The sequence below is a fragment of the Pelmatolapia mariae genome, linkage group LG10_11 (assembly GCF_036321145.2).
Source record: "Pelmatolapia mariae isolate MD_Pm_ZW linkage group LG10_11, Pm_UMD_F_2, whole genome shotgun sequence".
Classification (NCBI taxonomy): Eukaryota; Metazoa; Chordata; class Actinopteri; order Cichliformes; family Cichlidae; genus Pelmatolapia; species Pelmatolapia mariae.
Genome location: NC_086236.1, coordinates 54,267,338 through 54,411,516, shown reverse-complemented (window position 1 = coordinate 54,411,516; position 144,179 = coordinate 54,267,338). Strand labels below are relative to the sequence as shown.

Below are 144,179 nucleotides of genomic sequence, written 5' to 3'. Positions count from 1 at the left end.
GCACGCAGGTATCCCCGCTCAGGAGGTAGCCTTCGTCACACTCACAGCCTTCTGAACAATACCTGTGGCAGCTGGTAAGGGGGGTTAAGCTTGCGCAGGTGGCTGGGCAACCCGTGGCACACAGGCTGTAATGGCTGTTAGCAGGACAAGCCATAGCTGTGGGATGGAATGAGAAGATGGGAAAGGAAATAAGGTAAAAGGTAAAAGATATTTTGAAACAAGAGACTTAAAAAAATAGGCAAAAAGAAAAAATTCAAACTCACGACAGAAGCTTTCTGCTCTCCAGGAGTAGATTGTGACTCCAGTGCTCTGACAGGCAGAGGCATACACTTCCACAGCATCACACACTGATCCATGGTGCCCTTGATATTGGCAAACGTCAAAAACACAGTCCTCCATGTAAGGAGCTGGGTCCACACGGCTATGGCAATCTTTAAAGGGCCCTGCCTTGTCTGCAATAATGCCACAGTACTTGTTGGCTTCATACACTTTCTTCTGGGAGTCTGAACAGGCTTGGCACCATGGCCCTTGGCAGACTGATGAGCAGCCTGGTACAATGGCCACCTGCCAGCTGTCCCCCAGCTCTCTTTCATCAGACGTGGTCTTGCCGTTGGGCATTGTCAGGTCATCCTGAGCTTTGTCATTGTAGTTACCACACAGGCCGCAGACTGCACCCTGGTAGGTGCTGGGCAGAGTAACGGTCACTGTGCTCTGCCAGTCAAAGGTCACCGTGATACCAGCAGCTGTCTCCACTACAGCTTTCCAGCCGCTGAGGAACACCATCAGCTCGTTATTGTAATTCAGTGGCAACAAAACAAGCTGCCCGTCGAGCTGAAAAGCAGAAAATGAGGGAAGGAGAAGGGAATATTTTTAGGAGCTCATAAATTTAATAATTTTGTTGCCCTTGCTAATCCACTCTAATGTGCAGTTAAATCTTGGTTTAATTAAGTCTGCCAGGATCAAAATTTTAATATGCAATTAAAGACATATGCAGAAGAGCATGAGGGATGTCAGAATTAGTACAATGACAAAAGGCATTATCATCCAACGATTGAGGCTCAGAGTATCTCTTCTGTTTTTTATTTTCAATAAAGCGACTACATGCTGTGCCCTATTTCCTTTTCTCCTCTAATAGCTGCACAAAATGCATTAGGCATTCAATATTTTATTACATTGCCTATATGCTTCACATTATCCACATCATCACTTACCAAGACTTTGTAAGGGTATTCTCTGCTTATGGTGAGAGTGATGCCATATATGGAAAATTTGACGGTGCTTGTGTAGGACACGGCCTTGCTTCCCCGGTGGTCATTCTGCACAGTCACCTTGAACAGCACCAGCCCAGGCTGCTGAGAGCAAAGCCCTGCCAGCTGATATACACACGTGCCTTGGAAATTATACCTGCGGCCATCAAAAGTGCGGTAGTGCGGGTCACCTGAGGCCGAGCAAGTGGCGTAACTAATGGGTCGGCAGGCGCGCTCTCCATCCACTACAGTACACTGCTCTTTGGCAGAGCAGGAAGCCTCACGGCATGCCACAATGCCCAGGGTCATATCACACTCGCACAGGCGATGGCAAGCTTCATCAGCCCAGAACTGCTGTCCTGGTTTGTAGTAGCGACCCTGATATGAGCAACCACATGTTTTAGCAGGTACACAGACGCCGGCGCTGAGGACGTAACCCTTGTCACACACACAGGTCTCCACACAGGTCCCGCTGCAGACCTGCTTTTCTGCAGTTAATGGGCAGGATGGCTGACACGGGCTGGCGCAGTCTTCGTAGTGGCTGTTGCGCTGACAGTTCATCGCTGGTTATGAATTAAATAGAGACAGGCAATCAGAAAATAAGAACTACATATTTGATTTGAATCATTAGCCGAAGAGTTTTTCAAATACTTACGACAGCCAAATTTTGTTCTCCAGTTCGTGATTATTATTCCTTCGTCACGACACTTATCACTGTAGGAGGCCAGAGCCTGGCACAGCATCTTTTTGTCCCCCTTGTTGTAACACATGTCATACACACAGCTGTTCATGAAGGCCTGGGGGTCCACCTTTTCATGACACTTCTGGAACACGCCATTGGTCTTGTCCGCAAGAGCCCCACAGAACGCCTCGGTTTTATAGAGCTTAACATCGTCGTTGTCACAGGTAGGGCAGTTTTTCTCACATGTGTCCCAGCAAGGATGTTCCTTGTCTTGTTCAGGTGCTAGCCAGCTCTTGCCCCACTCAATGACTGAGGAAACTGGTTTGCCTGCTGGATTTAGCATTTCATCAAGAACATTAGCGTTGAAGTTGCCACACAAACCACAGACCAAGCCAAAGTAGCTGCTGGGAAGCTTGATGACAAGGTACCAGTTCCAGTCATAGGAGACAACCAGACCAAAATCTGTCTCCACCTCTGCAGTGTTCCCTCTTTGTAACACTGACACTTTACCATCACCCAAATGTACAGGAAGATTCAGCAGCTCCCCGTCCACCTTTAAACAAAATGCACCAGAACAATGGATATATACATATATATATATGTATATATATATATATATGTACTGTACAAGTAAATGTCAAAGGTAAACAGGCAAGAAACTGAAACTTACCATGACTTGACCAACTTGATTCTTCTGGATGGTGATCTGGTAATCGTACACAAACACATCTACATTTCTGACGTAGGAAACTGCTGTGTTGCCTCTGTTGTCATTCCTCTCAGTGATCAAAAACGGAACTAGACCATCCAGTTCGCCGCACGTCTTAGAGATGATGTACTTGCAGGTCCCCTGGAAGTTATAGTTGTACCCATCAAATGTGTGGTAGTGAGGGTCGCCCCAGGCCCAGCAGGTGCCTGTGTATTTGGGGATGCACGTAGCCTCGCCCTTCTCAACTCGGCATGTCTCCTGTGCCCGACACTTGAGATCCTTGCAGGGATCTGCAATGGATAAATAAAGAATAATTTTCAAATGGCTGTTTAATTGAACCGTAATTATTCAAGTTACTCATTTGATAAATCTTTACCAGTAAAGATTTATCAAATGAGTAAATTCAAATATACAGTGTTTGTGTCTTGCCTGTGTTGTAACATGCCCTGATTCCTTTCTTGACCATGCATTTGGTGTCTTGAGGACAGGAGTGCTTTTCACAGATGAGGCCTTTTCCTGGGTTACATGTGCACTTTCTGTTACAGTCTTCCTCATACACAACATCACCAGGCTGGTGACACAGAACAAGGTTCATTAAACATGGAAAAAAAAATACTAATTAGAAACTAGTGAGAAAAGACCCACATTATTTCATGCCTAATCAACAATTTAAACACTAAAATTTTAAGAGCAAATGAAAAACCAGAAATCAAACATTGAAATATCAGTATTTGTTAAAGCCACTTTGACACACAGAAAAATTATATTATTGTAATTCCTCAGTCATACCTTATAAGTTTTTCCATTCTCATAGCATCCACACTCAATCTCTTTAACACAAGTCTGTCCATTGAATAAGAAGCCAGCATCACAGTCACAGCCTTCTGTACAGACGGAGGGGCACTGAACAATCTCTGTGAGGCCAGCACAGGAGGCGGAGCAGGCTTCAGCACACACTTCGTAGTGACTGTTGATCGGGCATTTCATGGCTGAAATAAAGTATCACAAGAAAAGAGAAATTATTTCAGAGATGAAGCCAAAATGGTATTAAAAGAGTATAATAAAGATGAATTTGTGAACTTCATGACTTACGACAGAAGGAAGGCGTTCTCCAGTTTTTGACATCGGCTCCTACAATGTGACAGTTAAAGGCGTAGGCTGCTACGCTGTCACAAAGCACCTTTCCATCACCATTGGAAGCACACAAATCAAACACACAGTCAGCAAAATATGGCTGAGGGTCCAAGATGCTATGGCAAACTGCAAAAGGCCCGTTGGGATCGGTCATTATACCACAGTAGGTGGACTTTGAAAACACTGCCTTGTGAGCTGGGTCACATTCAGGACAAGAATTCCCTTCACAGCCATTTTCACACACAACATTGGGAATGGTGACCTTCCATGACTTTCCAAACTCATTCATGTTATTGGTAAGCCTACGATTGGGCATCTCGAAGTCATCGTTTCTGTCCCCGTTGTAGTTGCCGCACAGGCCACAGACCTTGCCACGATAATTACCAGGTACTGTGACCGTCACTTGATAGACCAGATCATAAGTGACAAGGAGCCCAAAATTGGTTGCAATAACATAACGATTGCCTTCTTGATAAACTAGAATGGCTCCATCATTTAGATTCATAGGAAGGTAGCCCAACACGCCATTTACCTAAAAGAAAGACATCTGTGTTAGTGCAAGAAATAACTCCACATCAACATTTGTATTAAAAGAAGTAATTACAAATTTCTTTAAAGTAGGCCAACTACTCACCAGGACTCCAAACATATTGTTCCTCATGATGAGAGTGAAGCCGTAGACCTCCACGGCAACCAGCTTGGTTACAGACACCACTTTTCCGTTCATAACCCTGTCCCACTGCTCATTTTCTACCTGAACGGAAAAGTCCACCAAGTGGGTACCTTCCAGTCCACAACTCTTGGACAGTGTATAAGTGCAGGTCCCCTGGAAATCAAATTTTTTACCATCAAAAGTGAGGTAATGGGGGTCACCAGCAGCTTGGCATACACCCTTTCCAACAGGGTGGCATTTTTGGACACCATTTTCTATTTTGCACTTCTCATTAGGGCCACATGTGAACTTCTTGCACTCAACCTAGGAAACAAACAAACAAAATATATCCAACAAGGTCAGTAAAAAGCCTCATCTAAATGATTAATCTTTACTTTCCCCTCCTCTTTTTTCTTTTACCTCTCCTCCTTTTTTGCAATTGCACTCCTCCTCACATTGCCCATTGGGATAAAACACTTCTCCAGTTCGGTAGTAGCGGTTATTGTAAACGCAGCCGCACTCCGATAAGGGAACACATGCATCTCCGCTAAGGATGTAACCATCATCACAGGAACAGCCCTCCACACACTGAGCTTGACAGCCTTTAGGAGGAGTCAGACTTTGGCAAGTCGCAGGACAGGCAATTGCACAAATTTCATAGTGGGTGTTGGTGGGACATTGCATCGCTGTATACAAGGGACATAAAAGAGCCAATTCAATTTAGAGCACAGAAGTAGGGAGCCATTAGAAAAGGTACATAAAACCAGAGGAAAAAGAAGAAAAATTCACTGAAGTGTGTAACATAAAAAACAAGACATACACTGTTTATTCTACCTTTTCCTTTTTTCCAATTCATGAAAAATATACTTATTAATTAATTATTTTTGAATGGAAATTATCTATAAAATGAAAGCATTTCTCACCACAGAAGTGAACCGTTCTCCAGTTGTACACATTGGCCCCTGCAGCCTGACAGGCAGATGTGTATGCTGTAATAGCCTTACACAGCACGTCCTTCCTGCCCTTATATAAGCATACATCATAAACACAGTCTTCAAAAAAGCTAGCTGGATCAACCTTGGCGTGGCAGTCGCGGAATGGCCCTTTTGCATCTTTTATCACACCACAGAAATCATCTTTTTCATACTGAACTTTCTGATTAATGTCGCAGTCAGGACAGACCCCTTTACAGCCTTCGACACAACCCGGGATCTCAGCCACTCGCCAGCTGGTACCGAAATCTTCTGGCGAAACGGGTGTTTTACCATTTTTCGGGATCAGGTCATCCTCAGGTTTGCCGTTGTAGTTGCCACAGAGGCCACAAACGGCACCCATGTAGTTGCTTGGCAGTGTTACAAACACGGCACTGTCCCAGTTAAAGGAAACTTTCAGGCCAAAATCAGTTGTGATGACTGCATACCAGCCACTCTTGTAAACAGATATCTTTCCCTCCTCCAGGGTGATAGGCAGATTGACCAGCTCGTTATTCACCTGAAGCCAAATGAAACATTCAGTTTGGTGAAAATAGGACCACAATTCACAGAATTAACATTTTCATATTAAACACTAGGTACTTCTTACCATAATCTGGCCTTTGTGTGTCTTAGTAATGATAATGCTGAAGGAGTACACCTTGATCTCTACTAACTCGGTGTAGGCGACCACCTTGCTGCCCCGGTGATCATTCTGCACCAGGATTTCAAATGGCACTAACTCTGGGTCCTTGGAACAGACTGCAACAAGCTGGTAGACACATGTGCCCTGGAAGTTAAATTTCTTCTTGTCAAAGGTCATATAATGGGGATCACCAGTGGCCTGGCAGGTGCTGAAAGACACTGCTTGGCACTTTCTTATGCCATCAACCACTTTGCACTCCTCCCCGGTCCTGCAGCCCTTTTCCTCGCACTGAACCTGTCTGCTTCCAGCAACACATTTACACCATCGCTTGCATCCTTGGTCAGCCCAGAACGCCTCTCCAGAAGGAATATATCGACCCTCATAGGTACAGCCACACTGAGCAGCAGGAACACACTTATCTCCGCTTAAAACAAAGTCTGCTTTACAGGTACAGGTCTCCACACAAGGGCGTTTGCATTTGGAGGAAGCATTTGGGTCCGAACATGTGTCAGGACAGGCGCTGCCACAGAGCTCATATTGACTGTTTGCTGGACATTTGGCAGCTTTAGTGAGAAAAAAAGAAAAATGTAATTAGTAATTCTAACAGTTAATGACAAATAAATGTCGCTTAATTAAATTGTTAACATAGTTAACATTACTCACGACATTGTGCCTTCTTCCTCCACTCTTGAACCTGGACCCCAGCAATCTGACAAGCTTCAGCATAAGCCTCCACTGCACTGCAGAGGAAATGTCGCAGACCACCTCCCATGCATAAATCATATTTACAGTCCTCTATGTATGGTAGTGGGTCAATGATTTTATGACATTTGCTAAATAGGTCAAGTGCAATGATGCCACAAAACAAGTCACTCTCCCATGTTTTCATCAGGCTGCTTTCACAGTTATCCAACCCAGCTGTACAGTCATCTCTGCACTGAGCTTCCCCAAGCCCTGGCACCTTCCAGCTTCTACCAAAGGCCACAGCTCCACCTGCCTGTGCGCCAGAGGGTGTGGTGAAGTCATCACTGGGATTTTCATTGAAGTTACCGCACAGTCCACAAGTCTTACCAGCATAACTGCTGCACAGAGTGACCACAAGCCGTTGCTCCCAATCATAGCGGACTGTCAGACCAAAATCGGCCTCAATGAGCACAGAGCTTCCGCTCTTATACATTCTCAGTTTGTCATTATTCAAGGTTACTGGCAAACTCCACAGACTATTGTCAATCTGCACAAATAGAAGATGAAAAGAACTATTTACTACACTGCATTTTAATAAATATTATTTTAAAGTAATAAATAATACCCATAATAAATTAAAGACAAGGCAAAGTCAGGATGTTTGAAAAATTAAACAGATTTTAGCAGTAATAAATTGGAAGGCTTACCCTCACACGCCCAGTCTCGGACCGGACTACTGTGATGGTAACATCAAACACCTTCACTGTGACCATGGCAACATAGGATACCTTGAGACTTCCTCTGTGCTCATTCTGGGCGAGGATCTCAAATCCTGGGAGACTATCACCCTTGTCACAGTTTTTAGAAATGACATATGTGCAGGTACCCATGAAGTTAAAGTGTCGTCCATCAAAAGTACGGTAGTGAGGATCTCCCATTGCCCAGCATGTTCCAGGATTTTTTTTTACTGGAACACAGGAGGGACGGCCATCCTTCATCTCACACACCTCATTGACCCTGCAGGTGATGCTGCTGCAGGACAGAGATGCACTTCCTGTTAAAAAAACAACAAAAAAAAAACAATAATTACTCACATCAGTCTGCTTAATATATGTGAAATATTACTGGTGAAGGAGTGGGGGGAATGCTAAACATAAATACTGTGTGCTGCTTACCTGGCTGCACACACTGTCCTAGGGACCCATAACCGTTCATCTGACTGAATCCTATACTGTAGAGACCAAAAGGCGAACCTGAGCTGGACAGGGTGTGTTTGTTGTTGGTAGGGCTTTGATTGTAGGATATTTCTGCCCAAGAGAACTCTGACCCTTCAATCTTTTTCCACTGCACATCACGAGGCAGCTCTGTATTATCCCAACGGAGTGTTGCTGCTGCACTGGTTTGTGCTACAACTAAAGCTTTGTTTTCAAACCCAGCGAGAGCCTCAAATGAGTAGGAAAAGCAGAAACGGTCCGTGGATATTATATTCGTCAAGAAAGGGTCGTAGTACAGTAACCAGCCATGTTCCACACCATTGAAGAGCAATAGGACCTGGATGCCATGATCAGCCTGAATGGACAGTGCGTCAGGATTGTGGTACTGGATCTCTATTGTCTGCCCTGTGCTCAAACTCAAATCATCTTTACGTTGGCCATTTTGGACAGTGACTCTTGTGTTCTGGGAGGCCTGAAGGTAGACACTATCAAAATTCTTCTGGACACTCAGGGGAGGCATGACGAAGCTTGTTCCCCAGCTGCTTACTGGCAGTAGATGCTCATAAACATGGTTGCATTTTGCAAATCTCCAGGTACAAGTGTGACCACTGAAAACAGCAACAGGGTGTTTGGAGGAAACTCTGGTGCCTGAAAGTTCATATGAACTCTGAAGCTGGACACTCTCATATGGCTTGAGCTCTAATACCATTTTGCTGTTTTGATCGTAGACACGGTTCTCGAACTTGATTGCCCCTTGTGGGAAGATCTCAACTTCTTGGGCCTCTTTTCCATTTGTCACAGAGAACTCTTTAAAAGTTGCATAGGGGGTTCCAGGAGGTGTAAAGATGAAGTATTCTGTACCCCATTCACTGACTGGATAGATCACAGATGTATCTGCTGTGTACAGCTTGTAGTTGAAGGAGGTTACAGTCACATCTGCGGAGGCTTCAATACGCACTGTATTGGAAGACTTCGTGCTACCATACATTTCAACGCCATTGGGGAGACTGATGGTAACCGCCTCTCCAGAATTTAAAGTTTTTTCTTGCTTGAAGCTCAAGGGAGGTACTTGCACTGTCACTTTAGTATTTGCCTGAATAGCAGTGATGTGGAGTTGATATTGGGGAGTGTCATAGTGCTCAAGATAATTCTGTAGGAAGGAAAGGGCAAACTCCCTCCCTGCCCATCCAGCACTAGATGGACCTGGCAGAAGGTGAGAGAGCAAGAAAACAGCAAAAAACACAGAGTAAGAGCTTTTTCACATTCTCAGAAATGAAAAAGGCAGGCATCATCTTGTGCATGATGAAAATATGTCATAAAAGCATCAGGAAATTAATGAGACAGTTTTTGCCAAAGCAGTCAAAGGATTCTCAGGCTGGCAATACAAAAACACGGCTTGAGAGTTCTTGGATAGCATACACATTACAAAGAAACAATATGACACCAAAGAGAGAGCCGCTGAAAAATGCCTCCATTTCAAAGTTACAAAGGCTGGGATGAATGCTACTCTATAATGAATGGATAGCTTCTTTCCTTGATAACAATTGTGAGAGATTTAGACGAAGGAATAGTCACTTGACTGCTTCTCTGGAGCACTCAATAAGTCACTTGTGCAGACAATATAATTGCATAATGGAAATATTATCAATATCTGCGCTTTTGCTGTGAAAAGACCACATTCTGGGCTCAGTCAGGGCCTGAGGGATTTAGATTACACTCCTGTTTCATCCATTCAGTTTTAATAGTGCCAACTCAATAGCAGCTAAAGGTAAATGCTATTCCCAACAAAAGCAAATTTCAATTTAGATGGCTATCCTTTATGTGCCGCACTCTCAAATTCTTTACCTGTTTAACATTCTGCTTCATTCACACAAACACCTAGTGTGGTTACACAACAATGCTTTCAAATCATGAGACTGGAATCTTGGATAAATTGCTTCAAATTGAGCAGTTTCATTCTGCAAGGTTTGTGTGGTTTGTATCCTGAGATTCTTAGATTTCATCCATTTTTACGAGGTAATTAATTTTAGGCGACTGGAATTAACACAAAAAAAGAATATATAAGAATATATATATAGTTTTCTATATATGAACAATTGAGTGAATTAATTCTTTGCAAGAACTGAACTGATTTCCTGCTTTTATAGTAAAATTTGAGCTGGCACAATGGACTTCTTTGAGAAGTTGAAAATTAATCAAGCATTCAACCACTAAAAATATTTTTTCTGTTCAGGAAAACAACTAAACTATAATTAGTAACTGTAACTTGGCATCATAGTAAAAAAAAAAAAAAAAAATCACGTTTTAACATTTTTTCAGCTGTTTTGTAAGATAGTAAATTTGAAAATTCATGGACAACAACAACAACAACTATATTTTAGAATTAAAAATATAATTTAAATCTACGTGGACACACATCTCGAATTGAGTTGAAGAAAAGAACAAATATATCCAAGCAAAATGAAGACTGACCAAATATACTTACAGCTGAGTAAAGCTGCCAAAGCGCAAAGTAGCAACAGGGCTCCCATGGCTGAAGGAAAGAAATTCTTGTTTTAATTGCTGAAAGTTTTCTGAGTTATATTATTTAATTGGCCTGAATCTTAAAGAGCCCAGTGCTTACCTGCTTGGAGCTATGCGTGGGATGATAGGTCTTTCACCTCCATCTTTTTATAGACTAATGGGCAAAAGCAACAACCAATAAAAAAACACGAAATGTCCACAACTCTATCAAAACAATACCCTTCCTCCTAAACAAATTGAGGCAGAACTTGGCACTGACTTGCAGGTCCTGCTGTTTGTTAATATGGGTGTGACGTCTAATACAAACTATAGGACCATGTATGGAATGAATCATTTATATTTTACTGTGTGAGCACACTTTGGTATCTGTCAAGAATTCTTAGATTTTTTTGAATGGTGTCTGATAAACTTTTGTTAAAAAAGAAAGAAAGAAAGAAAAAAAAAGTATGTTTTTTTTAAGTAACTCTTGTTCTCATTTTCTCTTACATAAATAATAAAACATAAAACTCCCCAAAAGCTTGACCCCATTTTACAAGTTTTCATCAAAATAAAATCTAGTGACACTCAATATCTAAACACTGAGAGATATAGGCTAATTTTATTATTAGCTGATATTCAGTTGTATATTCTGGTGTAACCAAACAATATAATCTGTTTTAGATTAGGAAAGGCACGAACCTGATAAGGCCAAAATCACTGCTTACCTTCAAAGTTACTCAGATCTCTTGAGAAGACATCCATGATTCTGGTTTGATAATAGAACAACTTTGAACAATACAAAAGTACAGACAGTGTTTGTATACTATTTTTTTTATTTCAATGTTGATTTCTGATGTTACAGTTGCTTTCTTATTTTTTACTCAGTTTATGTCTATAACAATGATCATAATCATCATCACAATGGCTTCCAAATGCTGCTTTAGCCAGAACATACAGTGCAGTAACTGGCAATGATTCTTTCACATTGCTGTGGAGGAACTTTGTCCCACTGCTATTTGCTAAATTGTTGAAATCCAGCCATATGGGAGCATTTTCAAGCATTAACTGACAAAGCATTGTGATAGGATTTCAGTCCGGACTTTGACTGGGCCACTCCAAAACCTACATTTTATTTTTGATTTGAGCCATTCAGAAGTGGACTGGCTTTTGTTTCAGATCAATGTCCTGTTGCATAGCCCAAGGGTGCTTCAAGGCACCAAATAAAGACTGGACACTACTTCAGGATTTTCTCATAGACTACAGAGTTCATAGTTCCATCAATTACGACAAAGCACCCAGATCCTGAAGCAGCAAAGTCGCCCCAGAACATCCATCCATACTACTAACACAGTTTTTATGAACTGCTGTGTTAGTTTTACATCAGATGTAACGGGACTCAAACCTTCTAAAAAGTTCAGTGTTTGTCTCATCAATCCACAGAATATTGTTCCAAAAGTCTTGTGGATCATCAAGAGTTTTTGGGGGACAAATGTAAGATGATAACTCTAACTGTGGTTCACTGGAGTCTCAAAGCCTTATAAATGGCCTTGCAACCCTTGATACATGTCAGTGACTTTTTTTTTTTTTTCAGTTCATAGGATAATGTGTCCCTTTTTGAGTTCTTTTAACCTACTTCACTTTGTCAGACAGGCTCTATTTAAATGATTTATTGATTTCACATATCTGGCTGTAATAGGTGTGGCTAGTGAAAATTTTACAATTACTTTTTCGCACAGGGCCATATAGGTTTGGATAGCTTTTTTTTTTTTTTTACATTATTAAATAAAGTCAACATTTAAAAACTGCATTTTCAACTAACATCAAAATTTGTTTTTATAAAATGTGACAAACCAAGCAAAAAACAGATCATGGGCAAATACTTTTTTTGCGGCACTGTATTTTTTGTTAAGATAAGCAGCTAAGAACACTTTTTTCCCCTCTTTTTCGTCATTTCTCAAATGAGACGTTCTGACCATGTCCAAACTGCTTCTGTCCATGACACCGTATACTTTAAGGCAGTTTCTCATGAATGATGTGTTCTTTGTAAAGCTTGCAGATTGGGTGGATGATCCCATGGAACTGAGTCAACAATTATTAAACTAACATTACTGTAATATGGATATAGTTGGGCGAAATGGGAGGTTTCTGTTGGTTTTGTGTGTCACTCAAAGAATAACAGTGGGCAGTGAAGGGTGCAACAATCATTTGTGATAGAGCAAAAGTAAATATAACTCAGAGCTCAAAAGTGTACAGTAGAGTTTGTTAAAAAAAAATCTAATACTCAAATATTTAATTGGTGATCAGGAGGTCTTGGGCAGGGTCAGAGAAAGCCTTGTTTTGTTATTATAGACATATTGTTGGACTGGGTATAGGTGCGCCCTCACTGTTTTTTCTTCTTTTTCAATAGACCTGTTTTAACACTACCGACAGGTCCTATTTTTTTTGATAAACGTCTCGGGGTTCAACTGGTAACAGTAATTCCAGTATTGTGTCAATATTAGATTATGGCAGACTACAAAGACATTCAGTGCATATGGCATCCAGTTTTGCTGCTATAAAAATGTTATTATGCTATTATATTAAGTAGGTAATATAATATGATTGTCGTGGAAAACATAACCAGGTTGGAAAGTCATGAAGGAACCAGACCTGACAGAACTGAGGATTGAGGTACTTAAGATTTCTGGAGACACTACAGTCTTGGGACCTCTGATTAATCCTTCTTCACACCAAACTATTTGAGCAATGGGTTGCAAAAGTTTTTTTTTTGTTTTTTTTAAAGCTTACATGTTTTTTATACCTTTTTATGTGTTTGAAATTTGGCCAGTTTTGACCTGAGACTCTCATAAGTGGTCTATACTGAATATAAAACTACAGAGCTAATTAACATGTTTGAATAACCTTTGTCACATGAATAAATAGAAGATTAATCCTTAATTAATGCTTCAGGGATCAGTGAAAGTTTATTTGTTAGATTTTCCAACACTCACTTTTGAGGAAAACCATCTACTTTCACATGATATCGTGTCCTGTTTGACCTGAGACATGAAAACACAACAGCCACAGTGATTTAAATATATGTTATTGAAAGTGAAAATGGCAAGAACTTTATGGAACTATTGGGAGTTATAACCATGTATAACCCTTAAAACAGTTCCCATTGCTGTAGCCTCCTGAGACCCAGCCTATTCATTATGTCCTCTGTAGTGGTTAAAAACAGTAAACAGTACTGTTTTCCTCGGTTCTAAAAATTACCCATAACTGCCTTTTATAATGATCAATTATCAATTATCACCCCAGCCTGTCTTTTAATGTTTGTTTTAATCTCAGCTCACAGTTAGTTGAGTTAGTCACAGTGTCCCCCTTGAACTCTGCCACCACTTGTCCATAAAAAATATACACAGACATGGTATGTCTGGTTCAGTTTTACAATTTCCTGAACCCCTGATTTGACCTCTATTTAACACGTTGATGGATCTAAAATCCATCAAACTAGAGACAAATTTGACCAACAACAGCATCAGTGGGCAAAATTTAGTAGTACCTGTGCATATAAAATATAATTTTTAAAAATGTTTTTGATTGAAAAGTCATCAAATTTCAGGATGGAAGAATGACATTTAGGGTGTCTGTGAAGGTTCTCAATGATCCAGGTCATCGGCGTTGATGTAGCTTGGAAAGAAAAGCGTCTGGATTTCTTTAAGTTGCTTGAAGACGTTTCACCTCTCATCCGAGAAGCTTCTTTGGTTCTAAGGTCAAATGGTGGAGAGTCCCAGATTTAAGCCCTGTAGGAGTGTCCCCTAAGAAGGACATAGACCCCTATTGATACTCTACCTAATCACACGAGCTAAGGTGTGAAAACGTATGAAGGTCACATTCAGCCAAGGTTTCAGGTGAACTCATTGTGAAACCTAGCCCCACCCCATCTTGCAATTTCCTGAGGTCAAATGGCCCAGGATGTGAGTGGGTGTTAAGGCATCTGGGAAGGGTTCTCAAAACTGGATTATAGATGGCAGACAGTTGGTATCTTAAGCTACCGCCTCTGTTCAAAGATGGTCATTCACAGTGGACATAGATGGCTTCTTTCACTTCTCTTTCAAACCATCTGTCCTCTCTGTCCAAAATATGAACATTGGCGTGCACGAAAGAGTGACCTTTGTCCTTTAGATGCAGATAGACCGCCAAGTCTTGTTCCGCTAAGGTGGCTCTTCTATGTTGTGCCATGCGTTTATAAAGTGGCTCTTTAGTCTCTCTTCAACGTACAGGTCTAAGCATTCCTCATTACGCTGTGCAGCATATACTATGTTGTTAAGTTTGTGTTTAGGAATTCTGTCTTTGGGATGAACCAGTATTTGTCTGAGTGTGTGAGTGTGTGGCTCGGTCTGAAGTACACTGGGATGTCGTGCTTGGAGAAGAATCTCCTGAGTTTTTCTGATAAACCGGCTACATAGGGGATGACAATGTTGTTGCGTTTGTCTTTCTGATCCTCCCTAGTTGGTGTCTGATCTCCACCATTTGACCTTAGAACTGAAGAAGCTTCTTGGATGAAAGGTCAAACGTCTTCAAGCAACTTAAAGAAGTCCAGATATTTAGGGTATGTTTACTAATGTCAAATGTCAAAACATGTTTCACCATTGAAAGGTTAAATATGTTTAGCAGCTAGGATAACAGAAAGTATTGCTGTTGTTTTGACTTTTTGTTTTGCTATGACTATTTGCATATTACCATACCAGCACTGACTATAACAACTACTACCCAGAGATGGCACAGTTGTTTATATGTTTGTGGACAGGTTTCATACAACAACCATGCAGTCACGAAACTTTACTGGTGTGCAGCCATGATCGGAATAAGAATCTTGTTTGAAGATGGGTGTGGTCTGAGTCATGGGAGAATTGATTGCAGAATGTCAACATGTGGATGGACACTGAAGCCGGCATGTGTTCCCAACACAGAATAAAAGTTAGTTCGCTGATATCAAAATCCCCCCAAATAAGGCACTGTATAGGTATGGAGCAATACGTGTACAGTGCCTTAATTTCAGGTGGCTGTGGCTCAGGTGGTAGTGTGGGTTGTCTACTGATTGGAAGGTTGGTGGATCAATCCCCATTTCATCCTATAGTCTATCTGTTAAAGTATCCATGGGAAACATATTGAACCCTGAGTCTCCCCCGATGCATCCAGGTGTGTGTGTGAGTGATTAGATTAGTGAGAATTATAGTAGAAAGTCCTTTGAGGGTTCAAACTGAGTTGAATGGTTTCATATAAATATCAGTCAGTTTTACCGTTGTATGACTAATTGACGATCCATGCAAGACAATTTAAAACAATGGCAAAACTTTTAGAGAGATTCACTCCACACGGAGCTCCTGTGAGGGGCATCAGATTTCAGTTAAATGAGACAACATTCACAGTAATATGTTTTAACTTTAAAATGATGGTTTACAATTAGAAAAGCATCTTTGTTCAGTGAAAAACCTTAGCACAGTTTTAGAAATAATCTCATTCTATGCTAACAAGCCTGTAAATACATACAGCAACATATGTTGTCTGTACCATTGCTTTAAAAAAGTCCCTGTTTCTGCTGATCCAGCCAAAAACACCATGTACCTGAGTTTTTAGAATCAAAAATGTGACATAACGAGTTCCAAAAGTCATTATAAAAGGCATAAAGGTAGCAAAATCTACATGCTTTAAGGCCCCAAGCTCAGTTGTTTGCCTATAATAGTGGTGACATGGAAACTGGCCCTCAGTACACAAGCTGGTGTGACATAACAGCCCCAATAACCATTCCTCAAAGTATAGTTCTGCACCAGGCTGCATCTCACCCACTCACACATTACACTGCGCAAAGGCACAGTTCTTATATGCAGTTGTTTATCAAGAAGTGAAAACAAGTTGCGTTGCTTTTAAGTGCAAGCTTTAATTACAGGTAACGCATTCCCAGGATAATTTACATGGCATTTATTCCTTTTATCGAACTTTTCTAGACATAAATATCACAAAGAACACACCCACACCGACTAAGTTACACAGTAGCCCACATCAAACACATTTCCTTAGTTGCGCTGACAGTCTTCTATACAGCTGCTGCTATTGAATCAAGCTGGAGCAGTACAGGTCACGAGCTGGAGCTGGGGTCACTGAGATTACTTCCTTTGCTGCAGATATGACACTGTAGCACCACTGGTAGAACTGTAAATGATTTAAAGTGGATCGGTAATCAAAATTATTCACATATAGCAAAGAGTGCTCTCGCACCACGGTTTCATCTGTATTCCTGTGGCATGGCCGGCCGTACATGCGTCCAGTGCAGAGGTAATTTGACGTGCCACAGCACAAACGGCCCTGATGCACATAATAGTGTAAATATCACGCTCCACGCCACTGTTACAACGATGTTGCAATTCAGAGCTACTCACCAACAGGATATCACATACTGTGCTGTCATGCTGTGACACATTGTATTCATCTTATCCTCCCCCACAAATGTCATTTCAGTTCTGTCCAGGATATACTGCTGCGCTGCGGGAACTCTCAAATCCTTCAGCAAGATGACCATTTCTCAGCTGAAAGTCATCACATCTGTTTCCACACAAGAGGCCTGAGACTGAGATGGTTAACTTGAGATACTGGGTGGACAACAAGTCAATTTTGACCTCAAATAGTGTGAAAAATATCAGTCTGCAGCTAAACATATAGTGTAATTTATATCCTCCATTGTCAAATGGCAGACTGTGTTCCTCTCTGTTTATTGGAAAGCAGAGAGATCAGTTCATGCTTGCATTCTTAATTCATAAACACTGTTTTACTTATTGTATTTTCCTGAGTCACGGCCAATACAAACCTAAAGTGAAATTAAGGAAAATATTACTCTGTTTATTGTGAAAATGTCATTGTGATCCTTTTTAAAAGGACAGAAAGAAGAATGAACTGACAGTACAGAGGTACAAACTCTACCATAAAATAGAAAAACACCAGCAACAATGGTGAAATCAAAGACATGTAACACTTGGCACACCCATTTCTTGAATCACTATCTGTGGGGCCTGTAGACCACGCCTCTGCTACAGTTACACTATAGGCAGCTTTTCTGAGAGTAGAAGTGGCCACAAAGGTCCTTTTGCCCCTAGTGTATTTCAGAAACACGTACACATTGGCCATCACTGTGGACGTAGCCACGTTTAACACAGGCAGCCCTTCTTGCTTCTCCAGCTGCAGTTTGCTGGAGAGGAAAGGCTCAGTGGACACAACAGGACGGTGGACCTCACTGAGCTCATAGCGGCTATTCTTAGAGCATGACATACCTAGGAAGGAGACAAGTCTTACTTCAGCAGCCTTGCTGAGCTGATTTACACAGTGTATATCTTATTAAACTAATTTTTAGAACTGATTTACATAATATTGCTTTTACTTTATACATACGCTCCATCTAAAGGGCCCTTATCTCTGACCATTCTCTTTAGCACAGCTTTTCCAACTCAGTACAAGGCAGGGTCAAGGCTCACAGTGTTAGATGTGAAATGGACAAGTCTTGTGAAAATTGATCATTTTCTATTTAAATTTAAAGGGTTATAAAATACTGTTTAATTTGGTTTAAATAATGAGGGTTTCTGTTAATTATACCAACTGGGGCAGTAGATATCCCAGGATGACATAAAATAGATATTAAATGAGGGATATAGGTATGAGATGGCAAAATGTATCCTATCTGCAAATAAGTTATTCACTTTTGTAGTGCTGTTCCATTTGTCACTCCCTCTGTTACTATTAACATCATAATGATTATGGGCAATTGCTATTGTCCCTCATAAAGTCTGCATGACTGCTACATGCATAAAATGTTCATAAATGCCTGCACATCAATAAAAGTGCCCTCTAATGCTCTCGGGGTAAATATATCTTTAACTGAGAAAAAGAATGATTAACCATTTACTCAGCATAGAAAGCGTCACATCCTTACCAACAGTTGCTCTTCAGACAGAATTATAAAGATCTAAGCAGGTAAGCAGCGCCTGTGCTTATCAACAGGAATTTACTACAATCATAGAAGTAAGTAATGGGATTTAACACATGGCGCTCTGCACATGGCTGTGATTCGACAACACTACACATTGTCTTCAAAAAGCTTCTGTGTGTGTCTCATAGGGACATGAAGCAGAACTGTGGGTACAAACTAGAGCACCTCAGACAAGCTTCTCATTGGGTGACCATGTTCTCTGAAAAAACATAGACTGCAGAGCTGCAACTGCTGTGTTTGGATGTGAGGACCAAATGGTGAACTCCATCAGCTTTAAGTCCAAATACATTTGAATTATGAGAGATTAAGGTGTGCTGTAGGCATTTACATGGCCGACTGGAGACTATGATAAAGGCCTATAAACCTAGATGTGCCAGCTGTGCGCATCCAGCTGATCTGGATGTGCACAGTTCTCTAGGCTCTGGGTAAAAAAAACCCCACAATCTTAGAAGCAGGCCTGAACACAGTCTTATTTTATTTAACTAATTAATTAATGTTTTTTACAGCTGAGTCACCACTCTTGCAGTGGTCGGTGGACCTTGCTCATTTCAAGTACTGGTGTATGAATAGCTAATGTCAGGCTACTCACATGACACAGTGAGGAGCACAATGACACACTGGTTGTAGTAGCTGAATTGAGGAATTCATAGGCCATTAAAAAAGTGACAGTCGTGAATTGTATAATACTTTATTACATTGATCATTTAAATGGTTCTATGTCTTTTATAATCAATCATTTAAGCAATTTATCAGGCTGTTGGTGTTCATTCAGAGGTCAGCCAATTCCTAGCGCAAATATGTGGATGTGCTAAACTTTGACAAGAGGAAAATGATCTAGGATTGTGTGAAAAGGCCACAGTGCACAACAGAGAACTACATCATAGAGGAGTGAAATATTAGACTTTTACTGTTAACATTTGTTCTTCTTTTGTTTGTTTGCATTTTTTGGTTTTAGTTCAGTTTGGCTTCAGTCTTACTTCTAAAGTAGGTTTGTTCATTTTAGTCTAGTTTTTAAGATTAAGTCAGTTTACTAAAGTTTACTAAAATGCCCCCTTCACACTCCCTCCCACCATGTTTATTTTTCTGTTTAGCTTTAGTAAAGTATATGTCATGTAAAATATCAGTTGTTTGCTACAGGACATGAATGCATCATGTTGAGGGTAACCGAGTCACCGCCTTTAATTAATTGAATGATTTTAAGGAAATCCTGGAAGGGAATTTTATAAATTTGCAGACAGATCTGCCTTACATGAATATGTTTGCCCAGTACTGCTATCAAAACAGGCACACCTACTTTCTAAGAAAGCATGTCTGCAAGTATACATGAACCATGACATTCATATGCCTTTCTATTAAATATACTGGGCTCCATCCCCGTGCCGCTTTAGGTTTGGAGTGGCAACCTAAAACAACTGTAATAAGCTTACCTCCCAATTCTTACTAAATGAAAGAATAGGTTCCACAGCATGACATAAACAGCTATATTCCCATGTGGACGCCATCGCTTCAACCTTCACGTGTTCTCTATAGTGGAGGCAGCCACAGTTTTCTGGACTGACAGTGAGTTCTCCCTGTGTTTAGCGCCATCCCTCTTATTTTTTTCAGCACAGGCAGAGGCAGAAATCATGTTGTTATTGGAACAGGAGGGACAGAACGGGTCTGCAGCGGTACACAGCAACATCAGTAACTTAGGGTGGGAAGACAGGAAAAGTTGTAAAGGTTAGGGTTGGCCAGTGATGCATTAGTACCATCTAGTGGCTCACAGGCATCTGAAAAGGTTGTGGCCTTAATACCAATAAGTCACTGCACATTTAATTTACACAAACATTTCCAGCGTGTCATAAATACACAAGAAAATTAACTTTACATCAGGTGCCTACAGGCATATATCTGATTTGTGTGCAAATAATGCTCAAAATTCTCTTTTCCTCTTCTGTCCTGATCAATATCAATATCAGCGTATCCAGAACACAATGAAACTTTATGTGCTTTTAGAGGCATCTGCAATCTCTCCATATTTCATTTGGTGTGCAATGATGCTGAACTACAAACAGCACAGTTACAAATTGTAGAGGATATTAATTCAATTCAATTGCACAGCAGAGCTGGGAGCACATTAACACTCACAGCAGAATCCGAGACTCCTCCAGGCATAAACTGTAGCCTTATGGGAAAAGCAGACAGAAGAATAATCTGCCAGGGAGAGAGAGACAGCGCAGACTGGAGACCTCCATGAAGACACAGGTCACTGATGCAGTGCTTGTTAAAGCTGGAGGGGTCCACTTTGCCATGACAGTGTTTGAATGGTCCATTAACTTCCAGAATTTTCCCGCAAGCCTCTGGGTCAGAGGAGTGGACCAGACGCTCAGATGAACACTTTAGACAACTTTCTCCTATATTGTCTTGCTCAGCCCACTTCTTCAAAGCGTTCCAATATGGCCGAGATGGAGATGCTTCAGTGTGCCATTTGCTATGAGGTCACGAAGGTCACAGTCAGGGTTACCACACAGGCCACCAGTAGCATTAGCATATTTTCTGCAGAGATGAATGCCAACTGTTTCCTCCATGATAAAAACAAAATCCAAAGTCAATGTCCTTATAAAGTTCAAGTGCAAGTGTGCGGCTATAATGAGAAGGCCAGTGCAGTGGGGCTGAAGTGACAGGGCAAGTTCCTGTTGGTGTAATCAACCTGTAGGGGGAGCCATCTGAAAGGAAGTGCAGAGAAACTTTTACGAAAAGGTAACCTTCCCGTTCATTTGTTTACAACTTATAATGGTACTCACCTCTGTCCATGCTCAGCCAGTAACTTGACTGACAGGTGCTGTGCAACTTAAAGTCATTCAAAGGAGATTATGTGACTACCACCGTGCCAACTTGTTTCTTTATAGAATCCAAAGAGTAATCAAAGCTTTGTGCAATGGAGTCATATTTATGATATTTTGTTCATCTTCGAAAAGGAAGATGCACAAAGTTCTTAAGTTCTTAAAATGACACTCATAAGGCCATCCTGATTATCTTCACTGTTGTAGAGATTTCGGTGTTTCTGTGGTGATCAAAACTATCAAATCAACTGAAATAATAAAGGCACAATAAAAGAAAATGATTATTGGGACTAGAAAACTCCTGCTGACAGGCAGCACTTATGAAACTGCTGGAAAGTAAAGTTAAATGGATTAAACAAATGTGTCTGAGTTATGAGATAAAGTGCAAAAACTCTAATCACAAAAGTAAAAAAAAAAAAAAGTTAAGTTGGATGGCATTAAATGCAATCTTTTGTGACACATCCATTTAAAAATGTTATAGTTCCCTGTGAGCAAAAGATAAAACTTATCCTTTATCGTCTTAAAAAGCAGCACCGTTCTGCTCAGGTCTTTAGGTGGGGAAAAGATGTTAAATATACGTTTAGGGCTTTACTTGCTTTAGGTAAAAATGGCAAGATGTAAAATAAATTCAGCTGTTTTTTTTTTTTTTACAAGGTTAAAAAAGCAGCTTCATCAGAAAACAAAGTGCCACATGAAATTTGATAAAGCAGGAGCAGTGCTGCACGGTGCAGCTGACTCAACAACGGTTAAGAGCTGTCACTCAATCCAGCAGAACCAGCTATGCCTCCTTTTCCTTGCACAGCCCCAGGTATTGTCAAGGGTGTAGCTCTCTCCCTCTGGGCAACAAGCTGGCTCATAGCACATTGTGGCAATGGCAGAGCAGTTTTACTGCTCAGAGCATCCCTCAGCCTATGATTTCGCCCTGATATACAGAAAACAGTGAGTCACCGTGTGCAATTGTCCAATTGTTTTCAAAACACCAAGCAAACAAGACAGCAAAAAATAAAGGTTTTGTAATTTGTCACGTCATATGCAGGTGAGGCATATGCATGATTGCCCAAAACACTGAATCATGTTACTAACAGTGCATAGAAAAACTAAGGCAAGGCACAGTTCAGCTGTGGCAATAAGTGTGTTTATAGCTATAGAGCTGGAAGGTGGTTAAGTGATTAAAGGAATACATGGTTTAGCTAAATGTGTGGCTACTCATCTCATAGCCCTGTCCACAGAACAAATGACATTGCTCAGGTGTGATGCAGTCCTTCTCACTTTGCATGTATCCAGAACTAAACTGACATTCCTCATAACAGTGACAGAGTATATCAGATAAAATAAAGCAGGACTCAGGGCATGCAGCAACACATACAGTGTAGTCAGACTCTTGCGGGCACAAGGGTGCTGTGGGAGAAAAATGGTTTGTGTACTTAGCAGAGTTGAGCTAGTCTTATACATCAACCTGCTGAGTTTATTGAACAGAGCATGCCAGTTTTAGCAAATACAACAGAGGTATGTGTGCAGACCTGTTTGATGTACATGCACTGGCAGACCATACTGGGTTTATGAAAGAATAAATATACACATGTGAGTCAAGATTAATCTTAATCATAGCACTTCTCACCCTGTGTACTCTCTCAGTGTACTGCAAAATAATTCTTCTCCCATTAGAAATATTGTACACAAGTCATTTACACAGTAATGAGAACAAGGTAACCACCAAATTATCCCACAGGCGCAAGCAGTGTACTGCAGAGGTTATTAGATGTAATTGTTAAAGGAAAATTCAAATATTAAAAAGTATAAAAACAAAGCATGCTATTTTTACAAAAATTTGTAACAACATTTTGTTATTTTTATGAAACTTTTTAATCATAAGTTTCTTTTGTGACCCAGTGACAGCTAAGCTGGTAGATGACAAAAAACTGGGCCGCCTAGTCCAGCATAGCTCCTGAAGTACCTGCCCCCTACAGTATGACCATGACTGTGCATTCATTAGTCTGTAATGTGTTGTACACTCCATAACCATCTTAGGAGGCACTTCTTGTACCATTTGGATATGTGAATTTGGAACAAGAACATTTACCATGTTCTCTCTCACAAACGGTAAAACAGACAGTGCTCATTAAGATAGAAGTTTTCATAGTTGTCATAGTAAACCCAATTATTGCAGAGTTTGGCACACATTCACCACCGCTGTAGGAAAAAAAGGCTTGAAATACTTTGTATTTTTTATGCTAGAGGACTTGGGCTCTCTACACAGGCACGAGACTGGAGTGCAGATGGTAGACATTGTTAGATTGGGTAGGAAATCTGCATAACAAAGTGGTCCATATACTTTGCAAACAAAAAATAAAATAAAATAATTTGCTTTTACTAAAAAAGTTGGGGGAAATGTTTATCTATTCACATACAGCAGCTCCAGTGTCTTGACCCACAGCTAAAAAAAAAAAAATCTTACGTAAAGTAGCTGGGTTATCGTAACAGATCTTCTAGATACAGTTATTAAAGAAATCCACTGTTTTGTGGCAGCTTGGGATTGTCCCATTTGTATCCAGTAAACTTCCACAGAAATCTTTCATCTGATAAAGAGCCATATCTTGTGGATCACAGCCCAAGGTGTGAATGGGTACATTTACACATTCTTGTTCAATGCTGGTTCACCGCTATCTAAGGGTCTGAGATATATCAGGTTCATCGATGCGCATCAGGTAATCCTGTGGATTAGCATTAAAGTTCTCACACAGGTCACAGGGAGGGAAGAGAAGACCTTGGAATTTAAGCTGTGAGGACATGAAACTTCTACTGTTCCGCTCAGAGGTTTATATATGCACTCACGATGAGCATAAATATCATGCCAATTTTAGCTTGACAAAGACGAGGCCTACTAACATCTCATTAGTGATCATATTTTACTACAACTGATAGTTTCTTGTTGCTGACATAAAAAGGATTTGTTTAACAGCACTCATTGGAATGACTAATACTTAGAACACCAGGAAAGTCCACTGAACTCAATTACGATCTAGGAAGGTGAACTGTAGAGTTACACAAGTCAAGAAGGTCTCTTGAAGCTATTTCTAAATAGAATCCAACATAATCAGTTCAAACTAAAACTGTACATAAATATGATTTTTTTGAATGTAAACTTACTGAATTCTGAAAGAAGAACCAAAACTGTCACCCTCAGATAAGAGGAAATTGGTTAGGATGCATAGGGACAAAACCACCAAGGCTCAACCCTGCCACAAACTGGAAACTACTGGAACACCAGTGTTACTGTCCGTAGCGACGCCATTTTAAATCACCATGGACCGAGAGTGTGCTGACCACAAAGAAGTCCCTGCTCTAAAAATAGACACCTTCAAGCTTGACTAAAATTTGCAGCTCCCCACATAACCCAAATGCTTTATCAAGAATTCTTTGTTATGGTCATAAAAGGCAAAGATTGATCTACTTGGCCACAATGACAATTCGAAGGAGTAAAGGTGAGACTCTAGCATCACTGAGCCAGCTTGTGGTAGCATCATACTCTGCGGCTGTTTTTCTGCCATTGCTACTGGTAGATTGCACAAAGTAGATGGAATAATGAAGGAAGCATACTACCTCTAAAGTCTTTAACTTGACCTTAAATAAACAGCTAGACGCCTGAAACTTGAACACAGTTGGGTGTTCCAGCAGGACAGTGATCCTAAACACACATCAAAACTGGTTTTGGAAAGGATAAAGCAGGCTAACATTAAGCTTTTCGAATAGACTTCCCAAAGCCCTGACCTCAACCCTATTGAAAATTTATGGACTATACTTAAAAGCCGGGTCCATGCCAGGAAACCAAATGATTTAAATGATTGGTTGGTTTTTAGTCTCAAAGCCATAAGACTTGTAAAAAAAAACAACAACAAAAAAACAGTGCTTCTCCTCAAAAATTGTTAAGGACTTGAAGATGATTCACCAGTTTAGGATTCTGGTTCAAAGATTATGGCAAAAATTGTCCAGGATAAAGATGAATATGCAAGTTTAATCAGTGTCTGTGAAGGTTCTCAGTCATCCAGGTCATCGTAGTCTAAGGAGCTTGGAAAGAAAAGGCGTCTGGACTTCTTTAAGTTGCTTGAAGACGTTTCACCTCTCATCAGAGAAGCTTCTTCAGTTCTAAGGTCAAATGGCCGAGAGTCCCAGATTTAAACCCAGTGGGAGTATCCCCCCAAAGAGGGACAAAGGACCCCCTGGTGATCCTCTAATCACATGAGCCAAGGTGTGAAAGCGTCTGCCATCTATAATCACATGAGCCAAGGTGTGAAAGCGTCTGCCATCTATAATCCAGTTTTGAGTTCCCTCCCCAGACGCCTTAATGCCCACTCACATCCTGGGCCATCTGACCTCAGGAATTCACATGACAATGTGGGGCCAGGTTTCACAATGGGCACACCCGAAACCCTGGCTGATTAGGTCCCACACTCGCTTTCACACCTTGGCTCATGTGATTAGAGGATCACCAGGGGGTCCTTTGTCCCTCTTTGGGGGGATACTCCCACTGGGTTTAAATCTGGGACTCTCGGCCATTTGACCTTAGAACTGAAGAAGCTTCTCGGATGAGAGGTGAAACGTCTTCAAGCAACTTAAAGAAGTCCAGACGCTTTTCTTTCCAAGCTCCTTAGACAAGTTTAATCAGTGTTTTGCAACAGATTACAAAGAGATGCCTTTATTGCAAGGAAAAGGTTTTGCCCTGGCTTTGGTTGAACACTGCACATGAGACAACAAGATTTCAGCGCCAATTAAAAGACCCTTTGGCACTTTTAATCACCCATGGGAGGGTAAAACTCACAATCAGTCTTATCAGTGCCATTAAATGAAATTATGCCATCTGAAGATCTATGTAATATATCTCCACAGAAACCGCACAGGGCAATGCTCATGATGCTTCCGGGACAATGCAGAGCTAAACCAAAAGTGATGTCTAAAAGAACTAAATATATTTAGATATAGTTTGAGTGGCCCATTGCATGCCCAGCATTGCTTACTCGAATGTGATTGTTATTTTTAACTATGGCAATATTAAAGACCATGATGGTGTTCTGCATGTTGTGGAGGGAGAGAGTGGCACCATACTATATCACTTTGTCAACACTACCGAAGTATTGTTGGTGACCATGTCCATCTGTTAATGTCCACTGTGTACCCATCTGATGGTTGCTTCCAGTTGGATAACAGGCTATGTCACAAACCTCAATTCATGTTAAACTGGAGTCTTGTCTTGTTTCTTGATGCGCTCACTGAACTCAAATGGCCTCCACAATCACCAGATCTCAAACCAACAGAGCAACTTTGGGATGTAGTGAAATGAGATATTTTGCATCACGATGATTTACATCGTCATTTGCAGCAACTGCGTGTGGGATGATATTATGTCAATATAGACCAAAACCTCTGAGGAATGTTTCCAGCAGCTTGTTGAATCTAAGAAATGAAGAATTAGTGCAGTTTTAATAACATGGTCAGTGAATGCCCTGGCTAAAAGTGTGTCAATTTGAACAGAATGTCTAGATACAGTCTCTGTGGAGGACAATATCTCTTCCATCAAACACGAGATAGAAAGTTACTGCACGCAGTGCATAATTTAGCAGAGTGGTTTACCACATGTGTCACAGCTCGTTTTTATTTTTACATTTCGTACAGAGTTTTAAATTTTCATGTAACACAAATTAACGAAGTCACCACAAAATTAGCACGTCACTTATGACAAACACCTTCCTCACCCTGATACAAATATAGATCTATCAGTAACAACAGCTGTTTTGCATACACTTACATCAGTGGGTCAACTGGTTTTAAATGTTATCTGTTCACTGTGCTCATGCAGTGTCCTAGGATCAGGATATGTTCGTGAAGAGAACTAGACTATGAATTTACCACCAGATTAGAATCTTCTGCGTTAACGTATATTATGATAATGTCAGTTTAAGTTGTGCCACTGAAATCTTACAAATACGTAATCTGGCATGTATATTCTACAGAAGGTGGGGAGGCCTGTTGTCCGTTCTACTTTCTGGAGTAAACATGTTGATCAGAACTGTCACCAGTTCTGCTGATTTTATCTTAAGTCATAACTGGGATGAAGTTTAAAGCACTACAAATAAGAAGCACATTCTTCTGCCAAGTGCAGGTGATGATGTGCAGAGTTGACACTAGTCACTGCCAACAGGAAACTGGAACTTATTCTTGTTGTTCAACATTGGAGGGAGAAGGTACAGGCAATCCCCAGGTGCATGCAAAGTCAAATAACAATGCCCACAGCTTTTTGAGAGGTTATCTTTGAGCTACAGAAGCTTGAGCTGCTTTGGGTGTAAATATGGTGACCATATCTTTACAAATTAAATGTGAGACATAGAGTATGCCTGTGGGACATGCTGGTGATTTTAAGAGTAATGGTTCTGCTTTTTGATATACAACACATGCAAACTATGCAGATTGTTTCATGCATCAAATAGCATGAGAAGGTCATATATATATATATATATATATATATATATATATATATATACATAAATATATATACATACATACACACACACACACACACACACACACGTGTATATATATGTGTGTGTGTTTTGAAGTGTTCCAGTTTCATTGCTAAGTTAACAGAACAAGTAGAGAAAAATGGAAGCTAAAGTTTGTTCTTGTGGTTTTACGTGATAGTCTCACATAAGTCTATCACCTGTTTTCAGAATAGTGACAATCTTTGAATATTCACACATTTTTCCTTTTTTTGTGGGCCACATGCTTCTTGTGAAGGCCGTATGCTCTGTGTCACTTCATATCACATTCTCCCCCATGCTCATCTGGAATTAACTGCAGGTGATCCATGACATGATCCATGAAACCTTCCCTGGTTTCTTTGCAGCCACTGGACAAAAGCCATACTTTAGACAACTGTCTAAAGTCAGTATTGACCTATGAGAAAAAGAGCCAATCACACGAAGAGCACTGTCTTAAAGGGAGACGGGATTAAAGATCCGCATGATCCCAGCAGTTTAAGGACACTAATGTGAGGCCTGAGCTAGTGATCACCATTGAGCTGACAGCAGTCTAGTCAGGAAAGTGAGCACTAATAGGATAGTTAGTCCTGCAGGAGGACACGTCACGAAGTAAGCTGTTGTTGCAATCAGTCCAGATACAAAATGCTAACAGGGCTGTGACAGGCCACGGAGAAATGTCACACTGGGAATGTGGTAGAAGTCATTGTTGGTCATTCCCTTTGGCAATGGCAGGCTGCAGGGTCATTATGAGGGGAGAAGAATGAACAGAAAACTCACTACCAATAGCTACTGGCTTCTGACAGGCCTGCAGAGGAGAACATAAAATTGAATTACACTTTAGATTCAATAATAAACATTTGAATATGCTCCTGCATCCCAACTGCAGGAAACATGCACATGGAGGAAACAATAACACGATTAAGAAACAAAGATGAACTACCCTGACAGCAGCAGATGATTTTATGAGCACAAACAACACACTGGCGCTAATGTGATCACTGTACTCCTATTCACTTGGAGCACCGAGTAAGTTTCACAATCTGCATAGCAAGTCAAGTTGTAGAACAGATAAGATGAGTGGTGTCAAATTTCCACAAGCTCAGCAGCCAATGACGAAGTTTGTTGGCTGACTACACCTGTATTAATGTGCACACACTCTGGCAGTTTCCATGATAACAAGGATCTTGGAGAGCGAGCAACAACATACCAGCAGAGTATCGAAACAACTGAACAACTCATTTAAATGTAAGTTCACCTCGCAGCCAATATTCTAGATGAGTTTTGCATTTGCTTACTGAAACTGCACATTTGTTCCCTACATGTTAGCTCCCTGCATACTTTTGTACTGTATGCCTTTTTATTGCAAATAGCTGGGAAACGTAATGAAACTTTTTGTTGTTATTTTTTTGTTGCTATTATTTTTTTTTTTAAGCATTACTATGGTAAGAAATATAAACTACTTATCGGTGTGGTGGCTCTGTTTTTAAAGTACAAGTCAAGCGTATGAAACAAAGCGTCCTCATCGGGACACCAGTTAATACGACTTCAGTTCCTTTCTTTTTTTAAAAAAATATTACTTTACATTTTTTTTAATTTGTGAGGGAACTGGTCATTCAAATCTAGACAAATGACTCAAGTGAGGCAACAGAAGTGTACGCAAAACAGCTACTGCAAGCTAAACCTTAAGTAAACTAAGCACTAGCTTGTTAAAAACAAAAACAACAGGCAGACTGTAACTTTTCGCGCAAGCGACCTTTGAATGTTTGTTAATTACAGCCGAGCACGATCAAACCAGGTGGCGCCAACTGGTGCGAAAGTACAAAGTGTATTTAAAAAAATTAAGGTATTAGCGATTTTCCTTTAAAAAAACAAAACAATAAAGCTTATGCAACATACAACTGGACGAGGAAAAGCTTAGATTCAGGCTGAGCTAACACACCTGTGCTTGGTGCAGTGGTGCGCGCGAGCCTGTCAATCAGCCGCGCGCGTGTGGTCGTAATCAGTGGCTGAATAACTCCGAGCCAACCACCTGTCTGATCATAAGTGCTGTAAGTGTTTTGTTTTCGCTCCCCTCCCGTTTTTGTTGCAGCTTTTAGTTTCAGTTCAAACAAAACCATCATTACCAAATCGGGGGCAAGTTCTTCTTTGCCACATTACGTTTAACCCCCACTCGTTTTCAGGAAACTCACTTCTTGACAGCTCTGAGGAACAAGAGACGCGAAGGTGCTTTCCGCCAACTAAAACTCCAAGTGTTCAGCTAGCAGTTTAGCTCTAAATGAGTTGACAGTGAATCCCCCTTGTAGGTCAGGGAGAAAGAGAGAGAAAATAAGAAGCTTGCCCTGATCGTGGCCTACACAGCAGAAAAGGGTTTCCTGTTACACACTCGGCCCCCGCGATTTGCTCATCTGATCGGCAGAAGTCGGCGGTGAGTGCGTCACTTTTCGGGATACACAAGGATATTATTACAAAAAACCCCTCCATATTCCACAGTCGGAGTGTGTGTTTTGAAATGGTCTGTCTCTCGTATTGGTAGGTCACTGGATTTTTAAACGTTTCACAAGGTGCGATTTTTAGTATTCAAATACTACAGGAAATCAGCCAGCTTCACAGTCTTATTATCTTTGCTAAGTTCGTGTAGGTTGTTTTATACCTGTCATTTTTATTATTATTTCTTTTGTTTTTATTTTTATTTTTTTAGATGTTGATTGAGACATACTTGACTCTTAACAGTAGCTGATCACGCAGTGAGTCAGCATCAGTACTGTAATTTTTATCATCAGTTCAAATCAGCAGGCTTCTTCCATAAAGAAACAGGTGCTTTTCAAAAAAAAGAAAGTTTCCTTTCTTGGGACACCTCAGCACCCCTTACCTCACTTTCTCTGTGTGCCGCTTTCATGCCAGTGCCAGTGAATCTATTTTTGTCTAAAAAATTAATCTGCAAACAAATAACAGTGTCTTTTCCCCACTGTTCTTAATCAGGTTGCTTGCAGGGCTTGTCAGAGGTAGAGCACAAGTATCAAATCTTGATCTTGCAGAAAGTTTTTGCTCAACAACAACAAAAAAAAAAAAAAACGGCAAGAGAGAGATTTTGTGTTGCTTGTTTCCTGACAATGCATTTCAGATAGGTTGGATTTTGAAAACCCTCGATGTGACCAGGATAGGTCTTGTGATAGTGTTAACAAAACAGAGAACAACAGCTTTGTCTCCATCAGATAAAAGTAAAGCTGAAGAGTATGTGCCCGGTGTACTGTTTGTCCTTATTCAGGTTGTTGATGTCAGAGCAAAGGTTAAAATGCAGCCGCATTTTTTATTTAATTTTTTTTTTTTTAACATTTTTTTTTTTTGTGCAGCTGTGGAATTATACCTGCTCATTCCACTGGGTGCTAACCGGTTTTATATTTTTGCACACAAACACAGGCAGAAGGGGAGGCCAAATACAGGATATGAGTCTCTAAGACGGCGGAGCCCCACAGCCAGTGACACACTCATATCCTCTTAGTTGTTTTACTCTTAGCTGTACGACCCGATGCTCAAGAAGTCACCCACAGTCTAACACTGTATTGGAAATAGCTGTGTAGTTGTCATACTGGTTGTCTGCCCGTAGTGGATTTCTCACTGGTATGCACGGAACCGACTGAGGTATTGTGAGTTTTGCTTTATTTGATTCTTTTTCTTTCATCATTACTTTCATTGTCACTTTGTTTGTGGTCCAGTGGGACTGCAGTATGCTATAGAAGGGAGGGGGGAGGAAAAAAGGAACTGCATCAACTTCACTTAGATAAACAGCTGCTGCACCGTTGGCAGAGCTGAGTAAACATTTCAATAAGAATATTTTCAGTCTTCACCGAACCAGAATGAGCATCCACTTTTGGGAAAATAAATGGCGAAGAATAACAAACAATCTCGGTGCCTTTCCTCTTCCACGCACGCTCTCATATACCAAGTTGGTTTAAGCTATGACACATTATCAGAATGATGGTGAAGTTGTTTTTTTTTTTTTTTTTTCCTTTTTCGTTGCAGTTGTGTCCTATCGTTCAGTTTTTCTTGTATTTGGTTTCCTGTTAACACTTTACATGGAAGAAATTCTGATATTTTTACCCACTTTGATTGTTATCGTTCGTATCAGAGCCTTGTCAGGGTGCACAGTGGAACGAGCAGAGGGCTGTTATCTGTGCGAGCAGATAAGAGATGGTCGCCACTGCAGTTAAGTTTATGCACTTGCACTAAACTTCTGTTTGTGCATCTGTTTCGCTGTTACAGATGAAATTGGATGGGTTGGAAGGAGTCAAAAACATTTGTTCCAAATTAACTCTGGTAAACAAGATTTTTGGTGCTCTTAGGTCTGCTAATGTGGCTAGACAGGTATGATGTTCGGGGTTAATCCTGTCAAACTGCATTAGGGGGACTGAAACAAAACCAAGACATATTCCCCCTGCAGCATCAGCAGCACAGTGTATATGCCTGTCATGCAGCACCGCACTGTAGTTTGATGATTTGTTGATTTCTTCATTTATTGTCTATGATCTTTGCGCCTGTAGCCAGACGGCAGCTGGCATATGCACTTTACAAGCTATCCCCTGGTTATTATATGTGGCAAATTGGGTGTGGTGTAAAAGAGCAAATTCAGTTGTAATTCAGATGTGCAAGAATATATTACCCAATTTGAAAAAAGGGGGGAAAAATGGGGTAAATATTATTCAGGAGCTGTTTTGATAGAGAAGCAGTGGACTGGGATGATAAATATTTCCAAATTGGATCAGCTTATTATTTTGCCCAGTGCGACTCTGAAAAGCAAATTGGATACACAGAAGGGGATTGTATTTGCAGCTTTTTAGGTTGGCTGCGTTTGGAGATTTTCTTCAGCTGTTTAAGAGGCCTGCACACAGCACTCTCCTGCTCAAATCAGTTGTGTGATTAACATCTCTTTTCCAATATAATCAGCCCAAATACTTCATGATGCTGCCCTACATTATAGATATTTGTCTCGCATGAGAGACTACAGTTTTCGACTGGCATAACAGTATTTACAGACGAGATTATACATGGCAGAATTAAGTGTTGGGTAGATCTCTCATTAATCTGTCCAAAACCGTATTGCATAAATAAGTGATGTCTGCTAATCTCGTTTCTTATTGCCCCTGCATCTTATTCACTTTCATTCACCATATTTGGAATTGGTGCTACTAATCAGAGATCATCGTGGACTACTTCCTTAAATTGTGCTAGTGTAGGATATAGTAAGTGACTAAGTGCTGGGGTAGGCGCCCCTTAGTGTTTCATAATCTACACCTTCACAATGCAGGTCACCTCAGTTCTTTCCTCACAGCTAAGGAAATAAGCACACAATGGGAAAGGCTAACAATGAAGGGGCGCCTACTGTGTAACATGTGACACAAAGGTCAGTGGGAGAACTGCAGTGTTTCTGTGTACAGTATTAAACACGGCATGAATGACTATTGGTTCCTGACCGCGTGCCAATTTTTGAGTGACTGAACCGCGCCATGAAGGCTTCATCCGGGACACTGAGTGGGAGAAAGGTCATTCTCATGGTTTTTCCATTTAAAAATATCTGCATCCACTTTGTGTTGGACACAGCTGGGGCTTTGTTTGGCACGCCAAGAACACCTGCGTTTCACATCTACATGGTTTTAAAAGGGAATAGAGATGGCGTTTGTTTTTGGGCCCTCTGCCATGAGGAAGTTCTGACATGGATGTTTTGTTGTTTTTTTTTGTTTTTTTTTTTCTCCTCCTCAAAAATAGCAACGTACCATACGAAAAAAACAAGAACACCATCATGGAAAATGTATTTGTCACTCGGTGTCAATGACCAGATTAAGTTAGAAGGAAATGAAATTAAACTGAGCTCATATTTGTTTTTTTCCCCTCCAATTAGGATGACAATAGTAACCTAATGCTTGGCAGGATGCACTAAATAAATAAGAAATACATTTATTAGTTTCCTTTTTGTTTTGTCAGTGAACCTCTTCCTGGACACCTTTCTTGCTCAATCTTGTTTTCTTGCCTTGGTCCAAAGGCTTTGCATGAGGGTTGGAAAATGTTGAATAGGCACTTGTTGCTAGCTGAGTGTGTCAGAATCGTTAGAACGTTGGGTTTTTTTTTTTTTTTTTTGTTGGTTTTTTTTCTTCCTTCTGTTGGGTATCATGAGGGGGAGGGGGGGGGGGGGGGACGCCTGTTGACACCACCCATCTAGGATTACAATCTAGTTATGCACGCATGCCTTTAAAACTTGTTAAAGTAGCGCAAGAACTGCCTGCCTCAAAATTTGTAGTTTTCCACTGACTAGCAGCACTCAGAATGCCAGGCAAGACCCCAATAATAGACAGCGCTTCAGCTTTCAGTCTCACTCAGTCTCTAAACCAAAAAACACCAAGATTTCACACATATCAGTGACTGAATATTAATAGCAGATATTTTTAACTTCGTGTCTTTTTTTTCTTTTCCCCTGCAGCATTTGAAGATGATGCGATTGCTGTTTCTGTGTCTGCTGCTACTTCTGCCAGCTTCTGCTGCTGGTAAGTTCTCATATCTTTGACTCTTTCAGGTGATAAGCATCTAATCAGGGTCTATGCATCCCTGTGCCAGCCCCTGTTTTCCTCAACTACCTGCATATGTGTATGTGTCTGTGTCATCCTCAACAAGGTTAATGCGTACAGTCACTGTTGATTTTCTTTCTTTCTTTCTTTCTTTTTTTTTTTTTTTTTTTTTTTCTGCCTATTGGACACACTTGAACAATAATATTAATAAAAACATGGACGGTGAAGTTTATAGCAGCAATCCCATGGCTGTGCTTTCTCTGATATGGAAGATGTCATAAATGAACAGGTGACAGGAGACTCTGTGACGTACATGAAGTACAAGTATGCAGTTTAACCGACTGAGTCTTCATCTGCGTGCTACACGCTGAATGCCTCCTTTGATAGCACCAATAACTGTTTTGAATAATAAAATGTTTGAAAATGTGTATCTCACTGTTTCAGCTCTGCGAGCATTTCGTAACTCTATCATTTTTTTTTTCTTTTAACAGATAATTCAGAACTTGAAGGATCAGCTGATGGTATGTAAGCCATATTTTGTCCAGTAGTACTTTTACTGCATCGCCTATGGAACAAATTGTTTTTTGCAGCCTGTCACTTTAGGAATCAGTCTGACACATTAATTCATTTTACTTAGAATTAAGCGCTCGGATCAGCAGGCCGACCACACCCGTGCATGACGGTGAATGGCCTATTAATGTGTTTTGAGAAGAATTACTAGGCTTAAATATTCTGAAGTCATTTAGCTGCTTCAACATGTTTTTCATGTGCTGTCGTTGTCGCCTAAGTGTTGATCCTTGTTTTGACTCCGGGTAAGCGTAGTCAGAGGGAACAAGTGATTTATTGATTGATTTATTTATTCATTCCCCCCTTGTAAAATAGAAATATGATATGAAATAGAATATCATTGAAAACATGATATAGCTGTATAAATCAGCCCCGTGTGTAATGGTGGGTTATAATTTTCCATATCTGTCTCCACTCCTTGTAATTGTTGTATGGTGGCTACCACTTAAAGCGCTTCTTCCTCATTTAGAGTTTTATTATTTACTCACAGTTGAAGTTGTTTTTAAGGCCGCGTTGTTCTTGTTTGCAGTCTTATTATTGTTTAGTGTTCTCATAAGGTTTAGCTTCCCTGTGTACAATATTGATTCTTGTTTATGGTTTTCATTTTTTCCTCTCGGACCTCTTGGCCTCAAACTGATTTTATATTCCCACCCCTTATCACCACCACCTCCACCACAACCACGATCAATAGTGTTGCTAAAAGATTCAAAGTGTTGTCTGTATCCTCACTGTTGTACAATTTAAGAACTCTCACACTGTTAATATAAGAAGGCGGTCATAGTGAGAACCTGCATTTCTGCACTGACTGAACAGACGTCTCATTTTTCCCTCTTTTTTTTTTTTTTTTTTTTTTTTTTTTTTTCGCAGACCCGGATGACGAGGATTATGATAAGGTGGAACGTGGTGAGTTTGTTGCCCTACTCTGTGTAGTCTCTACACATGCACTATATTGACAGCTGCACAGAAACTGGTATATGAAGGTTATGGCCTTTGTTATTGTCAGTAAGTCTGTATAGTATATAGGTTGTTCTACTCCACTAAGCTGTGGCCCCAGTTGGCTTTTAGCTCCCCTCAACCATTACGGCCTGAATAGAATCAATTAGCTCTGTAGAGGAGGCCCTGTGGATTGTGCTGAAAGGCCAATGAACACGTCAACATCTCCGTCATCCTGTCGGTCAGCTAATCAACATTGGCATTCTCATTCTCTCACCGTCCGTTTTTCCGTCACTCCTCATCTTCGCTTTGATGGACATTTGATAGAATTACAGATCTGTTTACAACGGCCTGCCTGCCAAGTGGAGAAGCAGCATTTCTGAAAATGGTTACAATTCCTTTTGAAGGCCCAAGCTCTTTTCCTCTCCTTGTAGACACGTGTACATAGGCTTAAATCTTTTGTTCATTTCCTTTAAAGTGCATTTAAATTTCTTAAGCAGCACACGAGTCAAAATGTGCAGATAAATTAGGGAAATTTCATTTGTGAAGGAAAGTGTGTGTGCGCGTGTGCGTGTGCGGACATTTTGACATTTCTCTTTGTAACTTTCCAGAAGCTCCAAGGACCAATTTGAATCTAAATCCTGGGACAGGCAAAACCACTGGTGTGGAGGAGAACAGTGGTAAGAAGTATCTGAATTGTAATTATTTATATATAGTAATGTATGAAAATGATTTTAAATGTCAACATTTGCAAATGATTCATAGTGTCAACGTGCTGATTCTTCTTTTTTTTTTTTTTTTTTTTTTTTTGGTCTTTCAGATGAGGGCTACATGATTATCATAGTTATAGCGGGGGTGGTGCTGGCTCTTTCGGTCGCAGCAGTTGTCAGTAAGTACTCTACGTTTCCTTGAAATAAAGCCTTTTGCATTTCCACAGGTGACAAATATATTCCTTTAAAGCCCTCCAGTGCTTGGCTGGAATCAGCATGGTTTCTGTGTGCTTTGTGAAGCTTTTAATTCTTAAACAAATGTGAACTTTTCTCTTGTGGAGCGTTGACCTTGTTTGTTTTCTTTCTTTTTTTTCTTCGTTTACTTGCAGCCATATTGATAGTGAAGCGCAAGATGCAGCAGCAGGAGCAGGGGTAAGAATTAGACCATTTTCTGACTATTTTCTTTGCATCTTTTGTGTACTTTCGTGCTCAAGAAAAACGCTGTATGCATATTCTCCTTATGTCCGTTGTGCATACTGCGTCAGCGTTTTTAAAAATTCATGTTTTTCTTTACGCTAAGTCGGCCTCCGAGTAACAAAACCAGTCGGGTGGGTAACAGCTTTTCTGGCTCCCTTGCCAATTTGTCCCATTTAATCCAACTCGGTAGCTTGAAAACTAGAAAAAAAACAAAATTGTAAGCTGCATCCACCCATTTGAGCCTGTCTGGACTTGCACAGCAATTAGTAACACAGTCTGAGTCCTACGCCACCACCAGTGAACACACCCCACCTTACCTTTTTAGCAATCAAACAATAACCTTAAGGCAGGGCCCCTGGGTCTATATGACCAAATGAGACAGGACTTAACCTGTTCAAAAGCTTACCTCATGAGCTGAGGCCTGAGTAGACACCTCTAGTCAGAAATAACGCAACAGGGTAAACATGAGACTGACTCAATGACAACAGTTGGCCAACGGCAATCAGACAGAAGAACAGCCTAAACCAGTTAAACTGAGAGACTCTCTCTGTTGTTGTTTGTTTGTTTGTTTTTTATTTTTTTGGTTTTTTTTGTCCTCCTCTGTTGGAGAACATTTTGCAGTGTAATCAATTTCTTTTGTCCTGGAGGTGTTATGTAACGTGATGTGCAGGTTGGGTCAGAGGGGTCATGGAGGTCAAATCGGGCTTCAAAGATCTTTAAAGCAGCAGCGAACAGCTGTCGCAGAGCGGATCCCCAAGTCAATGTGCAAGGGTTAAATTCCTCTGCAGGATTACTGGCTGCCTCCTGGGGCTGCAGTCAGCTCTGGCAGTGTCTGGTGCTGACTGATCGCTCTGTTGAAAAGAGGCTTAATCACACAGCAACCTCTGGCTTGTTGGATCAACAGTGCCTTGCCAGGTTTATAAGTCCCACCTGGGGATGAGCTGTGTTCTGAGGTGATGCAGTCACTGTGCACCTGTCAAAGCCCTGTAGCACGAGGCAGACATGCCGTTTCCTGAACTCCGCCACACAGAGACGCTTCTTGTGCATCTCCAGACGTTTTCTAAAAATACCTTTAAAGGTGAAATTTTGCTTTTAACCTGCTTCACCTCATCCCCTCCTGTGGTCTCTTCTCTCTCTCTCTTCCTCTGTCTCTCCTCAGGATCTACTCTGTGCCAATAGAACAGGACCACAAAGGGCCTGTCTAGTTCCTGGTCTATAGCTACAAGCCCTATAACACACAGGCAAGACAGGTCGATGCATCAGGAAATGTTATCTCCTACTCTTTGACTCAGGACAGCTAGACTTCTTGGAACAACAGCCTGCTTCTGAATGTTCAGTTCATTCCTCCCTCCCACATAACCTCCTATACATGTGTAGCATATGCAGTATGTTTTTTCTTTTTCTTTTTTTTTTGGTTTGTTTTTTGTATACTTTTGTGTTTGTCCCAGTCATTTGTTCTGTACATACACATAATTTAGCCTGGGACTTTTGGAACACAGTCAAACCTTCTAATTGGATTCTATTTGAGGAATCCAAATCAAAGCCAGTGAATGTGGCTTGAAGCTCCTTTTGTTGAAAGGGATAATTTAGCACAGCCAGAACTCCCTGATTTTTTTTTTTTTTTTTTTTTTTTCCCCTTTAATTCCTGAGACAAGAAATTATTCCCAACGACTATGCAGTGTAACTCTGAGAGACCCGTCTATGTGAAATGGTCGTTGAGTGAGACAAACCACACTAATCCAGCCTAAGCCGGCCTCACGTTCATTCCTATTCACTTGTGTCACATTTTCTCTTCCTGGCCCATTAGGAATGACAGGAGGCAACAAAATAGGAAGATAAAAACCCGTTCACTGTCTTCTTAACTTCCAGTTACAACAGGAGAGGGGGGAAAAAACCCCTGAAACAAGTGGAAATGGCTAGTGCTAAAACCTTCCTGCACTGCCACAAATTAATCAACCACCATGAATGATGATGTTTTCCAATCCCCTCTTCTTGAAAGGCTTTCACTTTAGATTGTAAATAGCTCTCTGAATGCTGTGGAGAGTTAGATTAATGCCTCCCACACTGGTTACAGAGAACCTCGTTATGAGGGAGGGAAGGATAAAATCTGAAGAATTAAATAAAGTAGGATGATTGGGGGAAAATGCCAACAATGCCTTTGTTTCATTCATACAGAACAGTTTTCTCTGGTTTTATGCAAATCAACCTTTTCGTGCTGTGTGCAGGAACCCTTTCTATCCAAGAATCTAAGGTGCCGGCTTCCCTGGTTGTTTGTCGGCAAAAGGGAATCTGTTTTCCTTGTCAGCTTTCTGTCTGTGCTATCAGAAGGAGCACTGATAATGGAATTAATAACACTGGGAATGACTATATGGAGTTAAATAGTGGATTTGCCGAAGCAGCGTCTCACTTTTCTCTTCCACTAAATCTTGCAATATGTCTTGCCGCTGGGGAGCGGGCCTGGCTGCCATCCAGCCAGACCCGAGAGCAAAAAAAAACCAAAAAAACTATGCAATTAGGTCCTTATCAAGGATGTGCACTCCCTATTGGTGTGTGCTGAAGTGCTTTTGTTAAAAAAAAAACCCCCAAAAAAACCAACACTTCCCACTCGATGTAACCCAGATGTGATTATTGTTTGTGCGTTTTGTTTTTACTGTGCCCTGCGCTATTGTTATGTCTCGAAAGTGTAGCATTCCCCTGTAAGCCTTCAATATCTGTCAGCATTTCAAAAAGAGGACAATTTGAGGGAAAAAAATTGCAGCACGAAACATTTCACTCTTCTCTGTCTGTCAGTCTGTCCCTTAGTATTTACTGATTCTCACTTTGTAGGACATGCATAGCACATTTCCAAAACCGATGTAGCAATGTAGAAAGCAATCGGGCTCATGCGGAAACCCAAAGAGTTATTCAGCACCAGCACGCTGCGTGCCTTTAACCAAATTCTACTCAGCTGCTCAGTTTCGTAAAGCCTAACTGTTGTGACTCTATTTGTGTAAAGCAAATGTTGCTGTGGAGCTTTTTTTTTTTTTTTTTTTTTTTCCTCTTATCTCAGTGATGTAAATGGAAAGGGTTATGCTAATATCTGTTTTTTAACTACTGATATATTTATCTTTGTAGGCTAAAAGCATTGCGAAACTGTGCACTTAATCTTGCTTTCTGATACACAGTATAATCCATGTATTTACAAATGTACACAGCAATGCACTTGCATTGTGTCTCTATAGAAATCTCATGTTTGGAGAAAGATTTTAATATGATTCTGGGTGGGGCATTGTCCCACTGATAGTGGGAGTTTGTAAAATGTATATATATTTTTTTTTAATTTAGTTTCATACAAAACTACATTATGTTTTAAGAAGTTACTTATGTTTGTATGCACTTTTCTCTTAAGGTAAACTCGTGTTTATTTTGTGCCAACAATCACACCTGATTCTCAGTATGTAATTAAGTAATTATTCACAATATATGTACATGCGTGATAGCTCACAGGAAAACTGTAGGTGACAGAATATTATGAATTGGATCTGTTTGCACAGCTGCAGTCACCTTGATTTTCTTCTGATGGTGATTACAACATACTACTGTATATTGTGTATCTATGCTGAGCTCTGGATTGTGTTTGTTTTTTAATAAATGTGTTATGAAATCTGCATGCCTTCTCCCAGTTTCTTGTTTGCATAATTTTGATGCCATATGGATACAGAGATAATGTGCCAATGGATGTTGTTTAATCTAGGGCTTTACTCGCTTACAAGCATAGAGCCACTAAGAGGCTTAGACACTCTTACTAAACATCCTTTTTCGTTAAGATTCAAAGTGTAAAGCGAGTGTGGGAGCTATGATGAAGTGAGCTAACTTTTATTTTTATATCCTCACAGAACAGTGAAAAGGGCTGTGCGAGATTGTCAAATATGAGATGATGCGGGGTTATTCCTCATAACCTTTAATAATAAATCCAAGCTGTGAGACACTGCCCCTGGCTATGGCATTAGTTACAAGATGCAAAGGTCATTAGAAACCAGCCTGCTTCATGGCTGAAGGTTTGATTAAAATGGGATTCATCTATTCATTATTGTCCCAGATAAATAATCACTTGACTTTTTAAAGGAATTTTTCTTGCCAACTATTGAAATAGTTGACTATGATGAACCGGATGATGGTTCCACTTTTTTAACTTGTCAGCATGAGTCATGATTTCCATGTTTATTTATTGTTTTTCTATGACAGTTACTAAGCAGTGTGTCAGTCCACATTCATGCACACACACAGACTGTCAGGTGTTTTTCTATTGATGGATTCCTGGTTGTTTTCTTGCAGCTGTTTTCTTTGGTTACTGAATTCACACGTGCTCTCTCCTTATCCTTGGGCTACCCGGTATGACCTGGACAAAAAAAAAGGGGGGGGGAGGAAGGCATTACTCTTAAAGAATCAAACACTATTTCAGCAATCAATGATATTCATCAAACCTAAATATGAGGAAAAAAACAAGATCTGTTGCAGTTCTGCCCTACAAACAGCTTAATCATAATCCCTTTGATCTATTAATCATCAAAGAGATTTCAGTCAGCATTCTGTTGAGCTATTATGTCTGAAGTGACTCATTGCTATATATCATCAAGTAGCCTCTGATATTAACTACTTAAATCATCCAACTGCAGTTTCCCAACAGCACAAGGAGAGATGCTCCTCATGCACAATGGGCCGATATAGAGTCAGGTGAAAAAGAGTGCATTTTCTCTTACTTCCAAGGGTTTGGCTCAGGAAAAGAAGACAAATAAAGTACACATTTAATGCTTCCAAAAGAATCAAGATGCTAAGTACCAACCAGGTGCTGCTAATCAAGTATACTTGCGTAACTGATCAGCCAGTATTAGAACTTCTATAAAAAAAAAGTTTTGGAAGTTTGCTGGAGCATTCAGGTGTGTGTTAACACAATGCCAAGGAGGAAAGACATCAGCATTGATCTCAGGGAAGCAATTGTTGCTACCCATCAATCTGGGAAAGCCATTTCCAAACAATTTGTCCATCACTCTGTGGCGATAAAGATTATTCACAAGTGGAAAACATTCAGGACAGCTGCCAATCTTCTCAGGAGTGGATATACCAGCAAATTCACCACAAGGTCAGACCATGCAGTGCTTACAGAAACTGCGAAAAACCCAAAAGCTACACCTCAAACAATACAGGCCTCTGTTAGCATGCTATATGTTACAGTACCATTAGAAAAAAACTAAACAAATATGTCCTTTTTGAAAGGGTTGCTCGGAGAAAACCTCTTCTAGCATAGCTTAAATTTGTAAAACCACAAGACTTTTGGAACAACTTCCTATAGACAGAGAAGACTAAATAAAATCGAGATGTAATGCACAACATCATGTTTGGTGAAAACTAAACACAGCATATAAACACAAACATCCAATACCAAATGTCAAACACTGTAGTGGAGTGGTGATGATTTGAGCTTGTTCTGCAGACAAAGGACCTTGGAATTTCCTTTGTCTGCAGAATTGACTCAGTGACTGAGTCTACTATGAATTCCCCTGTAAACCAAAATATTCTAGACATCTGTGAGGTCATCTGTCTGATAACTAACACCGATGAAACTGGGCCATGCAACAGGACAATGATCCCAAACACAGCTCTGGATTTACAACAGCATGGCTGAAAAAGAAAAGCGTCAAAGTCAAGCGGCAAACAAGTACTTCAAGTTATTGCTGCTAAAGGTGGTTATACAAGCTATTGCATTCACACACTGCTTCTGCAGGTTGTATTTAAATTATTTTAGAACCTGGCAAGGACCAGATGATTTTTTTTATTATTATATCCTAAAATGAAAAACTTTAGACTTTAGAGGGTGTACTTTCTTTTTTTCACATCAGCATATAGCCAGACATTTTTTGATGTTTAACTGTATACGAATTTTGTACTGATAAAACAAAAGTTACAAATGTAATTACTTACTTTGTTGACCTCTTGCGACATTTGGGCAGCCGACTGAACTTTCCACCTACAGTCCAGATATAAGCAAAAGAGTAAGGAAGTTGGTAGACTATTACAAGAAATTGCAAAGCACAAAAATAGCTTTCAGATTTTCAGATACTTACAGGTAATGACCAATATGCCAAAGATGAACAGCACTGCTGCAATGACCAGTCCAGCATAACTCAGGGACTTATAATCTAAGTATATAAAAAACAAATCAAATAACCACAGAAAACGAGTAACGACACACAATCAAACACAATCAAAGAGAAGCTTCTTACCATAGGTGAAATCTTTGTCCCACTCTGACTTCCACTCTATATGGAGTAAAAGAAGAAGAAAAAAAGTATTGACTTAAGGTTGACTGTTGAACAGAGGAAATATCTACAGGAACAAAAAAAGAGGCTCAGTGGGGAACAACTGTCAGAGATGGCATGAGAGATCTACTGGCTCTGCTGACATGCTGTTGATGGTGTATCAAAAACCTATCTATGGTAAGCCGGCACAGCATGAGGACACAAATATCTTATCTCTTCTTGCATAAGGTACAATCAAGCATTAATCTGTTAGCAAGAGAGGAAGTGAGGTGCTCTGTTCTATCACTACGCTGTGGGTTTGTTTGGAAGACGGGGAATTGTGATACTGTCACAGTCTGCCATGAGATAACAATAGAACCACGATGCCTGTGGCATTTAGGGTAACTAAGGAATAGGGGAAATTTTCCCATTACTCCAGACAACTTTAGTGTTCCTTTTACCGATGGCTTTCTCGGGTGCAGAAGGGTTGGTTTTCACTGCAGATGCTGGAAAAAAAGTGGAAAAAAATTACTACATTGGACTTTTTAAGTCAATTTTTCTGGCAAATTTTCATCTCTACTGAATATATAATAATTTACAAGTTAAAACTTTTTTATTTTTGGGACATATTGACTCCATATATACATACCTCTCATCAAACTCCAGATTCAGTCTTATGTTTAACTAATTAAATTTCTAAATGTTTCAGTAGAATGAGTCTCAAAGGAAATTTATGCTTTTCAGAATGTAGCATTTTCTCTACCTCAAGTGCTCTCTCTCGCTCTATTTTTGTCGGTGTCTGGTGATGATTCAGTTTGCTTGCGTGGTCTACTAGCTAAACTTAATGGCTCTACTGACTCTTGATGTTTGAACATACATAGGTTAGGCAAGGCAGAGGGTAAAGACTCATACCTGAAGTTGATGCGAGCTTTGGTTGACTTGTTGCTTTTGCACTTGAAGCTAAAGAGGATGAATACATACGATGAGAAAAATAGCATGCAGACGAGAAATAATGGGGTTAGACACACACAAGACAAACTACCTGCTGAAGTCTCTACTCGTGATGTGGTGACACTGAGGGAGACGTTTGCTTGCTGGTTTGTGGGTTTTTCAGGTATAGTTTCCGGGGAGCTGTTAATATCTCTAGTTGTTCTCCTTTCCACTGCTTCTCCTTTTACACACAGAAAGAAACTGAATTAGATTGATGGATGGATGGATGGATCGATTGGCTGATAGATAGATAGATAGATAGATAGATAGATAGATAGATAGATAGATAGATAGATAGATAGATAGATAGATAGATAGATAGATAGATAGATAGATAGATAGATAGATAGATAGATAGATAGATAGATAGATAGATAGATAGATAGATAGATACCAGGGTTTATTGTAAATGTCGATTCGGTCTCCTTTGCATCTGTGGGTGTGGGTGCAGTTGCAGGTGCAGGAGTGTAGGCCCTTGACACTGTGGGGGAAAAAAAGATCACATGTGAAAAACTAAAGAAAAGTAGAAGCAAACTTTCCATTGAAGGTTCCTATACTGTCCACTTTACATCAAGAACAAAGCACAGCGTTGTTAATGCCCGTGATTTTCTCAATGTGGCCAGACTTCAGAATGTGTCTGGCCAGGCACAGTAGCGAGGCCTGCAGATGCACTGAGTATGTCACAGTAATAGTCTTGTGAGTGGGCCTGTGAGGCAACCTCTGAGTGCAACAGAGCTGGATTGTTGTGCAAGACCACAGGACAGAGAGGCTGTTGTCTGTTTACTCACTCAGCACCTTCCAAATAGTGCCGAAGCTCCACAAAACCTCTACTTTCTTGGGCCAGTGCTGCCAGCACTACACAAATAAAGCCATACGAGGGAAAATATACTAAGATAGAAATTATTAACAGCTCACTCTACAATTTATCGTTTGATGTGTCTGTTATGTACTGTTCATATATTCTTGTGGTCATAGAAGTATCTCTACTATCAACAGGTCGTGATAAGCATGTGGCTGGTAAACCAAAGATGTTACCCCACTTCTAGCCCCATTATGGTGTCGAATTACAGTTGTTTTTAAAATTTTACCAATCCTTTTAAAATTTGTCACCTTCATGAATGGGACGTGTTGCTTAGATGTAACTGTTAACAAGCTAATCCCCAAGTTGCAGGGTATTTTTTTCCCTAATCTTTAAACAGATAAAAAATAAGACAAGAAAAATTATTTTGTTGTGTTAATGCAACACCCCCCATAAGCTTCACATGCTTTGCTCCACTGCTTACTCCTTTACTTTAAGGGGAACCCTAAAAAAATAATGAAGCAGACATAGTTCTTTATTACCACCACTGAACAGAATAAGCTGTACTAAAGGTTAGAAACCACACAGTATTTTTAGCTCCATTCCATCACAGTTTTGTGGTTCAATGAGGGAACCATATTGTTGCACTGGCAACCATGTCATGATTGTAGGTGCAAGAGTTTAGCAGACAATAAAAGTCATTATAATTGACTGATTTTTTTTTAGATATTTTCTTTGGCATTTTTTTCTCTTAGAACTTTCTAAAGTTCCCCTGGCTGGTTCTTGGTCCCATGTGACACTGCATTCAAAAAATCCTGCAAATACGCCAATGTGCATCCTAACATAGGCTTACTGCACAGATACCCTGCTAAAGCTAATCAAGGTGATTAGGTTGTAATAAAATCTACAGTCTCTTTCAACCCAAAAAAAGTTCACACTTGACTTCAGTGAGCCAAGTCTTCAGATTTTCTGGCACTCACCTCTTAACATCATAAACAGGAAAATGCTCAAGTAAACCAAATTCATCTGAAAGAAATAAAAACAAAACATGTTTTGAGCAGATGCTGTGAAATAGTGATGCATTAAATGCAGCTCTCAAATACTGTCTGAACAAACTTTTGTGCAGTTTTCACACAATCAGTGGTTACAGGATTGAAATGACCTCTACGATCTACTGTAGAAAGTAACTGAGAGTGCCTCAGATAACTCAGGTGGCTCTTTTGAAAACGACTGGTGACACGTTGACTACATCCTCTGGTGCATGTGTTATAGAATATTCAAGCAGATCCATACCGCATGCAGACAAATGGCTGATCATTAACACTGAGAAAAACGCTACTGATTTGTACTGTGTCTCTGCAGTCATGTAATGATCTTACAGTTGTTTGCCCTGGGAATGAAAGGCTCTGGGTAGACGATTGAGGCAATACAGTATTCACTCTCCAACATATTGTGCACCGCTCAGTTACCAGTCAGGAAGCTGTAATCAGTCGGGTTCGTGCCACATGGCAGTTTCCTCTTCCTCCTATAGCACGCAGCAACATCACCCACACGCCTCATTCAGCGTAGCAGAAAACAAATTCTTACTTTGAATGTCAGACTTTATAAGACACTTTTTTTTGTCAAATGTGAGTGATCGAGGCCACATATTATAGATGCAGTCCTCCCACGTATGTCTGTGCTAAACTTTGTGGCTGTATAGATCTAACTTCATCATATTTTGTTAGCTGTCACCAATTAAAAAATGGCATTGGAGCATATGTCAAAACGACTCTTTTCATGATAATAGAAATCCTTGTACCGACGAGCCGCAATCTCCACATCAGTGGAAAACGTTGGCTATTTCTTCCTCCCCCTCAATATTTTGCCCACGGCTTAAACAAAAACAAAAACAAAAAACAGAAGTAGGAAATAAAAGTGTATTGTGATGTATAATTTCATAGCAACACCTGCCAACGATGAGCAACAGAAGCAGGCAGGGAGGCTAAAGGGAGTCTGTGCCAGGGACTTAGCTTGAATCCACTCCCAGTGAAAAAAGAAAAAAAAATTAATCATGATCTTTGACCTATCCGGTGGCAGCTCATCCTCCGGGCTGGGAACAGTGTGACAGGTGAGCATTTGTGGCCGTCATGAGCTCTGACAGCTCAGATTAGCAGGTCATGCCAATCTTCATTTCACTCCAGAGCATATGTCAAGATGAGGCCTGTATCCCCTGGGCTGTACAGACGTCTTTCCCTTCCCCTAGCCTGACCCGCCTGCCTGTTTGTCACATCTTGCACTCTCACTCACTCTCCGTCTGTCTGTTCATCCATTTGTCTGTCATCCTCCATCAATCTCTTTTCACTTGGGTTAGACCAAAACACCCTTCAGCCCTAGGATATTCAGTCTTTCATCCAGGCTATTATGCTTACCTTTGTATCCATCCTGCGAGGTGCCCGAGTCCAGAGATGTATCCACAGCTTCATCATCCACAGTGCTCTCCTCTGTGTGTCACTTGTGTGCAAGGCTACTGGAGAAACGGCTAACCAACCACACCCATGTGATCACCCACTACTTCCTCACCCATTTGTCTGAATTCATTTTCAGACTTTCAGTCTCTCTCTCTCTCTCTTTGTCTCTCACCCACTCTTTCTTAGTTTCTTCCTCTGTGTTCTTTGGCTTCCAGTTTTCAGTTTGTACTTCTGCTTCATCAAAGCACCGTATGCCTTCTCTTCCTACTGTATCTATCCGGGCTAGTTAACCGTCTTGCTTCACATTTATTTCCTGTTTTCTCTCCATCTCTCATCTGACGCTGGCTTGCAAAAAACCAAACAAACGTGACCTTGTATTAAGGGATTGCAGGCATGTTTACATTCACTTAAAAATGCATTGCATGCTGTATTAATTATCAGTCCCTGAACGCAATGAGATTACAACAAAATAAAGGCCAGTGGCCGGCAATGTGTATTATTCGCTTTGAATTTTAACCCTATATTTTAAAGCATATAGAAAAGCTGTCCTGTGTACAGTTTTTTTTATGTTTTGTAAGAGTTATTTATACATAGTAGTTTAAAGACTTATTACCGCACTGATTATAATCAACGTTCATACTCATACCCCAGAACATATCACTACAGAAAGCCGCTTCCTTCGTATTTATCGTGATGTACTGAAGTTTTAAGGAATTGGAATTGCCAAACTCTTGAATTACAGCTTTTTGTCTGTCGTGCTTTATTGCTTCAAGGCTGAAGAAATGGAGGTTGTGATTGTGACCTAAGAGCTTTACCGAACTGAGAAGCACAAACCTACACTGTTACAGCAGACAAAGCCTGCAATTCAAGGAGACTTGCAGAGGAGAGTCTTTGTGCAGAGTGCTGGTGATGCATTTTGAACAGCTTTTCACATTTTAATGTGAAATGTTTTTTTTTTTTTTGTAAGAAGTGTTAATATTTACACTAATCAACCACTGACAGGTGAATCATTACAGTGCTCTTGAAACTGATGTAAGCAAGGAAAAATGGGCCAACTTGATGGCTAGATGACTGAGTCAGAGCTCCTCCAAAACTGGGGTGCTCCCAGGATGCAGAAGTTAGGCTTATTGATGATGGATTAATGGCTGGCAGATCAGAAGAGCCTAATCGCAGAAAACCTGAATGCCATTTAAGAATGCAAAATGCATTGCAGCATGGTGAATATAGGGCTGGGCAGAGATGATGTGAAATGCTCAAGAATGTTCAAGTGAGTGTCACAACTGGACCCTGGAACAACAGAAGATGACACACTCGGGTTATCCACTTTTTGTTGCTTAAACCTTACATACAGCTGACATTTTCATGCCTTCGAAGTATGACTCAAGCCAAGAACTCTCTCACAATTGTCTTTTGAGGTTTCTAACCTGATGACATGCACACATTGCTCAAGATTTGTCCGCCATACTAAACACGCTCAAATGGAAAAAATGTGTATTTCATAACTACGTCACTCCTTCCTGACTCTTGCTGGGTGAAACTGATTGCTGCATCAAAACTTAGTAATTCGTAATTGCTTTGGTTGCTAGCGGATTTCCACAGTTGTAGTTGTTCATGTTTGTTCACAAACACTAACTGCTAGCCAAGCAGTAGTCTGTGCTTTGGAACCAGTGGTAGAAAGCCTTGCATGTGGGACTTTCCCACACTCACTGAAATGGCAGCACAGATGCTATCTATAATCTTATGACCCCACCCCCTCCCTAATCCCATCCCCACCCAACCCTCCTTTTGATATACATTTTCATACGAGTTAGTTTAATCTCAATTAGATTAGATTAAATCTCACTTAGTAGAGTAAATTGACCTCCGTATGACTCCTGCTCTTTTTGTGCACCACACATCATCGCTCCTGTGTTGTTTTACTCTTTCAAGATTCTCCCATGATCCTTCAAAGACCAGCAGGTGCCTGTGTCTGTGGGAACCTGGGCAGGTGTGGTAGGAACACAGACAGCTCTCGTGACAGTGTCAAGTTCCCCCTTGAACTCTGTCACCACTGTCCCAGAAAAAATTACACACAGACATGTAAGGGAGATACAGCTTCTCTATTTTGTAATTCCCTAAAAGCACCAATTTCATTTTATTTGATTTGACCCACACTGGTGGATCTGAAACCCTCAAATTTGACTCTGTGCAGCCTCAGACTTTAATAGCACCCAAAGAAAATGTTTTAAATATTTTCATCTTTGTGTGCTTGTGTGTCAAATTTCATGATAAAAGAATGACATTTAGGACATTTTTGCTGCTGTCAAATGTCAAAACTGTTCAAATTTGACCAGAAGAGTGTTTAAGGGTTAACTTGGGAATAAATGGAAGCCGAGTACATGATGAGAAATCACTGGTCATTTAAACCTTCTGTCTACTACTATGAAGGCCCACCCTTAGCCATTATAGAGGCACAGACTCAAAATAAATACATAAATAAATAAAAAATCCAGGAAGCATGTCACGTGGTATCAGCCACTGAGAAAGCAACAAATTCTGTTTAATGCATTGGACTTGATTTTCCCACAGGTAATCCATCTGTGTCTGATCTAAAGAGCAAATAAACACCTTGAAGTGCCTGTCAGGCATTCAGGGACAGTTTGTAAAACTGGCAAACCCTGTTATTCTGCCGAAAGAGGCTACTGCTATTAGGGAAGTAGCCTTGAAGAGGTTTACTGTATTCATTTGCTAAAGTCTACAATGAGACAATATTTTTGTTTAAACATAGCAACATAGAAGGCTCTGTCAAATGGATACTGTATTCTGGGATTTCAGGATGTGAAAATGTAAAATAGTATAAAGTTCCTAAAACATTTCATATCAGACTCTGACACTGAAATAATAATAATGCTTATCATTGTCTTTATTTATCCCAGAAATCTTCCACACAAATAAGACATAGACCTAGATTTTAAGGGAAACTGAAATGTTACCATCAGCTAAATGCAGATCACACTCATTGTTAAGTGAAGAGACTGGCTATAACGGTGCAGTCATTTAAGAATAATAACACACACAAAAAAGATTGAATAATAAAAAAACCCAACTGACCTAGTTCTACCATACTGTATATACATTACAGGTCGCAGGCTTTTGGTTCCCACCTTGTCAACATTAACAATTCATTGTCTTTCTACCTGCTAGTATTATTCCATTATCTAATATTCTGTTTAGTCAGTTGTAGTCTTTCATTCACATGTTGGGGCAAATTACATCCTTCTTCCTAACAACACGAGAGCAGGGCCACAAAGTGAGTCATGATAGCTGCCAGTGAAATCATGTTCTAATTTGTTAAACCTGTGGTTGCTTTGATTTGATTTCTTGATTTGATTTCTGAATAATGAGAGCATTGACAGAGTTTGCAGAAATTACAGTTAAATTTGAGTTTGCTCCCAGCTGGCAGCACAACCAGGTAAAGCAATAAAGAGGAATTATTAAATCTTACCTTTTTTCCCTCCCCAAACACTTACCTGAGAGTGGTAAGGAAGATGTTAAACCAAACCAATGAGGTAATTAGTCGCTTATTTTTTTCCCCCCTCTTTTGACTTAATTGTGCTCTCATACAGCCTGCCTTTTCGAGCTCTCTTGAGAATCCTCTGAAAACAACACATCACAAATGTTCACGAGGCCAATGAGGAAAAATAGATGCTGACATACAATATTGAGCCGTCAAGCCTTCATTTGAGCAGATTACCGTTCCTGCCTGAGCTAAAACGATACATTATGAACAGGCTTTGGCACAAAACTGCAGTCAGACAGGAACTTGAACAATTGTTCAGTAATGAGACAAACACTTCATGATGGAGAATAGCATGCCTGACTGAGGAATCATAGTAAAACATTTAGTTTTATCTCCTGGCACACACGTCCCACTGAGGAGACAGAAATATGTGGGTTTGACAAAATTTTGGATTGTACCAGCCTCATATAAGTCAATATTTCTGCTAAAATAATAATTTGCACTTGGTAGTAAGAGCAGACCACATGATGTTAATAAAAAAAAGATAGCAAATTACCATATTTACCATATTCTTTCTAACCATGATTTTTGGACTGTAGCAGAGAGTTATGTGACGCTGATGTGATGAAACGTACTTGGAGGGGAAAGAGGAAGCTGGAAGGGTGTGTGCATAACGGATTTGTATAGACATGTGAGAAAACCCAGTCACTACTTGTGCATATTGCATGGCAGTGGAACCTAAAAGATCTATTGAAAATTTGAAGAGTTTCTGTTCTCCTCACAGCTTACATGCACTACTATAAATAAAGAGTACCCTGTAATTGCACTGCAGGAAAAACAACTCATGTAGCCATGCTGTTGTCAGGCCAGCATGCCAATATGAGTACATTAAGCTGATGAGTGATTAGTTCCGAAAGCACTTGCAGAAAGATAGACACACAAGTTATTAAACGTCTTCTTAAAATAGTGCTACTAGTATTACTTTTCATATAACGCTTTAATATAAAGTTATCTGTATGTTATTTCGTTGAGCCAGCAGCACGGCTCAGTTGATAACAATAGCACTTAATTGGCCAAGCACTGTGAATGGGTCAAAACGCATTACTCAATACTATGAAAGGCATCTGAAAAGGTGCCAATTACCAAATATTAGCTTCCTAACATGTTAAACTAAAACAGTGAAGTAAACACTGCATCTGCTGAATATTAGCATCTGCACTGTGACTCCACTCTGATAAAAGAGTTAAAGAAAGCTGATGTAAGAATTTAGCTAAAAGCACTGCTATGCTTTACAATGTAAGGACAGTCTCACAGAGAGACTTGCATGTTTGCAGAGGGGTTTTTTTTCTTTCTAAATTGCCTTTACGATCAAATCTCACAAATTTGATCAGAATTCATTGTCAACATCATTATTGTTTTGGTTTTTTTTTTTTTAATGTCTGGTGTAATGCAATTTGGGTTTTGAAAAAGATCTACAAAGATTAAAACTATTGCATGGGCTGTGGAGTGAAAGCCTTCGGCGAACTGCTTTTCTCTGAACTAGAGAAGAATTTTGGAGCAGTGGCCACAGCAGCAGCTTAGCTTAACCCTGTCTTCTGCTCTCTCTATCGCTCCCTGACTGCCCACTCGCCGCGACTCTGCAAGACAAATTCCCTGCATGGTTTCTCCCTCTCTCGCTCTCTCTGATGCTGTGAGCTGAACTTCAATCCCAGAGAAAACAGGATTAGAGCCTGGCCCTAGATATGGCTTTACCTCCCGAAGACATAACTGTGCTAAATACCCCTCACTACAATCCCATTGTAGGGATTCCCACAGACTAACTGTGAGATCTAAAACTCTTTGTAGGAGACAAGGGAGGGATGGCACACTGTTCTCATCTGGATACATGTTGGAAAATGTCGATGTAGGATGGGTCAAAAGGATGATGTCTGCCTGGGTGGCACCGTCAGTCTGTGCTGCTTCTGCCCCAGCGCACAGCCGTGTCAGTCCATTTTTATGTCTCACTGACTCATGTCTACCTGCAGGCCAAAGCGACGGATGGGGGGGAGGGGAGCGTGAGTAGTGACCAGCACTTGGCTCCAAGAAGCAGGGCAAAGGTGAAAGGGGCAAGAGTGGAAGAGGAGAATAGACCATGATTTCAGGGAGGGAAGAAAACAAGCTCAAAAAGGAGATGAAGAATTTTATTAATAGAAAAAGCTTGTACAATAGCATCGGTTTGACATCCTTGATTGCATGTGGGTCTTGAGGCTCTTGTACTTTCCCCCCCTCAACCTATTCATTCCCTTTCTTCCAGCTTCCTTTAAGCTTGTTCAGCCTTTTACAACAGTCAGTACATTAGGTCAAACCAATCTTTTGAGGAAAATTTCAAATGATCAGAATATACAAAAAAAAAGGTCAAAACACTTGAAAATTGAAATTTTGCGTTATGCCACATCTCGGTTTTTGCCTTTTCATTCAAGGTGACTGGTGAGATACAATTCAAAGAGAATGATGATAATAGAAAAACACACAATGGTGAATATCTGTTTTACAATACTCTATTGAATGGATACGGTTGACTCACAAGCCGTACCGTATAGAATTTGTTCGACTACTAAACTAACTCTCCTCGTAGCTCAAAGGGAAGATCAGAATCTCTCTGCGGTTGGTGAACAGCCATGAACTGCCTCGTTCTCTCAGCACCCTGCAGAGACACGTTAGATGTATGTTTGGTGACACATGTATTGTGTGTTTTACGGTTTTATCGCAAGTAAATAATGTTCAAATCAAAGATATTTTATAAAAAGGTGTTTTATTTACACACCTGAGGGTGGGTTGGCAATCTCCATTCGTTCCTTTGTTGACTCAGTTTGTGTTCAAACACAACTGAAGGGGGAGGAAGAGAGGGAGCCGCTGTGTCCTGGTACATACCCACATCCCTCACATCTTCATACAAATGGCCGTGGGAGTTGACGGGGCGACGGATGACATCTTGTAGAGCACATAGAATGCATGGCGAAAACACAATCGGGAAATACTGTAAATGTGCTGCATTAGAACAAGTGCTAATGGCAAAAATATTCTCTGTATGGTTAATAAGGACAGATATAGATTCTAAATGTAGCATGATATTTAGGATGTGAGGTGTTTACTGGCCTGACTGCTCTGAGCCACGTTTGCGTCTTACCAAGTCCACGTGTTTCCTCAGGGTGGGGGCTGAGATGTGGCGTGTAGACACCAGTGGGATAATAATAATGGGAACATTCCTGCAGAATATGAGACAGAAGCGATAGGATCAGCTCATCAGCCATGACCTTCGGTAACTTCCCTTTAATAGCAATTCCAGATGTTTCTCATCAATGGAGGGATGGAGGTTACTGTGAATTTTTTTAAAGAAATGATTCAACCTATTTCTGTCACCACTTTTGTCTAGAAATAACCTCGCAACACATTTTGAAGATTCCCATCATGGATTCCTGCCTGTTTAGGAAAACATGGGAAGTGAAGACAAAGGGTATGTAATCCCTTTTATCAAATGGAGAAGTCTCTGGCATCCCCACACTAACAGAGACAGTTTTTTTTTACCTTAAAAATGTTGCAAACTGGCTGAAAATCTGGCCCAATCACACCAAACCTTCTATTCAAAACTAGTTATCATTATATGTTAAATATGTTTATAGGCAAATCAGTGTAAGGTGTTTGCAGATCCATCCTGTTCTGACAGCAGTGTTATGTTTTCTTTTTACTACATTAAACTGTTTTCTCCAAGGTTCAAATCCCCGTTGGCCTTTTTAAAGTACAAAATGATAATTTCTCCAAGATCGATAAGTATTTTGAATGCTAATTGTGATGTATCGATCTCTGTTCCATCTCTCTGCACTGCTAAAGGTTTCATTAGCTTATCTATCAATTTCCCATGTTATGGCTGAATTCTCCACTTCCTCTCCTGCCAGTATTCCTCACCCTGTGCATAACCTCTTTCCTTCCTTCATCTGTTTACGCAACCTTCTTTGTGTCTTTGCATATTTTTCAATTGCCCTATTCACTTTCTGCTCTTTGCCTCCTCTCTCTGGTTCCCACCTCCGCATAGTTCTCGTACACGTTGCTGTCCGCTTCTGATCCAGAGTCAACGAGCAGCGTGCGCTGGGCTGCCGTGTTGATCATCTCTCTGCTCTCGTACTTGTTGGAGTTTCCCGCAGTTGATTGACTTGACCTGCACGGTGGAATCACACTTTGTCATCTGCCAGCCCACGATTTATTTCCCCGCAACTTGTAGTAATTAGTCCCCAGTGTGAATTCAGAGTTACAAAGCATTCACCACGCACAGCAGCTTGTTTCCTGCATATATTAACTTCTTAATAACAATACATTATGTGGCATGTGTATCCATTTGTTGCAGGGTTGCGGTGCGGGTTTATTGACACTAATATAAACGGGATATTGAGAGACTTGTTGTTTTTGCCTGCCTGGCTGTTTTCTGGGGAGTTTTTTGTCCACGGATGAGCAGGTGGATGAGGGCTCAGACTTACTTGAGTGGATTTGGTTGGTATTTTTATTACTTCTTATGACAGTGCCTGAACTTACCCCTCATCTTCTTTCTTCTTTCCATCCAACACACTGTCCCTGCTTCCCGCTGCTGGGGATACAAAAGAGAAGCCAAGATAATCAGAGAAATGTAAAAGATGAGAGTGAGAGTGAATAAATGACGAGTAGGCTGTAAAAAAAAGAAAAAGAAAAAGAAAATCTATGTGAAAACCAAAAGGCAGGTGAGAAAAAAAAATCTTGAAGGAGAGACCTTGACAGTTAGAGTGAAGAAGAAATGGGAAGAGACAATAAAAGCGATAGAGGACGGACATAAAGATAGCAAATGAGATAACAGATATATATGAAACACAGGGGTGACAGCTTTGAAGGATTAATGTGGCGGGGAGGGTGGAGGCCCATGTAGTGAGGAAGAGGAGAAGAGACAGGGTCGACAAATAGAAAAAAAAAAGGCACATAAAGAGATGAGGCGAGAGCGAGAGGCTAAGCTGACAGTTGTATCGCGGCTCAGTGATATTGCTTTGGAGGTATGTGAGGAATCAGAACAATGCGATGACAGAGCGCCATGGAAGAAACACTTTAACATCCACTGATGGGAATATAATTATGTTTACCTGTCTGACCTTGCCTCTTTTTCCACCTTAGTCCAAAGAAGCAACCAATCAAATTAAACACCAGCAGGCCTCCTAATACTGCTGTCAACACCACAGTCAAATAGACTGGCAGTCCACTTCCACCTAGTTTGCAAAACATTAGAAATATTATCTCGGTGCAGAGGAAGTAATATGGAAATTTGCAAAGATAAAAACTGACTGAGACAGGCCCGACCACTCACTCAATTGTCTTTATTGATTAAAAACTAGCAGAGGGGAAAAAGTATGGGTGGGTGCCATGACAACCACACTTTTACAGCAAACATTAAAAGCATTGGAGGTGCATATATTAACATGATTTAGCCAAATGAAGGTAGCTGCCGTGTAAAAGACTTACCCTGTGAGGTTGAGTCTATATCTGATGGGTCCTCATCTGACTCTGGTCTCTCTACAGACAAAAAAAAAAATAGGACCGCAAATGCTCATTTGTTAATTAGATCTCAGACAATCAGGTGCTTGTGCTGTTCAACCCTAAAGGGGGGTTACTCCAAACTGACCCTTAGTGGTGATGGTCAGTACTGCATTGTTGTCAGCATAATCGCTCTCTCCTATTGCATTAAGGGCATTGACAGAGAAGTTGTAAGTGGTAACAGGCTGCAGACCAGTAACAGTAAAGGTTGTCTCACTGGGAGGGAAGACATCCACATACAGGAAACTGACAGACTGATCCCAACAGTACCTGTCAACCAAAACAGTTAGTCAAGTACAATTCTTTGAGACTCAGAAAAACCCCCCCACCCTTGTTCATCTGACATTGTTTCTTGGCTCTTTCACCTGATGCGGAATCTCTGTTGCAAACCACCATTGAAGCCGGGTATCCATTCAAGAGTGACAGAGTCATGGCCAACACTGACTTGGCGAAACGATGAAGGGGGATCTGGGTGATCTGAGGGTAAAAGAAAAAGCAGAAAAATAAAAAAAGAAGAAAAACAAAGAAAGAAGGAAGAAGAAGCAAGCGTGCGCTCAATTTTTGTGTGAGAGCTGAACACCGTCACTCAACAGGGGGCTGTTTGAAAAGGCTTTAGGTGCTAAGAAACTGAGATGTGTGCCATTATATAGTCGAGTGATTCCATTCGCAGGCATGAAGAGCTACTGTGGATTAGACTGGTGCCGCCTTCTTTTTAATGGAGCTGTTAAAAAACAGACAAAATGATAAATATGAGTTCAGAGCTGATGTTTTTTTTTTATTTTTTTATTTTTTATTTCATTTCCATTATTTATTTATTTTTTGACAGAAGGAAAATAGAAAGAAAAATCACTTTGGGGTACTCTCACTTTCCCCATTTGTCATACAGCTGTGTTAGGAACAAAATCATTTTGTCTGATATACTGCACCCATACTGTGTATAACTGTTTACCTCAGAACAAAATGCTCGCTTTATTTTTTTGCAGTTTAATTTCATGCTGTGCCCTCATGACACATCACTCCAGGTATATTAGTCTGGAATGTTTAATCAAGAAAACTGGGAACAACCAATGACGGTAAATAAACCAGAAGAGAGATGATCATTGTGGTTAAAATTTGTCGGAGAGCTTTAAAAGCTTATTTATTTTTTCCAACAGTTTATTCTTTGTCAAAGTTTAGTGAAAAGGCTTAAAAAACCCTCATATTTCCCGACAGCAGCAGTTTTGCATCACTCCTCATTTGCTCTTGCTTGCCCTTTGTTGTATAAGCGATGAGTAAACATGGGATTTAGCTTTAGCTGGTCTCTCTCAGCATAAACTAGCTGATTTGTCCATTTTATCCAAAAAAGTTCTGCAGTGAAGGATGAAGCCTCTTGATTATTATCAGTATTGTGAACAAAGGTCAGTGTAAGCAATCCAGGTCTTCAGTCTGACACAGGGCATAACTTCAGTCAGGGTAGTAAAGCAAAAGTGGATTATTTGGCATTTGGAGCGTAGAAAAAAGAAAAAAAAAGGAGGTTGGTTTTTTGGGGGGCAGAGGGAGAGATAGTGGAGGGGAAAAGGAGGAGAGATAGTAGCGTAGCAACATAAGAAGGATGCTCTGCTCGTCTATGGCTCCGGGCTTCAGCCCAGTTTGCAAAGTAAATAATTCCCGCTATCAGCTTTGCTCATAAGATTCCAGGGCAGAGAGGTCAGCCTTATTTGGATCTCGTCTCCTTCAAATCCAAATCGCACCATGCTACAAGAGGAAAAAAAGCTCTCCTCCTCTCAGGCTCTACAATGATAAGGAAGCATATAAAATGTATTATCACTGCGTCAGATAAATTATGAATATTCACAGCTGTAAAAAAAAAGAAAAAAAGAAAGTGACTGGGGAAAAAACAATATTGGATTGTATTTTATGGTTTTTATAGTAAACATTAAATGTGTCCAACTGTGGCTGTAGGCTTTTGCTCAAAGCTGGACTGTGTCGATAATAGTGGTAGTGCACAGATACACTGGTAGCTTGAAGGTAGAAACCTCTAAGCATGCTGGCAGACTAAAGCATATCACTGCAGCATTATCTGAGGAAGAAGTAAAGTAGTGCTATGGGCTAAATGATAAGGTAGAGATAAAGCAGTGGAATAAGTTTACTTAAAGTGCTGGCTCTCAGGAGCAACAACTCTCTTCACTTTACAGAAGTCTAGATGTCTAGTGCCTCCCCCAGACTATTGTAATTTTGCTGAAAACGGCTGATAGACTTTGGACAAGGCGGCACTCAGACTCAGTCATTGTGAAACGCTGCCAAATTAGAAATAAAGGAAAAAATAGCCCTCCACTGCCAAGTATATGATATGAATAATCCCTACATGTTGAGCCATAACCACTGACTTTGATCATTTGCCATTGAGTTAAAGCAGCAGTGCGTATGAGATGTGTCCACTAGGGGGCAAAAAGAGAATAAAAACAGCAGAAGAATAACTAGCATGATGCTTATTTACAAAGAAATGAACAGTCTTGTTATGTGTATAAAACACACCTGTCCACAGAATCAATTCTTTACAGACCAACCTCTTCACCACCATGAGGAAGACCGAAGACCTGTCAAAGATTACAGAGCTTCAAAAAGCTTAACTGGCCAACAAGACCATCAGGAAGAAGCTCACAACTGTTGGTATGATTATTTGGAAATGGAAAAATTTACAAAATGACCATCAGCTGCTCTAAGTCAGATCTGAAGGCAGTTGGGTCCACAATCACCAAGAACACCATTGGTAACACACTTATTATGCTTACTACGACCCAAAGAACAGCATCCCTACAGTCAACCACAGAGGTTGAAACTTTTGCTTTAGTGCTGTTTTTCCCCTAAGGATCCAGGATAACTCCATCGCATTGAGGTTCCTGTGGACTGAAGATGGAAAGAAAATCTGGGGAACTGAAACTTTGAGTTGCCATGCAGCAGCCAAGAAACCTAAAGGATTTAGAGATTTTCTGTAAAGAAGACCGGCCCCAAATCCCTCCTGAGGTGTGTTCAAACCTAGTGATCAAATACAATAAACATATCATTGCAGTGCTTGGCAGTAAGGGTTTCTCCACCAAGTACCTAGCCATGTTTTGCTCAGGGATCAAATACATATCTCACTGGCATACAAATCAATTTCTAACTTTTTTTGTAATGTATGTTTTTTTTCTGGATTTCACTGCATTAAAATTAAACTACAATAAAAATTACAGACTGTTAATTTCTTTAAAAGTGGGGAAACTATACATAGTACACTTACATTTAAGATTCAGTCTTATAACTCTCTACAGAGATAGGCTTACACACACACATGCGCGCACACACACATGAAACAAAAATAGCGATTCAGTACTTGTGCTGATGAGCTGGATGTCTAGCTTGTCTTCCCCAAGTGAGTTGCGTGCAGTGCAGCTAAAGACAGCGTAGTCCAAAACTGCGCTCACGTTTACCACTCGAACTGTGCTGGTGTGAAAGGAGCCTTCCCTCACTATCACCTCCTCATACCTGTAGCACGAACGTACGCACACAAACACAACCAGAGAAACACAATAGAGAAAGACAAATCCTTAGCATACAGAAGCACATTTTGCATTTTAATGTTACTCAGCTTGACACAAAAAAGTGTTGAACAGGTAAAAAATATCAAAAGCACTAAATCTGGATTTAGCAATGACATATGAAGAAATTGCAAAATAGTGTAGCATATAATATTTGACTTGAAGTTATTTTTATTGTACAAATTTAGCACAAGCATAAACAATTAACATATTCAATTCTCCAACCTGGGATTTTCAAAATCCATGAGTACACCACTTTTTTCCCAAGAGAAGTCGACACGAGGAACACCCTCTGCCTGGCACACAATTTCAGCTGTGCTAGTGCCATCCCCTCTGCTTGCTACCTTTCTCCATTGGGGACCTTTACGAAGCTCTGGTTTAACTATATATGACAAGATGGGCATAGAAGATTATTCTTGCAGATACCACACAGCGAGGAAATGGAAATGTTTTGTCGCCTTCTCACAGTGAAAACCGAATACAAAACTCACATTGCACAACCAATCGTATATGTGCACTGGCAGGGGGTTCTATGCCATTATTGGCTAGGCACTCGTAACTACCAGCGTGAGCCCGAGTCACATTATAGATGGTCAGAAGGCCTGATTTGTCTTCCTGGGTTTCCTCGCCCATCTCCACCTCCTCCTCTCCCTGTCAAAGATAGAGTGAGGCAGGATAAGAAGACGACAGCCGCTATCCCTCAGCACACATCTGCCTCCCCTACCTGTCTAGATGGATGAGAGCTAGACAGGTAGATTGTGAGGAAGAGCTGAGCCGGAAACCATCAGGGCCTGGGGTCTGGATGGGAAGGGCACTCAATGGAACAAGCTCTGAGAACAGAGAAGAATAATGCCAAAGGCTAGAGAGCCACAGGAAAAGAGAGAAGGAGGGGCCATGCAGGTTGAAAGTGACACGCACACACGACTGCCAGGGGGTGGGTTAAGACTGGTCGGCATCGGTAGATACAGAGACCACGCCACATTGACGAATGTGCCCTTTAGTCACGCAGCAGTAATGAAAGCTATTTTTCTGGATTTGGGCTGAGCATGGAGCAGGAAGAGGTGGGGTGGAAGGATAGTTAGAGCCAGTGAAATATGGTGCATCTGGGCATTTGCAAAGGCCAGTAAAAAAATGGCAAGACCACAAGAAATAATAGAAAGGAAGCCAGATAAAAGGAAGGTCATTTAGGGGATGACTGCTTCTGTGTACGTTTTTTTTTATATATGTGGCTCTCACCAGCCATTTCCAAGAGAACATGGCAGCTATAATCGGGTTCGCATCTGCCACACATATCAGATCTGCTGTTTCCCCCAGGTTCACGAACACCGGCTCTTTCTCTGCTTTGACACTTGGAGCATCTGAGGGTAAGACAAAAAGGGATAAGGTTACGGCAGGAGCAATGTCAACCAGGGACAAATCATTTGGCAAACCATTAAACAGGCTTGCTGCATTGCTGTAATTACTCTTACACCAGTTTGCCTTTGAAAATATTCATAAACCCATTATAATTGGCCACTGTGCTTTGGATACAATGTCATTAATTTCTTTAGGTGATAACCAAGACCGAGAATTGAAAACACAGGGGTCGCAGAGGAGACCAGGCAAAGTCTGAACTCCAGTACTTAACTATCAGGCTTGAGTTCATTCTCTGTATGGTCATTAGTCAAAAAAAATAAAACAAGAGAAAAGCAGCAGAAAGGAAAAAACAACAAAAAAAAAAATCCAAAAATACTAATGAAGCACACTTACTTAAAACAAGCTCTGTCAACAAGTCAGAAACAGGTAAAGGTCATGCACACACAAAAAACAATAAAAACTCATTGGCAGTGAGACAATAAAGAGCACAAAGGCAGTCTCGCTAACATATAAATAGGGAAGTGACTGGCTAAAGGGAAAAGGGGACACAAAAAAATAAAAATAAATCAAATATGGACATGAGTTAAGCAAATACAATAACTAAATAAGTAAAACAAAAAAGAGAAAGGAAGAAACACAGTAAGAGCATCTGTTTTTCCTATAGATGTGTCTGTAACAGACATCTGGTCATGTGACCTATGAAGGTGTGATAGTGATGAAACAAACAAGAGAAGTAGGGTAACCTGGTGACCCTCCAGTTTGCCATTTTTATACATATACAATATATCTTCATTCTACATATACGGTATATCTTCTTCCTCACTGCATGACTCCACTTCTTTTCTTTGTTCGCCTCTGCCTCACAAGCTTTTCATACATCCCATGGGTGCCATGTACTTGCAACAATAAAGCCATTAGTGCCTACTTGTCTAAACCTATGTTCACTCTCGAGGAACAGTGATGGGAAACGCTAGCAAGACACAGACCTCTGGGTTTGTGGAATCCACCCATGTTGGTCTCCTAACCAAGAACGACACCGTTAAGTGGGTTACACCGCCACACATAAAAGCTACTACAATTCTCCATACATAATGAATATCTACAACTGTCAAGCCCAGTCAGATCAAGATGGCAGAATCCATTAGGCATGTACCATGGGCTTTAGTGAATCAGGCAGACCTACATTTTCCACATTCCTATTATTAAATCATCAGTATCGGGGCAGAGGGCCTAGAGCTTGAGGCTGGGCCTGGGGCAGCAGTGGAGGTGGATGGCCTTGCATGGAGGTCTAATGAATGAGGTACGTTTGGCGGGGAGGAACTAGAAGTCAGAGTTGTTGTCAGCATGTGTGGATGCGCACTGTCAAGTTCAAAAGCAGTCATACTGTTCCGATTCAAATTCAATGTACAAAACAGGCAGTTATTTGCAAGAGAAATTCTGCTCGTTCTCTATTTAAAGAAGGAAACCTATTCAATAAAGAGTTAACCATCTCAATCATTTTTTAAAAATCTCTTTTGCCATTGTAGTTGGCTTCTTGGGGCACTTTCATTAACTTCTATAAAATGTTTGCTCCCTTTCAAAAGGTACAGGAGCAACAGAACAACATCAGAAAGTGTGTGCAAATCTAAAGATTCACACGAGCTTGTCCATTTCCTGCGTGCAGGGTCTTACACTGAACGTCCAGCGTGATGGAGATTTCGTTTGCGCCTTCATCGTTTTCACACTTGACGGTGTAAACTCCGGCATCGTTCCTTGACACATTCCTGATCTCCAGTGAGTGGTCATCTAACCAGTGATAGCGGTAATCTTCCTCTACCAAAACACACACAGACACACGCACACACAGACGTAAAAAGCAATGGTAAATTAAGTATTCATTACATGCTCATCAACTGAATGTCCTCTGGCCACTGGTCTCTAAGTGACGTCTAATTCTGCATTATTGATTGGCCTGGCCAGATTCTCACATCAAGCCAACAATAGACTGTGAGAGAGAGACACCTTCTGTTCCACAGCGCTTAAAATGTAATAGGTGGATTTCTGCATTTAAGATACAGTCATTTTATAGTGCTGTTGTATAATGGAGCTAACAGAGTTAACAGAAAAAGAGAGTGGGTGCAGCAGGGCCCCGGTGACACCGGCCTGGAGGAGAAGCCAGGTTTAGAACTGTTGTGTTGTATTCAGGGAGACAGCAATCCTCATTTAGACTGCATACATTAGAGCAGTAATGAGAATCACATTTGGCAGGGTCCCATGCTGGCTAACCTGCCATGTTTTATTCAGACCCTGAATGGCAGAGCTGAGTGCTTACTTGCTGGCTCAGCTCAACTAGGACCTGGTTTATAGAGCCATCACACAACCCTAGATCACCTTTGACCAGCTTCTCCCTGCGGTGCAGCCAAATGCAGGAGACCTCCTCTGGGTTAGCTGAGACCAGCAGTGGGACGAGTGCCATGTCATCCTCGAGCACCTGCACCTCTGTTGGCTGGTCTGGGCTGAATTCTGGTGGGTCTGACAGACAAGCAGCACAAAAAAATAAAATACAGCTACAGTGAATTGGATTCATACTAAGCAAATAGATCAGTGGCAAGGATATAAAGTCAGTGCCACAGAACCACCAAGAGTGAGCACAAAGACACACAAAACATGTTGGACGTGAAAGCACGAAGAGACACTAATGAGAGTCAAACAAGTAGAAAGTCGACATCCCACCAATAATTCCGGATCTTACTAACTTCACACACTTAGAGGACGGGGGAGTAAGGCAGCACAGGAGGAAGAGGGACAGGCATTAAAACAACGAGTGACAGTACTGTTGTCCAACGGCAGCTCTGCACAAACACACAGTGACATTCCTTCATGCTCATACACAGCACCAAGCTTTGAAACAGTGGCTGGCTGCTGCCTGTGAAATGGCATCAAAGACAAACATGGCCATGCAGCAAAGCAAATGCACAATTAGGACACACTGCCACAGAGCTCAACAGACCCACAACTCACAACAAAGGTTTCCAGTAAACAAAAAAATTATATTGAACACACATTCTGCAAAGTCACATCAGCAAACCACTTCTTGATCCACGTCATTAATGATCATCATTGTGCATCATTTAAGAATGATGCAACCCAAATCTCTCAGTCAATGACAGGAAAGAATGAGAAAAAAAAGAGAGAGACGTGAGCAAACAATTCACCTTCTACTTACAAAGCACATTGAGCTTATAGTATGTGTTGGCCCCCTCTGCCAAAACATGGCTGTAGGCCTGGCAGATGACCTTCTGGTTGTGATGCTGTGAAGTCAGATTCAGAGACAGAGAACTGTGCACTGAAATGCCACCAAACTCAGCATCCCTTGGTTCCTGCTCGACTCCCTGCAACCTACGACACAATTCCCAACCAGTAAATCCAATTAATAGAGGACTTCAAGTGCACCAAACAGTTATCATTTCTCCTCATTTAATAGGATAAACATCAATCATTCAGACTCATTCTGACAGTGAATTGGGGATGTGATTTTACATAAAAGCTTTTTCTGTTATGTCCCCTTTAGCCTACTGACTAGGCAAACCTTAATGGGCCCAAGATCCAGGAGATGTTTGCCATCGGACTGCTGCTTCCAGCCTGGCACTCCAGGGTTAGCGCCTCACCCTGACGAAGTACCTCTTGTTGGGCTGTGATCTTCATACTTACTGGTGTAACTGGAGAACCACAGAGTAAACATGAAAATTAAATTTTGACTCATTGATTATTTCAAGATGAAGGATATAAAATGCAGCAAATCAAATCTGCTGTGAAATTCATTTATCTGATATAATGCTTTTCTCTCAGCTAAGTTAGACTGGGAGAAAGTTCAAGTCTTAAAGCTCCAGTCTTACTCACAGTGAACCCTGAGCTTGGTGTATGCAGAGATGGTTTTCTTTGCTTTATTTGTGGCGTCACAGCGGTAGCTGGCCATGTTGTCACTTGCTGTCAGGACCACAACCAGTTCTTGAGCTACACCCATATCAAACGAGGTCTGCTGCAGTGCACCAGTCACTGCCGTTCCATTCTAAATCACAAAGAAAGATTGTAGATCTTTGTGTTTAGGCTCGACAAACACCACAACACAAATATACAGGCAGGCATGCTCTTACGACAGTGCATTCTCACCTTGAACCAAGCCAAAGTTGCTTTCGGATTTCCCCCAGTGGCGAAACAGACCAGATGGGCCGTGCTTCCAGAACGTAAGGGGACATCTTCAGGTGGAGCATTGATCCAGACTTTTTGAGGGGGGTCTGTTGATTGTAATTTTTTGAGATCAGTTCGTTTGGGGGGGTTTTAATATGTTAAGCAGACCTGTTTTTCATATTGTATTAAGGGACTGGTCTCTTTAAAAGAGCTGAAGTTGATATCAATTATACAAATATCAGTTCAAAAATTTCTGCAAAAGACTTTTCCTGGAACTGTGGGTGGCACAGGGTGGCAGTAAACCTCCTGAAATATCATCGGCCCCCACTGGTGCTTTTCTCCAAACTCTGTTATCGAATCAATTGGCAGAAATTACAGGGACAAGAGCCCCCTTCTGGGATAAACAAACAGTTGTCCTCAAATCATTGCAAACACAATAATATAACATTAAATTATACAAGAAAATGCAATGAAAAGACTTCTGCTAATTATAGACACTCAAAAGATTGTGTCCCTCCTTCATTTCCCTCACTGTGGATTGGTCCACTGCCCATCCCTGAAAACCCCAGACACATTAGGCTTCCATATTAGGCTTCCATATTAGTGTCTGCAGAGCAATCTCTTTAAGTGTGTCAGTGGTGGCTGGCCTCCAGTAAGTAGGTACTTTGCAATGGTTAATTTAATACCAAGGATGTGTTGGCTGTTTTTTCAAGTGAAAAGAAAAAAAAAGACACATTTAATGTATAACTGTAACTACTCTACTTTTTGTTTGGTTTATTACCTTGTGCAGACTGTATATAAAAGATCCACGCTGTCACCCATTGTCCTGTTTTAAAACCTTAGTTTGAGAATTTTGTCTCAAACTAGACATCACAAATGAGAAACCGAGGACACGGCATGCCCATATGGTAGCAGCGTGTCAATGACAATGTAGCCCCACTCAAAAGCATATACTGCCTCATCCTATATTTTACTTATCTTATTAACAAAATGTCAATAAGACTTGGAATGAGAAATTGAGACCATAAATGTATTATAATAAGTTGTTACTGACGTAATAGGTGAGCATCAGGATGTTCCATCTAAGTTTATTTAACATCTGACTTCTTTTTGCAATTAAACATTGGATTCACTTTTCAAACCAGTAAACAATGTAAATTTTTTATATCTATAGGATCCATTGGCATATTGTTACCAATAATATACCAATAAGGTATGGCTTTGGAAGCTTACTTGCAATTTAAATATCTCTTTAAATATTTTACTGTTTAGTTTGTTACATATGCTTGATGAGTATTTATGAAACTTCATTAAGTCAAGATGTGGGTTTTCATATTAACCTCTAATATATCTTTATATGTTTATGATGATGTTTATGATTAACTTACCCAGTGTAATTAGACCCTAATCATATTCTTGTTTTCTTGCTGCATGTAAAATGGGTGGTATGATTTATCTTATAATGAATTTTGTTGACTTGTATTATTTGGAAATGAAGGAATACTTAATTTATTTTTTTCAAAAATTAATTAACAACCACATATAAAATATTAAGAAGTAAGTATGTTTTTTTTCAGGCTTGATAGCATTTTGGTCTTTGACACATCAATAGAAAAACATTAGGGATCCGCTTCTTTGAAAAAGCAAAATATAACTCATCATATATTTGATTTTGGTTCTGTTAATGAGAGCTTCTTTCTCACATTTGTTAATAACCTGCATCTGTGTGTCCATTTGTTAACTAACCAGGTCAGCTAAAGCAGCACAGACAAGAAAAAAACCTTCTGATCATATTTTCAGTGCAACAAAACATCAAGTAAGTGGAGAGACACATTAATATTAAAGGCATTTTGATAAATAGGACGAAAGTTTTCAGTGGTTTCCCTCATATCTCTCACACAGGAAACAGTGTGTAGTGTTGGACGGGGTTAAATCTCCATATTTAGACTGTGATACAGGGGTTCCTCAAGGATCCGTTCTTGTGCCTTTATTGTTTTCTCTTTTCATCAATAACTTACCTGAAGTTTGTCCAAATATATTTGCTCAAATGTATGCAGATGATACAGTTATATATACGCAAGCCAATAGTGTCCAGCAGGTGGCAAAAGATCTTACAGCTGCTTTAGCATTAATGCATAGCTGGCTGGAGGACTCATGCCTAATGTTGAACACCTCAAAAACAGTCTGCATGTACTTCTCAAAACGTCCCTTAAATTTGAAGAAATCAAACATATTTCTGGATGGAGTTGAGCTTGAATTAGCTCCAGAATTTAAATATCTTGGGGTCATTCTAGACCCAACACTATCCTTTAAGAGTCACATAAATAAAGTGTCCCAGGTACTTAAATTTAATAATCGAAATTTTAATCATATATGTAGTAACTTAAATATGAATGTTGCAAAAATGTATTTTTACTCAATGATTATCTCTCATATAGATTATTGTTTGACATCCTGGTCACTTGCTTGTCCAACAACACTTAAAATTATTGAAAATATTTATAAAAGAAGTTTAAAATTACTTGACAAAAAATCGACTTCCTATCACCACTGTCATGTGTTAAAAAAACATAAATTATTGAACTTCAATAATTTAGTGAAACTTAAAAGAGTGTGCTTAATATATAAAGTCTTACACTCTCTTGCTCCACCACTAAAGGAGTTCATTAGGCGTAAAGAAAGCTTAGACAGGACCACTCGAGCCACAACCCGCGGAGACTTGTTTATACCCCACAGACAGACAGCATTTGGGCAGAACGTCCTCTCTGTCCAGGGTGGCCATCGGTGGAACAGTCTTCCTCAATCCATTAAAGAATGCTCTACATTCAACTTGTTTAAGGCACAGGTTAAAAATTGGTTATGGACAAATCAAGTGTGTGATCATGTATAAGTTGTATAGTTTTAATGTTTTACTTGGGAATAGAATGATAAGTATGTGTGAGTCTGGTGATGGAGTTCTTATTATGTATGAATTATGAACTTTTTTATGAATTATTTGTCCATTTTTAATATGTTTTTTGGACAACAGATGGAAATTAGCCTTTGGCTATAATCTGGTATGCTTGCATTCATGTAATTTCTTTTTTTACATGTATGTTCATTAACATGCACTGTCTCAAATAAATTAAATCAAGTTTTCATAATGGTTAAAAATTAAGAAAAAGAAAAACCCCATGATACATACATACATACACACACACACACACATATATATATATATATATATATTTGTGTGTGTGTGTGTGTGTGTGTGTGTGTGTGTGTATATATATATTTATTGGCCCCATCTCAACAACGTATGTATATATATATATGTATGCATGTATATCTATATCTATCTATCTATCTATCTATCTATCTATATATGTATGTGTGTGTGTGTGTGTGTGTGTGTGTGTGTGTGTATATACATATATATATATATATGTGTATATACACATACATACATACACACACACACACATATATATATATATATATATGTATATATATATGTATATATATATATATATATATATATGCATATACACATACACACACACACACACACACACACACACACACATATATATATATATATTTGTGTGTGTGTGTGTGTGTGTGTGTATATATATATTTATTGGCCCCATCTCAACAACGTATGTATATATATATATGTGTGTGTGTATAGGCAATTGCAAGTACACATGCTATTGTGAAAATTGTTTTGCTTACTGGACTGTACAGTTTCATTAACCCTTCAGAACAATGCTGGAATCAACGTTTTATTCTCCATGGAGATTTCTTGTGGCAATTATGTACACTAATATCAAAGGAATTCACGAAACCACGCTTACTTAGAAAACTTAAACTCACTTACAGTAGACACTGAGTTCATCGCTCTGGGTTTTGGAGAAATGTGTTCCCTTGTTAAAAGCCTCACAGGTGAGCTTCAGCCCGTGCTCCTCCCGGGAGACCCGGTGGGTCATGTTGGACATGGTTGTCATCCCACCGTTGTCTCCCTGCAGACACAAAGAACACATGACAGTTCGTTTTGGGGGACAGACAGTCTTGGTCTGGCATCCTTACTTAGTTGTATGTGTTTGAGCGTCTGTGTGTGTGAGAGGGGGGTGGGGGTGGGGGTGGTGTCTGTGAGAAAAACAACCCTCGCTGGTTTGTCTTGGCGAATACAGATGGCAAATTAGCCACTGTAATAACTGATGTTGTGCATGGTCTGTGATAAATAAGTATATTCATCTGACTCTCCGGCTTTGCACACTGTTATAAATTGAGGCAAGTGTCATTTTGCACCTGCCTGATAGTGGTCATGCCTTTGCAGCACATCTGGTTATTAAAGCTATTATTGTGGTAATTACTGTAAAAGCCACAGTCAGAAAGACTAACAAAGACACTGGACAGGAGCGTCAGTCTTCATTCGCCTCACACTGTGTCGCATGCATTAAAGCTCGCATACGGCACACTGAGTGCCTTGTGTAAGATCAAATGAAAATGCTGCTACCAGATGAATAAAGAGCTTGTTTAATAATACTCATCTTCTGTGTCAGCTTTTATTCACTTTGATCTTATTAGCATACACAAAAGAGGAGAAGAGCAGCAGAATACTCTTTTTGGAATCGGATGATTCATTTGCAAAGCTGCAGCAGGCCTATTCAGAGACAGCTCATGGTCATACTGTTTTCTTTCATCTATAACGGTTCACATGAGGTCACATTGCATATTGAGGATACTTTTAATTCAATAGGAGGCATTTTAATAGTTTTTTTGTTGATACCCTAAAGGCAAGCTTGACTGAAAGGAAATGTTTTTGTACATTAGCTTCCATGCCTTTTGCCTATCTATTCATAAAAAAATATATATATAAACATAACCTTTTTCAGTATTCTGTTTAAATCGACCAGGATGTTGACTAGTCATAGGACTGCGTGGATGAATTTCAGCTTTGTGCAAATTGCGTCCCGTGTAGTCCCACCTCCTCCATAGCAACAGAAGTGTTGTTGAGCTCCTTGTAGCCCAGCCACCAGCGGATGTCGACGGGGGGATTGCTAGAGGTGGCGTAGCAGTTGAGATTCAACTCTTGCCCCTCAATTGCTGTTAACGAACCCGACAGCGTCAGCTCGGCAGGCTCAACTGATGTACACGCACACATGCATGGGAAAACATACAAAGACAAGTCAGTAAAAATATCATCCCGTGAATAGTACATTCAACAGCTACATATTCTGATCACAGTGGCAGCGCAACTATTTTTGGATGTGAAACACAGAGCTGTATCAAGGGTGAGAGGGAAAAAAATCACTTTGAGTGGCAACTTGTTTTCTCTGGGGGTTTTCATTGTGGTTTCTAAAGTCTGCTTCGTTTTAACCAGAGGGGTAGACAGGGTACAATAGCTGCAGGCAAAGTGATGCAGTCGTATAAAGCCTTCCGGGGAATACAAAGCCTTGGGACCGAGCTGGCAGGCTTCTAGTAGGAGGGGTCATGCATGTAAATCTTTTGTGTATTTATGTCTGTTCCACATGTGACACCGTGTGGAATGCATCTGCCTAATCCACACACACACATCGACCACTGAAATTCTTGCAGGTGCTGTATGGTGAAGGAGGCATATTCATATTTCACCAGTGAGCCTTGCTCTGTGCCCTCCAGCTTCTGCCAGTGCCTAGAGCATTGTCAGGCAGTCAGCGGTTCATTTTCACCATCCCTGAATGGATGACTGGGAGGCATGGCACCACAGCCTGCTGGGGGTTTTGGTAAATGGAGGAGCGCTGGTGCAATTTAAACCACATTTACATAGCACGAGCAAGCGGAAGGGCCGCTCCTAATCATATTTACATAAAATCGGCACATCAATCAGACAGCATTTAAAGCTCTCGACATTGTGTGGCTCTGTAGTGAAAATCAGGCTATTGTTAGACTCAATGCACCAAGGCTGATAAATATTAATTCCGTATTTGTTCTATTGTTGCTGAAACAAACATTTTATATTCAGAGAGAAAAGTATAATCTCTTAACTATGGGCGTTACTGTTTCAAAGTGTCGCCGTTAGTGCCTCAGGACTGCGCGTTGAAGCAATTCCGCTAAATTTATGTAACAGCTACGAAAGAGCATACAGTGGTACTAATCTGGAGGCAATTGGAAATATGGGCTGCAGCCATAGAAACCATTAGTTTCATTAATGATATTAACTTTACAATATTTACTGGGACAGCAAAAAGATTGGGCTTGGAGGAAAGATGTATTATACTCCTCTGCAATGCGTCCATATTATTAATAACCTGCAATCAGTCAGTCCTGTCTGGGCTTTGTTTTTTACCAGTGTGTGCATGTGTGTTCCAGCACTGCGCAGTGTATTAAAAGTTATTTTCACTCACAGAGAACTGTTATTTTGCGGCTGACAGACAGAGGAGATCGGGACACCAGATTGGAGCTTTCACAGCACAGCTCTGCCTGGTTGTCAGCAGGGGTGATCTTCAGTTTGAGTATGCTGCTGGACTTCTGAGCAACAACGTCCTCCTCCCAAGTCATAGACAGAACTTCTCCGTTCTGACAGACGGATGAACACATGAAACTCAAAAAGGCAACAGAATGTTTGAGTAGTTGCAAGCTCCCATATGGCGCAGGCAGCGAAGAACAGAAGCTACAAAGAATGGGATACTTATGCTGCGAGTTTTTTAACTAGAATGGCTCATTTTGCCAGCGTGACAGTGTGTTACAAAGCTTCCTTAACAGATGGCGCAGGAGATTTACCTTGGTCCAGTGGAGAGTGGCAAGGGGGTTTCCACCATATGACACACACTCCAACACAAGCGTTCTCTCTGCTTTGACTTCGTTCCTCTCCAGACCCAGAATAACTGGAGGCTGAGGTGCGACTGTCAAGAAAGGGGAGTGGGGGTGGGGGGTGACAAGAGGAAATGGCACAGAGGATGAGCACGAGAAAAAGAGGAAGAGGTGAGAGAAGAAAAGAGGTGTAGTAACTCAGAGAAACAGAACCATGGTGTGGCCAATAGGACAGTGTAAAAAAAAAAAAAAGAAAAAGAGAAGAAAAAAAAGAAACTGCAGTGCGATGAGAAGACTCTTGGCAATTGAACAGGAAGCATCCCTATTTGTTGAGACGGGGCCAATAAATTGGTCATTCAGCATGACTGTGGGATAAGAGGTCCGGATCTGATGAAAGCATTAAGTATTAAGGGAGCAGTGAGCTGGATCCAGTCCATAAAGCAAAATAACAGATGTTCAAACAGTAATAAGGCAACGTGAAATATGAATAAATTACAGCCTCCTCGAATAAAATATATGCAGTAAAATAAATTAGAAGAGGATGGGCCTTTGTTATTGCTGCAATCAGTTTCAGAGAGCAGACTGCAGACCCTGGGCCAGTATGACAAATTGCCACCTTGCTAACAATCTAGCTGGCTGAAAATGGCCACCGTGCTGGCTTAGATGGGCTAGCATACTGAATAAGACTGCGGCGGTGGTCCCAAGTTCTGCAACATTAGCACTTTAGCAGAGAGCCCATACTGCTTAATGCAGAGAAGAGAGACAGGGAGGAAGGGAGGAGCGCTCGCAGGTACTGGTGAATGATAAAACAGCAACTATGGCGTCTAGTGTGGAAAGCATAGGGACAGCATTAAGGTGTGTAGTCAGCCTGTGGATAATACCGCAGCTGAGCTGGAGGGAACACTCACTGCTGAAAGTGTCAGCAGCCCTCCTCCACTTTAATCAACAGCATGATTTAGTCCCGGGACAAGCAGGTGGGTACACTGTAAGGCCTCAACAATCAATTACTTCAGCTGATCAACAGGGTAGAAAACACCAAACCCACACTGTAGTAAACAGCAGCGGCAGTAGAGCACTGGTTGTTTATTCAGCAACAACAGCTTTCATTGTTTCTTTGCCAAACGCAATGGCAAAGACATCCCGCGTGTCAGCTAACCTTCATGTGCAGCAATGGATTTATTATATTATGTTGCATGGTTTGTAAAAACATGAAAGAAAAGGCAAAAGAAACTGGCTTAGTTTCCTTCCTCGGTGGATTCTAAATTTAATTTGAGCTGATGAGCACAAAAGTTGCTGGGCTAGTTTTGCGAGATTTATTATTATTAAATGTGGTGTCCTGAGCTTTCCATATTAGAAATATATTATTGTTAAAAAAAAATTCTCTAGCACAATTCTTGCTTGTGTAATTCATCTAATAATTAGTTTATGTGCCTCGGTTAACGCTGGAGCAATAACCAAGCGTGTAAATAATTCCTGATTACTAATAAACACATCCAAACCCACAGAAATTTAATTGCAGGCTGCTTTATTAGCCACAGCCAAAACTGTAGAAAACAACTGCTTACTGCTTTGGTCACATCAACCTCTGTCCCTCTGTCCAGCACGGGCTGCCTTGAGAGTTGGATGTTCACAAGGTTGCCCCAGCTGAATGTTGTTTTGAAGTAGGTGTGACTTTGCCTTCAGCTTAAATGTTTCTCCTTGTGCCACTAACACAGACTGAGTGCACAATGCCGGATACCCAAGGGCCACCCTCGGGTTCTGTTCCTGTGTGGTAGTGTGTGTGTGTGTGTGTGTGTGTGTTTAATATAAAATGAGAGTGTTGGCCATCAGTTTAAAGACAGGTTGAGACACTCACAGTACACATTCATAGTCATTGTGGTCTCCACAGGCTTGAGGAGGGTGGGGTTCATGGCGTGACAGGCCAACTGCCTCCCATTGTCAGAACTCAGAGCAGTGACCCTTTAAGAGGTAACAGAAGGACAGAAGAAATGACAATAACAAACTTATACTGAAAGATATAAAGTGGTAAAAAAAAATCCCATCATCCCAAAGAATATTCAAATGCTTTTCATAAAAAAAAATTGACACATCGATGTAAATACAGTCCAGTATAAGTAAAGGTCATGATCAAATGCCTTTTCAAGAGTTGCAAGGATTTGAGGATTGTTTTTAGGCTTTAGGAAGTCTGGTGAGATAAACAAAGTGACAAGTATCATGTAATATATTTATCCATGAGGAATGAGTTAGACACATGACTTGTATCTGACTCAGAGTCAGGAGACCAGGTTTTAGGGAAGGTGCAAATGCCAAACAGCACTGAAGGTAAATATAGTTCAATATACACTCACAGGCCACTTTGTTAGGTACAGCTGTTCAGCTGCTTGCTAACGCAAATGTCTAACCAGCCAATCACATGACAGCAACTCATTGCATTTAGCCATGTAGCCATGGCCCAGATGAAATGCTGAAGTTCAAAACAAGCATCAGAATGGGGATGAAAGTTCATTTAAGTGAATGTGGCATGGTTGTTGGTGCCAGATGGGCTGGTTTGAGCATTTCAGAAACTGCCGATCTGCTGGGATTTTCCCCACACAGCCATCTCTAGGGTTTCCAGAGAATGTCCAAAAACGAGACAATATCCAGCGAGGCGGCAATTCTCTGAGTGAAAATGTCTTGTTGATGTCAGAGGTCAGAGAATGGCCAGACTGCTTCAAGCTGCTAGGAAGGCAACAGTAGCTCAAAAAATCCATTGTTATAACCAAGCAATGCAGAAGAGCATCTCTTAACATGCAACACTTCACAAAGGCTCAACAGAATTGAAAAAGAGAGAATTTAGATCTGATGAGTCTCAATTTCTGCTGTGACACTCAGATGTTAGGGCCAGAATTTTGTGGAAAAAGCATAAAAGCATGAATCCATGCTGCCTTGTAGCAACAGCTCAGGCGGGGATATTTTCTTGGCAGAATTTGGACTCTTTAATACCAACTAAACATTGTTTAAACAACATAGCCTTTCTCAGTATTGTTGCATGTCCATCCTTTTATGACAACAGTGTACCCATCTTCTGATGGCTGCTACCAGCAGGATATTCTCAAATAATCTTAAATTGGATTCTTGAACATTGGACAGTGATTTCAGTGCACTCAAATGGCCTCCACAGTCATCAGATTTCAATCAGATGGAGCACCTTTGGCATATGTGGAACATCCAGATCAGACAACAAATCTGCAGCAACTGTGACGCTATCAGGCCACTATGGACCAAAATCTCAGAGGAAGGTTTCTAGCACCTTGTTGCATCTGTACCACAAAGTTCTGAGGGGAAAAATGGATCCAACCCATTACTAGCAAGGTGTACCTAACAAAGATGGGTGTAAATAAAAGCATAAACTAATTTGCTATTTACATCAATGCATCAATATTGTTTCGCAACTTCTCCCACTTGATTTTGAGGTATATTTACACTCGTTGCAATCTACGATATCTCAGAATGATTGCTGACTTGCAATGATGTTTGCAGGGCAAACACTGATGATAATGATGTAGGCAGAAACATGAACACAGCAATATAAAACCATATAGATACCTCCCTTCTAGCCTTTAATTCAGCAGTAACTGTCTCGTAATTTCTGGTGAGTAAAGCTCAGTATCCTCTCTATCCTTTAGCATAAGTTGAAGACTTTAGAACCCTCACTAATGACACATTTTTACGAGGCACAATTCTCTTCACAAACTCACACAATTTCAGAAGAGAATCAAAGTAGAAAACACTTTTGCAAAGATTTTTTCACCGAGTGACAAATCTGTTACATACGCGTACAAATTGCTCACTGAGCAGCTGGTTTAGCTTTCTTTTTTCTTTCCGTATAATTTGATTTTAATAGTTGCAATGATAAAGTGCCTGTCTTTGTCTGTGAGTGTACTGTGAACACCAGTAAAAGCATAAATCTTAGAAGTCATGAGGTGAATAATGGGGTAGGAAAAACACAAAGTTCTGGCAGAAATGTGTTGTTATTTTTCTCTAGTCTTTGAGTTTTGTGGAAAAAAGGATAATTTTGACAATTATTTGCAAAATAAGATAACCAGTATCTGTAACTGGTTAAATGATAAATGTAGTGGAATATTAGAAGTGTTAAATAAAACAAAAAAACTGATGGTTTTAGCTAATATGTAAGTACCCCAACTCTGTTTTAGGCTGTGTGTGTTGTCAGGAGCCATGGGAATAAAAGCAAGGCACTTTGCAATGTACTTAGAAACACAGTGAATTTATTCTGAGTCTAGTTTACTCTCTCTGTTTACGTCTTCTATATCAAACTACAGTTCAGTGACAACTGTAACCATCACATATCGCCCACTGCTGTGTATGCTCAGCGTGAATATGTGGAAGAAGCATCAATATTGCTTAAGACCTCGGCTTCTCTGCTTGAGAGTTAAACAACATCGCAGCTCCTCAGTACCAATGTTATCTGAAGATATGACAAGAGGTTATTATCTTTGACATAGAGGAGATATGCAGGATTAAAGTAATCTATGGCCCCGCTTAATGTATGGGCACCAGGCGAACCAGCAAGGATTGGATCTGTCTCGCTGCTGGAATGTAATTTTGTGCATTTGACAGAAGCTAATTCAACTCCACAGTGCCAAGAAGCAGTTTGTGTGTGTGCAGAAATTCATTGTACTCACTAAGACAGAAGGCGAGAATAAGAGCACGGTGAAAACAAGGGAAACAAGAAACATAGACAGACTTGGGGAGATTGAGCAGGTTGGTGAGGAGAATGAGTCTGGCAGGCAGCTGAACACATACGTTACTTCAGCATGCGCGTTCAGAAGCTTATCCTTTGAGCCAGACGTGGAGAAAGACTCTGCACCTGTCAGCTCAACTCCATCTAAAAGACACAATGGGGGGAAGGCGCACAAAAAAGGAAGAATACTGTGTGTAAATTTGTTCATGCGAAACACAAACACCAGTGTTATTCTCATGCGGAATTGCAAATACTGGACTATGGTGCATATGTGTGCGCGACTGTCGTGCAGAAATCATGCGTACGTGGTCTAAAAATATGAAACTATGAAATTATATGTTAGACCTACAGCACAACCCCGCAGACAAATTCACACCGCTGGAACAAACAGAACATCTCTCGCTCGATTTCAGCACGATACAGCGTAATAGGTGTGACAGAAGAACAAGAGGTAAAAACAAAGCGATGGCAATATCGTAGATGCTTTTGTAAACAACAAGGAACCCGCAATAAATTGACTCTACATGAAACTGTGAAACAAACATCTGGAAATTCAAATGTTCAGGCTATTTCCTCCCACACAGAGTCTGCTCCTTTCAACTCTTCAATTTAAAAAAAACAAAACAAAACTAAGAAACAAGAAGCCTTTAGTGGACTCGAATTTTATTCTGTGTTTTCTTGTTAAAATATTCAGGCTGAGGCCTATACACATGGCAGACTGTAGAATATCAAAAAGGCGGCTGGCCCTTCCTTCCAGCTTGTCAGCCTGACCATCAAGATAAAAATCTAATGGAGCAGAAAGCATGACTCACCTTTATAAAGTGTGATTTCCGCCAAAGGCTTTGCATCAGGGGCAACGCAGGTGACGGTGTACTTCTTCCCGGCTTCCCAAGGTGTTGACATGTCCATGTCAAAGTACGGCTTGGACGGAGGGACTGAAAGAGAGAAAACAGCTCAAGTTTCCAACTTGACATCAGCACCTAAAAAACTATAGATTACGCTGATTTCTAGCCATTGCTCTAAGCTTTATACAGTGATATGATAATAGGATTGTAATATCTGGGACTGACTGGAGTGTCACACTGTCAGTTTTTGAATGATTTAGGTTTGATGTTCAGTTGCGTTTGAATACAAATTGTGGACAAGAAGAGAATATAAAGATGAAACGGTGATGAAACCAATCCAGTGCTAATCTATCATAGCAAACACCAAACACTTCTCTACTCAGATCACCCCCAAGCTAAATATGTGCTTTCTGGACTGATCAAAGCAGTCTTCACTTCTCCACTGTTCTCTACAATCCTTTTATCTGACCATAAATAGAGATTCCAGGAAAAAAAAGGAAAAAACACATAGCTTTTAACACAAGGGACCGAAAAAATTTGGGCAGTAAATTGAGAAATCTGTCACCAACTAATTATGAAAGAGATTCTTTGCAGATCTGTTAGCTCCTCCTTACCAAGAGCATCAGTTAAATCAAGCACGCACTAGCCTACAGATAACTGGCCATCTATTGTGCTGGCTTTTGGTGTGTGGGTGAGCTTGTAGAATTAGAAACTATGGTTACTGTGAAGGTTGTTTTCTTTCATCAGAGATCAAGTGCAAAGGCTGCCTGAGTTAACAGACAGAATAGAGAGTTGGTAAGTACAGGAAGGAGATGTGTGTGTAAAGGGAGATGAAAGACTGGCAGAGGAGAAAAGAGATACTGCAAGAATGAAATGTGACTATAAGACGGGCTGTGGAGGATTAGGCGGAGCAGGGAGATAGCTGCCGCTCAGTCCGGAGATAAACCCCGCTGCCAATGTATGGCTCAACAGCTGGACCACAAGCAACCAAACCAGCCAGCCATTCAACATCTACCTCTACGTCCAGTTGACTCATGGCCACTAGGAGGAGCTGTTGCTGTGTGCAGAGTCACCTCTTCGCTCTAGTCTGCTATTGAGACAGATGAGATGTGGCTGCAGCTTCAAACTGATTTAAAAGAAGCAATTGAATCTGTGTGGACTGTGATGGGTTACCCAGAGCACTGCAGAGGCGCGCACAGCAATAATGAGATGCATTTGTTTGTTTTCCCCTCCCTCTTCCCAGAGAAGATGACTGGGCCATGCATCTATTGACAGCCCCTGCACTCTCAATCTACTCAGGCCCACACAATTCACACAGGCGCATCACTTGTTGTGCTCGAGGGGTGTCTGGCAGCCTAACAAATCCTAAAATAAGAATAATGATATGTTCACAAATGAGGCAGGCAGGTATCTAATTTTTTCCTCGCTCGCTCATGCTGGCCTGTTCCTCTTATCTCTCGTTCACTCCATCATCCCCCTCTAGCAGCCCGAGCCCACCTCCCTCCACCCACACTATCTTTCTTGACCACTGCAGTTAAACTGCAGAAGTGCAGAGGAAGGTGTGTTCCAGCTTGGACTGGGACTTACAGCCGCCATCCATCACATCCCCTCAGAAAAGCCATGTGAGGGAATAAGCCCAGTCAAGCTAAACCTGCACCAATGCACATTTGTACAATTGCGATAGAACATGTGGACAACAATAAAACACACATCCGACTCAATTACTGGACACGCACTCAGAGCAAAGAACAGACAGCAACCATGCTGTTTTCTTAATTAACTCTTTCTGCCCTTTCTTTGTATACTTCTAAGTGGGATTTTTAAAATCCTTCCTCTTTCCGTCTGCTTTTCTGCTTCTGTTTCTCTTGTTAAGGTACATATATGAACACAGATAGGCAAGGACTTGATCCTGCAGTTCAGATGTGAAACGCTGAGCTGAAATATTCGATTTATTAGACAAATACGGACGGATGGATGGATAAAGCAGATAAGAACCAGATTAGCAAACACACATCAATATGCATAAGCAGCTCTTTGCACCTATCCTTCTTTCTCATTCACATACAGATGCACATGCTCTCTTTTCTCCATTGCACACAAGCACCCAAAGATAAACTCAAGTCTACAGTGAATGCAGATTTGCACGCACAAACACTCCGACACAGGCGAGTGAATGTGCAGACAAGCTACATTCATCTCATTTCACTCTAAAAACAGGCACCAGTGTCTGCATGGTCTAACATGTGATACTAACTTGATTCTCCGAAAGATATTGGAAAAGGCCCAGAGGATAGAAAGTCTCTAAAAAGCTTATGCTGAATAGGATAGATAATAATGGAGCTCTGACTTCTTAACACCAGAAAGACACAACTCATCAGTTTCATCTTTGGATGATAAATATTGTCGAACACCATATTTTCACAGTATGTGTGCAAAAATGTTTTTCTCTTTCTATACTGTACTGTGCAAAAGTCTTGAGCCACTCCCTCATTTCTCTTTATTTTGCTTTCAATTTGCTTTTTTTTTTTCCTTTGAAGTGGTCGTGAGCAATAGTTCTCCAGGATTTCTGAATGGCTTTCAAAGGTTTTCTTTGGACACTGGCTATTTTTAAACTCATTTTCAGTTCAGTCCTTGTACCTGACAGAGGAAGCTACTTAACACTGACCAGTGAATTATTCAAAAGGCACCTAACTGAAGTAATTAACAAGTGTTGCGTTTACATATAACAGACAACTTTGCATCTTTAGGTATTTGATACTAGCAGCCTGTCACAAAAACACATAATTTGTGTCCATTTAGTTTAATGAACACAGAAATGTACCATTAAATTTTGATCCACCATACAATACAATGGAAAGCATCTGATTGACAGCAGTTTCATTTTTCAGCCCATATTGATCCTAAACACTTTCACTGGATAGAAAAACATATAATCAAACACTGTTATTCATGGATTGGCCTCCCCAGAGGAGGGACCTCAACATTATTGAAGCCCTGTGGGATCATGTTGACAGAGATCAGAAAAAAAAAGGCAGTCAACATCCAAAGAAGAGCTTTGAATATCCTTAAAGAAGGTCGGAGAGCTATTCGTGTAGGCCTTATGCTATATGTTGCTTATATGCTATATTTCCATCTATGTTATATAGTTTCCATTTTCCAGCAAAATATAAAGAAATTACGATTTACACAGTATTGTATGTGCAGAGAAACACATACATTTGGCTATTCATACACAATATGAACATGGTATTTATTTGATATGTAATCCCTGACGTTGCAAACCACTGAAACAGCTTTCCATTTTCTCTGTCTGCATTCACAGGGAGAAGTGGAACAGGTGTTTAGGACAAAAAGCTCTACCTCCATCACCTCTCATCTGCACGAGCGCCGCTCCAGCCAAAACATGTCATAACTGCATCTGTCAGCATCCATCTCCCAAACTCCCATTTACAGCAAGTGCATCACACACGCGCAACATTAAAAACAGATTTAGGCTCAATTGTAAATGCACCTTTGTGATGGATTCTAAATAAATTAACAAGGAACCGCTCATGTTGCTATTAAGCAGAACTTCCCCTTTTCAGAAAGAACCTACTGTAACATTAAAGTGGCGCTGTCAGAATTAAAGCATGGCACCAGTGTATAACACCCAATCCTCTGATGAGGTTATATCTTGGGCAACTGTCAGAACTTTTCATGAACAAAGATGAATAAAGTCACCATGTTCTACGTTGCTTGTGCCCCCATTTATAAGTTGTTCCATTATTCATAACAGGGAATCATAAAATGAAGGCTCATTATATACTCTTCAAGTGCTAAACTCATTAGCTACCAAAAAAAAAACCTCGCTATAGCCCTGGTTCCTAAAATGTCCTCTAACCTCCAACCAATGCTGATAATAAGCTTACACACATGGGCACGCACACACACGCACGCACACACACACACACACACAAATATCTCAGTAACACACTATGCCAAATGAATGAGTAACAGTCTAAAACCAGAACACATCAAAAACAGTTTTGAACATTTGCAGGAGGCATCTGTACAGGCGTGCACTGTGGTGAGGGAGAGAGTTGTTCATTAATAGGATTAAATGCTAAGGCTAATGGTATAAACCGAGACACAGGATGTGTCAGGTATGTGACGGGCACAGTGCGGGGTAAGTTTTAGCAGAGGAGGGGGCTTCAGCAGAGAGGGTAGAGGTTGTTATTGTCATGGATTACTCACTGCCACTTGATCTGCCTGTTGCAGTAATCCCCTATCTAAGCTCCGCAGGGAAGCAAAAAACACACAGGAGTTAGGTTGCACCAATGGAAATGTCTTGAAAACATCTCTTTGTAAGCCCATGGATGGGGCTTATTGACATTTTTGCCTTTATCCCTGCTATTTACTGCCTGTGGTGATCCATCTTGAATTAGCCAGTCATAATATCACTCTCCCTGACCCAAGAATCCAATTATACAACCACCAATCTCTGTTTTGTTTTCAAATTCCTCCCCTCTCCCCTACTGTATCTCCTCATAAAGACTTTATAGTGTTTTGATTTGATGCAGAGCTTGATAGGATATGGCCATGGTTGACTGGCCAGGGGTACGGGGCCTTGGGAGCCGTAGTTCAGTGATAGAGAAGTCCATCGGAAACTCATCAGAGACGGTGCTCTTCAAAGGGGATACACAGTTTCCAGTCCCAGTTCAGCACTAACGGGAGATTGAATTCATCAGCTCATTATCAAGCCCCAGATTAGTCACGTATTTTGAATCACTTGAACTGCTGGGCTGGAACAAATAACCCTTTAAGACCAAGGCTGCAGAGAGCTTTTTAAGTCAGTCACTTCACTGATTGCCCTTTGCGACAGCTCATCTACAAATGTCCATGTTAAACAGTCAACAGCTGGGACGTGAGCCCAGGACACTGAATAAAAACACCTGCTGAGATGTGCAGCATGTGGACTCGTATGTGAGCATGTCAGGAACATTATGAAAGAGTCTGTCATGGGTAAATGCTAGTACTAATACTACTACCAGCCATCCCTGATGCAACACACTGGTTGGTATAACACATATTTTCATTGTTTTGACAAAGCAGAAAGCGAGAGTTTTGATTTTGTATAAGTGGGCACACATGCAAGAAGCATCTCAGAGGTAATGAATGTGGGAGTCAAGCCTGCTGTGGCTGCAGGTGTAGGCTTGCCGTAGGATATTAAACTGCAGCAGTGTAGAATACTGCCATTCAAGTACAACACTACCCGCCATTTCTCGCGCCAGCCTATTGATGTCAGAAAAACCTGCTCTCTTCCCAGAAGAGAGCGAGGACTCTACAATCGCCACAACCGCCCCTCCTATCCAAACCCCCATCCTCAGTGTCCATGGTCACCAAAGAGAAAGCCTGCGAGCCAAGAGAGAGGGTGAAATTGTGCGGGGGAGAGAATAGGGAGGGGGATGTAAGTAAATGAAGTGCGCCTGGAGAAGAAAGGTTCTTTTAGAGTCCTTTCCTTACCACATATGGGCTTGCTCCCACAAGCAAAAGGGTTAGGGAGAGAGAAACACCGGTTGTTATAGAGTGACTACAGGTGGTCTAATGTAGTTGCACAATAACATCTATTCCATTCCATGTCTGAGAAGGAACTTTTCAATCACTTCTGTTAAAATGTATTCCTGCGCAAGGAAGAGACATGAATCGCCTTGAGGCTTGCTAGAGAAGCCAGGCTGCTCTTTATATTTTCCAGCTGCTAGTTAAAGCCATGGACCCTTCTGGAACATGTAAAGGTGGCATAGTACTTGAATACTGTTTGAAAAGTTTGTAGAATTGTGAGCACAACACTGAAACAACCTTTTTAATATTGTCTAGATCCCCCTTGTGCTAATAAAAAAGCTCTGAACCCCTGGAGGCTGGGTCATTACCATTGTCAGGTTCCTCGAGCCATTCCTGATCAGTGTGGTGGAGTGCACACTGTTCTGCTGAGGGAGGCTACGGCCATTCAGGACTACCTTTGTGTTCTTGGTTGGCAGCAATGCTGGGTAATTGTTATATCTCCAAGTAACAGTCTCATTAATGTGAGGACCCAAGGTTTTCCATCAAAACATTTAATTTTAACGAGATGATCAATGTGATCCACTTCATCTGGTGGTACTTTTAATGCTGTGGTTGATCAGTGTATTATTGCAGTGTATTATTGAATAAAACTGCTACAGTAAACACGCCGTACCAAGGGCAAAGTAACTTGAAACTGTCCTTCAAATGCAATTGCCTTATCTTACACAAATAAAAGCTCTTTATCAATAGAAATGAATATTTAACAGCTCTTTGTATGCTGATTACTGGTCAAGAGGTCACTAATGTTACTGGAGTACTGAGGATGCTCACTGTGCCTTCTTACATGCATTTTGTTACTCGAGAAAAAAAAAGAAAAAAGAAAACATGATTATTATTAGACTCCACGACCTTTTTTGCCCCCTTACTTCGTACGTTGAGCCAGGCCGGGCTGGAAATGATTCCACTGCTGGACTCAGATGAGGTCACTTGACATTCATATTGGGTGTCATCTTCCAGTTGAGCATCTTCAATCTGAAGATGATACTGGCCTGGAACAGAGATGGAGAGACGAACTGTGTTGGAGAGATGCTACATATGTAGATAATTACAAAAAGAATGGGTTCATTTTCCTATGGGTCCCCTTCTACTGAGTATAACTTCGGAGGTCCTAACATTTATAGTATTTATATATTGACAAGCATTTAGCATTTTTAGAGGCCTTTTTTTTTAATTTACATAATGCCAAAATTAACTATCAAAGAGAAACTGACAATGGGTTTAATGTAGAGAGCACCTAATTTTAGTTCTACCAAATGCTTTACAATATCTTCTCATTTACCCAATTACAGACGCTCATACAAAGCAGCTGTAACTAGTAGATCTGAGGTTTTGTCTTGCACAAGGACACTTTGGTACGTGGAGGGTCCAGGGATCAAACCACCACTTGAGCCACGGCAGCTTAGAAATCTAAATGGCAGTCCTGCGTATCAGTTCAGTACGATAATATACTCCACTGCTGACATTCGTGTTTGATTTGACTATAAACAGCCAGTTTTCTTATTTCTGTAAAATATAAACATTTCACTTGGTGAGAATCTCCAGCTGCAGGCATTTCCATTGACATGCTAGTGGTTGTTTATACTCACAGCATTTTGTTTCAGAATGAATTTCCAGTGTGGTAAATGAAATCCAATCCCAGATTCACAACGCAGACTGAATAAAATGTCTATTAATTGATGCCAGGCAGAATCCCTCACTCTGCATCTCTCTTCTGATAGTGTGGCATGCCAACAGGGCTTGATTTGTTTGATGCATTGCCATAACCTGTGGGGATTAGATGATGTTCAACGTTGGTTTTCCAGCTCCTGATGGCTCACAGCCTACTAATATGTGGAAAATAGTATCTTAGTCTGACAACCACACAGGCCTACAAATACATGTGTCAAGTACGCTGGCAAGATAATTAACACCAACCAGAAGCAATTTTCACATCTAAGTTATCATTGAGTGCAGAAAGAAAGAGACATTGGAGTTATTAATCATATTCCTCTTTCCTGAAATTACTCACAAATAGTCCAATCAAGTTGTAGAGACTGGCGGAGGCTGCGATGAGAATTGGTTATTTGCCCATTACTCTGTATCTATTTCATCTAGGGCCTTTGAAATTTTTGGATACAGTACATCTACATAGATATTATGCCTGCAGTGGAAAATGCCTTCCCTTCTGCAAATATGAATCTGTGCATCAGCCCAGAAACTTTAAAACACATACTATTACATAAGTGGGAAAGGTCAGTCCCCAGGGAGAGGGAAAGAGTAGGGGAAATTGTTGATGTTCATGTAAACAACCTTTTTCATCATTTAGTCAGGCACTGTTGCCTGACATCAAGAAGGTTCCTGGCAAGAACCTGCCGGCTGACTGAGGCCTTTTTATGAGTTTGCATCCTCTCCCTGTGCCTGATGGCTTTCCTCCGGGTGCTGCGGCATCCTCCCACAGTCCAAAGGAATGCTTGTTAGGTTGGGGCTGGTGATTCTAAATAAGCCTGAGGTATCGATATTAGCATGTGTGGCTGTCTGTCTCTTGATGTAAACCCTGTGATGAACTGGCGACCTGTCGAGGATGTACCCCCTCTTTTTCCCATTTGACAGCTGACACAAGCTCCAGCCTTTCTGTGCCCCTGAGTTGGATAAAAAAATGGATAGATGGATGGAGGGAGGAAGCGATAGATGGATGGATGGATTTGATACTGTATAACAAGATAACAGCAACATATCTCAAAAAGCCCCAGTAAGAGCCTCAATTAATCTCTATGTGTGACTATGATTTATCAGTTTATGATGCTTGCTGATATAAGATAAGATAAAATCTGATTCACTTCTCTCTACATGTGACGTTCATTATTAACTACATTTTACCTGATTGGCTGGCTGCATGCTATTTTCTAGAGTTGTGTTGTTGCTCGTGAGCCATTCTTTGAATACAAAATGAGAAAGACAAACCTAATGCTTTGGTGCCTTAAAAAAGCTGTTTTATCTTTAAGGTTCTGTCTTTACACTGAGAGTTGGTGCACATAAATGGCTGAAATCCTGGATCTAGGCTCATGTCAGTACACATTTACATTACTGCTTCAGCTCGGGGAAACTAAGGGTGCTACATTTACTGTAAGTGCATGCTGAAATCAACGCCGGCCTCTCTTCTGTGCGTGAATATGTGATTTCAGTCTTTTTAAGCATCAATAAACATCACTGATGACAATCAGTGAAAACTGGTGGCGTATAAAGTGCAGTCAAGTGTCATCTTAAATGATTTTGCTAGTTCTGTGCAGTGTAAAGTGATTGCATACATCAGTCTGCAGTTTCTTTTCCTGGAAAGGGTACCTGCACTGATGGGTATTTTATTTATGACTGAGCCTATGAGTGTTTGACAGCTTGTGTGTGTTTGTGGTCCTTACATTCATTGTGTACTTCTTTTTTCATTGTTGTGAGTGTAAAAGGTGGCAAGATTTTCTAACCCTGTGTCTATTGTGATGAATAATTTTCTCACTAACACTTAATCAACAGAAATATTTTACTGCTCTGAATGTCTATTTATGTAAACTCTAGCCATGAATAAGGGCGCGCACGAGAATGTGCATCATTGCATCCCTTAGTGTTTATGTGTCATTGGTGGTCTCCCACACTGTGCAACAGTGAAGTGCAGCTTGTCTAGTTGTGGGCTGATCAGGAACAGATGCTCTTCTCTTACTCAGGATTGCCTTCTAATTGGCTATTACTTTTTATAGACTGTGGTGCAGATTCTGCAACACACTATATTCTCTGCCACATTTCACAGATCATCTGGCACTCTGTTGCTTTAATTTCTTTTTTTTTAATCTTCATGTGCGAGTGACAGGATAAGGGGGTTGTGCGAGAGGCTGTTGACAATCACATCACCTTCCCAGCCCCAGATGATCCTTTATAATAGCCATAAGGTTCCTGTAACAGCCATGCTTATTGGAGCATCGAAGCCATAACAACAACAACCTCATCTCATTTACTTTTAGAGAAGCCCCCTTGAAGTCGTACCGCTGGGGGCATCTTGACATGACAGCAGCATTTCATAATTAAACCATATAAACTATAAGTCACAACAAAACAAAGAAGTACATGGGTTTCAAATTGTGCTATCATCTTTGGGAAATCATATGTTAAAGTGCCCTTTACGCAAATAACACACAGTTCTCTGATGGTTTCATTTTTTTTTATTCTTTGAAAAACAAGGTTTAGGTTTACTAATTTTGGCGTCTCTTGAGGTTCTGTTACTATACATGTTTATTTAGTTTTAATAGGTCCATCAAAGCTCAATAGGCCATAGACCATATTTCGTGAGTATCCCGGCTTACCTCTCTCGGGGTTTCCAATCATGCTGTAGCGTGGAAAGCCTGGCAGGCTTCTCTCAGGTCCCAGGAGGAAGCCATCTTTGGCCCACTGCACAGTCCCTGAGGCTCGCAACACCTCACACCTCAACACAGCTGTGGCTCCCATCCGCACAGTTAGATTCTTGGGCTCAGTCCTAAAGGCCTGCTGGGCCTGTGTGCCTGGAAACATTAAAAAAAAAAAAAAAAAAAAAAAGGAGAAGCAGACGCATTGGAAAGGAAACACGAAAGGGATATGTTGGGATTTCATGAAAAGAGATGGAAAAGAATAAGAGCTGAGTATGTGTGAGGAGTGTGATGAAGGAAATAAAATGAGCAGAAGGAGCATGACAAAAACATGCACCACAGGAGAGCAGTCCTGTGGTCTTTTTGTTTGAGAAGGCATCCCATTGTGTCTGGCCACATTATTCATCTTGGCATATGTTTTATTGATGGGAAACTGCAGTGATACGGCCCTGAAAATGAGTCAATAAAGTAATTACTGCAAATTAAATCCCCCCTCGGCCATGCAGATAGGGTATTGGGAAGAGGAAAAAAACATGGGGCACCAGAGACCTTGTTCACCTGTGGTTTTTCCTCAATGTCGATGTCCCACTAGCTAATTCCTCCTGGGAAGAGTAATGATTATCACTTTAATCCCCCTTGTTTGTCATAGTTGGTGTTCACCATCCTTCAGCCAAGCTCTGAGGTGACAGCCTATGGCGCAGTGCACTTGAGTCAGGAAGGTTACGTTAAAGTAGACCACCCACCAGGCTTTTACACTGGGGCTAAGATTATATGAGTATTACACACAATAGTTTATGAATAAATTCAGTTCAAAAAGCCAAATGCAAGTGCACACTCCAATTAGCGTTTAATATCTGAGCGTAAGTCTGTTTAAACAATGCCCCACAGAGAACCTGATTCCATTGGGCTGTTTAAATCTTGACCTTCATTGAAGCAATGGCCAAGTTGTTTGTGAAGTGCATGCTCTGTTGCATCTGACAACATGAGTGAGAGGCAGAGCTCTCAGATCAAGGCTGAACCAGTCACCTCACGTCAAAAATGAAGGGCAAGATTGGCCATTACAGAGGATGCATACAAACAGCCAAACACAGAAGCAAATTTGCATACAGTTTACATAAATGAATAGTCAATAATGATCTACAGTGCCTACTAAAATACTTCCACACTGGATTTTACTGAGAAATAGAAATATCAAAATGCAGCAATACAATTTCATTTCCATGTCCTAAAGTGAGCTGAATTTATAATCGTTAAGTCAAACCAGTTTTATGGACCATACATAGAGGTTTACAGTAATATTTGCATACTGCTCTTTTACAATATAGGTGCAGCTCTTTATCCATCACAGACACATACACACCACATAGACACTTCGGGGGCAGTTTTTGTGGTCTGTATCAAGGACACTTTGGCATGGATGACCTGCTCTATCTCCAAACCACTAAGGCTTTAACCTACTTAAAGTGAGTAGTGTTAGCTAAACTTAGCAAACTTTGGATGTTTCTGTGGCGTTACAGAGATGGGTTAAATCTTCTTCTTGTGGACTTGATATTGCACCTTAGCATGTCACACATAAACAAGAGTTTTATCACCAAAGCACAAGAGATTAATACCTCAACAGCCAGCATGTTTGTTGTTGCTTTTTTAAAAAAATTATAAATGGCATTTATATATACCCATAGGGGAAATTAAGGGGCAGTATGGTGACTTATTAGCAGTGGTCATTATCCAAGGGGCAATCTCCAGAGCTAAAAAATTACCCCAATGCTTCTTGTGCCACATGATGCCCGTTACTTTAAAAATGTCCAAATTTACATCTTTAAAAATCTCGTTTACACCCTGGTATAAATAAACACACACACACACACACACACACACACACACAAAAGGTTTTAGCACCTATGGCTAGGTTTCATTATTATTATTATTTTGCTAATGCATCCACCTGGATTGATTGACAGGTGTCCTGATACAGGTAGGTGAAGCAGACCGGTTATCTTTTAGGCTTCATCCACCTGAAGGTAAGAGTTCGGTTCAGTTTTTTTTGACCATCTGTTGCAAAACAGCTGTAAAAACAGTTCTCACCAGCCAGCATTTGTCCATTCACCCCCCTTCAGCAGATTTGGAATAACGTTTGTATTCACATGCAGTCGTGTTTTTGGTATTCTGATAGACTCAGGTATTTATACTTTGTTTTGTTCTCCACCCCCTCCTTCTCCTCTTCTTGAGGGAAATATTTTGCTTGTGAAATAGTCTGGCTCGAGTGTCAAGGAAGGTGGTAGGTAACCAGACTCAGAAGGCATTTTGGGTTCCCAGAGAGGAGCAGTTTTTTGTTGTTGTTGTTGTTTTTTTACAATCACCCCCATTATTTGTGAAACTTAAAACAAAACTCTCCCAAATAAATTAACTCATAACAGGAAACAAAGAGCACACGGACTAAGCAACACACCTCACCTGTCAATTCCCCTTCAGTTAGTATAGCCAGTACCACTAGTTTAAGGTGAGAAATCTACAACTCAACACAAATGGCTGAGAATCACATAAAGCTCACTCCTCTCCTGATTAACTCATTTACACAGCTAAATGCTCTATATAAGAAAACTATTAGGACAAATCACTTCATAATCCTAAAAACTAACAAAAGGAAACATTCCTGTGCAAAAAACTCCCCTCTTCTTGGATTAACCTGGTGATGTCAGACATGACATCACCAGCACTTTAAAAGTCAGGAAATGCTGGAGGGATTGGGGGGGAGCTTTCCCACACCTGACCTACATGGATACTCAGAACAAAGAAACAATGGAAGAATATAAATGAGTTAAATCTGCAACATAATAAAATATAACGCAACATGTGACTAACTGTTTGCTTTAATCTGCTGAATGTTTGAGTTTGACTGCAACATAATGGTTACACAAACAAACCTAGGTATAATAAGTAAAGCAATGTTACTTTGGCAATAGAAAATCACAGCAAATAAACATATGTAGAGAATAATGTGCTTAATGTGTAAAACGTTCATACTTACAGTATGAGACAACTGAAGAGTCCAACTGCTCATCCACTTTACCACATAGATGTTTGCAAGTGTGCAATTTGACTTTTAACCCACATTTCCATACTTATTTTAATGTTGTAAGTTAAAGTTATTCTTTGCTGTTAAAGAGCAACAATATTTCTTGTTTAGGTGACAGATGTACCTCATGTATCTCTGTTCTTTAATTGTGTTTGCTAAATTCCATGAACTGGAAGTCATTTGTCACCATGGAAACATGATGTGACTTTCACTTAGTGTTATTTACTTTCTTTATAAAGTATTTGATGACAAAAGTAAAAACCGAAATTGTACAAAAAAGCCAACAGTTTAAAAGAATCGTGACAATGGAGCAAAAATCTTAAACAACTCCCATCTAAGCAAAGTTACAAGCCAAATTACAATTTAGTCAGTAATAACATAACATTATTTTGGATGAAGAACTAATTCCCTGTGAATAAGTTTCCCTTATGCCCTGAATAAATCTGGTGGCAAACTGGTTGTAATATAAATTGTCCATCAGCCAAAAACAGGGAAAAGATATAACCAATGATGTTCTACTTGATTAGGCAAACAGAAAAGACAGTGGAAATTTTAATAGTAAGTCCTATACACCTATAGGAGACCTTACCTTACTATAAACCATGATGATGATCCTCAAAGGAGAAATGCAATCTAGTTTTTGCATATTTCTCACACTTACATTTTTCAGATCAAACAAATTTTAATATTAAAAAGACAAGCCAATACAAAAATACAGTTTTTAAATGGTGATTTTACAAGTCTGGGGGATCATCAAGATATTTTTTGGGCAAATATGAGACAAGCATTTGTGTTCTTTTTGGTCAGCAGTGGTTTTCACCCTGCTCTGGATGCCATTTTTGTTCAGTCTCTTTCTTGTTGTTGAATCATGAACTCTGACCTTAACTGAGGCAAATGTGATCTGCAGTTCCTTAGATGCCATTCTGGGTTCTTTTGTGACCTTCTGGATGACTCGTCCGTGCACTCTGGGAGTAATTTTAGTAGAGTTTCACTACTGTTCCAGGTTTTCTTGATTTGTGGATAATTGCGCCAAACCGTAGTTTGCTGGAGTCCCAAAGCCTTAAAAATGCCTTTGAAACCCTTTCCAGACCAATTGATGTCAGTGAGTTTGTTTCTCATCATTTTCTTAAGGTCGCGGCAAGTTGTCTTGCTCTTTGAGATTTTTAAACTTCACTTTGACAGACAGGATCTGTTTAAACCATTTCTGGATTCAGCAGGTCTGACAGTAATCAGGTCTGGGGGTGGCTATTAAAACTGAACTCAGCTTTCTAAAAAATGTGGTTAATTGCAGTTAATTCATGATTTAATAATCAGTTACTTTTCACATACACCCATGTAGGTATGGATGGCTTTTTTCTGTAATAAATGAAATCTTCAATTAAAAACTGCAGTTTGCCTTTGTCTAACATGAAAATTTGTTTGATTATCTGAAATATGGAAGTATGATAGATATGGAAAACAATAAGAAATCAGAAAAAAGCCAAATACCTTCTTACAGCACTATATAAGACCCACAGTAAATCAATTATTGCTGCAAAAAACATGGCAATTAAGGCAAGATTTTCAACGTGTAAGGTGAAGAGATCACCATGAGATTAAGGTTGTACAGTGCTTTACTTACTGTACACTCCTATTTGAGGCAGGTTGAGAAGGCGACCTGAATGTATCACCGACGTTGTTCTGTTTCAGTGAAAATTAAGACTTCAAAAAAGCCAAGGTTCCCAGTGCTCTGTTGACTAGCCAGAACACGGAAGGGACTTGGAAAGGCCACAGTTACTGTAATAACTCCACGGTGACATTTGATTCTCTTACCCAAGATAAAACAGAGAAAGGGTAGGACTGCAGGAGACACAATCCAGGCTGACAAGAAGTCCATTTCACCGCTGACACCTGACCTTCAACAACCCTGGAACAACCATTTAAAAAAAAAAAAAAAAAAAAAATCACAAATGACATATACACATCCACTACAGGCAGACATTAGGTTAGAAAGACAAGATGGGAAGGATTATTTTTCTTTCCATATTTTGTCATATTTTGTGAGTGTTTATGTATCGACATGATTTGATTTGCTGACAAACTATTTTTTAATATATCATTGTTTTGTAACAGTCCAGCACATGTTTACAACTCTATCTCTGCAGACTTCCAATTGATCATTCAGTTAATCAATGAATCATTCATAGTTCCATTAAAGTGGAGCTTAAAAAAAAAAAAAAAAAAAAAAAAAAGTGGAGCTTAAGGCATTTAAAACCATCTGAGACTCTGGTTCTAATTTTAATGGCGTTTAATGGTGAAAAACTTTTTCTTGAGGATACACTCTTTGCAGTGTGTTTCAAATGAGAAAATGCAGAGGAACATTTTCGTTGAGCTAGAGTTAGTCTTGTGATGAGTATGAAAGTGTGCACAATTCCCTTAAGGCCATACACATATTTGTGATTAGTTGCACTAAAGACCTCTGTGGTCTCTGCAGCATTTCTCCTGGCTTTTCTTAAAGAATCAGCTTTGGGAGCAAAGAATGGAAGATAAAGGACCTTTCTCTCAGCCTCCGAGAGCTGATTTTTAAAATTAGCCTGTGGAAACCAGTGTATACATGGGACGCACAAAAAAATGGAACAAAAATGTCCTTAGTAGTGATCTAAATTTCACTAATATAAATTTAGAATTTGTATTAAATTTATATTAAATTAAACCACTATCACTTGATTTATATAGCATAGCAGCTGCCTTACCCTATAAAGTAAACTCTCCATAGCTTTTTGCATAAAATGGTTGATACAGTACTGTGCAAAAATCTTAAAAGACCCCTTATTTCTTTACTTCTTCCAAGGAGCCAGACATTCTTGTAATTTTTAAGGTGGTCTTTGGCAACAGTCCTCCAGGCTTTTTGAAGCTGTTTCTCTCTGGACGTTGGCTACTTTTTTGCTTATTGTCAGTCCAGTCCTGGTGCCTGTTGCAAAATTTGTTCACATTTGTTTAGTTGAAACTATGACAAATGCTAAAGATAACACAGGCATAAAATTTTATTTTTGCACCAACAAGGTGATTCCCAGTAGACTATGAGCCAAAAACCTGGCATGTCTTGGCATGGTGTGGAGGTTATCCCTGAAAATTTGAAGAAAATGGAGCGTTGGAGGACAAAAACTAAAGTACTGTAGGTGCAAAAAATCGAAAACAAAAAACAAAAACAACGAATTGTATCTTAAGGTCAAGGCCTTAAGATATCGGAAAGACCTGACCTAAGGAACAGGTAAGGTATATCTGGCCCTTTCATTAATCCATTTACTGTGCACTGAAGTCTCATCAGAAATGACCTGAATGGACGGGTGGCTCCCAAGAAGCCGTTCTTAGTAATTAAACTGGAAGAAAGAGGTATGCCAAATTACACAAGAACTGGACTAAAAATCAGTGTCAACAGGCCTGATGAAAAAATGAATCCAAATGATTTCAATGAATCCAAATGAAATTTCTAGTTTAAAATCTTATCGATATATACAGAAAAGGTCCGGAGAGAGTGTCTATAGCTATCTTTTAGGGGTGCAACGATACACAAAATTCACGATTCGGTTCGGTTCGATACTTTGGTGTCACGGTTCGATATTTTTTCGATACAAAAAATTGTTCATGCCTTTTTAATTTGTCATTTATTCAAATTATAAATATATATTTTAACTCAAAAGTACAGTTTTTAAATTTAATGTTGCTGATACAACAAAGTAATAAAAAATAAATCTATCTGATCGAGAAATCACTCATCTTTGGAAAAGAGAGTTTATTACAGAGAAATGGCTCTTTCCAAAATAAAAGCTATACTACACGCTTCTTCTGGGGTGTATTCTCAGCAGCATATTAAACATATCAGGTCCCCATAAGGAGAATCATGTGCTAACGGCTGTCTAAATGACACGGGTAAAGTTTGTAGCATGCGTGCTTGTTGTTTTTGTCTGCTTCCACTTGTCTTTGCACTAGGATGATGTCGGAGTAAATGTGCAGTCATATTCATTGTGTTCCCACTAGTGCTGTCAGCGTTAATCTCGTTGAAATGACATTAACGCCACAACGCGGCAAATCTCCGTTAACGAGCTACCGCGGATCGCCCCGTGCGTGGGGCTGGACGGCATCAACACGTTAACAAGCTAACTGCGCTAACGCACTAGTTCCCACCAATGTAATTGAGCATTGCGTGGCACATCCGACATACTGTTTTACTTTTGTCCATGATGCGCTTACCTTCAGGGTCATACGTCACATGAAGACCAAAATAGTTCCAAACGCCACAACTGAATGAGGGAGGGGGAGGTTCAATTTGCCATGTTGCAACGAGCTGAACTTCTGTCTCGCTAGCTTGCGCTGCACTCAGTGGATCTGTGCTCGACAGTGCAGCCTAGGCGGAGTAGTCGAACGCAGATTCACTGAGCGGTCAACACAGACAGCATCGTCAGAAGAAAAGTTGATAAAATAAATTAAAAATTTTGTATTGTTCGATACATATGCTTACCGAACCGAAAGCACTGTATCGAACGGTTCAATATCGATACGAGTATTGTTGCACCCCTACTATCTGTAAAACATGGTGGAGGCTCTGTCAGGGTTTAAGACAAGCCAATGCTGTTGGGGATTTTGTCAAAAATTATGGAATTATGAACACAGAAAAGTGCCGTCAGAGTTTGATCCACTATACAATACCATCGGGAAAAAATCTGATTGGCAACAACTTCATTTTTCAGCATGACAGTGATCCCACAAACACACTGCAAATGCACTAAAAGCATATCTGGATTGAAAAACTACACAGAGTGGAACAAAAGGTAGCCAACATCTAAAGAAGAGCTTTGAATGCCCTTCATTAAGTCTGAAGAATTATTTCTGGAGACTAAAAGAAATGTGACTAAAAGATGTGTTAAAGATGGACATACAAAGGCGGCCCTACCAAATGTTGACTTTCAGTCTTGTTATAACCTCTGTTTTTGCTTTATATGTTGTAATTCCATTTGTATTTATACATATTTCAATTTCAAAAAATCTCTGCACATATTTTCCATTTCCTAGAAAAGTATAAAGAAACAAAAAATACTCAGACAAAGCAAATATCCACCAAGGCAACTCACTCTCTGAGCAGTATTTACTTTTAATGGAATAGTGTTGCATGTTGTATATATTCATTTAGTTTTCTTTTTAAACACAAGAAATTTGTAGGGCAGTACAACTGCAATAAGGGTAGCATGTTTACTCTGATTACACAGACATTATGTAGAAGTAGGTAATGATAATAATAGTGGGCATAGATTTATAAATAAATGGACATCAAAAAACTTGAGCTTATTTTATATTTTACAACAGTAAAATACTAACTAACTAGGAACCTCATTCTCTTTGTCTTGACAATGCTTTCTTTAAGGATATCATGCATTTTGGAAATAAGGGCAGATGTGAAAAGTAAGAGAGAGATCAGAGGTCAAAAACAACATGATATTTGGATCCAAACTATAATGTGATATTTAGACTCCTCATATACCAGCGTATCATTTCCAAAATGCTGCCAATAAAAACGAAGGCTTTTAAACATACATTTAAAGATAAAATACATTTTATGAAAGTTTGACCTTATTTGACCCCGAGGAAAAGGTCAAAGATCCAAAGTAAAGGGATATTTAGATGCCCCATATAAGAATCGCTATATACCTATATGCTGTCAATACAAACAATGGTAGTAAGAAACACAGTATATAAATAGCATCTTTATTTTAATTACCTTCAGATCAATCATAAAAATCATAGTTTCTAAGGCTTTCTGTCAGTTTTTGACCAATAAACCATTAAGTTGGCCTTGAAGACCTTGCTAGATGTAAGCTACATTTTAATGGATTTGATCAGGATTCATTCAAAACTTTTTGACTTCATAGAGAGAATGACACAGACACAAATGTTACAGCAAACATAACCTTCTCAGTGGGGGTCATGAGGGTTAGCTCAGGACTTTTGAATATTGCTGTGAGTCAGAAAATCTCCATATGAGTTGTTGTAAATGTTGAGGTAAGAGTACATACAGAGTGTTCTGGTTAACACTTGTATTGGCACAGTCCATTAAGATAGTCAATTTGTATGTCAATTAGAGTGTGCATTTGGATATTTTCTCCAGATAAATGAGTATAGAAATGTGGTCCACTTTCTGCATCGTGGCATGCTCCTGTTGTGAATGGTGACAAAGGAACATTTTAGAAATTAATGGCATAGGCAGTGCTGTGGTTCCAAGCCAATAGCATTCAATATTGTGGATACAGACTTGAGTTATTTGACCTGGAAGAGAGCTCTGTGGATTTTAAATCAGTATGTAATCACTTCAATGTATCTGCTGCAGGAGTGGAACAAATAATAGTGATTTACTTAATTGAAAACTAAACATTTTCTCATCTGAACAGACAAAATGAATTGGAGGCAATAGCTTTTTGACGCATCTTCCCTGAGTCGATTAGTTGCACTCCAACAGGCTTTGATAAGAATTAACTCACACTTAATTATTTTTTCGCTCTCAAAACATTGGTGTATTTCAGAGCCCCAAGTATACTCTTTGAACACACAAGGGCAATTATTTCCCTCTTCAATTAATAGAAAATCTTTCTGAGGTTAAAAATGCCCTTCTTCTCTTTATCTCTGCCTCGTGTAGGTAAACACAAAGACAATAATTTCCCGGCTTCTTCTTAAGATTTTGTCTTCACGTGAATGGCAATTTAGCATTTTCCATCTCCCGATAAGAAGCGCTGGATTCCGTTCATTTGTCACCATACAATTAGAAATGCCAAAATCTCATCTCTACCGTTGGGATTTAGGCCTCAAACATCAACCATTTCCTGTGAGGAGGAGAAATGTTTGTGCAGCACAGAGCGGTTGCTGTTGGCCTCGTGAGTCACCATTTTCATTGGGATTCTTAATGAAAGCAGACACAGCCTGGCTGACCTCCCCACATTCCCATTACCTAGTCAAACAACCACCTTAATTGCCTTAAAAATACAGCCAGTCGCAAGAATGCTCATTAAATGATACATGTTGATTTCCTTTGTATGCAAAAAAAAAAGTGCGACGGTGTAGCATTTGCAGAATAACTGTAACGTGTCATTCAAAATGTGGCATTAGATAAATACCAGACTGAATGGCAATTTAATTTGTCTTCGACTATAAGAAAGAGACATATTTTACTACAGCAGCACTCAATTGGTTCGGTGTTTTTTCTCTTTTTGACCTTGTTCTTCACTAGCTTCTTACAAATGCAAATTAGAAAGTTTGATTTGAAATTTGATTCGCTTTTAGAGACAACGCTGCCACTCTCCCCGCAAGGACATTAGAGGTAGCTGAACTATTCAGCGTGACCCCGACAGGTAGATTTTTAATGGCATCTTTCATAACATCATCAAACGACTCAATACACTCAATCCTAGACCAATTTAACATAAAACCCCATGAAATCAGTCAATGCGCAGAAAATGAAGTTTCAACCTCCATGCAGCCATCCATTTCAGATGTGGTCATACATCTTAATGCCAACCTAAACTCTTACCAGTCTCACCAATTGCCTGTGGGTACAATTACTGTAGCTTATAGAGGCTGTCTTGTGAACTATTACTGCTTCAGCTCTGAGTTGCTGATAAAGAGGGCTTCTAAAAGATGTGGATTAGATTATCAACAGAATCTAATTACATCTAAATCCTCGATTTCTCATTTAAACATGGCATTTTATAAGCAGTCTGATTAGAGCAGACAAGCTAAATCATATCAGCTTGGCCAATACACACGCCCAGTCCAATTTCAAAGCACTCAAGTAAACACTTGCTTTGTTTCCGGTCCCTTTGGCTCAAAGTGTTCAAGTTTACTGGATTACACTGACTTCGTTACACAAACTGACACACCTGCTCTCCCCAGGAAAAAGTTGAGAGACAGAGAGGCAAAGCCTCCTTTCAACCCTCACCAACTCAGGCACATCTGCCTGCCTAGGGTACACAGAAAAAAAATATGAGGCAAGCACACAGACACACAGAGAGGGCGTACCTCCTTCTTAAAAAAGCCAAGAACCTTTTGAATAGGTGTGCGAATTTGCATGAGAGAAAGGGAGCCGTGCTTACCTGTTGAGTGACGCAAAGGCTCAGGAGCGTCTTTTTGTCTTCCTGATCTACAGATGACTCTCTGAACACAAGTGAGCCTAGGAGATGTTAAAGAATGCCAATGGGACTCCCCCATCTCTCACTCCTTAGTCTAAGACAGAGGCAAACAGATAAAGAGAGGGAGAGAAGCAATAGCGCGGAGTGAAGAATGAAGGGAGTTGTGTATGAGAAGTGTTGATGGAGGTGCTTCGAAGGGGGTCAAGTCAGCCGTGAAATAAATGTCAGAAAAACAATAACAAAGTTACAGCTGGCTTAGCAGTTCTAACATTTTTCTATGTTTAAAGCTCCACAATGATAACTGACCACTTGTAATGTTGAAGGACCTCTGGTTTATTGAATGAATAAAAGTGGTAAAGTTATAACAGCTTGATAAAGCTGCAGTCAGCCAGAAATCTGAGGCGCATGGATGTAGCTTCTTTTTTACTCTGCTTTTCTCTGGAGCTTTCATGGTTCCCATTATTTAGCATTACAGTGTGCATGGGTTGAAAGGAGCAGAGCAACCCTCAAAGATCCAGATGCAACATGGATGTCTTTACAACTGCTAGTTTGTAACATTTATGCTCATACATAATGAATGGAATAGAGACTATCCACACGGCTGTATTTCCTGTATTCAATACTCCCAGGCTGATCTGCTCTATTGCAGAAGTGGAGAAAGAGAGGGGCTGCAGAACTCACTTTAAACACAGATTTTTTTTTCTTTATTTTATTTTTACTTTTGATTTTTTTTCTGACTCTTGCCCCTTCACCCCCACCCACTCCTTTTGTCAATTATATACTTCCAACTGAATGGTCGCTGGAGAACACCACCATTTGCTCAGTGGAACATACTGAAAGCTCTTCTAGTAAGGCAACTTGAAGGTCATGTTGATTTTCCATGTGCATGTATTTTTCATTTGATCTGCTGATAGTCCACACATGTGCTGTGAGTGCATGTACCAGCTATTTGCTCAGTATAACCACAGAAGCACTTGCACAGCTGCATTTGTTATTGCAGCATGGGTCAGTCATGCAGTGATGACAATCCAGCCACTGTCATTGAGAACAGTGCAAAGACTTCCACATACATGGCAGCACATAATACAGAAAGAGTGTTCTATAAATTTGGCAACTGTAGCCTTATGTTATGCTGCACAGTATGCTATGTGTACTGCATATGTCTCTGTGTTTGTGTGTAGGTCATGGAGGTGGGTGTGTGCGTGTGTGCGTGTGGCCCAGATGTTAGCAGCTGGCTTGTGTATTTGATGCTGGCCCCACAGACAGTCATTAAGCCCAGCAGCCCAGGGCTAGAAGGTTAATTCCCCCGCCTGGAGGGGTCTGTTTGGTGGGAGGCAGGAGGAAAAGGAGCGGAGGAGGTGGAGTGTGAGGTGGAGAGGGTGGTGAGGAGGCGGGGGAGCAATGGGAGGCGAGGGGGCTGTGAAGCTCAGAACTCAGTTCACACAAACAGCACTGTCAGCAAGACTGGAGCAGCTCTACTGCCAGACGAAGAAAGGGGAGGGAGGGAGCTGGGGCCTGACAGAGAGGTAGGGAGGGAGGGAGGGAGATGGACAGAGGACCTGAAGATGAATGGTGAGAGGAGGGGAATGCAAGGAAGAGAAGGGGAATACAGTAAGGGGGCAAAAAGAATTCATGTCAGGGAGTTGGACAGGCAGAGGGGGAGATGAAGGGGACTTGAACGAGCAAGGTAATGGAGCGGGAGAAAAGGATGGAGGAAGGAGGCCGAAAGATACTGTAAAATGGGCTGTGGAGTGATGAATAGAAGACTAGAGAGGTGCAGAGGAAGGGGGGAGATGGGCGGAAGGAAGGCTGACATGAAGAGTTGTTTTGAAAACCAACAGGAAGTCTACTGACTCAGACCAGTGCGTCAGGGAAAGCTAGGAGGAAGATTAATCAAAGAAAGCAATAAGCACTACGGTGAAAAGCAACACAATATGTGGAAAAAGGAAAGATAGGGTCATGTCCAGGAGATTGATTCAGAGACGGCAAAGTAGGAGTCTGGCTACATGTGATATTTTGGTGTGTTGGAGATTTTGTGCTGCCCGTTAGGCGTGTGTAGCATTTGTGTGGTGGTGGCTGCTCAAATTCTGTCTCTTGTTACTATAAAGACAACATGTTTTAATGGTTTATTACAAAATGAATATGCAACATGGAGCCTGTGGGTAACAGATTAAACGCTCACAATGTGATCCCCACCAGTAAGAGGTTTTAACCGGTTCAGTGTCCAGCGTTCAAGAGAAGCGGTTAATTAAATAAAGAGAGGCTTCAGTAACTCTTCAAGACTTCTGAGGAATCTGACAAAAAAGGCCCCCAAGTTGTCTTTTTTTCACTGAGTTGGACGGTTCTACATTCACACTCTGCATTAACTACAACTATCTGACCTGATGATCTGATTGGAGGCCTAGCTTCTGTTGCCTGCCACAGTACAGCTGCCATATCAGTGATGATTCTGTGTTCTAAATCTGCAGACAAGGTCAACATGTCCCCCCCCCCCCCCCCCCCCCCGGCCAATCTGGCTCCTAGTCGACCACAGGAAGAAGATTTAACAGGCAATAGCAGACTGAGAGCATGCACTCCACAAACCAGAAATGACAATTATAGGCATCACTAAAACAGCAGTAGCAAACAGAGATAAGAGGACTTTCAAAAGTCTGACAGCGATAGTTGCTTAATCCCCTTCAGCAGCACTTTCTCCAGAAGTCTTTTATGACGACGTCTGAATAGAGACATGAACCTTGTCTCCCTGCTGGCAAGTTTGCAAAGCTTTCTCTCTCAAGTTGCTGTGCTTTGGTGAACCTGTAGACCAAGCAATGCTAGAGCATGTGGACGGACATGTATCAGGGTTAAGACAGATTTGGAAAAACCCAATTAAACACACCAGTACACTCTTTACTGCCCTCCTTCAATCCCCATCCCTGTGTCCCTATTCATGTTGGCACTGATATGGAGTTCAGTGCTTGGCATGTGTGTTTGTTCAAATGTGCGTGTATGTGATGGGATGGATGGAAAGGCTTGAGAATACCAGCTGCAGTGTCCAGATTGGGAAGGGATTAATTCCCAAATCTCCTCCATTTACCTCAGCTGCCTAACAAGCTCCAGCATAACCATGCTAACTCCCAGACGTTGTGACTTTGATTCCACTGGTAATAACAAACAACAGACACTGTTGACCAATCAAAGAGGCCTAATTGATGAGATGTTATACAGTGCTTTTTCTATGAGGATGCTTACAGAGCAAGAGGGAGTAGGCGTATATAAGATAAAATCTCATTCTGACTAAAATGCATTTATATTATAGGAATTCAATTGCAATAACTTTTAGATGGAAAATTGAAATAGATACCACCATGTTGCTGCAGTGGTGCTTTATATATTACATTACACGAGCAGCCGGGGAAGAAGCAGAAAGCTAAAAACCACTAGGCACCTTTGGAGAAGTGGAGCTCTTCATCTAACAGATTCCTGTGTGAAGTCATGAGGTCAGAGGCTGGACAGGATCGCTGAAACAATATTATTAGGTCACTGAGGGAAGAAGAGAAGGGTCAGATAATAAGACTCAATCTGGCTGAGTGAAAATGCATGGGAGGGAAAGTGCTGACGCCTCTCTTGCTCTGGCTCATCCAATTCCCGGCACTTACTCCGTGCCACTGATATTCATGCCGAGCTGTCTGTCCACGGCTCACAAACTTTAACATTCACCGTCTCCACTGCCCCATCTATCATCTCACTGTGGTGATGGACGCATAGAGAGCAAAGCAGCTAAAATGGCAGTGGGAGGGTGAAAGAGACACCAAGGGATAATATTGAAATTTGAGGTCAGAAAAGACAATTGTTGTATTCACTCGTGTGCGTCTCATTGACTTGTGTGGAGCCACCTGAATTATGTACAGTCAATGTACACAGACGCATATGCACACGAAGGCAGTCACACGCACACGCGCAAATGCACAAATCGACACGGGAACCTCCTATCAGAAGCAATTCAATATAAAGATACACAGAGCTCAGGCAATAACCTGATCCTGGTGAGAGATGTTATAGGCTTTGACAGGGAGGGCTGAGCCACACAGCCCAGGCTGTTCTCCTAGTGTCACTAACAAAACAGAAGGATTAGAGGATGAAATGGAGCTAAATCTGGGCAAGCTAAAAATGGGGGCAAAAACAAGGCATGGAAAGAAACAATATTGAATGGATTCAAAGAAAGCCTTTAACAAAAGCTATTAAGCTATTAAATGGCACTTTAATAACAAAACCCTTGTGCTCCATTATTTATATTCTGCTGTTAATAAATACACCCACATACGCAATGCATGCCACCCACAATCATCTTTGTATTTCCGAGTGCTCCATGAAAGAAATACCACAAACTGGATTCTTCTTCTAATGCTTACCACAATAGCTGTAACCACAGTGAGCTTAGGTCAGCTGTACCGGTCCTCCCTACCTTACCTTCACAGCATTAGTAGTACCACAGAGGTGAGGATTTTTCAATTTTTACCTCAGAAAAATGGGATTTTTGTATAACTGGAGTGACTGTAAGTAAATGGTCTTGCTATTATTCTGTATACTCAGTTTGAATTCAGTTAGATTTAATGCAGCCCCGAACGGCCTCAATTAACCAAGCTTTACAAAATATCTAACAAATGATTCTCCCTGCAGGTTAGCCAGCTGCTGGTGTCATTTTTATTGACTTTAACCATTACAAAAATTGAGCCAACATTTACTGTAGCTGATCCAGCAGAGGAGATGATTCATAGTTTTCAGTCTCATGATTGGCACAGAGACCTAGAGGACAAAACTACAGTTCCAAAATGTTAGGCAACATTTAGTAGAACTGTAGCTCGGGCTTGTAAATTTCCCATCTGATTCAAGCCACAAATATTTAGATCATCATTGAAAAGAAAGAAGAAAAAAATGTAAACAAACAGGAAATTTTGGGCATGTGTGACGGCAGCTGCTGCATTTCAGTCAGCAAAAACAGCCAGATAGAGTCCCTGCCAGAGTTCCTCTTTGGCAAAGTTAACTGATATCATGTGGAGAATTCCTACCCTTACACTCCTGCCAGGATTAAAGTGTACAAAGGCACAGACAATTCTTTGTATTTTCAGTCTGGTTGGGTCAATAAACAGAAATTATCTAGTGTCAAAGGCAAAGTGAGCCAATATTAGCTAACTACCTAAAGTCAATCAACAGGTCACCACTAGTTTTGCTGTGGAAATGGTAGGACTGGTGCAATCTGGCCACTGCACTTGCAAGGTTAGAAGTCTTCTCACATGGGTTGCTTCTCCCTTTTTGCTTGCAATTGGCTTTGAACAAATTTGCAGCTAGCAATGTGTAACACACTCCAGTATTTTATTTAGCAGTCCTGGTTTTATATACATATATCATGGTATCATTTTGAGAGCCATTCATTTTGGGGACCCATATACCCATATTTAAACTTTCCTCATGCAAAACTGATCTCGGATTCAAATGACCTCTCTTCAGAAATATGTCCTCATTCTGAAAGGCTCAAACTGGTTCTCACAGAGATTGAAGTACAAAACCCCCTAGACATTAAGGACACACACACACACACACACACACACACACACACACACACACACACACACACACACACACACACACACACACACACACACACACACACACACACAAAATCAGGCCCAACTACACCTCTGCCAACAGATGGGTTTATGGCTTTGTTGAGGTGGAGTTTGCAATCCTGCCCGTCCCATTTTCAGAAAATCCACTTTAATTAACATATCAGAGCTCCAAACGAGGCTAAACCTCTTCTCTGCAAACTGTAATCAGCCCAGTTTGAACTGACCAACCATAGAGCGTACATGATAAGGCTTGCCAACTGAAACACAAGGATAATCCAGTTATACCTGCTTATACAGCAGACAGCTAAAGGCACTGATCTGACAGCCGCTCTCTGAAGTGCCATAGCTTGCATTTTGATTTAAGCAAAGTGTTCTGATTCACTTATGTCATGTGGTTCAATCTGATAAGATTCACATAGTCATTTCAGCCACAGTACCTGCAATGTGCTCAAGCTGCTGTTTCATAATAACATATTACGGACTGCTTGTGGCTTACAGAGTGTGTGTTTTTTCTTTATTACTCTTTAGACATCTATGACTTAGTTTCTACCTATGCAGTTGTTGTGAGTCACTATGCCCTAATTATCTAACCCATCACCACTCCCAAATCTACAATACAACCCTCACAAAATCTGTTTTCTTACTGCCAAAACATTCCATCACTTGCTATACTGTCCTCCTTCTGAGGATCTATTTTGATCTGACAGGAGCAGTGACTGTGGTTCCCTCCACCTACAGATTCACAACCCCCAGAGGACCCCCAAGGAAAGTTGAATGGGCCAACAGATGGGCGCTATTGTAGGAGGGAAGGTTTGGGACAGACTGTGACATCAGTGCCACAGAAGACATGGGGAGTCGTGAGAGCTGTGCACGTGCATGTGCACGTGCGTCTGTGCATGTGTATACGAAGAGTACATTTGTTTATGTCTGTGTGCAAATATGCATTGTGTGTTCATGCACTTGCGCCTTTGTGGTTGTTTGCTGGGGGTGGGATGGAGGGGCACGCTGGTTTAACACAAGATGTTTGAAATCTGTTGGTCTGACAGCGTGTCACAAGGCTTCTTGGTTAATAGAGTCTCCAGGAATGTCCTCTCCTGCAGCTTTAATGAACCCCAAGCCAAAAGGCCTAATGAAGCGTGTTCCGTTTGCCAAAACAGTCCCTCAGCTTGACCTCCCCTGACCTGCACTACTCCCGTGCCACTTGAGGGTGGGTCTCCATAGTAACTGGCCTAAAGAGTCTACTGGGGCAAAGTTGTCAAAGGGACAAAGGATAGTGCTAGGTTATAGAAAAGCAAATAGTTAAGACACAAGACATCCGCACATGTGCCTGGATTTGCTGCTTGCCCCAATATGATATTTTAGATGTTTCACATTGCCACTTCTTTGTTATCCCGCAGGGCCATTAAGCAAAACTTTGCTGATTTCTGGCCAAGAAAACATTTTTCTTAACAAGCTCTTCTGCCTCATCAGCATCCAAAAAGGTATACGTAATCACACAAACACAACTGCGTGCACACACACACAAGCTGGTCATCATTGCATTCTTTGTTCAAGCCAAGCAAGAGCCTTATTATTAAATAAGTAAAGAGTAGAACACAGATTGTGTAGAGTCTATTCAGGGGGGATGCTAGTGTGTGTATGTCTATATGTGTGTGTGTTAAGTATGAGTTAAGGACTAATAAAGTGCAGGCACCTAATTAAACAGTCTTTGTTTATGCTCTATAGCAGTGGTATAAACTCAGCAGGCACAATGCAGGGTGGTATGCCAGGTCACTGTGCTCTCATTTAAACAACCACAGACAAAAGCAATGAGAGAGAAGGGGGCAATCAACTTCAAAAGAAATTCTTGCTTAATTGCAAAACTGTGGGAAAACTAGCAAAGACAAAAGAGAATGGGCTGATTAAAGCTGCAGTGAAGACTGTTTGCAATCCCTTTAAACAACTGAGTCTGGTCTTATTTTAAATGTACATTGAATATCCATTGAGGAATGTGTAATATATAACATGCAATTTATAAGCCTTTATTTTCCCCATTTCTGAGTGCATCTTGTCAGCTCAGAAGGAAGCAATGTGAATTTTGTTGAGGCTGGAAATGGACCAAAGATAAACAGTTTCTAGACTGAATAACTTTTGATTAATGCTTTTTCTATGCTGCTGTGAACTGCTGAAGCACAGCACTGTGAAGTTTTTCAAAAAGAATAACAAGCACGGACATGCAATGCTTCCTTCCATTGCCAAACATATATTTAAAAAAAAATAATAAAAAAAATAAAAATAAACACAAAAACAAACCATGGATAGATGGCTGGATTTTTCTAATTATAATGCGAATCAATGCTGAGACCCCTCCAAGACTTTGCAACCCACCCAACTTTAAGAAAGCAGGGTGGAAAACCTGAATGGGCAATCAATGCTGTTCCGCCTGCACATTCCTGAACTCAACACTCTAATGGTTCCATTCATTAAAATCCTTATTAAAATAAACATGCATTATGATATAATAACAAACAAGCCAGGCTGCACATACTGCCATAATCGGGAGAAATTAAAAATGCCAAGGACCTCTACATTACCTACGTAACCTACCTCTATCTCTCTTCTCCCTCACACACAAACACATGCACCCATTTGCACACACATGCACACACATGCACACAAGCTCTAAAGTAAAATAATCAAGGTTATTCAAATGAGTGCAGGCTGCATAAACAGTGCAAACGGTAAGAACATTATGGGCTGAACGTGTCTATGCATTCCTGAGCTCACAAGGTGGTTAGAGCGGGCGTGCTGGGTGGGTGGTTAGCGTTCATCTACAGAGAAGTTAAAGCATATGCATTTTAAGGGACCACACTTAAAAAAAATATGCAGCTTTTTCATATGCTGCTACCATAAATAATACCAACTACATGTATTAGATGTATTCAGCTTACTCTGCTTAATCTGTGCAACATTTATGGTTGGGTTTTTTTCTCCCCTTCAAATCTACATATTGCACAGACACATGCGCTGGAGAAAAAAAAACAAAACAGGGTGTCAGGGGACGTTGGGGGCAGGAAGGGAAATTTAGTGTGAGCTGCCTGTGGATATGACAGAAAAGCTGGATGGGATCCCGAGTGCTACCAGCTGACACTCCCATGAAATACAAAGATTAATTGATTAAAAGGATATGCACATGTGTGTGCAGCAATGCTACTGGGTCGGCATGGCAAATACATGCCATATGGACGAGACTTGAACCTCATTTACTGTGAATGTGGTAACTGTGCTATATTCTTAATTCTTTGCAGGCTTGGAATAATGCAGGCTCCAAAAGAAACCAAATATTTCAACTTGTGTAATCATGGAGGCCATATGAGTATAAAATGCAGGCCCCAGTAAGTTTAATTAACTCTGACCACATAATTATTTGAAATTTTTAAACCTCACAAAGCAATATTTGGGGGAAGTTCATGGACAAAATTGGGCAGTTAGAGTGGGCTGACTGCAGTCAACTAAGACGTGGTGCAGCAGCTTTAAAACCACAATTTGATCCTTTTTCGCTACAGTTTTTTAGAGTCAGCTTTGGGGGTTTTGTTTAAACCTTTAGGCAACGAAAGCAGCAGACTCTCTGGCTTGTGGCTGTATCCACTATGGAGTTCATGTCCAGCACTGATGACAGGTATAAACCCTTCAGTCATTTTTTTTATTCAGTGGGCCTCTTGTATGTGCTCTGGTGGTCATCTGGGAAATTACTGTGAAATTTTATAAAAGACTTGTCTGTCTGTCACATGACTGTCGATTGACAGAAGTGACTGACAGTTGGCTGATCTGCGTCTTAATCTTGAGTTGAACCAGTTTTTAGGAGTTTCTTCTCAAAAGACTTAAGAGTAATTTTTCACTTGAAAATGAAATGAACACAACAAGATCTTCAGTGTTACCTGCAACAACACAACAAGAGATTCCCATTTAGAGTTGTGACGCCTGCTAGTGTAAACATAGCCAATGGCAGCCCTGGTACAACAGTTTCCTGTAAGTCGACAGAGAGTTCAGTTCAGCAGCAGAAAATCAGGAATTGCGTGTCGACGTCAGGTCTCTGTCACTCTGCAGCTTGAATATATTAGAGAAATCTTGCTGTAATTGCAGTAACTTCAAATGTCCTGAACTTCTGCACCAAAGTCAGGTATATGCAGTGTTTTACTGCTGTGAGAGTGTACACTGTGGGCTGCTGTTAGATGAATCAAGGCTACCAAATTGAACTAATTGCACTTTTGCCCACCCAGTGAACCTTGTCTGGGACCCAGGAGAGAAAAGGCCAGAAAGCAGACGAGTACATTACTGAATTTGACTAATTGCTCACACCTGCCCAGTTTGCTCTGCTGGGGATTCTATAGAAAGACAAAGAGCAAGGCTGGGAACATATGGATGCAGCAAAACAATTTCAGAGATTATCTATTATGGGTCATTTAGTCTTTAAGGTATAAATATGTTGCTTATTTAGTATCTGAGGTGTATGTGGCCAATGTATATGATTTACCAGCTCAAATATTTCTCCTTAACCACCTTTCTTTGTCAAAAAAATAGAATAGAATAGAATTAGAATAGAATTCAACTTTATTGTCATTGCACATGCACAGGTACAGGGCAACGAAATGCAGTTTGCATCCATCCAGAAGTGCTTTAGCCGTGATATAGATATATTACAATATATATTAGCAATAATATAGATATGTAAGTATATTACAGAAATGGGTCTATTATGGTATGTTATAATGTACACGGTATGAAGTATGTTATGAATATTCTATAACTATAAGTATGTACAGGCTGTAGTGAGTACAAGCTATGTACAGGCTATGAACAGGATATAAATATGAAATATAAAAACCTATACGGAAATATGAGATATACAGCTATACAGAAATGTGAACTATGCAAGTTATCAACAGTTGTAGGATTAAAATTATTGTATGTACAGAATGATTATTTACACAGAACTATACAGGGGTGCAGTTAAGATAAGTGAGGTATGTAGATAATTTCTACAGAGGCTATATAAAGTGCTAGTGGTTGTGAGTGGTGGTTCAGTCCATGTTATTATTGTGTGTTTGAGGGTACGGTTGTCCATTGTGTGTGTGTGTAGGTGGTTGTGAGTGTGTGTATGTTCAGTCCATGAGTTTAACGTGGGCCAGATGTCAGGAGGCAGAGTTCAGGAGTCTGACAGCTGTAGGAAAGAAGCTGTTCCGGTACCTGGTGGTCTTAGTCCGGAGGCTCCTGTAGCGCCTCCCAGAGGGCAGGAGGGTGAAGAGTCTATGTGATGGGTGACTGGGGTCTTTGATGATTTTCCCAGCCCTTTTCAGACACCGCTTCCTGTAGATGTCCTTTATGGCAGGAAGTGGTGCTCCGGCGATGCGCTGGGCAGTTTTCACGACCCTCTGCAACGCCTTCCGGTCCGAGGCATAGCAGTTCCCGTACCAGACTGTTATACAGTTGGTCAAGATGCTCTCGATGGTGCAGCGGTAGAAGTTCACCAGGATGTCTGAGGACAGGTGGTTCTTCCTCAGAGTCCTCAAGAAGAAGAGGCGCTGGTGAGCCTTCTTGACCAGCTTGGAGCAGTTGGTCGTCCAGATGAGATCCTCGGAGATGTGGACACCCAGGAACTTGAAGCTGCTCACATGCTCCACAGCCGTCCCTTTAATGTAGATGGGTGGATGTGGGTCAGCATTCCTCCTGTAGTCCACGATGAGCTCCTTGGTCTTCTCAGTGTTAAGCAGCAGGTTGTTTCTGTTGTACCACTCAGCCAGACGATCCACCTCCTCCCTGTAGGCGGCCTCATCGTTGTCACTGATGAGGCCAATCACCGTGGTGTCATCTGCAAACTTAATGATGGTGTTGGAACCATCAGCAGGTCTGCAATCATGGGTGAAGAGGGAGTAGAGGAAAGGGCTCATCACACAGCCTTGTGGTACACCAGTGTTCATTGTGATTGTTGATGAGCAGCGGTTATCCAGCCGGACATGTTGGGGGCGGTTGGTCAGGAAGTCGAGTAACCATTTGCAGATAAGGGAACTGATGCCCAGGTCTGTCAGTTTCCTGATGAGTTGTGAGGGGTGGATTGTATTGAATGCTGAACTGAAGTCTATAAACAGCATTCTGGCGTAGGTGTTGTTGTTGTCCAGGTGTGAGAGGACAGAGTGCAGTGCGATGGAGACTGCATCCTCTGTGCTCCTGTTCTGATGGTATGCGAATTGGTGGGGGTCCAGGGTGGGGGGGAGACAGGATTTGAAGTGTGCTAAGCACTTAGTGATGATGGGGGTGAGTGCTACTGGGCGGTAGTCATTGAGGCTAGATGGGTTGGAGTTTTTGGGTATCGGGACGATGGAGGTGGATTTGAAGCAGGCCGGTACCACAGCGTGGGCCAAGGACAGGTTGAATATGTCTGTCAGGACTCCTGCAAGCTCCCCAGAACACGCTCTGAGAATACGCCCGGGGATGCCATCAGGACCTGCAGCCTTGTGGACATTGATCCTGCTCAGCACCGCTCCTACATCCTACAAAAAAAAACACAAGATGACTGCTTAGCTGAGCAAAAAGAAGAAAATATAAGTATAAAAAAAAGCAAACTCTTACAGCTATAGGCCTTATAACTTTTTCACAAAGGCAAATTGTAATGTTGGATGTGTAATTCTCTGCTTTATAACTGTGGTTTATTTAACAGTGCTTTCATATGCAGAATGCTGTGTATACATCTAACCTGAAGACAGCAGAGGAAAAGTAGGCATAGGAGAAGGAAGCAGAACAAAAAGAGAAGAGAAGGAGTGTGCTGAGATTTCTGTTGTCTGACCAGAGGCTTCCTGGGCAGAGCAGAGATGATCTCTGAGTCTCACAGCATGAATTCCATACACCCTTCACCACACAAACAGCGTGAATCCTGTGCACTGCATGTGTGAGCCTTGTGGCTCCCACGCACATGGTACACCATGCCTTGGATGCACACACACACACACACACTGAGTGAAAAACATAGACAAACCATCACTCCTACCATGATCTAGAACTCTGACCATTGTCCACAGAGTTGTCATTATGATCACCAAATAAGTTGACTAAGCTTGAGGCGACAGTTGTTGTGATTTGGTGCTATATAAATAAAAATTAATTGAATTATCTTCATATCCAGAGGCAAACAATAGACAACAGCCTTTTTTTGCTTTTACAACTTTTTTTTTTTAAATTCCCATTTACACTGGTCATCTTCCAAGGTGGTGCTGTGCCTTATAGTCTTCAAATCAGAAACATATCACAGCGACTCGACAGTAATTCAAAGATGCCACAGCTCCATGCTAGAAACTCCTAGACTGTGATTTTTATCGAACAGTAAATGACTGCTTTCGCTTCCAATATCCCCCAGCCATGATTTAAAAGTGCAGTAAATAAGTGCTTACACAACTTTCACAATGTACAACCATCTGTTCAACTTGACTGTGAGACCTAACTTTTTTATCCTCACCTCAGGATTGATGCATCTGAAGGCATAGCACATAGAATCAATATGTCTGGTCACGTTCCCCTCCTGCATTTGTGGGCCTTATTGCTGTTGTTCTTTTTTTTGCTTTTACCTTTTTGACACTATCACACTGTACCTTTTATATAAAATTTAAGAAAAAGGGCATCATCTGTATGGGTTTAGGGGAAAGGGAGGTCTTTGTACTGTATATCTAAGCATGAGGGCACAGAGCCATTCCCCTATGGCCTATTGTTTTGGAAGGGTATGACTCTTGCATCCTTCCCCTGGATGTTAGGGGAATAGAGCACAGTCTGGCTAATATTTAACTAATGACTGTGTCTTCCAGACTCGACCGCCCTCCTCTCACCAACTGCCAGACCTGAGCCATCTCTGCAGTGAACCTCACTGAAGTGTGGCTGTGTGAAATAGAATGTGGAGGGATGGGGCTCTCTGCACAGTATCAGGGGAAAGGAATATGGGAGAAAATAACTGTTGGAGAGCCCATAAAGGAGCTGTGAGTGAGGTGGAGATGGATGCAGACTGTTGTGTGGGAGGCCAACAAGTCCAGCAGTCTGAGAGAATGCCATATGCTACCTTGAGGCAGGCAAAGTCTAGCAAAAGGCGAAGGAGAAGCGCAGTTAGAGAAGAGTGGCTGGTTTCCGTCAGCGCTGATATTTGTCTGGCCTCCATGTTTCTCATCGAGCTGTACACTTTTCTGCCAATCTTCCTTATAGATATAGAGGATGTGAGATAGCGTCAGTGGGGGAACAAGAGAAGGGGCTGAAAGAAGAGGAAAGGCGGGACTGAGATAATGAGTGAAAAGGCATTATTAGATAATGAGGTCTGTGTTTGTCAAGTGGGAGAAAGAGGAGAAGAAGACAGAAATCTGTAAGGGCAAAATAAGAAAGATTAAGGGGAAGTCAGAGAGACAGGGGGGAACGAAGAGTGGCTGATGGATATAAAAGATGCAGCAGGGCTGATTATTGTTAGGGTGCCACCAATGCCGACCGAAGCCCATAGTGCTGCCAGGCAAATGTAGTATTAGTCACTTTAATAATTAATCACCCTGGGAGCATGTCGTTTGAGCCATGCGTTGACCCATTTCTCGAACATTTTTTCCTCAACAGGAACATATCCACAGAGCCCTTCTTCTTCTTTACCTCCATTTAGTAAGGAGGGGTTGTGGGCCCAAATCCTCTGGGTCAGGCCTGGTCATTTATTAGCCACATTTCTCTGGAGAAATAAAAGTAATCTTGCTGCTCTTCTCAAAGGCTGGAAACCATGCAGGGAGACAGAATAGTAGCCTCGGCTGTGGCCCAATGGGCCTTGCCGACTGTCTGTCCTGGTGAAATATGAAGCCCATATGTAGGACGGCCCTATGAAAGAGGGACCCAACAGAGCTCCTTCAGGCTTTGATGCTCATCACCACAAAAGCAGATGGCGGTGTCCTGGTCTTAAAACTTTTTTTTGCAACAACCCCCCTCTCTTCTTTTATCCAATCCTATCCGGCCTATTAGCCCCCTGCCTGTCATGGTCTAGCAGCCTATGCTTAGTCCCCAGGGGGCTTCCAGAGCTATGGAATGAAGTCAAGCTTCCCCATTGACACAGGTCTCTCTGGATGGCTTTGAATAGAAGTCAACTGAGTGAAAAGGCATGTTTTAGAGGACAAAATGGAATAAGGTGTGGGGTGGATCAATACGGCAGGGTTGTTTGGACTTGAAATGCTTTGCTCTCTCTGTGTGTTCAGACAAAGCAGTGCTGACTGCAGGTGGCAAAGAATTTTTCCGGACATTGGGTAAAAAGTAACAAAGGGTGTTTAATGGAAGAGAAACCTGCATGCATCTGTCTGAAAGATTGTGATCAAAGCAAAGAGATAACCAGCTGTGTTTGCGCTCTCTATATATTTATATTCCTACCTGCTTCTCTAAAACAGGCAGGATTTGTCACCGAGGTCCAATATCAACCTGTGTGCTTCACACACCCAGGCAATTTCCGAACCAGAAGGCAATCAAAGACTTAAAGTTAGACACAATGCAAATAGGTCCGGGAGCCCATCTGTAGTAATCCAACAGTCCCTCCTGCACCAGCCTGATTTCCGTCTCAGGCTCTCTGTGGCACAAGCCAATTAACTGTTTGATTCAGAGCTGGGGATGAACACCCTAATTGATTACATGGCGATAGTCAATTCAATTATCAATTTAGGCACAAAAAGCTAAGCAGAGGCACAATGAAGTTTGCTGAGCAAGTTCTTCGGCAACTTGGCAGCACAATAGCTGTGTATGTTTGTTTAAGCACAGGAATGAAAAGTAAAGGAGGAAGGCAGGGAAGCAGGGGAAGGAACACTGACACTTACTGTAGCTACTGCAGGTTGTTTACTTGCAGTCTCAGACTTATACCTCTTCTCTGCTTCTTCTGTCTCCGCAACACAGACATTCTTTGCTGCCAAAGAAACACATACAGACCAGCAGACAGACAGAAAAGCATGCGCGCACACACAAACACACACACATACATATATATATATATATATATATATATATATATATATATATATATATATATATATATATATATATATATATATATATATATATTAAAACCCCACAAACATTTGCAGTTTATAAACACCCAAACAACTAAATGTATAATATTATACACATTCATGTATGAAACAGCCTCACAATGCACCATTCAGATCGAACATTTATATGCATAATTAAAAGCAAAACAAAAAAGGAAGGCATGCACTTTCCACTTGAGATTTCTACCGGTTAACTGGCGTGCAAATAACATACATGAACACACAAATCAAAGTTTGGCAGCGATTTAATCGCATGAGAAAAACCCTCTTTTCCTGATCATCCATGTGATCGTGCTTTGTTTACTCTGTCATGGAGAGCTGCTCTGTTCGATCAAGCTGAAGAGGCACTAGGTTGGGTGGCTGCACTAACAAAGTCTCAATGAGCCGTCTGTCGACAGGGTAATTTCCCAGGGTGGCTCTGTGTCTCACTCCTCATGGTTCTGCTGGTGAAGATAGAAGATCAGCACCTGAATCATTGGAAAGGAAACAAAATAAATATAGAGTCATACCTCCATGTGCTGTCCACCCTCAGCATACTTATACTTCACTAGCATGCACATCATGCTGTTTGTGGCCTTTTTCTGTGCTGCCATCGTTAATAGGCAAGCTACTGGGCTCTTTTCATTGTGAGAGTTACTCACAAGTACACTAGGAAATGACACTGAAAGCTGATGTGTGCTACAGATAATTTTCCCATGTAAACAACATATGCGTATTAAAAACCTACGTGATTGGAGACATTTTTCAGCTTAAAACACAGAATTGTGCCAGATGTCACAGTATATGAGAGCGTTCCTATCAGTGCCGAGTTGCTTATTTACCTCCTTAATCATAAGAAGAATTTAATCTAATAATATTGCCTGCATGGGTGGTTTTGGGTAACACTGTAGGGATGCAAGAGATATTCTTGATTTGAATGAGGGAACAGTCTCTTTAGGATTGTGTGGAGACAATTCTTTGTTGATAATTTGCTGCTGTTTAAATAATCAAGCTTGAGTGCACTACAGAGAGTCTTTTTCTTGGAATTTACATATCTGCACAGTCCGGGTCATTATAAATAAAAAGAACAGCACATGGTGGTGCACAAAGAAGAATAAAGCCTTGTTTTTTTCAGTAGAGCTACTGGTTACACAGAAAAGCAAGCCAAGGAGCTGCATACTGCTGGAACAACTGTGGACCAGGATGTTAAAAATTCGAAAGGTGTTGAAGCTGAAATAGAGCAATTTGGATGCTCACACTGATACACATGTACTAGCACATTAACCAGGACACAAAGTGGCCTTCAATTTCTCCTGTCTACTGTAACATGCTGGCTGGCAGAGAAAAACACCTTTTTGTCATTACAGACCCCTGCCAGGCACTGATGACTGTTCACACAATGACACATAAGTTACACCCCCCTTTTCTATTAGCAGGGAGCTGTGCAGGATATAAAGACAAAGAGGTGATGTAGAAAGAATGCACAGGCTGCTGGAAGTGAAGGAGTCGGGTGGGGAGGTGTCTGTGCTCAGCAATTTTTTAAATAGTGGTTGGAGACAAAAAAGTGTGCCAAATGGACTTCTCCATCAATCTGACAGGGCTCTCCTTTACTCAGCGTGGACTTCTAAGGATGCTGTTTTTGTGTGAGTACAGGGGTGCGCGGTAGGGGGTTGCATGGATATAATGCACTGCAAGTGGTCCTCCCTGATGGTTGTCTCCCAGTGCTACTAGGAGGTCTTCAGCCTTTATCTATGACAGGCAGTAGGTCTTAACATCATCCACACACACACACACTGTCCTGTTCCAAGCCTGAGACCCACAGGACTGAAGTTAGAGAGAGGCCAGAGGTCCCAGTGCAAGAACAACTCCCTGCTTCCCCTCTGTCTTTTTTTTTTTCCGGAGAAAGAAAAGACCTCAATGACAGCCACGGCTCAGAAACACATGGGACTTCAGATGCTTACTATGTTCTTTTGGCAAGGACCATCTTCCGAAACTGCCACACACACACGCACACACATATACACACATATATACAACCACACATGAATGCCTGCACACACATTGACACGCACAAATGCCCCAGCATGGCTCCATCCTCCTCTGTGGGTTGAAACCGGTCCAGAGGATCAGCATTGTTGGAGAGGCTTACTGAGGGAGAGAGTAAAAGTCTACAAGAGGAGGAGGAAGAAAGACTGTAAGAGAGAAATGGCCAGACAAAGAGATGCCAGGACATACTGAGCCACAACATTCTTAATCGACTTTCTGCCGACTTCTCATATTGTCCATGCAAGGTCGACTTTGAGATGCACTGAAATAAACCAAGGGAGACGCTACATGGGGAGGGACTGGATGAGTAAATGGTGCAGTGAATAACCGTTGATAACAGGGAAAGGTGACAGGATCTAGATTTAGGACAATGCGTTTGCTGCTACATAAGCTGTATTTAAAAAGTTGTCCACTTCAGTGTCCTCCACAATGGCACCTTGTTACCACTTGAATCTTCAGGAAGTCATTTTTCATAAAGGGCTGTGGGTGTCAGTGTGTGTTAGTGTCATAGCAAGTAAGGGTTATTCTTTTATCCTTTGACCCAGATTTTGAGGCAGAACTGAACAGGGGACATGAAAGACAGGCCTCCCAATGGAGTCAGGGTCATGTGCAACCTGAACAGAGGAGCACACTGGCATGGCCAGCCGAGCAGAAAACACTATTATGCATACGCAGAGCCCACACAGACGCAGCGCACATGTGCTTCCAAAAATGCATGCATGCACACACACCTTCAAAAACTTTCTCATGATCAAGATCACGAAAGGGAGGGTACCTCGCATGGAAATTCTCTCCCCTCCCCTCTCCTCCATGCACATGCACACAGCATATTAGTTCTAATAAGGGGAAACACAATCACATATGTGTAACTAGTGGCATAACAGCCCCTTACTGAGGAAACAAACATGAATTTTTACATTTGTGTGGTCTTTTATGCCCATATTACTGCTTGTAGCCTTGTGGTAGTTTATAAGCTATATAAGCACACATGCACTGAAAAAATATGTGATCAAGTTTAGCTCTAAAGGTTGCAAGGGTGAAATAGAGTGATGGCTGCCTTTCTTCTCTATACACACTGTCTAAATATGATGTAACAGACCGCACTGTTGTCAGTGTAGGTGAAATGAAATGGGTTTTGTGAAGGCACAAAAGCGAGTTTGTCTATTTATCAAATGCATTCTTTCCAGTTGCTTTTGATACAAGAATAAGAGAGGGAGGTACTGATAAGACAGTGACATAGGTGTGTGTGTGCTTGCCTGTTGGTAGCCCAAGAAGTTAAAAAAAAAATAGTGGGTAAAAGATGGAAAGAGATTTACACTGTAGGGACAGAATGAACAGATTTACACGAGGAAAAGGGCAAATTTACGGCCAGAGATGTGGATCCACTGGAAACACAATACTGGGCTTCTGCCAGTGTTAAATATGGTCCTTCACCTGCAACCAGATGCTCCCTCACATCGGATGCCTCTGCCACACCCCTTATCCCTCTCTCAGCTTTAATTTCTCCAAAAGTCTCCTCCATCTCTCTCGGGGTAGGTAATAGCTAAACGCTGTCATTTCAGCAACTCAACTTTGTGCCACAACCAACTGTGCTGTCACAAAAAAATAGTCTTTATTCTGGATATGAGTGACAGTCTTTGGCCAGGCTCCTAGCACTACTTCTTATGACCACTGAAATCCCTTAAGGTGCACTTCTTGTTAGAGTTGACAAGTCGGTTTGGGGGGGAAAAAAAGCCATTACCAGAGAAGAAAGGTATCCGGCAGCCTCCCGCTGGTATAAATTGAAACCAAATACAATGGCTCCAAGCTAAGTAGGCATTTTGGGAAATCTAATAGTGCCATTTCTTTGCCTTGCTAGTAATTCTAGTGAAGTTTTCTTTACTTTATTTGTTACATGTCTTTGCCAGGATTTGGTCCTTTCTGTTCTTTACATTTATTACAGAACATATTTTTTCAGTTTCTTCAATAAATGTATGAAGCACCTATAGCAATGACTCCCTACCAATATTTTGATAATGTCATGTTTAACTTTTTTTTTTTGATCACCTGCTTAGTAATTGCAGCCTCTCTTCCTCCTCTCTTGTCGCACAGTGAAGCCTGGGAGCTTGGCCACATGGTTCAGGCCTAGGCTACAATGCACAAGGACAAGGGGGGATGAGGAAACTAGTGGGGGTTCAGAGGCATAAAAGTTCCTTTCTTCTTCCACCCTAGCCTCTTTCTTTGAGCCAGAACAGAGGGTTGCCACGGCGATGAGGTTGGTCTGTCTCCCACAGCGTGGTCTGGGAAGAGCAGCAGATTGCTCTGACATTTACTCAGGCTGGAGGAAACAGAGACGATGGAGCAGAGAAACACACAGGCATAAACACACAGAGCGAGAGGAGGCAGTGATATGTTAGTGAATGGCAGTCGCATAAAGTGATTGGATTAAACAATGACACCTGCAAAAATCTGATGGTTTACAGAATTGGCTGCTTTTAAGTAAACCCTTTATCATCTTCTCATTGTCCATTCATCCCCAACTTCCATCCTTGGCTGCATTTTTCATCTCATTTCGATTTTGCCAGGAAGTCAGTAAGCCAACATGTTCCCATCCAAACCATATTTGCCGTTGAATTGATGCAAGCCATCAATGCACGGACATGATAACAAGCAAGACTTCAGATCAGAAAAATGCACACACAAACACATACGTATATTTGTCTGTCTCTTGATGGCCAAACCATCAAGAGACAGACTAGTGACAATGCCATCGAGCTTAGCAGTGAAAACTGAAAAACATGGCCAGGGATTGTGCACAGATTTTGTTTTCCATTTCAGCACCAAAAAAAATTGCCCAGCAAAATATCTTTTGAGCAGATTCTTTTAAATCGCTTATCTTAAGGTATGCGCAAGTCCTTGTGCATCCATGTTACTGCACGCATGTGCGGCTTTAAGGGTTGCTCTGGACCTTGGATTCACCAATCAGTCAGCGTGGGAGATCTCCACCCTGATAAACCCTGTGAAAATTGAAAACCGTCAGAAAGTCAAAACCACTTTTCTGTTTTTGTTCAAAAGCTGTTCAAACACAATCTGATTCTGTATGAGGGGTGTCAACAGGCAGGCCTATCAGCAAATAAAAGAAAGGAAATAGAAGTAAGAAAGCAATGAATGGTGTTATGTGGGGGAAAAAAAAGATAAGCATGAAAGCAACGTACTGTCAGATTTATTGTAAAGATGCAGTATTTTTTCCCCTATGGATTAGTTAGCATATACAGCTCACAAAAGAGAAAGAAAGAAGAGGCTTTAGATCACAATATGCCAATGTAAGTCATGCAACTTGATGATGTAAGTGTCAGCATTGTATGAAATACATATATGTTCCACTGCATAAAACTTCAAGAACACTATGCTAATGTGCACTGAAGTACAAAAGGCTCCCAGTGTTCGCTAGTGAATGAGCTTTGTATTCCCTACGACCAGCGCTCTGATGGAAATATTCACTTTTAGCCTCAGTCTGAATCATTGGAATCTAATTAAAGGCAACTTCTTTGGGAATACCCTTTGTTACCATTACCCACATAAACATGGAGGCATACAGACACAGTTCTCATAACCTTGTCTCGTCCCATATTTGCACAGATCATGCCAGTGCAGTGTCCTCAGAGCTAGTTGTGGGTTTAGAGTACTGAAAGCATGAAGGAAATTTGAAAAACTCAACAGCAGCTTTTCGTTTGAGAAAAAAAAAGCCACGTTTTTAGAGATGTCACTGTGAACAGTTTGAAAACTACTTTCTGCCAACTGTTTATCTCACTACAGATGGCAAAAATGTCAAAAACATCATCTGTGGGATATCTTTAAAAAAGAGGAACTGTGTCACTATATTCAAAAAGACACACGCCAAGAGTTCATTAAAAAATAAATAAATAAATTACCCATAAAAGCCTATTTTGTAGGTGGAAGTGCCACTTATGTATCTGGATCTGTTATTCAAAGCTGTTTTGGTGATTTTTGACTTCTAGAAAATGAAAGAAGATTTAAAAACACACTCAGCAGTGACTCCCAATTAATTAAATTCAGACCTTACACACACTGTCTATTTAATGCAGTACAGCGATGATTATTAGTTTTTGCATGTGGCAAGAAAAATACTTCATCTGCCTGAGTTTAGATTATGCAGATATGGTGATCAGTGAACAAGACAGAGATATCATATATATATAAAATGATTAACGCTACTTAAAGCAGTAAACATGATCATTTTCTAAGGCACAGAGAGAAATGGTTAACTTCAATAAAAGCCAAAGTGAGGCTTTCTTGCATGAAGAGTTCTGTGCTAGTCAGAGCAGTGTACTTATCATTATACATAATACAAACAGATTTTTCTGCGAACTCATTTTTTACAGAACAATGAGCCTCTATCGGGTGAAGCATATTTAGATTATCATTGCATACATACTTTTCCCAACTTAATAGCATTCATTCCTTTCTTACTGCAATGAGCTTCTCCAGGTGCAAACAAACTTTGAGGCAGAGGCGTCTAATAAACTCCAAAACAAGCCAGGTCTCCTCACTATCCAAAATAGCACTGACTGTGCTTTTTAATAAAAAATATTTCAAGGTTTTCCTCTCAGACATCAAACAGCTTAGTATTCCCTTGTGGTGGTCGTGTATTCTTCTTCAGCCATTCAAAGAAATGAAAACAACGCCCCCTCTGGTCAGTCAAAATCCATTAGCATCCTCACTGAGGTCCATGAAAGTGAACATGACATTTTTTAATAAGAGACTTAACTAGTACGGAAATATTTGCAGTCACTGTCATCCCCCATTGAAATGGAAATTGGCAGCGTTGTTTAAATGAAACAAGCTGAGGGTTCGCTTGTGTACCTGGGCTTGCTAATGATGCTGCAAGTGGATTTTAGTGTATGAGTCATTCGCTAGCAGAAACAGACAGGAGCTAATGGTGAGTACCAGCAACAAAATGTCCAAACGGGAAACAAAAGCAGCGTCATGACAAACTAATCTGGATAATCTATACCTGAAAGGAAAGGGAACTTCACCAAACATCACGTATCTTGATTTAATGTCTGCTTGCTGCTACTGACCCTCCGCCTTCCCTTTGCTAATTTGTGTAATTAATTTCTTGCTGTCTTGCTAATTGTATGGAGATTACCACTTCGTGTTAGGTGCTGTTAGGTGTTGCAGCTGCTATGCATACCACCAATCAGCAGGGGCAGAGCAGTTTGTGGGCCAGAGCCTCAAGTGCTTCAAATTATTTGGTCACTCACCTATTGACACTAGTGTGTAATTTGTGAGTGAGCCTGTGCAGATGATGTTTGCTAACATTAACCCTTTCAGTCTTATTTTGTTTTAAATTGAGCTGTAAGCTGAAATAACTATCTTTCTATCTTTAGCTGGCATCTATATCCATACACTGTGAATAATTGAAAGGTGAACTGTGTAACTTTTATGATCGCATTTAAAGCCAGTGATCTGCTGGGAAACCCTGGGTCCAGGCATTTATGGGGATGTTATTTTGCTATGTACCGCCCAGATAAACACTGCTGCACAACATGCACTCCCTTTTGATGTCCTGACAATATTGAAAATGGTTTCTATGGATAGATTTTGAAAACGTTGATAACATAATGTTATCATTATTGTTGGGCAGAAAAATCTTCTTGGGGAGAATGACAACTGAAAATCAGAATCAGATGAACTTGAATTTGAGTAATCATGGGATTAGTGCAGTCTTTTACTTAACCTCAAAGACACAAATCACAAATCTCTGATTTTGTCCCGTCTTCCTCCCTGTTTTCAGAAACGGTTTTGTCTTAGAAAATTACAAAAATAATATTAATAACATTGGAATAGGTCGCTATATATGTTGCATATGTGTTTTTAACTACACTTCATCACATAAAAAAGATTGCTGTTACTGTCAGGTCCTCATGTACAATCACAAAAAGAAGCATACATTTAGCTTCGATATGAAGTATTTCTCGGGCTCCTATCTAGATGCTGCTTTGTTTTTCTCTTGATTCTCTGTTACCTGCTGACATAGTCAAAGCTTCATTTGTGTACTCAATGTGTGATCAGTGCATGTGGTCACTCCTACAGAGATATGGGGATAAAGACAGACCAAATGATGCTTTGTAATGGAGTTATCCCTTTTTTGCATATAATCTTATCACTTGCTGAAGGCACTTTGTTGCAAACCCAGAAGGGGTCTTGAACTTGTTCCTCTCTGCCACGTGTCCTATCTACTCCTCAGTCTCAGGGGGTCAGTCATTCTGCGGAGGCTGAACTCAGGGGGATAGAAGCAGCAGGAGTGAGATGAGCCTGGAGGGGATCTTCTCACCCTGAGACGAGTGATTACTTCACTGGGACTAAGTTATGCTAATGCATTCATCTCCAAAAGCAGCGTGATTATTTAGAGTTCCTCACCAACTGTTTTAGATTTCGCCTGCTTGCTATTTTATGCAAAGATGCTTTTTTTTCTCCCAGTGCTCCATTGGCACAGTGCTTGCCAAGCTGAGTGAGATAAGAGGGGAGGAAAAAAGTAGAAGATTGTTGAATTCTTTGCCCTTATTTTAATGTGCCCTTGATGTGTGAATGAATGCAAATCAAAATATGTCTGCTTTTCTCTCCAGAATGTATTGCATGTTGCAGTTCCACAAAATGACAGTGGAGTGGAATAGAGCAGATGATGATATTGCATACAGTATATCATTTTGGTTATTTCCCTGGCCCTCTAAATTGCCCTATGTTTTATTTAAAAGCTTCTAACACTTTCACTTTAATCCATAGGAACTTAGTGCATTTTTCTCCCTTCCTCTGCCTCAGAACTAAAGCCCTTGTAGTCCTATTTAGCCAGTTTTGATGCCATATTCCACCTGGTGCTCTGCATGCTGTTTGGAATGAAGCTGTGTCCTGGCCTGGCTGTGGTGTTCCTGTGAAGTAGCGTCAAGGGATATTACCATAATACCAGACTGAATATGTCAGAGCACATTCCCTCTAATCCTGAGCACACTGTAATCAGAGGAGACTGGGCTTCCTACCACTGTGGCCGCGAAAACACGTGCCACTGGTCTGCTGAACTCTGCAAAGATGGTGAGGGTTGGGGGTGAGAGGGTGATGGCTGAAGGTGAGGAGGTGGGTTAAACATATTTACCCCCCCCCCCCCCCCCCCCCCAAAAAAAAAAAAAAAAGCAAAAACAAGAGGAGGAGATAAAGTGATGTGTCAAATGGAGAAGAAATAATGGTTTGGGACAAGCCACATGGTGCAGGAGTGATGCAGTGATGGTCCAGAAGGGAGGGGAAGTAGAGGAATGGCAGGGAGATTTTATAGGATTCTGAAGGACTGTAGGGATTTGGAGAGAATTGGAGATTTCTGAAAATGAGAGTGCTGCCCAGATGCAATGCAGAGAGCAGCATCTGCAGTATTAATTACAATAGCCCCCCCCCCCCCCCCATCCCGTCCCTCGCCCCTGCTGTACTCTGCCACCTGTTTCCTTTCAATGGCCCCACAATACGTGAGTGAAATCCAGGAATCCACATTCAGCACTGTGGCTGATGCAATCACTTACAAGCTGCATTCCCGTGCCCACCCATCAGCCCCCACTCACACAGACACTTTGAAAAAATTCCCTGCGGGTATCTTGATGTCCTATCTATTAGGAAGTGAAAGTGAGAAACAGAGCAAATAAAAGCTCTCTGTCACCCAAGATGTCTTGTCCATGTGCTTCGTTTCTTCCTTGCAGCTGAATTTGGTGAGCGAACCGCTTCGCTGATGGTGAGATTGTCGGACCCAGGAGGACCGAAGCGCACCGTGATGTGCACGTTGCCGTGTCAGGGCTGTGGTTGTGCTCGTGTTGCAGTTACTGCGTATTGCTCCTATCCGAATCCCAAGATTACATCTGCTCGCTCGGGATTGTTTTCGCGCTGCCCTCGTGGACGGATGGTTAAATTGTATCATAGATTTAAGCCCGACACATTTCACAACATTTTGTCAGTGATGGGCTGAGTTATGGGCTGATCTTAACCTCCTAAAGGGTGAAAGCAGGGCAATATCCGTAAAGTAACACAGATTAAAAGAAAGATCTGCATAGAGGATTTGTACGGGGAAAAAATAGCAAGAGATCAACTCTCTGCGCGCATTCCACTCATAAAACCAAGTGGTAAGGGCGTGGGCTTATCTGAATAAGGTGAAGGGTTGTTTGGGGGGAATGCAAACGGATTGCAAGCCTCTTATAATTGAAGATCTCTTCCAGAGAGAGAGCATGCTCACGTGACAGGCCACACCCCCCTGCTTAACCCACGGGGTTATCGGCTCCACTGCCTCTGAGCACCATTGGCCCAGATAGAATTGGACTTTTCTAGCAGATCATTAAAAAACTTTGCTTGCTAGATCCTTTGTGAGCTCTTTTTGCATTTGAACCCAGACGTCTCACTCTTCCAAACACACCCATGCTTATATGCATCCACGTACACAGGTGCATGCAGAGCTGAAGGGCTCAAGCGAGAGAAAGACATACAGAGTGAGGCAAACAACAGAGACGAGAGTAAGCGCCAGTGAAAATAATATCAGCTGTTACAATACTAATGAACACCAACACAGAGTTAGAACAGAGACACAAAAGTACATTTCCCTTTTTTTTCCTTTTTTTTTAAATGCTTGACCTCCTGCTGAGATTCAGAGGCTTTAATTCTCCTGGTGATGTTGGGATCCAAACAGCTACAGTGAATAAACAAGATTAGTCATTTGGACATGCCAGTAAATCTTATCATATTGGAGCAGGGAGAGGGGCTGGGAAACGGCACCAAAGCAATAAGGTTGACAGAGGCCAAGACGCAGGCAGCCATGGTTCCTGAGCGCATTTCTACCCTCAAACAAATCTTCCCATTTTCTTTTTGTGATTTACTGTAGATTTTCCTTTTTGTTTGTGGAGTTACTGTGATGTTTACGTTCTCGGGCCAAAAACCGTCACTCTTCATAGGCACGAAACGTGTACTGTATCAAATATTATTCCCTGTCAAATATTTAGTATCAGTGGATTTTTAGGAAGGCTTCATTATACAACCCGTCATTTTTCTGTCTTCCTCGCTGAAACTCAAAACATGATATCCCGGGAAAATAAAACTCTGCAAAGGTTGCTGCTACAAAAAAAAACAAAACGTTTCTTCCGAGAGCTGCTCTCATCAGGTTGAATCTGATGTGGTGAAGATAAAAGGGGGTAGTTTTATTGGGTCGCTGTATGCTCAGATCGTAGCCTAATTTCCTTTCTTAACATAAAGCCATACCGCGCAGAAGCCTCTTGTTACTAAGCGGCCTTGTGCCAGATTTGATTCTTAGCATGAGGCAAGCAGAAGCTGTGCAGCGTGCTGTAGGGTTGCGTATGATGAAGGTCGGGGGAAGTCAGACATGGCAGCATGCACCAGGCTCCACCAGACACAAAGGCAGCCAGAGGAGCTGTTCCAAAGACAGGTTAGTCAGGGAGTTTTTCCTGATTGCATCATGAACATCATGCCTCATCATAGTGAATTCTTGTGACTGAGATCATGAGAGGCGGTTTTTGTGGGACCATAACCTGTAAATAAGATGATTACAACAGCAAACATAATGTGGGCGGGGGGTGGGGAGGTGGGCAAGAAACATCACTGCACTAAGCATACATGACAACAACAGTGATAAAGGATTTAGGGCTTATGGGAGAAGAAAGATGTGGGACTTGTTACCACAATAAATTTGACATGAACATGCAAAAAAGATTATGAAAAGAAGTCTGCTGCTTCAAACACACACACCCTCATCCCCTAAACGCACACACATGCATACCGAACTGAACTGCACTTGATATAAGGATGACAAAAAGAGGAAAAGAGAGATTTTTTTTTTCTTCTGAGCAGACGCTGATCTTCTCAAATCCCTGTTTATCTCATGTTAAATCCGTGTAATGTGGATTAAGACCTGTTGAAACATATATACACTTATATCACTGGAACAGATTGAGGTGGACTTCTTTGCCAAATCCTTAACTTGGTTGCCCTGGAAAAAAAAAAGGCTTTACTGATATGGGTGATATCAGTTTGACATACTCTTATCTATTCCTTTTGACATCTGTGGATGTTTAGGGCACTATGGCTGGTGAAAGATTAAGACGCTTTCATAGTACTAAAAAAATGTATACAAAGTAACTTTGACTGGTGACACTGATAGCCAACATATACCTTCTTTATTGATATTATTATCAGTTAACAAACATTCCAAAAGATTTTTGCAAGATTTTCACAGTTATACTAACCACAAATGGCACATTTAAACATTTACAGAGATAAACACTTACATATACAAAGATACATATACAATTTTTACATATAAAAAGTATAATGTATTAATTAAGTATAAAGTATTAATGATTCAAAACACTGGATTAACTTAGTAAAAGAGAGGCGAACACAGTGATTTAAAGGAGTGAGTGCAGTCTGACTGCTAGCTTTATTAGCATAAAATGGTTAGGAATAAACACAAAAGCTAGTACCTGTGCCATATTTTATGATGATATGATGATATATTTTGTAATGAAGCAGACTCAAAGTGAACCAGCAAGCACCTACCCGTTTCAGTATGATTTATTAAAATAGAAATGTTTTCACTGGTGATCCCAGGATAAGAACTGTTAAGGAATAAAGCTTGGAGACCTCATATCCTGAGCAATACATTTCATAATTCACGTGATATATGAATATAGTATTTTCTTTTTTTGTTTAAGAGTGAAAGCTTCACATTTAGTTACTGCTATTTTCAGATTGTGAAGCATCAAAGCTGTCTCTGGGTGCACTTAATTAAATATTAATTAAATATTAATAAGATACCATTAGGTCTATAATGGACTGGAAACCTGTCCGGAGGGGTACCATGCATTTCACCCTTTTGAGCGTTGGACAGTCCCAACGCCAGTCCAGTTATGTTTACTCCGAAATCTTTGAGCTTTAAACATAAAAGTTGGCAGAAACATCTAAATGCAACCAAGTTGGCCTACAGTGAAAATTGCTGTTTGCAAAGTTTACTTTTAGGCAATTCGTTTTAACAAAGCCACACTGACAGCTTCTTAGGATGTGGTGTTAATTAGTTTGGAGCTGAGTCAGAGTTAACGCAGTGCACATGTAAATGTTAGCAAGTTAGATTTAGCACTCTCCATGGGGTTACGCAACATCAAAGCTGTAACGATATACTCCCCTTTTAAGCAGGTATGCTGTCCCCTCAGTGTCAAAACTAATGGATTCATCCTGAAAAACTATTTATGACTTGCACTTTTCTCCTAATGAAACAAACACTGCAGATTGTTCAGCCAATGAGAATTTGCTCGACCAGCCAACCTTTAGACCAGCGGCCTAATTACTGAAAAAATGTTTACTTATTAAAGTGTGACAAATCAAAACTTCTGTGTCTACAAAGGAGCAATATCCAAACTAATGCTTTGTTTCAGTATAAGAAAAAGTTTATATTACAATATAGCATTCATGCCTTTGTTTTGCATCTTTTCCCATGCATGCATGTCTTCTTTTGCCATATTTCTGGAGTACTCAGGTCAGCAAAGCCATTAGGACAAATATTGGTGCAATGCCATCAAGTGATAGTGCTTTACCAGGAGGTGCCTCTTTGTTTAGTTAATCTGCAATCTTTTACATTTCAAAAGTGACCTTCCCAACACAGCATGAAGGTATGCAAAATGTGTCTGCGCACACACACACACACACACACACACACACACACACACACACACACACACACAGACGCACACACCCGCACACAAACATCTACAATGATACTTAATCTCTGCTCTGTGCAGCCTGCATCACCCACTGTCCTACTTTAATGGACAGCATTAGGACATCACCCCGCTCCCCCCTCCTCCTTTAGGTCACCACACTTACACCAAAAAAAGATGCATATAATCCATTACTCCTTAATAAGTCTTATCAAGGGACGCCGCTCACGCTCCCTAAAATAAAGTCTTGCAACACTTGATTTTTGAAACCTGTGTTCTTGCTGCTATTATCATATTATCACTTCTACCACTGTTATGGCTACCTGCTGTAAAAATAGCAATAGTAAAGAAAATCTACCTTGAATGACAAGTAGAGAAAAAAAAAATCCAGACAACAACATACTCCTGCTGCAACACACGGGAAAACACAGCAGCAAAGACATGTAAATGTTTTCCTAGCTAGAGAAATTAATAAATAACTAGCTAGTCCTTCCTTACCAAGTGTGCTGAACACCTGCTAGATGCTGCAGTGTCCCAATCTGTGATGTTTTCATCCCACAAATAAATAGCAGCCAGGTTGAAAATAGTGATTTCTCCCGACTCCATCAGGAGACTTCAACGTACCAAAAGAGCTCGCAGCTGCCGGTTACAAGTGAGCATAAGGGTGGAGAGCCGGGGATGTAATGAATATAACACATCGGAGTGACTTATACTTTCTTAGAGTTGCTTGGGATATTTGTATGTATATCACAACCCACATATATACACACACAAACACACACGTTCATACACACACTCCTCACTGTGCCTGATACCTTTTGATCGCAGTAGTAGAAAAATGAGTGAAACTGACAGGGTGAGACAGACAAGTAGATGGAAAAAAGATAGAAAGACTGTGTATGAGAGAGATGGAGAAAAAATTGAGAGTGTTTATGTGCAGCTAGGCACTGTGAATATCTCTATTTGATCGGGCACATGGTCCCATTTGCTTTCTGATCCATGTCACGAACAATCTTCACTACACGTCGGTGTAATGCACGTACATTAAGCGTAAGATATTTGTGTGTGGGGTGGTGGTGAATGAACTGAGCCATTTTGATACAACTGCTGATCCAGTCTTGGCAGGGAGAATGACCGTGCTTATTGAATGGCTGCCTGAGTACTCTAATGAGGTAATATTACCACACCAAATGATGAAAAATTCATGTTACAAGTTGGTGTTGGTGCAGATGGCTCTCAGGAATTTCATTTGCTGTTTGATATTCTTACTTGCCAGCTCAGCAGGCACTATTGTATGATTGGAGCAGGGAAAAAAATACACACTTAAAGCTGAAAGCCCAAGCTATTACCGTGAATAGCCTGTAGACACTGCAACACAAGTGGAAAAGTGTGTTTTTGTACGCACCTCTGTGCTTTGTGTGTGTGTGTGTGTGTGTGTGTGTGTGTGTGTGTGTGTGTGACTTGACTGTACTGTAAGCGTATGCTTGCATTTGTTTGTGCCTTTGTGTGTCTCTGGGCAAGAGTGTGTGAAACACAGGGGCAGTGAGGGTGAAGGCATGCATACTGAATGCTAAGTGATTATGCTGCCCATCTCATTGGCATTGGAGAGCTTGTACAGCTCTGATAAGTGCATTTATGGAAAAGTCAGCACAGCTTTATCTCGTCATTGCAGTTTAGATCACACAGATAAAAAAGGATTGGACTGCAAAAAGTAAATAAAAAAAATTCAAACCTGAGATAAGACTCCGGCTTCTAAGCTATAGCAGCCAGTTTCAGACTCACGCTGCTTTGTGACTGCTCATCAGTATAGTGCCTATCACTAACCTAAGGCTGTGTATGGGGCCTCGCTAAGACCTCCGGGGATAGCTCAGATAACGTTCCCCTGAAGAAACTACTGATGTTAGATTGTGCTGCTTATAGTTGTCTTGGGCTGATTTCTGGCGTCTCGTGCTGATGAGTTTTCCCCCCAAGGCTACAGCAGAGCAATCATCCCGGGTAACTTTTGATGTATGTAAATTTAGACAGCTTTACCTTCAAAGCATTTAATCACAGCTGATTTTTATTCTTACTGTTTCCGTTCTCTCGGGTCTCTATTTACCGTCCTCGCCAAGCTCTATATCTGCCTTCTTTATCTTTTTAATACTCTGCTTCTCATTCACCTAACACATCCCCCTGAAAACCTAATTTTTTCCCCTAATATCACCATCCCTTTGTATGTCCTCAAACCTCTCCGTACCTTCTCTTCTCTATGTGTCGAAATAAGGCTCCAACAGTGAACCCTTAGGGTGATGGTGATGGAATGCATTTGGGGGGCCAGCAGCTTTCTCTCTCCAACCTGCATGCAAAATCATCCCAATGGGGAATCACTGGCTCCTGTTTACAACACAGAGAGGGGTGCGAGTACCATGGTAACACCACTGCTCTCCCCAGAACCCTTGGCAGATAGGTCTGCACAATCACTCCCAGTTAAAACGTTTCACTGTTGGATAAAGAAAAAGAAAAAAGAAAAAGCTGAGGAGAAGAAAATTGGCTGAAAGTATGCTGGCTCACATCCAGTCACAGTGGAAGTCTGTTTTTTTAATTCCTTTTTCATGTTTCTTGACTTAGAAATTAAATTTATGAGCATGACAGAATGAAAGATGCCTTTATAGTCGCGTAAACACGTACTGTATACATAAATCCTACTCGGAACAAGTCATGCACTGTAAACACAGGCAGCCCAAAAAGTCCAATCAGTACTGCAAAATGCACACCAACTTGCTCACAACAACAACAACTACAAAAATCAAGAATACACACATTCAACCATGCATAAAAAGAAAAGTCTCTCACACACACTCAGTGCTGGCAGAAATTGCTATTTTTTTCACTCTGGCAGAGTGCTCAAGAGATTAAGCTCAGGGTAATTTATAGTATTTTTGGTGAAAATAAATGCTTTACCCAGGTTTCCATTTAAAAAACCAATTTATTGATTTCCACTGTGGATTTTTGCTAAGTGACCCTGGCAGTTAAATATTCATAAGCCATTAAAAATAAAAGATGCACATTTTGTACATTTGACCCGCTGTTATGTACAGCACAGCCTATAATCTGTTCAATCCGGTATACTGTCCCACTCAGAGGTGAAGCGAGCACTGTTTTGCAAACAGAAAAACACCATTAGTTTCCCACATGTTCAGCGTTGATTAGAACTGGATGAAAGAGACTGCAATCTCCTCATTTGGTAGAAAGAGAGGCCCACAAATATCTCCATAACATTATTCTGTTGCTGTTGTTGTTCCAAAAAATGCTGCTTTTTTTTTTCTTAAGATTTTGAAAATTGCCCGTTGTTGCAGCATTTAGACTGAAAAACTGAAGGGAAACAATGAAAAGAAACTTAGAAAACCTATAAAACCTTTAATAAGTTTGAGAAGAGAGTGCATTCACGTGAATCCCTTTATGTAAAATGAGGGCGATGGTGAGGGGAGAAGGATGTACAACAAATAAGGGATAGAAAAGCCCCAGCTCTTTATCCAATAATACACAATAACTTAAAAACTTGTTCCATCTAAGTGTAAGAGGAAAAAGGTCAAATTTGTTTTTTTCTTCTTCTCATCTGCTCAATATTGTCTTATTTAGCTCTTCAATAAGCTTCTCACATGTCTGCCATTGCAGGATTGGGATTCACTTGCTCAGTGTGAGTCCCCCCATCTTGAGAAATTATGCATTGGCTGCGATGCTCCCTGCTGAATCCCTGCTGGGGCTGAGCAGTGTTCTGGGATGCAACCCAAGTCTAATCATCCGCTACAAGTTTAAAAGTAGCCATGGGTAGTTTTTCAGTGGCGGGGAGGAGGGACCACCATGAGGGGGCCCTGCAGAGATGCTCTGCAGAGGCCGTGGCTCTATCCAACTGTCCTCAGATGAAGCAGGCCAGGTAATGAAAAGCAGAGAGAGAGACAGACGAGGGAACTGAGTGAGGTATTTGTTTCCACAGTTAATAAAAGCTCTCATTCCACATCATATTCATCGCATTTTCTCAGAATGTCCCTATCCTGTGTCCATTTAGAAACACTTTGTCCATGTCAAGTGTCTCCCACGCAGGATGTGACCACTTGTGCATCCTGTGTGACCATGCAAATGTGTACACGTTTGCATATCCAGGAAACTGCTTTGGATTTTCTTTGAATCAAGCCTCTCTCCACCATTTACAATGTCATTTGAAGTAGGGTTTGCATACTTATTCCTTTAAACATCCATTCGTCCATTTTCTTAACCACTTAGGTCTAATTCAGGGTTGCTGGGTTGGGGTAGGGGGATTTGTGGGAGTGGTTGTTTTCCCAACTGTCATAGAGTGAGGAGGTGGGGTACAAGTCTTTCTTCTTGTTATTGTAGCTGTTTGCCATGTTTTGTACTATGTTGTTTTCCTAATGCTGCTTTGACGGCAGATTAATGAGCTTGAAATGTGTTGCTAAACCCTGTGAAAGGTTTGACACCAGGGTCAACTCTGATTACTTTAAATGTTCGGAGCTCACCCAACTGCTGCACTTCATACTGGTGATTCTGCACCTATCCTCGGTCCAGTGTTTATACTAGCGGTTTCATGCATTCCTGTGCGCGAAGCTCAGGGTTTCACTCAGAGAAAATAAGTATTCTAAAATCTACGCCCTCAAGATCTTTCAAGGCTCTTTGCCATCAAAACATCCAACTAGCCCCTGCACTGCCTGCAGTAAAGCAAGACAAGAAGACAACACCCTTCCCCATTACTCCCCAATCTCCTATCCCTTTATCTTCTTGTCATTTACGCCTGATCCCTGATTTCTTCTGTAAGCCGACTTCGGCTGGATAACCCCGTAAATGCTTTGAAATTCAATGAGGTTATCACTTCAGAATATGCTTAATTACAGTAACAATTGTGGCTAACATGTAGGTGTTTACATGAAATTGGCAAATGAAAAAACAGAAAAGGATAGAGGAAGAAGGAAGTTACAGAGCACGACTTGAGGAGAGATCTCTCACACGTTTTTAGCGGATCTAATAAATGAAGAGAACTTTGCACAAAACCCTTTCTTGACCACGAATGCAAATGATTCTATACAACAGTGAAGTAATAACCTTAGTACTGATGGGAGGTTGTGTTTGTTGGAAAATACAGACTGTGTTTTGGGGTTGCTGTGATTAGAAACTGGAGATGACTGCTTATTCCCTTCGAGCTGGAAATTCAGTTGTAATAAAGCAACACGCAGCACTGCTTCCTTCTGCTGTCCGCTCACCTCTAAGCTGCAAACACAAGCTTTTAAGGCTGAAGGATGTTTTAGCATTGAGGTGTTGGGGTACCTACATCCTGTTGTGTGCACTTCCTCAGAAATGCAATTATAGCACACATCAGGGCTAGAGGAATATGTTTGTGGGGCCGAAAGAATTGTGACTGACCTTCGTGAACACTTTTCCTCTACAGGTATGCAGTGCTGCTGGTATTAGTTGATAGGTTGGACAACACAAAGCAGTTGAAGGAAGGGTAAGTAATTTTCTCTTTTGCTGTAACACTAGACAGATTCCTATTTTCTTATTTAGCTAAGCTATTTCGAGCTCTAACCTTCTTTGTGCTGCATTTGTCATTCTCCATCGAGTGAGTGAGTGACAGTAAACACGATTACTTCAGGTGCATAAGAAGCGCAAAAGCAGGCAGATAATGCACAACATATCAACAATATTGTGGTGGCACATTCATAACTCTATGCCTCTGAATGCATACGTATAGCTTGGATATTTACACTGTGGCTATTACAACAGCACTGCATAACTTCGCCTTTAGTTTGTTCATGCTGGGGAGGCAGCTGCTCAGTAGAAGTGGGCATGTTAACCCCACAAGTTATTTTGCTGTTTTAGTGACTTTGGTTTCTTTTTCACAGCAGCCCTGACATATGGAGCTTTACTAGGGAGAAGTAACAGAAAGTTAATCTGCCCCTGATTCCCATGGCTTGGCCAAACTACCCCCCCCCCCCCCCCCCCCTTTTTTTTTTTTTATAAACTAGGTCACAACTAAGCACAGCCAATCTAGGAGAAGAAAAAGCCCCACCAACTAAAAATAAACAGCATGGTACAAAGAGGGAAGAAAAAAAACAACAACAACATTAAGAAATCAAAATTGGATCTCTTTGTTCTGAATTTGGATCATTCACATTTTTTTTTCTTTTTTCCACTACGCTACAGAGAGGCGGAAGCTGCTCGCAGGCCAACACAATTGTCTTTGGACTACACAATAAAAAAAAGAAGAAAGCCCAGCACAGCCTACAAGCACAAGCCAACCCAGAGCCTTACACGTGAACACCGAGCTAGTGTAATCCACTATAGACATAAGCTGCAGAATGTAATTGAAACAGTGCTGACAGCAGTGCAAAAGATGAAAAACAGGCACAACGGAGGGAGGGTGAAAATGGCAGACGGCACTTTTCCTGTGGCTTGTGATGCAGTGAGAAGCTTGTGTTTAGTTTAGGTAATCCTCTGAGCTGGAAATACGGCCTAACTAGTTCCCCTCTCATCTCTGATAACGCAATAGTTAGGCTAGAGCCTCTCAGACTGCTGACCACCTCTCTTCTCCACGTCTATCCTTTCCCTCTCCTCTCCCGGGTCTTTTCTGCACTTTGTCGTGGCAACCCTGCAGGCATGTTGTCTCCCATCCTGAGCTCAAAGATTCTGCAGCACCTAGGATGTGCCTCTCGTGGGAGAGCAGACTAAAAGAGGCCCTAAGAGCAAGAGGAAAAACTGAGTGCAGGAGATGCAGAAGATGGGATAGATAAGGGGAGAATGAGTTATGTTTTCATGTTCACAGCCTGTCCTTTTGATGTGCGCACCAAAACAACCTGAGGCCCACAGCAACCAGTCCCAGTGGCTAACATGACAGTCAGCTTGGCAGCCAGTCCGCACGCTGGAGACTGTACTCCGCCTTTATTCCCGCCCTGTCCTGCCGCGCACACTGCCATCCGCTCCCCATCTTCATGGCGTCCCCCACTTCCCACTTCCCAACCCTCCATCTCACATGCCAACGCACATTTGGCACCCCATAACCAAGCCTCCCATTTCTGCCAACCAGTCTCGCTGTTATGCCAATGATTTTGGAAGCGACCGTGCACCATGAAAATAGCACACCATATGCAACAGGAAATGCTGCCCACTAACACTAAACTTTCTAAATAAAAACGATAGGCGGGCAGAAGCCTGTGTGTGTGTGTGTGTGGGGGGGGGGGGGGGGGGGGGTGTCTGTGTGTCTGTGTGTGTATGTGTGAGATATCACGATTGGACGGATCCCAAAATGAGAAAAGAGAGAATGAGGAACCACGCTGGTGCAGACCCACATTCAGTGTGCAGTGTTGCTTTAGCACCTCTGCACACAACACACACATATAACACACTTTAAGCATTATTCATTTTCATTACAATGATAAGCCTAGTGCCACATAAAAATAATTACAACAAAGGAAGGAATACTAATGAAGATATGGATAATCATTATATGCATACATGGCCAGCAGTGCTGTGATCATGACTGTTGTTGTTTTTTATTGTCTTTCATCTCGCTTAAGAGGCGATGAAAATCAATGGCAGGCTCTCCCTGCGGCTTGGCAACCATCTACAACCCACTGTAGAGGATGGAGATGACTCTCTGTTATAGCTCCCTTCTTTAACCCACACTCACAAAATGTGCGCACACACACACACACACACACACACACACACACACACACACACATACACACAGAGTCAGGCGCATCCGCATGTGTACACATTATTGTACACACATACACATAGACACGCACAAACTCCCCTCACCATAGGCTGCAGAAGGAGATTGCTATCGGGGTGAGGCAGGGTTTTAATTGATCTTGGTCACAGTTTAATGTGAGGCAAGGATTAGCTGTTATCGGTGGAAGGGAAGAGGGAGAGGGAAGGGCTTGGGGAGGAGATATCACAGTCCCTGACGTTAAAACCCGCCGCCCTTGATGACAGGAATTCTGTGATGTGACCCACAAAGATGCGAGTGTGCTGCTGGGAAAGTGCTTGTGGAAAGCTGGGCAGAGGAGAGACAGGCGACATCAAGCTGAACTTAATCCAAATTTCCCTGTGACGTTTTGGGCCAGATCTCGGCTATTTCTAGCCCCGTGCGGAACGAGGGATAGAGACGGTGCCAGAGTTGGGCCTGTGCTATTTAGATCCACAACTTGTTCTTAAGCCTTATTGAAGCATACAAGACATGAAAGTGAGCCACGTTTGATTATTGGCAGATGAATCATCAGAGAGCTAAAGGGCATAAGAGAACGGGCCGGCAAGAGGTATGGGACTCCCTTTGCATCATACTCGCACAGTATTGGCATCCAGAGTCAGAGTTTCTGCAGTCCTTGCGATTCCCTATGGTTCAATAAAACAGGAGATAAATAAGGTAAAGGGCAGAAAGGGTCAACATTAATCACCAAATTACACAGGTTCAAAACATAGCGGTGTGTCTTGTGGCCACCACATATCAGCAGGGATGGATATAACTTTTTTTTTAAGCCACAGATTTCAAAGAGTGCTTTCACTGCAGCTTAAATGCCAGGGCAACATGAAAAAAAGCAGTACAGTGTGCCAGTTGGTGAAGCTTCAAACTGAATGAGGGAGAAAAACATCACAGCTCAATGGCTGCTTCGTTGTTTCTCTGTACAGTTTTTTTTCTACCAAAGAGAACATTGTAAAATTCCTAATCAGAAAAAAAGAAACAGACAACTTAGGAACAGAGCACAAAAAACAGAGCGCATAAAAGCTGCATAAAGCAGCTTCAGCACTCCAATCTCATGACTCTGTGCATGGCAAGGAGCTATGATTGGTTTTGTTCAAGTGTATTTCATTGATAGTGGAGGCTTGTGGCTTCAGGCGGTATAGACAAGCAAAACAAATCATCCTAGCCATGAATCTGTTGCTTCTTGTGCTTCTCTTTTCTTCTCTTTTGGACAGTTTTCTCATTCAGCGCTCTTCACTGACAGTAGACTATAGTTCAAGAGCCTCTTAACAGTCTCCCTCACCCCACTCCACCCCCAGCCGCCTGCTTTTCTCCGAGTTCCCAAGACAACACTTAACCCAAAGGATGGATGAAAAATCAGAGGCAGCAGAATGTCCAATTTCTCCACAGAGGATCCGGTAAATGAGACGAGGTTTGATTTGAGAGTGTTGTCTCGCATCAGAGCCTTTTGTAACTTTGTTGTATAAATGCTCAGTTCAGTGTATAGTATTGCCATCCTATGGAAAACAAACTGAGGAATGATATATCATCAGCAATCAACGCCTTTTCTTACACTGAGCTCCTGATTTATGGTGTATAGCATGCTGAACATGATTGACATAATGCTGATTTTTACGTTGTATAAACTAATTAAATTAGCAGTGTTTTATAACCTCAGGTTTAAAGCTTCATACTGTAAGGTCTAACACACACACACACACACACCTTTATGAGCCCCAAACATCTCTGTGCCCCCACTCATTCAGGACCATAAAAACATATTTATGAGAGCATCAGGCCATTGAGCCACAGCAATGTTTGCCATTTTCTCTGCGCTCTATGATTCCATCCAAGCGTCAAGATTGATTCTTAGAGCTCCTACTGTGTCACCCTCCATAAGGAATATGTATAATTCAACAGCCTGTTTTTTTCCCCTTCTGTTTTTTTTTTCTTTTTTTATAAACATACACTCATACTATTACCAACCCTCAGCGACGAAGCCATCCAAGGAAAAAAGAGGATTGTCTGCTTGGGGGACAGAGCGGAGGGGTGGCGGAGGAGTTGCTGGTGGATTGGTGCTGCTTTTTATTCCCCTCAATGCCCAGAGATGCTGCTAACACAAGTCCCATGTTGTTCTTCGTGCAGAGACACTAACAGACTGTCACATGGTAGGACACTGCCAGCTGAACACTCACCAACACCAATCCTGCCTGGCAATTGTCAGCCTGTCTTTCTAATGGCCACAGTGGGCCAGGTGCTCGCAGACGAGGCAAGGCAGTCGAACACACGCAGCAGCCCGAGCTTTGTACCTGAGCCTAGAAGGGAAGTTACTGTTGTGTCTATGTGGCTCAGTGTGGAGGCACTGGTGTGTACTGTACTCTTTAGGGGAAACAACTAAGTGTGTACAGTACAAGTCGTGTTTCTTTGTTTCTTTTGTGTGTGCGTGTGTGCATGCATGGATGTGCATGGGCTCTGTGTGTGTGTTTGTGTGTGTGTTTGCATGACTTTGTGGACTCCAGTATGTGTGCATTTCTGTCAAGCATTTTTTCCCGGCGACGGAGGGCTCGCTGGGCTAGGCAGGACTACAGTCATTACATCCACACTCTCGCACAAGCAGATGGCAAAACAGATGATCCTCGCTCATCTCACTCATGACCATCCATATTTATTTCATGGTTGCTGGCCCACAGACTCCCCATGCCTATCACTTCTCCATGAGTGCCTTGGCAGGGAGAGGGTTGCCGACGCACACAAGTGTTTGGATAACAAAATAGGCATGAAAAAGTAAGCGAGTGAGAGCGAACGCAAGAAAAAGCTGTGAAAACCAGGAAGGAAAACAATGGTACTTGCCAGGGGTTGCCCATCAAAGCCGTTAAATAACTTCACATTGATCAAAGATAGCAGCAAATCCATGTGTTGTTGTGAGCTACTGTTCATGACTAAGACTCTGGTCGATGCTGGTTGACGTGATTTATACCGCTTCTTGGAGTGCCAATAAATGAAAGGTCTGATTGGCTCAGTGTAGAACTGGACAGAATAGCTCTTCACTCACAGCCTTTGATCTTCTGCTACTTACTGGGGAAATGGGGAACCTTGCCTAAGACGAACTCTCAGAAAGCTACATACATTACCATCCTATCCCCTGGAGCTAGGCCAGAGCTAAAAAGCCCAAATTGGTCCGCACCAATGTTGTTTAATGGAACCTAGTCTGATGAGAGGCCATTTTTAAATCCACTTGACCAGCTCAATACGGGCTCTGTGACATCAATGCAGTATAGCTTTTGCTGAGACAGTAAAGTTGGGCCTTTTACCAGGTATCCTAATTATCTCCATTCTCTCCTGTCTGTTTTATCTATAGACGCGAGTATTAATGGGTGGATTTATTCCGGCGTAATCGTCACATCTTACCTTAGCCTCCTCCTCACCCCTTTTCTTTTCCTCTCCTTGCTCATTTATTGTTGATGTCTCAGCGCATACTTCATGGCCTTACCAGATCTGGCAGCAGTCCTGGACGATAGTTGAAATGTAGGTTAATCATAGGAAGTGACACAGAGGTGTCCCCCAGGGCCAGTGGCTGAGTGAGCAACTCAATTAAGAGTAAACAGCCTCAGACAGGGCCACCCATATAGGCTGGATCTCTGTGAGCTTCAGGGGAAAGGGAAGGGAGATCTCAGCGAAAGTCTTTTGCCTTCTCTTTGCTCTCCCTAGGCAGGCCATGGATTCTGCACTGGCACTGGGAAGGCAGAGCCAAGGGGCACAGTGGCCGTGTGCTCCAGTTGCTCCGTCGCAGATTATTCACCATAACTGCGGGGGGGCTTCGAGCGGGACATGTGACACACACAGATGAGTGGAGAGCAGCTTTGTTCCATTATCAGTCAGGCATGGGATTCTGAGAATGACGGCTGTAAAGAAGGAAAGGGCAGCAAGAGTGGGAATCATAAACATCATCCAAACCACCGTTTTCCATTTTTCCTCCCCTCCCTTATCCTTGAGCCAGACTCAGAGATGGGGCCATGGTGGGGATAGTGATAAGGACAGATTGTGGCCATACTGTTAGCAGGGGTATAGAAAGAGCCAAGAGGCTCAGAATAGATACCTAGGTCTATCAAGGCTAAGGAAGGGCCCTTGAGTCTAAGTGCTGTCATTTCCAATAGCAACAAGCAGATAAAACAGCTGGTGCCCATGGAAAAGTTCTGCTGCTGATTTGTTTAACCTCAGGACAGGAGACAGGTGAAATACCACAAAGTTGTGTTGCCAGAGTAACCGGAAATATGTAAAATTTTCATCACTAAAGATGCATTTTTTTATGCTTTGGTGTAATAATGTAGCAAATTTGAGCTTGTGTTAAAAAAAAAAATCACGTGTCTCATGAAGCTTTAAAAAATCCTGCTCATGGTTGTATTATTTAAAGTATAAGAATCAAGGAGTTGATTGGGCAGGTAAAGTCCAAGTTACAGGTAAAGTTAGCAACAGTCGTAATTAGTTTACTTGGAGATGCTGGGCATGAGTTTTCTCATCATGACACATAGCATGCAGTGTTTCCAGTGGAGAGAATGAACTCTGACTGCATTGCACAGGAGGCACGTGAACAAAGAGTGCAGGGTGCCCGGGATGAAGGAGCAGCAGGGGGTTTCTCCAGTAGAGGAGGTGCTGTGCTCGCCTGGGCTGATTGTGAAAGCCAGACCTGGAAAGTGCTTTGGCATGTATATTATAGTTTTTGCAGCCTCTTCATTGCATCCTTTTTCATCATCTGTATGAGAATAATATTATATTCTCCAATGCAACACCCTCTGGAGCACAATCAGGCCTCTCACACCTATTACAGTAATAAACACACACAGAAGATCTCCAAATGAGCAAGAACTGTGAAGTAAGCTGGGTCCTGTTAGTCTTGGTTTGGGTCCTTTTATGTGCCTCTTGTAAGATATTTGTTTGGGTTCTTTCCTACATACCAAGAGCTTCGGTTATATGAGCTTAGATTATTGCCCATGCTCCGCCCAGCCGCCAAGTTTCTGAAAGCTTTTGCTTAATCTTGCTGACAAGCAGATGAAACCAGCAAACAAACAGACAAATCATCACGTACATCCAGCTCACCTCGGAGGATGAAAAATAGTGTGACTCTCTGAAGCAATTTCTAATGGTATTTCAGGCATTCTTTGCACTGTCATCCACGTTAAAAATATGAGGAGCAAAAATTCTGGCTTTTGTTTTCCTTCGCATTGATTTCACTTTCATTTTGCTGTTGTTACAAAGGATTTTGAAGTCAATAACAATAACAAATCTGTGATACAATGAAAAGGAAATAAGTAAACAAACAATGATAGCAGGTTCCACTGTGGGCTCTTTCAAATAAAATGACTAAATATTGCCTGAGCTGGGCCTTTTATCAGCTCAGTTGTACCTGTCTCAGGCTGAGGCCCACCCAGCCACCTTAAACTTTGGAGTATTGCTGAGTATTTATAATTACAGACACACACAAATAAATTAAATTAATGTGAAATTGCAGTGGAATAAGTTTCCTGTGCTAGTCCCTGTAACCGGGACATTGAACCAAATCAGGACCAAGGGCAAAATCTTTAAAAACAGTAAGAGTGAAGGTGCAGATGACTTCATTACCACCATCAATCACCCACGCTCACAGTGACTGTCAGATGTCACCTATTCTCATCTCATTCTTGTCATCTCCTCCCTGCTTGTCGGCTGACTAGCAAATAAGATAACTGGGAGAAAAAAAAGTAATGTGCTATCTAACATCACCTTTGAGTTCTGTGGGACGTGTTTTTGTGGCAGTTGTAGAGGGCAGGTTGTGGCGCCCTGACCCGTAGTCTCTCCAAAAGGATAATGAGCCCCATGGCTGCCCAAATGAATGGCGTGGGTGGCCAAGGTTCAGCCTGTTTCCCTATAATGAGCTTCAGTCCTTTCAACAATAAGCCACAAGCCTTTTTTTCTGCGCTTTTTAATTCCTTCCATAAGAAATATAGACAAAAAGCAGAGTTCAAATATGTAAATAGCCTTGAGCATGATCATGCACACCATTGCGTGGAAAAGTGAGAGTAAACAATAAGAAATGCAACACCAGCTGACATTTTGAGGTCAGCGTCATTCCTCTCTTCATCTCTGGCTCCTCAGCATTCCTGATTAGTTGTAGTGGCTTTGAGGGGGTACAGTCTCACTGTTTGTCCGTGGAGCTAATTAAGAGCGACGCACAAAGCAACAAACAAAACAACATATCAGCTACATTAAATCTCTTCTGAAGGCGCTGAGCAGTACAAACATGCCACTCGCTCAACCTCCCACCCCCCACTCTCAGGTCGTGGTGTGCTTGGCGCTGAGGAGACAGAGAAAGTAGACAGTGCAATGATTTTGGCCATCAAACACATGTCATCTTCCCCGAGTGGGCAGGGAACAGAGGTGGCCGAGGGAGACAGTTTGTCAGCACACTATTGTGTGATGGGTGAATAAACGTAGTGTGTTTGCGTGCACGTGTGCGCTTGTGTGTATGGCAGGGGCTGAGGGGACCAGATAAGCGGTAGACAGGAGGGAGAGGACAGTCACTCACAGTACAGGGACTTTTCAAGTGCAAGCCTGTCAAGCATGGATTCCTGTGACAGCCACACTGAACTCCTGGTGAGCTACTATTTCCCCTTCCATGGTCAAGATTACAATGATTGTCCTGACTGCAAAGGCCACCCATAAAGTCACCGAACACAGATGTTTGGCAGTCTGGCTCAAATATCTCTGTCTCTGATGGTATAACATAAATGTGACCTGAGATCAACACATAGAGCTGCGTGAACCTCACCTGGCTGTCCTGTGGTAAATTATGCAAGCATGCATTTGTGAAGTAAGAAAGTAACAAATGCTGAATTGGTTAATAGTGCAAAGACAGAGAGATATTTCACCTGGTGTATTCTATGTCAGTAAAAGCTACTTCTGTTACTCTACAAGTTTGCACTTCGAGATGCAGCCCCAAAGGGATTTGGGTCCTGCTTTAAATGAACAGCTGACCTTTCAACTTGCCAAGCAAATGTGCAAATCGCTACACTATAGAGCCTCACGCATTTTCCCCACGTGTCTTCCGTGTGAGTAAACGAACAACTAACAGCTTTATTGGAAATGTAGATTTCACTTGTCTTATGTGAGAGAAAATCATTATCAACCACAGAGGAGAGGACATAAAAGTGCTGAAGGCAGTTCCATTTTTGGGACATGAAGACGCATGTAGAACAGTGATTTTCATACCCTCGTGAATTTAAAACACCTCCCGGTTTCACTTTATTGTTCATTAATTAGCAGCAGAAGCAGGTGTGAACTTTGTCCAGTGGAATGAATAGCGAGTGGCGTTTGCTGCTGCTGCTGATGGAGAGGCATCGGTTTCCACCAAGCACTGTGGGGTCGAGGGAAGGTTTGGAACTTGGCCCTGCAGAGTCTCAAACAGCCCTATAATGACAGCTCTCAGCAAGAGTCTAATTTCATTGAGTCTTTGATGCGACCGCTAATGGCTGCTGACAGAAGCCCCTTTCAGACCTGTACTCGTTTCTGTTAATCCGATGGCATCTCAGTGTGTTGGCTCTATGAGCACCACGGTGACTTTTTTTCTGCAAAAGTTGCGATGGTGCTCTTAGTAGGTCGGCCTTGGTAACTTTTGCATAAAACTTTCAACACGATGGAAGTCTAAACTGACTGGCATGGCACACGTCATCTGTTTAACTGTTAACACTTTACAATACAGC

The 144,179-nt window shown here is 41.1% G+C and overlaps 3 protein-coding genes across 7 annotated transcripts; 1 reads left to right on the top strand and 2 right to left on the bottom strand.

Annotated features, from left to right (window-relative positions):
* The first annotated feature begins 29,005 nt into the window (after window positions 1–29,005).
* si:dkey-262k9.2 (uncharacterized) lies at window positions 29,006–40,695 on the top strand. Of its 4 annotated transcripts, none has more exons than XM_063486811.1 (8): window positions 29,006–29,058; window positions 34,283–34,346; window positions 34,859–34,888; window positions 35,802–35,837; window positions 36,479–36,547; window positions 36,688–36,756; window positions 36,967–37,009; window positions 38,214–40,695. In XM_063486811.1, the coding sequence occupies exons 2-8, from the start codon at window positions 34,292–34,294 to the stop codon at window positions 38,257–38,259; spliced, it is 348 nt and encodes a 115-aa protein (XP_063342881.1). In that variant the 5' UTR covers window positions 29,006–29,058; window positions 34,283–34,291; the 3' UTR covers window positions 38,260–40,695. The 4 variants fall into 4 exon arrangements, with proteins under 4 accessions (XP_063342881.1, XP_063342885.1, XP_063342883.1 ...); XM_063486815.1 differs by lacking the exon at window positions 29,006–29,058 and adding an exon at window positions 30,064–30,238; XM_063486813.1 differs by lacking the exon at window positions 29,006–29,058 and adding an exon at window positions 30,246–30,342.
* A 283-nt stretch (window positions 40,696–40,978) lies between these two features.
* fxyd5 (FXYD domain containing ion transport regulator 5) lies at window positions 40,979–47,780 on the bottom strand. 2 transcript variants are annotated; one of them, XM_063486273.1, is made up of 10 exons: window positions 47,530–47,780; window positions 46,099–46,144; window positions 44,714–44,800; window positions 44,372–44,500; window positions 44,242–44,289; window positions 43,791–43,835; window positions 43,315–43,350; window positions 43,156–43,230; window positions 43,013–43,058; window positions 40,979–41,432 (listed from the first exon to the last, which is right to left on the bottom strand). In XM_063486273.1, the coding sequence occupies exons 1-10, from the start codon at window positions 47,584–47,586 to the stop codon at window positions 41,408–41,410; spliced, it is 594 nt and encodes a 197-aa protein (XP_063342343.1). In that variant the 5' UTR covers window positions 47,587–47,780; the 3' UTR covers window positions 40,979–41,407. The 2 variants fall into 2 exon arrangements, with proteins under 2 accessions (XP_063342343.1, XP_063342344.1); XM_063486274.1 differs by lacking the exon at window positions 47,530–47,780 and adding an exon at window positions 46,588–46,647.
* Window positions 47,781–53,254: 5,474 nt separating this feature from the next.
* nphs1 (NPHS1 adhesion molecule, nephrin) lies at window positions 53,255–93,001 on the bottom strand. The gene is made up of 29 exons (XM_063487263.1): window positions 92,938–93,001; window positions 88,011–88,205; window positions 84,555–84,677; window positions 78,058–78,180; window positions 77,308–77,389; window positions 74,360–74,463; window positions 72,475–72,596; window positions 72,099–72,270; window positions 70,700–70,857; window positions 69,590–69,731; window positions 65,713–65,837; window positions 65,443–65,611; window positions 65,132–65,261; window positions 64,769–64,941; window positions 63,934–64,074; window positions 63,235–63,375; window positions 61,444–61,565; window positions 60,699–60,858; window positions 60,433–60,589; window positions 60,003–60,154; window positions 57,016–57,127; window positions 56,739–56,920; window positions 56,579–56,629; window positions 56,203–56,325; window positions 55,631–55,682; window positions 55,127–55,259; window positions 54,234–54,312; window positions 53,871–54,037; window positions 53,255–53,750 (listed from the first exon to the last, which is right to left on the bottom strand). Exons 1-29 carry the CDS (start codon window positions 92,999–93,001, stop codon window positions 53,661–53,663), a joined length of 3,744 nt encoding a protein of 1,247 aa, XP_063343333.1. The 3' UTR covers window positions 53,255–53,660.
* Window positions 93,002–144,179: the final 51,178 nt, after the last annotated feature.

Bases quoted from the DNA above. Each gene is read 5' to 3' on its own strand.
- si:dkey-262k9.2 (XM_063486811.1), top strand. From the start codon at position 34,292: ATGATGCGATTGCTGTTTCTGTGTCTGCTGCTACTTCTGCCAGCTTCT. The intron at 34,347-34,858 runs GTAAGTTCTCAT...TTCTTTTAACAG, and splicing joins TCTGCCAGCTTCTGCTGCTG to ATAATTCAGAACTTGAAGGA. The intron at 35,838-36,478 runs GTGAGTTTGTTG...GTAACTTTCCAG, and splicing joins TTATGATAAGGTGGAACGTG to AAGCTCCAAGGACCAATTTG.
- nphs1 (XM_063487263.1), bottom strand. From the start codon at position 93,001: ATGGACTTCTTGTCAGCCTGGATTGTGTCTCCTGCAGTCCTACCCTTT. The intron at 65,838-69,589 runs GTAAGTGAGTTT...TACAATCAACAG, and splicing joins CGATGAACTCAGTGTCTACT to ACCCCCCTCAAAAAGTCTGG. The intron at 57,128-60,002 runs GTACTGAATCGC...TTTTACCCTCAG, and splicing joins CATCCAGCTCATCAGCACAA to ATCACCCAGATCCCCCTTCA.
- fxyd5 (XM_063486273.1), bottom strand. From the start codon at position 47,586: ATGATGAAGCTGTGGATACATCTCTGGACTCGGGCACCTCGCAGGATG. The intron at 43,836-44,241 runs GTATGAGTCTTT...CTTTTTTTCCAG, and splicing joins AAAGCTCGCATCAACTTCAG to CATCTGCAGTGAAAACCAAC. The intron at 41,433-43,012 runs GTAAGTAATTAC...TTTTTTGTCCAG, and splicing joins TGTCGCAAGAGGTCAACAAA to GTCATACCGGGTAGCCCAAG.